Source organism: Tachyglossus aculeatus, chromosome X2 (genome assembly GCF_015852505.1).
Source record: "Tachyglossus aculeatus isolate mTacAcu1 chromosome X2, mTacAcu1.pri, whole genome shotgun sequence".
NCBI classification, from domain to species: Eukaryota; Metazoa; Chordata; class Mammalia; order Monotremata; family Tachyglossidae; genus Tachyglossus; species Tachyglossus aculeatus.
Genome location: NC_052100.1, coordinates 4,770,637 through 4,883,189, shown reverse-complemented (window position 1 = coordinate 4,883,189; position 112,553 = coordinate 4,770,637). Strand labels below are relative to the sequence as shown.

Below are 112,553 nucleotides of genomic sequence, written 5' to 3'. Positions count from 1 at the left end.
TCAGCTCAACCCCCGCTGGGTTTCTCTCTCATTAAATGGCAATTTATTGGAGGTAGAGCTTCATAAACCAGGGAAGGGTGAGGAGTGTTTATCTCTTGGTCTGCAGAACAGGGCAGGGCGGGATCTGGAGGTGGACGTTTTTTTTCCCGTGGTGTCGAGGGGCTCGCGGAGAGGAGATGGAATCAAGGTAAGCTGGAACTCTTGGGCCCTACGTGGGGGACGACTCTCCCCTCCAATGCCCCTTTTCTCCCAAGCACTTAGTATAGTGCTCTTCACAGTAAACACTCAATGCCATTGATTGATGGATTCACCTCAAGGAACGTGTGCGGTGGGAGATGAGGTAGCAGCCTCTGCTCATGCTCTGAGGTAGAACTCAAGGGCCCTAGACACAGTAGGACTGAAGGCTCCCTTCCTTATTATTATGATGGTATTTATACTCTCCCAAGCATTTAGTACAGCGCTCAATAAATATGAATGAGAAGCAGCGTGGCTCAGTGGAAAGAGTACTGGCTTTGGAGTCAGAGGTCATGGGTTCGAATCCCGACTCTGCCACGTCTGCTGTGTGACCTTGGGCAAGTCACTTCACTTCTCTGAGACTCAGTGACCTCATCCGTAAAATGGGGATTAAGACTGTGAGCCCCACATGGGACAACCTGATCACCTTGTATCCCCCCCGCGCTTAGAACAGTGCTCTGCACATAGTAAGCGCTTAATAAATGCCATCATTATTATTATTAATGAAAGTTAAAGGCTCTACTGTGTCAAGCGCTGTTCCAATCTCTGGAGGAGATACAAGTAACTGAGATTGTACTCTCCCAAGGGTTTAGCACAGTGCTCTCCACACAGTGTGCACGCAATAAATAAGATTGATTGAATCAGGTCAGATGCAGGCTCAAAGTCTAAGTAGGAAGGACGCCGGCCACTGAATCCTCATAGTACAAATGAGGAAATTGAGGCCTGGACACGTTTAGTGTCTCACCCAAGTTCATAAAGTAGATAAGGGTTGAAGTCTCAGGGCTTTTTGCACTAAGCCTCCCTCCTTCCTTTCCTCTGCTTTTATGTTCTGATGGGCCCTTCCTTCCACCTGGGTCCGTTGTTCTTGGTCCCATGAGGAACTAGTTCGCTGCCGGGAAAGGGTCGGGGAGAAGAGAAGCCAAGTGACTCACAGGAGAAGCGTGTGATTCCATCCTCAATTTACTTCAGTGTCTGTTTCCCCGAGTTCCTTGAGGCCAAAAATTGTGCCTTTCTACTGCCCTCCCTCCTAGTTATTCATTCATTCATTCATTCAATCGTACTTATTGAGCACTTACTGTGTGCAGAGCACTGTACTAAGCTCTTGGGAAGTCCAAGTTGGCAACATATAGAGAGGGTCCCTACCCAACAATGGGCTCACAGTCTAGAAGGGGGAGACGGACAACAAAACAAAACATGTTGGACAAAAAGCCGCAGGTGGAATGGAGACTGTGATCAACCTGATTGGCTTGTATCTATCCCAGCGCTTAGTACAGTGCTTGGCACATAGTAAGCATTTAAGGCGTACCAAAATTAGTATTACTCTCCCAAGCGCTTAGTCCAGGGCCTGGCACACAATAAACTGAAAGATCCTGAGGGCAGGTATTGTGTCTACAACTAGCTGGAAAAAAAAATGGTATTCATTATTCGATGGTATTTATTGAGCGCTTACTATGTGCAGAGCACTATTTTAAGCACTTGGGAGAGTACAATACTGTAAGCCAGGCACTGTTCTAAGCACTGGGGTAGATGTAAAGTAATCAGTTCAGACATAGTCCAAGTTCCTTGTGGGCTCATGGTCAATCCCTATTTTGTAGACGATTTAACTGAGGCCCAGAGAAGCGAAGTGACTTGCCCAGGGTCACACAGCAGACAAGTGGCAGGATTAGAACCCAGGTCTTTCTGACTCCCAGGCTTCATCTCATCTGGAAGTGGGGATTAAGACTGTGAGCCTTACCTGTCACACGGACGGGGTCCAACCTGATTAACAAACGTCTGCTGTGTGACCTTGGGCAAGTCGCTTTTTTTCCCTCATCTGTAAAGAAATGGGGGTTGAGACTGTAAACCCCAAGTGGGACAGGAACTGTGTCTAACCTGATTAACCTGTATCTACCCCAGCGCTTAGAACAGTGCTTGGTACATAGTAAGCACTTAATAAGTACCATCATTATTATTATTATTATTAGCTTGCATCTCCCCCAGTTTTTAGTACAGTGCCTGGCCCATAGTAAGCGCTTAACAAATACCATAAAAAAAGAAAAAGAAAAAAAAGCGGTGGGAGAGATACAGGATAATCAGGTTGGACAGAGTCCCTGTCTCACACAGGGCTCACAGTCTGAGGAGGAGTGAGTGGGATTGAATCTCTATTTTACAGATAAGGAAACTGAGACCCAGAGCAGTGAAGCGACTTGCCCAAGGTCACCCAGCAGACAAGTGGCAGATTCGGAATTAGAACCCAGGCCCTTCTGACTCTCAAATCTGTGCTCTAGCCACTAAGCCATGCTGCTTCTAAGAGTAGTAAAGGGTAGAAAAAGTAGTAGCAGGAGCAGAAGTAGTATTGTTGGGTAGGGACCGTCTCTGTATGTTGCCAACTTGTACTTCCCAAGCGCTTAGTACAGTGCTCTGCACACAGTAAGCGCGCAATAAATACGATTGAATGAATGAATGAATAGTAGTGGTAGCAAGAGTAAGAGTAAAAGCAGGAGCATCAGTAATAGCAGAACCAGGAGGTGAGTGTGAATCACTGGACTGGAAGTGAGGGGAGAGGCCTGGATGCCCACCTGGGGTGAAAGGGCAGGGAGTTTTTAGAAAAAGGTGACCCTCCTTCCTCCCCTCGCCCACTGTATTCCAGGCAAATGGAATTTTTGAGCTGGATCCAGAGCCCTGATCGGGAATGAGTTGTGTGGGCTGAGGAATGGCGGGGGAGGAGGGAAGGGAGAGGGAGAAAAGGGTGGAGAACAAGTGAGAGTGGGAAGACTACGTGATTAAGCTGTGGATGAAAGTCCAAACAGTTCCTGTTGGGGATGGAGTGGTTACAGTCAAGGCTCTGATCTGTTGTATCATTCTCTCCCAAGCGCTTAGTCCAGTGCCCTGCATATAGTAGGTGCTCAATAAATACCACAGATTATTTTTTAATGGCATATGTTAAGTGCTTACTATGTGGCGTGCATTGTACCGAACACAGGGAGATCCAAGCTAATCAGGCTGGACACAGTCCATGTCCCACGTGGGTCTCACTGTCTTAATTCCTACTTTACAGATCAGGTCACTGAGTCATAGAGAAGTGAAGCGACTTGCCCAAGGTCACCTTCATTCATTCAGTTCAATTGTATTTATTGAGCACTTACTGTGTGCAGAGCACTGTACTAAGCGCTTGGGAAGTACAAGTCGGCAACATACAGAGACAGTCCCTACCCAACAACAGGCTCACACAGACAAGTAGCCAGAAGCAGTGCGGTTTAGTGGATAAAACGCGGGCCTGAGAGTCAGAAGGACCTGGGTTCTAATCCCGGCTCTGTCACTTGCCTGCTCTTTGACCTCGGTTCATTTTCTCCATTTCTCTGTTTCAGTTTTCTGGTCTGTAAAATGTTGGGGGTGGGGGATGATTTCCATTCTCCCTCCCCCTTGGACTGCGAGCTAGCTCCATGTTGAGCAGGGACTGTGACCTGATGATTTTGTAGCTATCCCAAGTGCTTATCACAGGGCTTGGCGCAGAGTGGGCATTTAACAAATACCCCGAGAATTATTACCAGGGCAGTCTCACCCTACTCCCTTCAATTAAAGCACCGCACAAAAGTGTATTTGCCCCAGAATAATAATAATGATATTAATCAATCAGTCAATCAATCAATCGTATTTATTGAGCGCTTACTATGTGCAGAGCACTGTACTAAGCACTTGGGAAGTACAAATTGGCAACATATAGAGACAGTCCCTACCCAACAGTGGGCTCACAGTCTTAAGTGCTTACAATGTGTCAAGCACCGTTCTAAGCGCTGGGGTAGATAAAAGATCATCGGTTGGACACAGTCCCTGTCCCACATGGGGTTCACAGGCTTAATCCCCAATTTACAGATGAGGTAACTGAGGCCCAGAGAAGTGAAGCAACTTGCCCAAGGTCACCCAGCAGACAAGCAGACACCCAGCACCCAGCAGAAGCAGCGTGGCTCAGTGGAAAGAGCCCGGGCTTTGGAGTCAGAGGTCATGGGTTCAAACGTCGGCTCCGCCAATTGCCAGCTGTGTGACTGTGGGCAAGTCACTTCACTTCTCTGTGCCTCAGTTCCCTCATCTGTAAAATGGGGATGAAGACTGTGAGCCCCCCGTGGGACAACCTGATCACCTTGTAACCTCCCCAGTGCTTAGAACAGTGCTTTGCGCATAGTAAGCACTTAATAAATGCCATGATGATGATGATTATTATTTAGTGGCTGAGTCGGAATTAGAACCCAGGTCTTTCTGACTCCTAGGCCCGGGCTCTATCCGATAGGCCACGTTACAGCCAAATTGACCCTGGTTGCCCCCCAAGCCCTGCCTCTCCACCGAAACTAGGACTCAGCACTTTTTTCTGGTTTTCACTTGGGATGTCTGAGTTGAACCTTCTTGTTTTCTTCCCCAGCCCCCAGAGCTCCTACTTCCCCACTCCTCCACCGCTGCTGAGCTCACGGCCCCCGGTCCCCACCCCGGCTCTGGGGTTGGGCCTTTTGGGGAGCTGTATTGGGGTTGGACAGTGCAGGGAGCCCTGGTTCCCCAGAGTGTGGCAGATGGCCCTGGGTGGCCTTGGGGGAGGAAGGGGCGGGATCCGATTTAAGAGACCTCTCTCCTCTCGCTTTCACTTTACTTTCTAGAGCCCGGCCGAAGACGGGGAAACTGAGTGTGTTGGCTTCAGGGAGGGAACCCAAGGTCACGTAACTCCCGGGGAGGTCTGAAACCAGACAGCCCGGTGCCACCCAGCCAGCCCGTTACCACCCGGACAACCAGCCAGCCAGCCCTGTGCCACGGTAAAGAGCCCTTTAAACCTCTTGTTGACCTGGCCCTATTTAGTAGCTGAAGATGGGGTGGATGGGGACTGCCCGCTGCCTATTTCCTTGGCATCTGCGGCCTCTGTCCTTGTGTCGAATGGTTGGAGAGGGGCTTGGGGAGAAAGGGAGGGGAAGGCGGAGATGGGAAGGGTGGGCAGTGGGGCAGAGAGGGGATACTGGGTAGGAGGAGGACAGCGGAAAGACCATGAGGAGGGGGGAGCACTGAACTTTAGAGGGGTCCAGTGGGCCCGTTGGGGGCCCGTCCAGGCTACCGGCCGAGCCTGGGGCCGAGAGGAAGCCCGCAACTGCTGTTAGCGGGGAGAAAGCTCACCTGGGTCCCAGACCCCGGCCCCTCCCTGCTCAGCCTCCCCTAACAGGTTCAGCGGCCATTCATTTATTCATTCAATTGTATTTATTGAGCGCTTACTGTGTGCAGAGCACTGGACTAAGCACTTGGGAAGTACAAGTTGGCAACATATAGGGACGGTCCCTACCCAACAGCGGGCTCGCAGGCCAGTGAGGGCCCAAACCCAGGGGCAGGGAAGGGGGTGGTCCTCAGGTCATAGGATCTGCAGCAGTTTCCAGAGGGCACGCTGAGTTTGGGGGGGACCCTCCCTGTCTATGGGGCCAGGAACCCTGCCACCCCCCACCCCGGGGCCCCACTTCTTGCCTGAAAATGGGGCAGCTGGAGCCTGTGCGCACACATCGGATGGGTGTGTTTTCCCGGCCTGCTTGTGTGCGTGTGTGCATATGCACAGATGCTGCGGGCAGTTAACACAGCACCACCACAAGGGATGGTTTTGTTGTGTGCCCGCCTGGCCTTTTCCGAGTCCCCCCAACGCAAATATGCTCCCCCACCCTACACACACACACCCATAGGTAAACTTCCTCATCAGGGGTGTCTCTGAGTTCAAATGACAGCTGTACATTAGAGAGGCAGTGAGGCCCAGTAAATAGAGCTCGGGCCTGGGAATCAAAAGGTCATGGCTCTGCCACATGTCTGCTGTGTGACCGTGGGCAAGTCACTTCCCTTCTCTGGGCCTCAATTCCCTTATCTGTAAAATGGGGATTAAGACCGTGAGCCCTATGTGGGACAGGGACCTGTATATATGTGTATATGTTTGTACATATTTATTGCTCTATTTATTTATTTATTTTACTTGTACATATCTATTCTATTTATTTTATTTTGTTAGTATGTTTGGTTTTGTTCTCTGTCTCCCCCTTTTAGGCTGCGAGCCCACTGTTGGGTAGGGACTGTCTCTATATGTTGCCAACTTGTACTTCCCAAGCGTTAAGTACAGTGCTCTGCACACAGTAAGCGCTCAATAAATACGATTGATTGATTGATTGATCGACAGGGATTGGGTCTAACCTGATTATCTTCTATCTACCCCAGTGCTTAGAACAGTGCCTGGCACATAGTAAGTTCTTAGCAAATACCATAATTATTAGTATCATTAGTGTGTGCATATGCGTACTTTCAGAAAGCGTGTCTACGCGTGCGTTGGGAAATGTCTGAGGAGCAGGTGTTTTAGGTATAGTACAGCGACTGGCACATAGTAACCACTTAACAAATGCCATAATTATTACTTTGTGCCAAGCACTGTACCAGTTGATGGGATAGAGACAAGATAATCACGTCCCACATGAAGCTCACAGTCTACATAGGAGGGAGAACAGGTGTTGAAGCCCCATTTTGAAGATGAGGGAACTGAGGCTAAGAGAAGTTAAATGATTTGCCCAGGGTCACACAGCAGCAGCGTGGCACGGGCTTGGGAGTCAGAGGTCATGGGTTCAAAACCCGGCTCCACCAATCGTCAGCTGTGTGACCTTGATCAAGTCACTTAGCTTCTCTATGCCTTGGTTACCTCATCTGTAAAATGGGGATTAAGACTGTGATCCCCACGTGGGACAACCGGATCACCTCGTATCCCCCTCCAGCGCTTAGAACAGTGCTTTGCACATAATAAGCACTTAACGAATGCCATTATTATAATGGGGGAGCCGGGGTGAGAACCCCGGGGTTTCTGTGTTGGTGGTGGGGTGTTTCTCTGGGTGAGGGGGGGTTTGTGTGTGTATGTGTGCACATTAACTTTGGAGGTGCGGTCTCCAGTGGGTGGGGCTGAAAAAAAGGTCTGGGAAGCAGGTGTCGGGGCCAAAGTGAGAGGGATAGAAGGGTAGAGGGGGAGGGGAAAGATAGGGTTGGGAGGATCTGACCAAAGCTCTGCTGCATCGTCCATTTCCTGCTGCTTCTCTTCCTTTTCTCCCCCTCCAGTTCCTCTTTCCCTTCTTCTTCTCCTGCTTTCCCCCGCCCACTCTTCTCCTACTCCTTCCCCCTGCTTCTCCTTCCTAAGAACCCCCTTTCTCCACTCATTCCCCCACCCCCAGAAGGACCCCCACAGTCCTTCTAGACTGTGAGCCCACTGTTGGGTAGGGACCGTCTCTATATGTTGCCAACTTGGACTTCCCAAGCGCTTAGTACAGTGCTCTGCACACAGTAAGCGTTCAATAAATACGATTGAATGAATGAATGAATGAGGGGTGTGTGCGCTTTCTCTCTCTCTCTCTCACACACACACACACACACACACACACACACACTCTCAGTCCCTGGCCTCAAGTGCCTCCCAAATCCTCCCCCGCCCCCCACCTAGACTTGGGGAGTACCAGAGCGTACTGCGCGGCTGAGTGGAAAGAGCCCGGGCTTTGGAGTCAGAGGTCATGGGTTCAAATCCCGGTTCCGCCACTTGTCAGCTGTGTGACTTTGGGCAAGTCACTTTACTCCTCTGAGCCTCAGTGACCTCATCTGTAAAATGGGGGATTAAGACTGTGAGCCCCTCGTGGGACAACTTGATCACCTTGTAACCTCCCCAGTGCTTAGAACAGTGCTTTGCACATAGTAAGCGCTTAATACATGCTATTATTATTATTATTACTGAATTCTCAGTCGACCCCTTAGAAAATCCTTCCCAGAGACTGGGGGCGGGAGGCTGCCAGTGAGAGACTGGAGGGGCAGGGAGAGGGGTAAGTAAAGGGAAAAAATTCAAATGCAGTCACCCCCTCTTCTCCATCCCCGGCAGCTTCATTCCCGAGGTCTCACAGCAGACAAATGATATTGATGCCTGTTTACTTATTTTATTTTGTTGTCTGTCTCCCCCTTCTAGACCGTGAGCCCATTGTTGGGTAGGGATTGTCTCTACCAGTTGCCGAATTGTACTTTCCAAGAGCTAAGTTCAGTGCTCTGCACACAGTAAGCGCTCAATAAATACGATTGAACGAGTGAATGAATGAAATGAGAGAGTGGGATTAGAACCCAGGTCCTTCTGAGTTCCAGGCCTGTGCTCTGCGTCGTGCAGTGCCTGGTTCCGTTTTCTCTTTTGCCTCCTTGTCCTTCTCCACATAAAGTACCTGCTGTCAGAGAACCGTTCCCTTCTTATTTGCTGTGCTCTATCCTGGTCTGTCCTCACCAACGGACTCCCAGCTGAACGCCGGGTCATGGCATCATCTGAGTCATTTTACCACCACTTCCTTAAAATGTTGACTCGGTTTCCCAATTTCAGCTTTCCAGGCAACTGCTACTGGGGTTCCTGCTGTGGCTAACGGTCCCTCCCCACTCCCACCCACCCGGCTGGCTCAATGGAAAGAGTCATGGTCTTTGGAGTCTTTGGAGTCAGAGGTCATGGGTTCAAATCTCAGCTCCGCCAATTGTCAGCTGTGTGACCTTGGGCAAGTCACTTAACTTCTCTGGGCCTCAGTTCCCTCATCTGTAAAATGAGGATGAAGACTGTGAGCCCCCCGTGGGGCAACCTGATGACCTCGTGACCTCCCCAGTGCTTAGAACAGTGCTTTGCACATAGTAAGAGCTTTATAAATGCCATCATCGTCATCATCACATAGTAAGTGCTCAATAAATACGATTGAATGACTGAATGAATCTGTGTTGAGGGGAGCAGAGCTTCACACTACCAGGTTAATCCAAGCACTTCTCTCCCACCTTGACTACTGGCTCGGCCTCCTCACTGACCTCCCTGCCTCCCCTCCCTCTCCGCTCCAAGTCTATACTTCACGCTGTTGCCTGGATCATTTTTCTAAAAAAATTGTTCAGGCCGTGTTTTCCCACTCCTCGAGAAACTCCAGTGGTCACCCATTCACTTCTGCGTCAAACAGAAACTCCTCACCATCAGTTTTAAAGCACTTGATCCCTTTGCCCCCTCCTACCTCACATCACTGCTCTCCTATTACAAACCAGCTCATACACTTCGCTCCTCTGATGCCAACCTCCTCACTGTACCTGGAGCTCATCTATTTCGCCTCCGACTTCTCCCCCACGACCTGGAATGCCCTCCCTCTTCATGTCCGAAAGGCAATGACTCTCCCTACCTTCAAAGTCTTACTGAACGCCCACCTCCTCCAAGAGGCCTTCTCTGACTAAGCCCTCCTTTCCTCTTCTCCCACTCCCATCTGCGTCATCCTGATTTGCTCCCTTTATTCCCCCCTCCCTCAGCCCCACAGCATTTTTGTCCATAGCCATATTTTATTTATTTCTATTAATGTCTGTCTCCCCCTCTAGACTGTAAACTCATTGTGGGTAGGGTACGTGTCTATCAACACTGTTATATTGTAATAATAATGCCATTTATTAAGCGCTTACTATGTGCTTAGAACAGTGGTTCTAAGCGCTGGGGAGGTTACAAGGTGATCGGGTTGTCCCACGGGGGGCTCACAGTCTTACTCCCCATTTTACAGATGAGGTAACTGAGGCAAAGAGAAGTTAAGTGACTTGCCCAAATTCAAACAGCTGACAATTGGCAGAGCCGGGATTTGAACTCATGATCTCTGACTCCAAAGCCCGTGCTCTTTCCACGGAGCCACGCTGCTTCTCTACTCTCCCAAGTGCTTAGTACAGTGCCCGGCACATAGTAAGCGCTCAGTAAGTACCATAGGGGTCATAGGGGGTCAGCTGACACCCACCATCTCCTTAATTCCCAGCCAGTTTCATGTCCCATCCCACTCCCAGATCCGCGTGGTGTTGGGGCGTCGGGGCATCCCAGATTCCCATCTGCCCCCCTCTCCCTGCAGCCGGCTGCCGTCCAGTGCCCACGATCGGGATGAGCTCCCCTCGGAGTGAAGTGCTCAGGGAACCGCTGCAGAATGGGGCCCCCGAGGTGGTGAGTCCCCAGACGTGGCCCCGCTCCCGACCCCCGCCCCTTTTCACCCCTCCATTCCCCTCTCCCCCAGACCCTTTTCACACCCCTATTCCCCGCTTTCCCCAGCCCCTTTTCACACCCCTATTCTCCTCTTTCCCCAGCCCCTTTTCACCCCCCCAGTCCCCTCTCCCCCAGACCCTTTTCACCCTCCAGGCCCCTTTTCACACCCCCGGTTCCCTCTTTCCCCAGCCCCTTTTCACCTCCCCAGTCCCCTCTTTCCCCAGCCCCTTTTCACACCCCCATTCCCCTCTCCCCCAGCTCCTTTCCACACCCCTAGTCCCCTCTCCTCAGCCCCTTTTCACACCCCCATTCCCCTCTCCCCCAGCTCCTTTTCACACCCTCTTCTCCTCAGTTTTTTTACACCCCATTATTCTTTCACACACCCCTTTCTCCTCTCCCAGACCTTCTTTACCCCCTTCCTCCCTCCCCTTTTTCACACCCCCATTCTCCTCCCCTCATCCCTCTTGACTGTGAGCCCGTTGTTGGGTAGAGACCGTCTCTATATGTCGCCAACTTGTACTTCCCAAGCGCTTACTATAGTGTTTTGCACACAGTAAGCGCTCAATAAATACGATTGAATGAATGAATGACCCCCGGCAACCTGCCCTGGCCTAGCCCGGTACCTAGCCCTGATGCATGAGAAATGCCCTCCAGCCCTCATGTGCCCCCGCCCTGCTCCAGGGCTCTGGAGGAGAGAGGACCATCAGAGGTGATGTGTGGGTCACCAGGGTTCCTTCTGCCCTCTACCACTTAGGCTTGGTGTGCCCATGGGGCTCTCAGCCCTGTCCCCCTAAACACACCTCTCTCTCTCTCTTTCCAGGTGCAGGAGTACCTGCAAGTCTATGACCTGTCTGAGGAGCAGCTCCGGGTAATCCAGGCCCACATCCTGGAGGACATGGAGCGTGCGCTGAGCCGGAGGCAGACCAAGAGCACCTCCTCCATCCAGATGCTACCCACCTACGTGCGCTCCACCCCACATGGCAACGGTGAGTGGGTGGCCACGGCCAACTCCCAGCTGGGCCCCTGTTCCGCCTGCTCTGGGGCCCCGAGGAAGAGGGTCCCCTTCCCCTCCCACCCCCAGCCCCTTCCTTTGCCCTCTGCCACCCCTCCGCCCGGTTCATGTGGCCCTGAGGGCATGAGAGGCAGGTTCCCACCAATCCCTCAGCCCGTGGCAAATCCTCCAAGTGGGGATGGGAGGAGGGGCCTGCAGGAAGGGGCTGGGGAAGTTAGGGATCTCAACCCAACCCCTTCCTACCTCCTGTCCCACCCTCAGAGAAAGGTGACTTTCTCGTGCTGGAGCTGGGTGGCACCGATGCCACTCTGCGCGTGCTGTGGGTGACGCTGACCGGTGATGCCCACCATAAGATAGAGCCAAAGAGCCAGGTGTTCTCCATCCCCTCGGACGTCATGTTGGGATCCGGTCTGCAGGTGAGCACCTGAACGCCCGGAAACAGGACCCGGTCCAAGCGTGGTCCCCATCCGAGCCTGGACCGGGTCCGAGCCGGGCCCGGGCTGAGAGTGGTTGGCCGATGTTGGCCAAGGGCCAACCATGGGAGTTCCAGGGACAGTGGGGAGAGGAAGGGAGTGCCAGGTCAGAGCCCAGGGAAGAGGTGGGCCCAGGGTACCCTAGCCCAGAGATCCAGCCCCCCACCCAACTCTCTCCCCCTGCCCCAACAGCTCTTCGACTTTGTGGCCAAATGCCTCACCAACTTCCTGGATCAGCAGCAGGTCGGGGGAGACAAGCAACCCATCAAGATGGGCTTTAGCTTCTCCTTCCCCTGTCACCAGACCGGCCTGGACCGGGTGAGGCGGGCAAGGTGGGGTGGCACTGGGAGAGGGATGGGGGGAGGACACCATTAATTCATTGGGGGCAGGATGGGGAGGTGGGGAACTTGGAGGTGGGAGTGAGGGGCAGAGGAGGCCTCGAGGGAGTGGGGGCCTCCTGCTGAGAAACTGAGGATGGGGGGGGCGGTGACCAAAACAGACACTCTGACCCTGCCACCGCCTCCTCACCTTTCATCTCAGAGCACCCTCATCTCCTGGACAAAAGGCTTTAAGTGCAGTGACGTGGAAGGGAAGGATGTGGTACAGCTGCTGAGAGATGCTATCAAGCGGCAAGAGGTTCGGCAGGGTCAGGGGATCGGGAGAGGCCTGGGGGTAAGGTGGTGGGGAGAGGGCAGGCCCAAGTGGGTGAGAAGGCTGGGGAGAGGAAGACGGAGATCTGGGCTTGAGGTGTGTGTGGTTGCTTTTAGCCCAGGTAGGAGTGGGCACCAGGTGCTCCCCCCCTTGCCCCCATAACCCCTGAGGCCCCACTCCTGCCCTCTGTCTCAGCAGAAGTACAGGATCGATGTGGTGGCCGTGGTGAATGACACGGTGGGCACCATGATGAGCTGCGGCTCTGAGGAGCTGCCCTGCGAGATCGGGCTCATTGTGGGTGAGAGCTCCCTCCACTTCCCCTGTCTCTCATCTCCCCCTCAGCTTCCCTCTGGGCACCCCAAGCTGCCCATGGCATCCCCAAGTCTTCCCCAGCCTCTTACCTCCATGCCTCCCCAGGCTTCCCCTCTGCCTTCTCCCCACCTTTCACCTCTTCCAACCTTCCTCGGCCTCCCATCTCCTCCAGCCTTCCCTCTACTTCTCCCTCATAATAATAATAATAATGATGGTATTTGTTAAGCGCCTGCTATGTGCCAAGCCCTGTTCTAAGTGCTGGGGGGATGCAAGGTGATCAGGTTGTCCCACGTGGGGCTCACAGTCTTCACCCCCATTTTACAGGTGAGGGAACTGAGGCCCAGAGAAGTGAAGTGACTTGGCCAAAGTCATCCAGCTGACAATTGGCAGAGCTGATATTTGAACCCATGACCTCTGACTCCCAAGCCCGGGCTCTTTTCACTTAGCCATGCTGCTTCTCTGTGCCTCCCCATGCCTCCCCTCCACCTTCCCTAGCCTCCCCATGTTCTTCTCGGCCTCCTCCCTCCCATGGCCTCCCAGGTGGGAAGTTTACTGGTCCCACACTCCCCCTTCCACACACCCCTAAGAGCGATCCGGTCCGTGACCCCCTGCCCTTCCCCGGGTCCGGGGCCCGGCCTCACAGACACAGGTACCAACTCTTGCTACATGGAAGAAGCGCGGCATGTGGCCGGTTTGGAGGAGGAGCAGGAAGGAGGAAAGATCTGCGTCAACACGCAGTGGGGCTCCTTTGGAGATGATGGGTCCCTGAAGCAGACCTTTTTTGATGTCCAGCTGGACCTGTTCTCCCTGAACCCTGGAAAGCAACGGTGAGGTTGGGAGCAGGGGTTGTCCAGCCGTGCATCAAGGGATGGTGAGGTGGGGGGAGAGTGGGGCCTAGGAAGGGGATGGGCATAGTATGGGGCATGGTGAGTCTAATAATATAATAATAATATTTGTTAAGCACTTACTATGTGCCAGGCACTGTCTAAGTGCTGGGATAGATATAAGATAATCAGGTTGGACATAATCTCTGTCCCGCATAGGACTCACGGACTTAATTCATTCAATCGTATTTATTGAGCACTTACTGTGCGCAGAGCACTGGACTAAGCTCTTGGGAAGTCCAAGTTGGCAACATCTAGAGACGGTCCCTACTCAACAACGGGCTCACAGTCTAGAAGGGGGAGACGGACAACGAAACAAAACATGTGGACAGGTGTCAAGTCATCAGAATAAATAGAAATAAAGCTAGATGCATATCATTAACAAAATAAATAGAATAGTAAAATATGTACAAGTAAAATAAATAGAAGTTCTAAGCGCTGTTCTAAGCACTGGGGAGATACAAGGTGATCAGGTTGTCCCACGTTGGGCTCACAGTCTTCATCCCCATTTTCCAGATGAGGTAACTGAGGCACAGAGAAGTCAAGTGACTTGCCCAAAGTCACACAGCTGACAAGTGGCAGAGCTGGGATTAGAACCCATGACCTCTGACTCCCAAGCCGGGCTCTTTCCACTGAGCCACGCTGCTTCTCTAAGGATCTGGGTTCTAATCCTGACTCACCTACTTGTCTGCTGTGTGACCTTGGGCATGTCAGTTCCCTTTTCTGTGCCTCAGTTCCCTCATCTGTAAAATGCAGATTAAACCTGTGAGCCCGACGTGGTTCTTCATCCAACCTGATTAGCTTGGCTCTACCCCAGGACTTAGTACAGAGCTTGACACATAGTAAGTGCCTAACAAATGCCATTATTATTATTACTGTGGGAGCAGCCAACGCTTAATATAGCGCTTGTCATATAGTTAAGTGCTTAAATGCCACAATTATTATTACCCCCAGGGCTCCTGAGGATGGGTGGAGTCTGGGGTGGGGGGTAGCATCTAGCTGGGGTCCAGGGGGTGTGAGGGGGTGCCCAGACCTGCGGGGGAAGAGGGGTTGGGCGCATCTATGACCCCCGGGACCCGTCCCTGCCCGGCAGGTTTGAGAAGATGGTCAGCGGCATGTACCTGGGCGAGCTGGTCCGCCTGACGCTGGTCCATCTGGCAGAGAAGGGAGCGCTCTTCGGCGGAAACGTCTCCGAGGCTCTCAAGAAGCACAACGCCATCCTCATCCAGCACGTGGTGAAGATGGAAGAGTGAGTGGGCTGGGTCGGGGGCAGGGAGCGTGTCTACCAACTCTGTTCTGTTGAAATAATACTAATAATAATAATGATCAGACTCTCCCAAAGGCTTAGTACAGTGTTCCGCACGCAGTAGGCGCTCAGTAAATACGGTTGATTGGTGGGGGGGAGGATGAGGTGGCAGAGGGCTTTTCAACCTCGATCCTGGAGGTGGGATTTGGGCATCTGGGTCCATCCTGAGAGCCATTTTTTTAGGGGGGGTATAGAAAGAGGAAGAAGGGAGAGTCGAGGGGGCATCCTCCCCACCTCCCAGCTCGCAGCCAAGGATGCCCACCCTGTGAGGCGAAATACCATCGATGGATTGATGGATTGGTTGCTATTTTGTCTCCCCCTCTAGACTGTAAACTTGTTGCAGGCAGGGAAAAGATCCGTTGATCCTGTTGGGCTGTACTCTCCCAAGCACTTAATACGGTGCTCTGCAAAAAGTAAGCGCTCAATAAATACGATGGATTGAGGCTGAGCAACTCAGTGCCCCGATGCCCGCCTTCCGGCCTACCCCCTGAAGCCTAGAATAATAATAGTGGCATTTATTAAGCGCTTTCTGTGCGCAAAGCACTGTTCTAAGCGCTGGGGAGGAGCAGCATCATCCTTCTCTCTGATCTCCCATCCTCGTGTCTCTCTCCACTTCAATCCATACTTCATGCTGCTGCCCGGATTATCTTTGTCCAGAAACGTTCTGGGCATATTACTCCCCTTCTCAAAAATCTTCAGTGGCTACCAATCAATCTGCACATCAGGCAGAAACTCCTCACCCTGGGCTTCCAGGCTGTCCATCCCCTCGCCCCCTCCTACCTCCCCTCCCTTCTCTCCTTCTCCAGCCCAGCCCGCACCCTCCGCTCCTCCGCCGCTAATCTCCTCACCGTACCTCACTCTCGCCTGTCCCGCCATCGACCCCCGTCCCACGTCATCCCCCGGGCCTGGAATGCCCTCCCTCTGCCCATCGGCCCAGCTAGCTCTCTTCCTCCCGTCAAGGCCCTACTAAGAGCTCACCTCCTCCAGGAGGCCTTCCCAGACTGAGCCCCTTCCTTCCTCTCCCTCTCATCCCCCTCTCCATCCCCCCCCCATTTTACCTCCTTCCCTTCCCCACAGCACCTGTATATATGTATGTATGCTTGTACAGATTTATTACTCTATTTATTTATTTATTTATTTATTTTACTTGTACATATCTATTCTATTTATTTTATTTTGTTAGTATGTTTGGTTTTGTTCTCTGTCTCCCCCTTTTAGACTGTGAGCCCACTGTTGGGTAGGGACTGTCTCTAGATGTTGCCAATTTGTACTTCCCAAGCACTTAGTACAGTGCTCTGCACATAGTAAGTGCTCAATAAATACGATTGATGATGATGATGGGGAGGTTACAGTGTGATCAGGTTGTACCATGGGGGGCTCACAGTCTTAATCCCCATTTTCCAGATGAGGTGACTGAGGCCCAGAGAAGTTAAGTGACTTGCCCGAAGTCACACAGCTGACTAGAGGCGGAGTCGGGATTTGACCTCTGACTCAGGTCATTTTAGACTGTGAGCCCACTGTTGGGTAGGGACTGTCTCTATATGTTGCCAATTTGTACTTCCCAAGGGCTTAGTACAGGGCTCTGCACATAGTAAGCGCTCAATAAATACGATTGATGATGATGATGATGGGGAGGTTACAGTGTGATCAGGCTGTACCATGGGGGGCTCACAGTCTTAATCCCCATTTTCCAGATGAGGTGACTGAGGCCCAGAGAAGTTAAGTGACTTGCCCGAAGTCACACAGCTGACTAGAGGCGGAGCCGGGATCTGACCTCTGACTCAGGTCATTTTAGACTGTGAGCCCACTGTTGGGTAGGGACTGTCTCTATATGTTGCCAATTTGTACTTCCCAAGGGCTTAGTACAGGGCTCTGCACATAGTAAGCGCTCAATAAATACGATCGATGATGATGATGATGACTCCCAAGCCGGGGCTCTTTCCACTGAGCCACGCTGCTTCCCCGGCTGAAGCACCCCGCCGGAACCTGAGGTCCTAGGCCTGGCTCACCTCTGTGCCCCCTCCCTCTGTTCCCGCAGCCCGTCGGCCGGGCTGGCCCAGACCCTGGCCCTCCTGAAGGAGCTGGGGCTGGCGGCCAGCGAGCAGGACTGCCGGCTGGTCCAGCAGGCGTGCAAGGCCGTGTCCACACGGGCCGCCCGGCTCTGCGCCGCGGCCCTGGCAGCCACCCTCAACCGTCTGCAGAGCAACCGCGAGCTGGCTCGGCTGCCCGTGGCCGTGGCCACGGCTGGGGCCGTGTGCCAGCAGCACCCCAGGTAAGGGGGCGGGGTGGGCCCGAAGCAGCGTGGCTCAGCGGAAAGAGCCCGGGCTTTGGAGTCAGAGATCAGGGGTTCAAATCCCGGCTCTGCTTTGGGCAAGTCACTTCTCTGTGCCTCAGTTACCTCATCTGTGAAATGGGGATTAAAACCGTGAGCCCCCTGTGGGACAACTTGATCACCCTGTAACCTCCCCCAGCGCTCAGAACAATGCTTTGCACATAGTAAGCGCTTAACAAATGCCATCCTCATCATCGGAGAAGCAGCGTGGCTCAGTGGAAAGAGCCCGGGCTTTGGAGTCAGAGATCAGGGGTTCAAATCCCGGTTCTGCTTTGGGCAAGTCACTTCTCTGTGCCTCAGTTACCACATCTGTGAAATGGGGATTAAAACCGTGAGCCCCCTGTGGGACAACTTGATCACCTTGTAACCTCCCCCAGCGCTCAGAACGATGCTTTGCACATAGTAAGCGCTTAACAAATGCCATCATCATCATCAGAGAAGCAGCGTGGCTCAGTGGAAAGATCCCGGGCTTTGGAGTCAGAGGTCAGGGGTTCAAATCCCGGCTCTGCCAACTGGCAGCTGTGTGCTTTGGGCAAGTCACTTCTCTGTGCCTCAGTTACCACATCTGTGAAATGGGGATCAAAACCGTGAGCCCCCTGTGGGACAACTTGATCACCCTGTAACCTCCCCCAGCGCTCAGAACAATGCTTTGCTCATAGTAAGCGCTTAACAAATGCCATCCTCATCATCAGAGAAGCAGTGTGGCTCAGTGGAAAGAGCCCGGGCTTTGGAGTCAGAGGTCATGGGTTCAAATCCCAGCTCCGCCAATTGTCAGCTGTGTGACTTTGGGCGAGTCACTTCACTTCCCTGAGCCTCAGTGACCCCTTCTGTAAAATGGGGATTAAGACTGTGAGCCCCAAGTGGGATGACCCAATCACTTTGTATTCTCCCCAGTGCTTAGAACAGTGCTTCCTTCTAGACTGTGAGCCCACTGTTGGGTAGGGACCGTCTCTATATGTTGCCAACTTGTACTTCCCAAGCGCTAGTACAGCGCTCTGCACACTGTAAGTGCTCAATAAATACTATTGAATGAATGAATGCCTTGCACATAGTAAGCGCTTAATAAATGCCATCATCATTATTATTATTATTGTTATTGTCAGCAGCCCAGGGGAGGGGCCGTGTACTAGCATCATCCCACGGGCGGAGAAGCAGCGTGGCCGAGTGAAAAGAGCCCGGGCTCGGCAGTTGGAGGCTGTGGGTTCTAATCCCGGCTCCACCACTGGTCTACTGTGTGGCCTGGGGCAAGCCGCTTCACTTCTCTGCACCTCAGTGACCTCATCTGTAAAATGGGGCTTAATAATAATAATGATAGCATTTATTAAGCACTTACTATGTGCAAAGCACTGTTCTAAGCGCTGGGGAGGTGACAAGGTGATCAGGTTGTCCCACAGGGGGCGCACAGTCTTCATCCCCGTTTTACAGATGAGGGAACTGAGGCACAGAGAAGTCTGCTCTGTGGTCTGGGGCAAGCCGCTTCACTTCTCTGCACCTCAGTGACCTCATCATCATCATCAATCGTATTTATTGAGCGCTTACTATGTGCAGAGCACTGTACTAAGCGCTTGGGAAGTACAAATTGGCAACATATAGAGACAGTCCCTACCCAACAGTGGGCTCACAGTCTAGAAGGGGGAGACACTACCCCAGCGCTTAAAACAGTGGGACAACCTGATTACCTCATATCATTCATTCATTCATTCAATCATATTTATTGAGCGCTTACTGTGTGCAGAGCATTGGACTAAGCACTTGGGAAGTACAAGTCGGCAACATAGAGAGACGGTCCCTACCCAACAAGGGGCTCACAGTGTAGAAGGAGGAGACACTACCCCAGTGCTTAGAACGGTGCCCATAGTAAGCTCTTAACAAATGCCATCGTTATTATTATTATTATCCTAGGGACGGGGCCAGGGTGGGCCCTAATAATAATGATGGCATTTGTTAAGCGCTTACTTCGTGCGAAGCACTGTTCTAAGCGCTGGGGTGGATACAAAGTGATCAGGTTGTCCCATGTGGGGCTCACAGGCTTACTCCCCTTTTTACAGATAAGACCCAGAGAAGTTAAGTGACTTGCCCAAAGTCACACAGCTGACAAGTAGCGGAGCCGGGATTAGAACCCGCGACTTCTGACTCCTAAGCCCGGGCTCTTTCCACTGAGCCACGCTGCCAGGGGCACAGAGAGGGCACAGGGGGAGGGCAGGGAGAGTCCCAGTGCCCAGCCCAGCTCGTGTCCCCCTTGCCCTCTGGCCCCGCAGCTTCAGCCGGATCCTTCAGGAGACGGTCAAGGCATTGGCCCCGGCCTGCGACGTGTCCTTCGTGCCCTCGGAGGATGGCGGCGGGCGCGGGGTGGCGGTGGTGACGGCGGTGGCCTCCCGCCAGGCCACGCACCGGCGACTGCTGGCAGAGACGTTGGCCCCGCTGCGGCTGAAGGGGCATCAGCTGCAGGCGCTGCAGGCCCAGATGCAGGAGGCGATGGAGCGGGGGCTCTGCGGGGAGGCGTCCTCCCTCCGCATGCTGCCCACCTTTGTCCGCGCCACGCCCGACGGCTCCGGTGAGGCCAGGGGCTTGGGTGGCACGGGCACCTCCTTCATTCACTCAGTTAATAATAGCATTTATTATTATAACTGATACATATGTAATATATATATATATAATAGAAATTATAAGGAAGAGAGCCAAGCTAGCTCTCTTCCTCTCGTCAAAGCCCTACTGAGAGCTCACCTCCTCCAGGAGGCCTTCCCAGACTGAGCCCCCCTTTTCCTCTCCTCCTCCCCAGCCCTCCAGCCCTACCTCCTTCCCCTCCCCACCGCACCTGTATATATGTTGGTACAGATTTATTACTCTATTTATTTTACTTGTATATATTTACAACAAATATACTCCTTCATTCACTCAGTTAATAATAGCATTTATTATTATAAATGATATATATGTAATATATATATATAATAGAAATTATAAGGAAGAGAGCCAAGCTAGCTCTCTTCCTCTCGTCAAAGCCCTACTGAGAGCTCACCTCCTCCAGCAGGCCTTCCCAGACTGAGCCCCCTTTTTCCTCTCCTCCTCCCCAGCCCCCGGCCCTACCTCCTTCCCCTCCCCACCGCACCTGTATATATGTTGGTACAGATTTATTACTCTATTTATTTTACTTGTATATATTTACAACAAATATACTCCTTCATTCACTCAGTTAATAATAGCATTTATTATTATAAATGATATATATGTAATATATATGTAATAGAAATTATAAGGAAGAGAGCCAAGCTAGCTCTCTTCCTCTCGTCAAAGCCCTACTGAGAGCTCACCTCCTCCACGAGGCCTTCCCACACTGAGCCCCCTTTTTCCTCTCCTCCTCCCCACCCCCCCGGCCCTACCTCCTTCCCCTCCCCACCGCACCTGTACATATGTTGGTACAGATTTATTACTCTATTTATTTTACTTGTATATATTTACTATTCTATTTATTTTGTTAATGATGTGCATCTAGCTTTATTTCTATTTATTCTGATGACTTGACACCTGTCCACATGTTTTGTTTTGTTGCCTGTCTCCACCTCCTAGACTGTGAGCCCGTTGTTGGGTAGGGACCGTCTCTCTATGTTGCCGACTTGTACTTCCCAAGCGCTTAGTCCAGTGCTCTGCACACAGTAAGCACTCAATAAATACGATTGAATGAATGAATGAATATTAAGCGCTTACTATGTGCAAAGCACTGTTCTAAGCGCTGGGGGGGATACAAGGTGATCAGGTTGTTCCACTTGAGACTCACGGTCTTAATCACCATTTTCCAGATGAGGTCACTGAGGCCCAGAGAAGTTAAGTCGCTTGCCCAAGGTCACACAACTAACAAGTGGTGGAGCCAGGATTCGAACCCATGACCTCTGACTTCCAAGCCCACGCTCTTTCCACTGAGCCACGCAGGAAGCAGCATGGTACAGTGGATAGCACACGGGCCTGGGACTCAGAAGGTCATTGGTCCTAATCCCGGCTCCGCCACTTGTCAGCTGTGTGACCTTGGGCAAGTCATCACTTCATTCCTCTGGGCCTCAATTCCCTCCTCTGTAAAATGGGGATTAAGATCGTGAGGCCCCTATGGGAGAGGGACCGTGTCTGACCTGATTCTCTCGTAACTACTCCAGCGTCGTACAGGCCTTCCCAGACTGAGCCCCTTCCTTCCTCTCCCCCTCGTCCCCCTCTCCATCCCCCCATCTTACCTCCTTCCCTTCCCCACAGCACCTTTATATATGTATATATGGTTGTACATATTTATTACTCTATTTATTTATTTATTTATTTATTTATTTTACTTGTACATTTCTATCCTATTTATTTTATTTTGTTGGTATGTTTGGTTCTGTTCTCTGTCTCCCCCTTTTAGACTGTGAGCCCATTGTTGGGTAGGGACTGTCTCTATGTGTTGCCAATTTGTACTTCCCAAGCGCTTAGTACAGTGCTCTGCACATAGTAAGCGCTCAATAAATACGATTGATTGATTGATTGATTGGCACAGAGTAAGTGCTTAACAAATACCATAAATAATAATAATAATGAGGGGTGGATGGGGTTTCACTGGTCTCCCACCAGCTATGGGGCCCGTTGGCCCCTTTGTGTCTGAGCAGGTCGCAGACCACCCCGGGAGGCCCGACCCGGTTCCTTGTGGGTTCGGGGCAGGGCCGAGGAAGCTGGGGGTAGAGGGATGGCCCGTTCTGGGGGGCCCTAGGCTCCAGTCACCATCGCTCGCTCCCTCCACACAGAGCGAGGGGACTTCTTGGCCCTGGATCTCGGCGGCACCAACTTCCGGGTGCTCCTGGTGCAGTTGCGTGCCAGGGTGGAGAGCGGCATCAGCATCACCAGTCAGGTCTACTCCCTCCCCCAGGACGTGATCCAGGGCACCGGAGAGCAGGTAGGGTCCCTGGCCAGCCCTGGGCCAGGCCTTGCCCCCTGCCTGCTCAATCAGCGGTATTTATCGGACGCTTACCGTGTGCAGAGCACTGTACGGAGCACTTGGGAGAGCTGGTAGGCACGTTCCCTGCCCACGTTGAGCTTGCTCCTCGCACCTGGGACCCGGGGGGCAGGGCCAGCCTCAGGGCCCCTCCTCACTCGGCCCCCATCCCCACCACCCCCGTCTCTTCCAGCTCTTTGACCACATTGTGAACTGCATCGTGGACTTCCAGAAAAAGAACGGGCTGGCAGGGAGAGTCTTGCCTCTCGGCTTCACCTTCTCCTTCCCCTGCCAGCAGCTGGGCCTGGACCAGGTGGAGAGAGTCCCGGGGGGCGGGGAGGGCAGGGAGAGGCGACGGGGTGGGGTGAGGGGGCTCAGTCACCAAACACGGAGAAGCAGCATGGCTCAGTGGAAAGAGCACCGGCTCGGGAGTCAGAGGTTGTGGGTTCTAATTCCGGCTCCGCCACTTGTCAGCTGTGTGACTTTGGGCAAGTCACTTCACTTCTCTGTTCCTCAGTGACCTCATCTGTAAAATGGGGATGAAGACTGTGAGCCCCACGTGGGACAAGCTGATTACCTTGTATCTACCCCAGTGCTTAGAACAGTGATTGGCACATAGTAAGCGCTTAATAAATGCCATCATTATTATATGGAGCCTCAAGGCCTGTGGGGCGGAAAAGAATCAGGCCCAGTCGTGGCCCCTTCTGGGCTCCCAAGCCGAGAGGTGAGACCGTCTACCCAGCTCCCATAGACCAAGCAACCTGCCCCCAAAATGAGGAACAGCACGGCTGCTGGGGAACCTGTCTGAAGGAGCATGGCACAGTGGACAGAGCACAGGCCTGGGATTCCTAAGGTCATGGGTTCTAATCCGGTCTCCGCCACTCGCCCGCTGTGTGACCTTAGGCAGGTCACTTCACTTTTCTGGGCCTCAGTGACCTCAGCTGTAAAATGGGGATTAAGACTGTGAGTCCTTTGCAGGACAGGGACAGTGTCCAGTACGATTTGCTTGTATCCACTCCAGCGCTTAGGACGATGCCTGGCGCAGAGTAAGCTCTTAACAAATACCATCATCGTTATTATTATTGTTATTATCCGGGCCGTGGTGCGGGTGATAATAGTTGTAGGGGCAGCAGTGGCAACAGTGTAGATCAACGTACTGACCACTGGGAAAGAATAGAGAGGTGGGGATTAGTCAGGGAGGGCTTCCTGGAGGAGGGGGGCTTTGAGCTGTGGGTTGGGGAAGGGAGGTAACGCGGTGGAGAGGAGGAAGAGGGGAAGGCAATCAGGGTTGTGGCCCAAGGGGTGGCGTGGTCCCCTCTCCTCCGGTGGGAGTGGTCAGGTCAGAGACCACCTCACCTCTTTAAAGGCCCCAGATGGGATTTGCACCTGATGCCCCCTCCCTCTTCTCACCCACAGGGCATCCTCCTGAGTTGGACCAAGGGGTTCAACGCATCCAACTGTGAGGGCAAGGATGTGGTCACCCTGCTCCGCCAGGCCATTGCCCGCAGAAAGGTGGGCCTCGGGGCCAACTGGGGCTGGGCATGGAGAGTCCTCGCTGTAGCCATGGTATTCATTCATTCATTCAATCGTATTTATTGAGCGCTTACTGTGCGCAGAGCACTGGACTAAGCGCTTGGGAAGTACAAGTTGGCAACATAGAGAGACGGTCCCTACCCAACAGTGGGCTCACCCGCTGGGGGTACAGCCCCTTACCAAGAGCTGGGTAGGGTCCACGGGGGGAGAACGAGGCAGGGTCTCGTGCTAGCAACAGCAGTGGACTGGACTACTCTTGCCAACTTGTACTTCCCAAGCGCTTAGTACAGTGCTCTGCACACAGTAAGTGCTCAATAAATACGATTGAATGAATGAATGAATGACTAGGGTGGCTCAGTGAATAGAGCACAGTACTGCGAGTCAGAAGGACCTTAGTTCTAATCCCGGCTCCGCCACATGTCTGTCCACATGTCCACATGTCCACATGTTTTGTTTTGTTGTCTGTCTCCCCCTTCTAGACTGTGAGCCCGTTGTTGGGTAGGGACCGTCTCTCTATATTGCCAACTTGTACTTCCCAAGGGCTTAATACAGTGCTCTGCATATGATAGAATGAATGAATGAATGTCTGCTGTGTGACCTTGGGCAAGTCACTTAGCTTCTCTGGGCCTCAGTTCCCTTATCTGTAAAAATGGGGATTAAGGGTGTGAGCTTCATATAGGACAGGGACTGGGTCCAACCTGATTAGCTTGTATCCACCTCAGCTTTTAGTACAGTGCGTGGCACATAGTAAGCACTTAACAAGCACCATAATTATTATTATTACTGGACTGGCACAAATGCGGAATGCTTGGTGTCAGCCCACTGGAAACAGAACCCCCTGGCCAGACCCCTAATCTCGGGGGCTGGGGGAGGGCATCCGTCCCCGGGGGAGGTGGCCCCTCTTCCCTAAAGGCCCGTGGGGCTCCCGCCAGTCACCATGGTGATGGCGTTGCCTGGTAACTGGCGTCCCCTTGTCTACCCCAGGATGTGCAGCTGAACGTTGTTGCCATCGTGAACGACACGGTGGGGACCATGATGTCCTGTGCATACGATGACCTCCGTTGTGAGGTCGGCCTCATCGTCGGTGAGTCGGGGGGCAAATATGGGCCCAATTCCCCTCTTTGTGGAGCCGGAAACCGGGGAGCAGGGCCCGTCCACCCACCACAGCCGGGTGCTGGGGGAGCGGGCCCTGTGGCCTCTCCCTTAGGCTCTGGACTTTGTCTTTGGATCTAGCTCCCCTTCTCTTAACAACTTGGTTGATCAAATAAGTTCTAACTCTGCCCCTTCATCATGCATGTACAGTTCCGGCTGCCACATACTAACAATAGTAAGAATACCTGTAAAGCACCGACTGTGTACAGCGAAGGAATGGTCGGGTGGGACTTAGGCACGGCCTCTGTCTCTCATGGGAGAAGATGCTCTGCTCGATCACTGGGGGAGAGTCAGGGATGGAGAGGGGAGAATTAGGGGGTGGAATGGTCCATGCTGGGTCACTGGGGGAGAGGCAGGGGGAGAGAGGAGAGCTTTAAGGGGGTCACTCTCTCCCTAACCACAGGGCAGAGGTATTGGTCGAAGGCAGAGACCTGGGCAGGGTGGGGTGTGGGGCTGCGCCAGACTCTCGGGACCTAGGGGGTGATGCCCGTGGTGTCCTGAGCAGGCAGAGCTAGTGCTGGGGTCCATTCTGATGAGGGGAGAGGAGGCGGAGGGGTGCAGGGGGAGCGGTGAGGACCCCTAGCCAGCGGGTGCTCCACAGGGACGGGCACCAACGCCTGCTACATGGAGGAGATGAAGCACGTGATGACACTGCCCGGCGAGGAGGGGCGCATGTGTATCAACATGGAATGGGGGGCGTTTGGGGACGACGGGGGGCTGGATCACCTCATCACCGATTTTGACTGCATGGTGGACAAGAACTCCATCAACCCGGGAAAGCAGAAGTGAGCGCCACGGGGGGGGGGGGGCAGACAGGGGAGCTGGGGGCCTGGAGGTCAGAGGGGGCAGGAGGACAGAAGTGGGGTGAGGGAGGTCCTGATGTGGGGGGGATTGGAGGGGTGCAGTGAGTCCCCCAACCCCAAGCCCGTGGGCGGCCTGCAGGGGTGAGCACCAACGCCTGCTACGTGGAGGAGCTCCAGAGGGGAGGGGAGGGGGGGAAAGCCTGCAGGGATTGACCCCCCCCCCTCCCCGGGGTACCCTGGGCATCCCCACAGGTTTGAGAAACTCATCAGCGGCATGTTCTTGGGTGAGATCGTCCGCTCCATCCTGCTGCACCTCACCAAGCGCGAGGTCCTGTTTCGGGGCCGCGAGGTCAACCGGCTCCAGACCAAGGATATCTTCAAGACCAAGTTCCTGTCGGACATCGAGAGGTGCCGGACCCTGGAGGGAAGGGCAGGGGCAGGAATGACCCTCCATTTGAAGGGGGGGGGAGGGCAGGACCAGTCCTGCACTTGTACCCTGGTGGGTGGCTGCCTCGGGGCCCACTCTGCCCGTCAGTGTGGTCTAGTGGTTAGAGCCCCGGACCTGGGCGTTAGTTGCGATCCCAGCTCCGCCACTTGCTGCCGTGTGACCTTGGGGAAGTTACTTAAGTTCTCTGTGCCTCAGTTCCCTCATCTGTCAAACAGGGATTAAGACCGTGAACTCCATGCAGGACAGGGACTGTGTCCAACCGAATTTGCTTGTACCTAGCCCAGCTCTAAGTATGGTGCCTGGCACAGAGTAAGCACTTAACAGATACCACAATATCTACTATTGTCAGCTGTGTGACTTTGGGCAAGTCACTTAACTTCTCTGTGCCTCAGTTCCCTCATCTGTAAAATGGGGATTAAGACTGGGAGCCCCCTGTGGGACAACCTCATCACCTTGTAACCTCCCCAGTGCTTAGAACAGCGCTCTGCACATAGTAAGCACTTAATAAATGCCATCATTATTATTATTATTACTATTGGCCTGTCTCCCCCTTCTAGACTGTGAGCCCGCTGTTGGGTAGGGACTGTCTCTATATGATGCCAACTTGTACTTCCCAAGCGCTTAGTACAGTGCTCTGCACCCAGTAAGCGCTCAATAAATACGACTGAATGAATGAATTGGCCCCCGGCTTGCAGACGGTGGGCAGGAGGGCCAAGAGGGGGGGACTTGAGGGGCCAACCCGCCCAACTATCCATCCTGACGCTCTCCTTCCTCCTGCCCCCCCATTCCCAGGGACAGCCTGGCCCTGCGGCAGGTGCGGGCCATCCTACTGGATCTGGGCCTGCAGCTGACCTGCGACGACGCCCTGGTGGTGCGGGAGGTTTGCCAGGCCGTGTCCCGGCGGGCCGCCCAGCTTTGCGGGGCCGGCGTGGCAGCTATCGTGGAGAAAATCCGCCGGAACCGGGGGCTGGACCAGCTGAGTATCACCGTGGGCGTGGACGGGACCCTCTACAAACTCCATCCACAGTGAGTGTGCGGGCTGGGAGCTGGGGAGCATTGGTACCCCCCCGCATCCTTCCCCCGGGGCCGGCCGTGACCCCTGGCTTCGTGTCCCCTGCAGCTTCTCCAGTCATGTGCAGGAGGTGGTACGGGAGCTGGCGCCGCATTGCACTGTCACCTTCCTTCAGTCGGAAGATGGATCGGGCAAGGGAGCGGCGCTCATCACAGCCGTGGCCTGCCGCGTTGCCAACCAGACTGGACCCTGACCAGCCGGCGCAGGGTCCTTGCTGCCCCCACCCTGGGCCGGGCCGAGGCTGCAAGCCTTGCCTTCTCTGGCCTGTCACCCCTGGGAGTCTTCCTGGAGAGAACAGCTGCTATTTATTACCCGATTGGAGCCACTGGAGTTATATCGATGAAGAAAGCAACAGGAATCAGGTTCACTGGAAGCTTCTGGTCCGTCTCCCCCGCCTCACTCCTCTCCCACCCTTCCCTTGGAGTGTCATCGCTTTGGAGGTGCCCAGCCCCGAGGGTGATCCCGAGTCCAGGGAAATATTTCCTGTGAGAAGCAGTGTGGCCTCGCAGATAGAGCCTGGGGGCTGGGAGTCAGAAGGACTTGCCACTTTTCTGCTGTGTGACCTTGGGCAAGTCGCCTCACTTCCTCTGTGCCTCAGTTCTCTCATCTGTAAAATGGGGAGTAGGACTCTGAGCCCTCTGTGGGACAGGGACCATGTCCAACCTAAAAACTTGTATCTATCCTAGTGCTCAGTTCACTGGCTGGCACACAGTAAGCGCTTAACAAATACCATAAATAAATACAATAAATGAATAAGTAAATGAGTCCCTCGTGGTTGCCATGGGCACCACCTGGGCTCAGGGCCAGGCCACGTGTTCATCGCGGGCATGGCCCCCCCCCCATACCACAGAAACCGAACCCAGTGATGTTGGGGGGCGGGGAATCCACGGGCGAGGGGTCCACACTGGAGGGTCAGGAATGTCAGTTCAGTCCTAACCATTAGGGTGGGCATCTCCAAGTGCCACTGAGGGTGGAGACAGGCATGGTCCTGGACTGGGGGTGCCAGAGGGGAAGACACCTAGGGATGGCCAGGTCGGTGGGCGGGGGTCAGGCGATCCCCTCGACCAAACCCCATCCTGGCCCCTCTTTTCTCCAGCCCTCTTCCCTCTCCCGGGTCCCCCCTCCCCCCAGAGAATGACCAAGCTAATTAGCAATATATATATAATTTATTTACATTCCTGTCCACTAAAATTCCTATACACCCTCCTCCCGGGATTGAGTATGTATGTACATAAGGCCAAGTTTAATACTTGAATGCACTTGAATACAGAATTAGAAAAACGCTCTTTACACGACACGCCGTGTTCCCGGGAGCGGCCGGGCTCCAGAAACAGACACAGCTCACAGCACACGGACACTCGCCAATGTACAACGCATGACTCCCATTGCATATACACCCTCTCCCCGCTTTCCGCAGGGGAAGGGAGGGGACGGGGGAGGGCCCACGGGCACAGCATTTGCCAGCGGGCCAGCTGCGGTACTGGAAGGTCGGAGGGCACGGCCTGAGGGGGATGGCAGGGGAGTTGGGGTGGGTGTGGGTGGGTGTGAGTGACAGGGCCCTGCCCCCTTCCCCTCCTGGACTGCTGCAGATTCACCCTTCCCTGCTTTGGGGTCTTGCAGGCCCTCTGCTGAGACCTCAGTATGGAGGGGGGTGTGGGGAGGGAGAGGAAGGAGCCCCTCCCTAGGTATCTGAAAATAAGGGAAGTTGGGGGGCATAGGGTGAGGCGGGGAAGGGTGTGGGCTCACATCTCCTCTCGGCCCGAGGACCCAGAAACATTGCATAAGGCCCAAATCTGGAGAGGGAGGGGTGGGAACTGGGTGACTGTTCCTCCCCTGCCCAACCCTCCCTCCCACCCAGGGCCACACGGCGTGTGTGGGAGAGGTAGCATAAGGGATGCCAGACTCTGTACGTGACCCCCCCCCGGGGCTCTTGAATGGTGGGTGGGGGGTGGCAGAGGTGGGAGGGGGTGAGCAGAGGGCTTGGGGAAGGTCGGTGCCGCTCGCTCCCATAGCGGCAGCGTGGGTGGGCCCCGGGCAGTCGACTGCGGTGGTGCCCGGTGGCTCTGAGCAGGACTGGCCCAGAGCCGTGCCCACCCTCAGGTGCCCCCGGGGACATGGCTTTTGGTGGGTGGCGGGGTGCCACTCCTGGGCCCCCCAGCTTCTCCCTCGAAATCGTGCCTCTCTGTCCCCGGGGCCTGCGGAGGCGAGGGTCAGGAGCGATGCAGACAGGACGGTGGGCGCTGTCAGGTGCCCCCCACTCTCCCATGGCTGGTGTTTACACGGTGAGCGCCCCCCCTACCCTCGCTCGGGCCGGGGGGGGTGGCAAGGGTTCAGCACTCTGCCTCGGAAATGGCGAAGAGGGAGGCATCCTGCCGGCCCAGGTCGGCCACGGCGGCGGCCAGCTGGCTCAGGTGCCCATGGGGGAAATGGCGGGCCTCCCACAGGCTCAGGATCAGGGCCGTGGGGCTCGGCTTGGAGGCGAAGAAGCTCAGGTGGCTAGTGGGGGTGGAGGCAAAGAGAGGCGGGGACCCCCGGTCAGCGGAGAGGGCGGCCGGGTGCCAGGATGGGCTGGCTGAGGCCTGGTCCTCCAGACCGTCCGCTCCTTGTGGGCAGGGAGTGTGTCTGCTTATCGTTCTCTCGTCCTCTCCCCGGCGCTCAGTACAGTGCTCTGCACACGGTGAGTGCTCAACAACTGAATGAAGGAAGGGACGGCTGCGTGGCCCCGCTCCCGCGCCCTGCCCTCCCACCTGTCCAGGTGCAGCTTCTGGGCCAGAGCTCTCCAGTCTGCGCCCCCGCCGCGGGCCCCGGCGGGGCCGTCCAGGCTGCTGATGATCCTCTGGCGGATGAGAAAGGGGATCTTGAAGGCACTGGGGCCCACCAGGGCGGGGGTCCCCGCTTCACTCTCCGGGACCAGCAGCTCTGCAAACCGTGTGTCCTGCCGGGGCCGGTGGGATGGGCCTAGTTAAGGCTGGTTCCGACTCCTGCCCCCCAGCCCCCGGAGTCCCCATCTCCCGGCCCCCCCGGCGCCCCTGCCCCAACCTTGTCCTGCTCCGGGCCTGACCCACAGAGCCGAGCCCTGAACCTTTCCCTGGTGATAGCAGTTTCTTAAATCAAAATGTCCCATTTAGCCTCTGAATAAATGCAAGGAAACAAAAGGTAGTGGCTGGAAAGTTGGGCAGAATCTGTGGTACCGGATCAGCTGTGTAGGAGTCTCGTTTCCTGCCGCGGTGAGGGGTTATATTTGACATCTCAGTGGATTTCCAGAGCAGAATTCCTTTCCAAAATTCTATCTGTTCTGACGACTTGACACCTGTCCACCTGTTTTGTTGTATGTTTCCCCCTTCTAGACGGTGAGCCTGTTGTTGGGTAGGGACTGTATATGTTGCCGATTTGGACTTCCCAAGCGCTTGGTACAGTGCTCCGCACCCAGTAAGCGCTCAATAAATATGATCGTATGAATGAATGAATGAACCTGACCCCAGCCTGACTCAAGGAGCCCAGGCCCAACTTCAGCCCAGCCCACAGAGCTGACCCTGACCCCAGCCCGAGACTAGCCCCAAACCCCAACCCCCAGCCCCAACCAGGTTCCCAGAGCCCAGCCCCAGCAGGGCCCACCAAGCCCAGCAGCCCTGCCCATGGAGCCAGCCCTGACCCCAGCCCCGGCCCCTCTGGGCTCGCCTTAGCGATGTTGAAGTTGACGTTGAAGCTCTGTCCGTCCCCCTCCACCTGCCAGACCCAAATTTTGCAGGCCAGGTCACTGGTGCTGGCACTGAAGCGCTCCAGGGTGAAGGTGCATTGCAGGTAGGGCTGCGCCCCGCTCCAGATGTGGTAGAAAGAGATCTCCTGCGGGGACCACGGACGGGATGACATTCAACCCGGATCTCGCCCCTCCCTCCACAAAATTCTCCTGTAGCCCCTTTCCCCCCCATGCACACACATGACCGAATGGATGAAATCGCTCCAGCGTGGAAGCCGAAGGAGGGCTTTTTAAACTCGTGCCCCAAACCTCCAATCCTTTCCCCGGCCTAGTCACCAGGGTGGGGTGAGGGGTGGATGGGTGCCCCCCTCACCTGGTAGCTGACGAGGAGTTTGCTCTTCCACAGGGAGCTGGGCACATCGTGGATGGAGAGCCGGAGGTTGTGGTAGCTGTCCTTGAAGTGTAAGACCCGCGGCTCCTCGATCAGCTGACCTCCCGTCTGCTTCTCCATCTGAATCACCTCCTGCTCCCGGACGGCAGAGGCTCAGCCCAGGACAACAGGCCCGGGACCCCCTTCCCTCCCCCACCGCCCCCTTTGCCGACCACGCAGGGCTGGGGACCCAGGAGTCCTGGAGCCAATAATAATTATGATATTAGGTAAGTGCTTGCTGTGTGCCTGGCACTGTACTAAGCGCAGGGGTGGATCCAAGCCAATAATAAGCGCTTAATACAGTGCTCTGCACACAGTAAATACGATTGAACGAATGAATAATAATAATAACAATGATGGCATTTGTTAAGCGCTTACTATGTGCCGAGCACTGTTCTAAGCACTGGGGAGGTTACAAGGTGATCAGGTTGTCCCACGGGGGGCTCACAGCCTTAATTCCCATTTTACAGGTAAGGTAACTAAGGCACGGAGAAGTTAAAGTGACTTCCCCAAAGTCACACGGCTGACAATTGGTGGAGTCGGGATTTGAACCCATGACCTCTGACTTCAAAGTCTGTAATAATAATAATAATAATGATGGCATTTATTAAGTGCTTACTATGTGCACTGTTCTAAGCACTGGGGTAGATACAAGGTAATCAAGTTGTCCCACGTGGGGCTCACAGACTTAATCCCCATTTTCCAGATGAGGTAACAGGCACAGAGAAGTGAAGTGACTTGCCCAAAGTCACACAGCGGACAAGTGGCGGAGCCGGGATTTGAACCCCTGACTTCTGACTGTACTCTTTCCACTGAGCCATGCTGCTTCTCTATCGGGTTGGACACGGTCCCTGTCCCACGGGGGGCTTGCAGTCTCAATCTCTACTTTACAGATGAGGGAACTGAGGCACAGAGAAGTAAAGCTGGGCTGGGAGAGGCCCCTGGAGTGCTCAGCCCTGCTCCACCTCATCCCCTTCGCAGCGGGTGCCGGGCTTCTCCCAGGCAGGTAAGTGGTTAATGGGAAGCCCGGAGCGGCGGTGGGGGGACCAGGGGAGATTAATGTCATTAAGGCGGAACTTTTCCCTCTCTCTTTTTGGGAAAGTAATGGGTTCTGTAATTACCCGCTAGAAAGGTCATTTGGGGGAAGTGACAGTTTAATAAATACCAAAGCTGCAAAAATAATAAAGTGCCGGGTGCCACCGCCGCTGAATGCAAATGGGGTGCCAGGGTTCACCCGGCCCGGTGAGGGAGGGGGAGAAGGACCTCCCCCTCCTCCGTCCCCTCCCCCTGGCCTCCAGGACTGGGGTCCAGGGGAAGTGGGGGGGGGGGGAGGCAGGGCCTCTGGGGCAAAGAGAAGAGGACGGGGGAAAGAGGCTGGAGTTGGGGGACGTTGGGGGTCTGGCGGATTGGCCACGGTACCTGTAGTTCCCTGAACCCCCCGGTGTCCAGGGCTGGGAGGGCCCAAAGGGCTTGGGCTCACAACGAGTGTCACACTAAACCCAGTGGGCAAAGCTACCCAGGAAGATGCAGGGTCGGAGTTAGGATGGGTGCCCAGTCCAGGTCCAGGAGGGGTCTTCATCCGTTCTCTATCTCCCCCTTCTAGACTGTGAGCCCACTGTTAGGTAGGTACCGTCTCTATATGTTGCCAACTTGGACTTCCCAAGTGCTCAATAAATACAGTAAGCACTCAATAAATACAATTGAATGAATCCAGGACCCTGGGCATGGGCTGGGTCACTAGGGACGGTCAGGGATGGAGAGGAGAGAGTCAGGGGTGTTGGATGGCCCATGCTGGGTCACTGGAGGAGAGGAGGGGATGGGGAGGAGAGAGTTGAGTTGGACAGTCTGTGTTGGGTCACTGGGGGAGAGTTGGGGCTGTTGGAAAATCCATGCTGGGTCGCCGGGGGAGAGTCAGGGATGGAGAGGACTGTTCTTCCAAGTGTCTTGGTGCCCTGGACTGGGGGTCAGGGGGCTGACCGTGCCAGAGGCCTGGTTACCTTGAGGACGTCCTGGGTGTCGTTGAGGCAGTAGACCCGGATGTGGTATTCCAGCGAGGTGCAGGCCGTGGGGGCGAAGAGCACCAGCCTGAGCCGCTTGGCGGCCGACGTGCTCAGGGATTCGCCCACCAGGGCAAAGCGGCCCAGCTGCTCCGTGAAGACGTAGCAGGCCTGGGCTTCCAGCTGGCAGTAGTACAGGCTGGAGGAGCCCTCCTCGCCCAGGTGCAGCACGTCCTGGCCAGAGAGGGAGAATGGGCTGAGGACCCAAGCGGGGAGACCGACCCCGGTCCAGGCTGAGGGAGGGGGCAGGGGAAGGCAGAAGACTGAGCCCCCTCCTTCCTCTCCCCCTCCTCATCCCCCCACCTTACCTCCTTCCCCTCCCCACAGCACCTGTGTATAGGTATATATGTTGGTACCGATTTATTACTCTATTTATTTATTTATTTTACTTGTACATATTTATTCTATTTATTTTACTTTGTTAATATGTTTTGTTTTGTTGTCTGTCTCCCCCTTCTAGACTGTGAGCCCGCTGTTGGGTAGGGACCGTCTCTATATGTTGCCAACTTGTATTTCCCAAGCGCTTAGTACAGCGCTCTGCACACAGTAAGTGCTCAATAAATACGATTGATTGATTGATTATGTTGCCAACTTGTACTTCCCAAGCACTTAGTACAGTGCTCTGCACACAGTAAGTGCTCAATAAATACTTCTAGACTGTGAGCCCACTGTTGGGTAGGGACCATCCCTATATGTTGCCAACTTGTACTTCCCAAGCGCTTAGTACAGTGCTTTGCACGCAGTAAGTGCTCAATAAATACAATTGAATGAATGAATAAATACAATTGAATGAATGAATGACTGAGTTGAGTGGGCTGGGGTCCAGTGGGGCTGAGAGGGCAGAAGCAGTGGCTCCTGGGAGGGACCTGGGTTCTAATCCTGGCTCTGCCACTTGTCTGCTGTGTGACCCTGGGGAAGTCACTTCTCTGGGCCTCACTTACTCCAACTATAAAATGGGGTTGAAGACTGGGAGCCCCATGTGGGACGTGGACTGCGTCCAACCTGATTAGCTTTGATCTACCCCAGTTGGCAGTTAGTACAGTGTTTGGCTCATAGTAAGCTCTTATCTCCCATTTAAAAATTAAAAAAGAAGCAGGTGTTAGAGGCCACCTGAGGGTGAGTGGTGCTGTTTAAGGAATTGGAAATATTAACCCTGGGGCTCGGGGAGGGGGATTTTTGCTCTTTAATAATAATAATGATGGTATTTGTTAAGTGCTTACTACGTGCAAAGCACTGTTCTAAGCGCTGGGCAGGTTACAAGGTGATCAGGTCATCCCATGGGGGGCTCACAGTTTTAATCCCCATTTTACATATGAGGCTACTGAGGCACAGAGAGGTGAAGTGACTTGTCCAAAGTCACACAGCTGACAGAGCCGGGATTTGAACCCATGACCTCTGACTCCCAAGCCCGTGCTCTTTCTACTGAGTCCTAAAACGAACCCCACCCTTGTCCAAGCCTTTCAGTCATTTCATCCATTCATTCAATCGAATTAACTGAGGGCTTACTGTGGGTAAAGCACTCGGGAGACTACAATACAACAACAGACGTGTTCCCTGCTCACAGCATGCTTATAGTCTTAGAGAGCAGTTGGGCACCCGATGCTTCCCGCGGGGAGGGGAGACCCAAGGAGGCCCTAAGGCCTGTTGCCTCAGAAAGCCCTGCTTTGGACAGGCCCCCAAGCCCCGGGAGAAGGTGGAGGGCAGGTTTTGCCCCTGACAGAAGCAGGGATAAGGAGCTGAGAGGGGAGGATCCCCCAGTCCCCCATCCTCAGGCCCTCTGCCCATTGTCTCCGGGCCTTTTCCCGCCCTCCCCCTGCCCCTGGGCCCTCTGCCCCCCATCCCGGGCCCTCTGCTGACCTCCCAGGAGCCCTCACAGGACTGCTTCTTCAGGCGGAGGCTCCAGTTGTCCGGGCCGGCCTCCACGCAGTGGTCCATGGCCAGGATGGCGGGCCGGGTGAGCACCACGCCGGGCGGCCCGCAGCTTATGATGGGGCTCAGCAACGTCTGGCAGCCGGCTAGGGGCAGCCTCAAGTGGACAAATACCGAGCGAGGAGAGGAGAAGGCATCAGCGGGGAACGCCAAGGCCCCGGGAGGCGGACTGTGTCTGTTTGCCGGGGCAGCGAGGTGATTTGTGTGCTGATTTGTGGGGGCCCTGGTGGCTTTGGCTAGGAGAAGCGGTGTGGCTAGTGGAAAGAGCACCAGCCTGGGAGCTGGGGGACCTGGGTTCTGATCCCAGCTGCGCCACATTCCTGCTGTGTGACTTTGGGTAAGTCCCTTCACTTCTCTGGACCTCAGTTCCCTCATCCACAAAATGGAGATTCAATCTTTGTTCTCCTTCGTCCTTAGATTAGGAGCCCTGTGTGGGACCTGATGATCTTGTATCTACCCCAGAACTTAGTACAGTGCTCGGCACATAGTAAGTGTTTAACAAATACCACAATTATTATTATTTTAATCCTGGCTCTACCGTTTGCCTGCTGTATGACCTTAGACAAGTCACCTGACTTCTCTGGGCCTCAGTTTCTTCATCTGTAAAATGGGTTCTCCCCATCTTTAGGCCGTGAATCCCATGTGGGACAGGGGCTGAGTCTGTCTGATGGCATTTCTCTGCCTCAGCGTTTAGTGCAGAATTTGGCATGCAGGGACCGATTACAAATTTCCCGATCATTATTATTATCTTACCGGGGAGAGGGGCACAAAGGCAGCCACTTGGTGCCCACCCGAAACCTGCTAAGTCTGGGAGAGGGGGCAGTGGACCCGAAGAGTGGGACAGTGGTTCTGACTCGGGGGTCACACTAGGGACAGGCCACTGGACTTGGGAGCTGAGAAAGTAGCCCACAGGAGTTGCCACCCTGTGATACCCACAGGCATGTCTCGATTAAGATGCCTGCCTCGCATATGCCCCACCTGGGGTGCTGGCCACCGTGGGAAGATCTGAGCAGGAGAGGGGCAGGGGGGTGAGCCCTCAGGGCAGGACGCAGCCCCTTCTGTCCTCTTTGTCTCCACAGCCGCCCCGGCCCCACTGGACCGGAGACGGCAGAGGTTACCTCACGTCCTCCTGTTTGTGCAGGGTCAGATACACCTCATAGATCTTCCCCCGGGGGATCGCGTCTGGAGGGATGAGGAGGCTGATCCCTAGAATGGGGAGAGAGAGAGGAGAGGGAGAGAGAGAGAGATAGAGAGAGAGGGGAGAGACCAGCCCTCGCTAATACCGTGGTCCATACCTCCTCTCAGCTCCTTTTCTATGTACAGCTGACACCCCATCCCTCTGGCCCCATCTGACCTTCATGGTGTCCGACAAATCTGCAGTTTACTAAAGAGGCAGTATAGACTGTTGGAAAGGACCAGAAGACCTGGGTTGGGAACTGCTGCCCGCAGGCAGGAAGATGGACTGAATGACCTCTCAAAGGTCACCATGCCCTGGACACTGATAGGAGGGGATGCAATGTGGTTATGTCCAGGATCTCCATCCATTCACCCCCACAACATGGAAACACACACACACACACACACACCTGTGGGTCTGCCTGCTGGGGTGCTACAAAACACAGACATTCCTTCACCTGCATGTACCAATGGCAGTCTGGACTCCAGGCCTTGGCCCCCAAGTCCCTAGACCACTCACACCCCAATCGGCCTGAGAGGTTCACAAATTGCCCCCAGGCTTTGTCAACCCTGTTGGCTCCCCTTGAGTCTCCAGGACCACGAAGGGGCTCCTTGGGGTGCCGGCGGTGGCCGGGGTGGAGTAGGGGCCATTATCGTGGCCACCAATGCAACAACCCTTCCCGTCAACGGAAGGGCCAGGAGGGACTGGCCACGACCCCAGCCACAGGATATAGGATGGGGGTGGCAGGGTTTCCCTTAACATCCTGAAGTCTGGGCCCCGGGGATGACCCCTCTCGCCCCCACCCCAGGCTCTACCTGTGTTGGGGAGCATCAACCGCCCCCCCAGGAAGTTGAAAGTCCCGTAGGCCATGTTGCTGGACCCTCGGGGCAGGGAGCGGAAGTAAGTCTGGCTGGACAGCCGGGTGACCAAGTCCACGGCCTCGGTGGCGGGCGAGCTGCGATGCAGCGTGTGGCGGCCATCTCCCAGGGGGCTGAGCAGGTGTCCGTTGGCCAACGCGAACTTGTGCGCGGGGCTGTCCTGACGGGGGCAGAGGGGGCCCTGGTAGGTCGTCGTGGCTGAGCTCAGGTCAGGCTGGATGGTCAGCAGGTGGGAGTTGTCTGGGAGGATAGACCGAAGAGGTGAGAAGGCTGTCCGCCCCCGGCCCTTGCTGCCCACTGTGTGCCTGGTGCCAGAGTAGGCAGCCCCCATGGTGTGAGCCCTGGAGTCTTGTTATTTAGCCATCCGGCCCGTGCCCCCAGGCCCTGGGATGCCCAGGCAGGGGAATCTCTGCTCACCGGCCTTGGTGGGCTTGATGCTGACGGGCTGGAAGCCGGAGGTCAGGATGGACGAGTCGGCCACATCCGCGTCCAGGCGGTCCTTCTTGCGGCAGTACACCAGGACAGCCACGAGCAGGAGGAGGCCCAAGCACACCGCCACGGCCAGCAGCCCCACGTACAGGGCTACGTCCTCGACGCCCGAGGCCCCCGCTGTGGGAGACAGCAAGACCGTGGTCCTGGTGGGCTCCCTCTGGGGCCAGCCAGGGCCCACGGAGGGCCACCCCAAACTTGGCACTGATGCGTGGGGTGGAAGAGGCAAGCGCTCATGTCTTCCTTCTGCTCCTGCCCAGCTGGGGATTGGCACTTCTAGGAAAAAGGACTCGGTGAGAGTGGGGAAGTCTAATGGATAGAGCATGGGCCTGTTAGAAGGACCTGGGTTTTAATTACCCAGCTCTGCCACTGGTCTGCTGTAAGACCTTAAGCAAGTCATTTCATTTCTCTGGGCCTCAGTGACCTATCTGTAAAATGGGGATTAAGAACATGAGCCCTATGTGGGATGGGGATTGCGTCCCACCTGATTAACATGTATCTATCCCAGTGCTTAGTACAGTTCTTGGCACATAGTAAGCACTTAACAAATACCATTTAAAAAAAAAAAGGCCATGGAAGACCCAGGCCAAGGGAAATCAGAGTGGGAGGCAGGAGATCAGGAAAGTCTCTGGGGAACCTGGGAAGGCCAGAAAAGAGCCAAGGGAAGATTCAGGAGAGACTTGGGGAGCCTGGGGGAGACTAAGGGGAGACCGGGGCAAACAGGTTTGGGGTTCAACACCAGGGTGTGGGGATGGAAGGGGGAGGTGTGGGTGACTGCAGGTTTCTGGCTCAAACCTGCATTTCCCCGGGTCCCTCTAAGCAAGCCCCCAGTCTGGGCAGTCTGGAAAACTGGAAGGACCCCCACCCCATCCCAAGCCACCTTGGAAATGGATCCACCCCAAGAATCAGGCTGGGGCTGGAGGGGCTCTGGGGGAGGGGAGAGAGTCATGATGAGCAGATTCTCTGCTTGATCCTATTGGTTGCCCCCCTTTTTCGGGAGGGGGGAAGGGTAATAATAATAATAATGATGGCATTTATTAAGCGCTTACTATGTGCAAAGCACTGTTCTAAGCACTGGGGAGTTTACAAGGTGATCAGGTTGTCCCACGGGGGGCTCAGAGTCTTAATCCCCATTTGACAGACGAGGTAACTGAGGCCCAGCGAAGTGAAGTGATTTGCCCGAAGTCACACAGCTGACAATTGATGGAGCTGGGATTTGAATCCATGACATTTCTGGTCATGAACCCATTTCTGTTAAGAAATACCAGAGTTGCTGACAATCACCCCACCCCCCCAACCCATGGGGGTTTCCTGCACTAGCTTCTGGCAGGGAGGGGAGGGCTCTCTCAAGGAAGTGGGCAGGACGGGTGTGAAGGGTTTGGAGCATTGTGTGTGTGTGTGTGTGTGTGTGTGTGTGTGTGTGTGTGTGTGAGTCTGAGAGAGAGAGAGAGAGGCACAAACCCATCAATCACTGTGTTTCTGGATATAAAACTGTTCAGTTCATCATAGGGTGTGTACCTTTGTGTTGGACTGTAGTGCAGCATGCATATGTATGATGTGCGTGTGTGTGTGTGTGTGTGTGTGTGTGTGGTGGGTCTATGGGCGCAGGGGGATGATCTCGGGTCCAGTTTCCAGAGTGGCGGGTCCCCGCGGAGGCTGCGGCCCCAGTGTCCCCGACATACCCAGCCTCGGAGGGCGAGGCGGGGAGGGGGACAGGGCTGGTTGATGACTGCTGTCCGTCTGGAGGAGACGGTATTGATTTTCGAAAGCATTTGCATAATGGAAGAAATGCCCATCAGGAAGGAATTGACACAGATAATTGGGTTTTTAATTGAAAGAGAGGGAGGGAGGGGTTTGTTCCAGGGGAAACATTGCATTGGATTCTTTAATTGTTAGTAATCACCTTGTAATTAAGCGCTTATCACTAGCTCTTTCGACTCCTTCTCCTCCTCCCCCTTATCGGCTCTTTGTCCTTGTCCTGCAGGTCACTGCCTTTGGTCCTCCATCCTTCTCCACCTCAAGGAGACACTCCTGACCTTCTGCCGTAAGGCACTCAACGAGCTCTACCCCTCCTATTTTTTATTTTTTTTAAATGATGTTTGTTAAGCACTTACAATGTGCTAAATGCTATACTAAGGGTAGATACAAGATAATCAGGCTCCACACATTCTCTGTTTCACATGGGGCTCACAGTCTAAATAGGAGGGAGTAGGATTTAATCCCCATTTTGCAGATGAGGGGATTGAGGCACAGAGAAATTAAATGACTCGCCCAAGGTCACACAAGAGACACATGGCAGAGCTGGGATTGGAACCCAGGTCCTCTTATTCCCAGGCCCGGCCTCTTCAGTCACTTAGCTTCTCTAGGCCTCAGTTACCTCATCTATAAGATGGGGATTAAAACTGTGAGCTCTGTATGGGACAGGGACTGCGCCTAACCCGATTTGCTTGTATCCACCCCAGTGCTTCGTACAGTGCCTGGCACATAGTAAGTGCTTAACAAATGCCACAGTTATTATCATTATTATTAGGAGGAGAAGGGGAGAAGCCCTGGGGATTCAAACTCCCATCTCTAGGGAAAGTGGGAGCAGTCTGTAATTTATTTATTTATTTATTTATTTGTATTAGCGTCTGTCTGCCCCTCTAGACTATAAGCTCGTTGAGGGCAGAGCATGTGTCTGTTCATTGTTATATTGTACTCTCCCAAGTGCTTAGTACAGTGCTTTGCACACCGTAAGCACTCATTAATAAGTATTCTAGACCGTGAGCCCGTTGTTGGGTAGGGACCGTCTCTATATGTTGCCGATTTGTACTTCCCAAGCGCTTAGTACAGTGCTCTGCACACAGTAAGCACTCAATAAATACGATGGAATGAATGAAAATATGATTGAAAGAATGAATGAATGATTGAGTGAATAAATGCTCCTCCTGTTCTACTGTACTCTCCCAAGTGACCAGTGCCTGGTCTGCCCAATGTGATAGTAATAATAATGATGATGGCATTTGTTAAGCACTTACTATGTACAAAGCACTGTTCTAAGCGCTGGGGAGGTTACAAGGTGATGAGTTTCTAGACTGTGAGCCCACTGTTGGGTAGGGACCGTCTCTATACGTTGCCAGCTTGTACTTCCCAAGCGCTTAGTCCAGTGCTCTGCACACAGTAAGCGCTCAATAAATACGATTGATTGATTGATCCAGGGAGCCCGGATCAGCTGGGCAGAGGGCTCATACTCACTGTGGACGCAGAGATCGCTGGTGCAGTTGTGGGCGTCCAGCTCAGCGCCCTGGCAGCCCTCCCCGCCATTGCGGGGGGCCGGGTCTGAGCACTCACGGCTTCTCCAGCGGGTGCAGTCCAGCCCGCACGTCGACCACAGACTCCAACCGCTCCAGCCTCCGTCTACTGGACACACACGCCACGGACACAAGCACAGGAGGCGGCCGTCAGAGGCCGGCCCGGGTCCCGGCAGGTCTGTCCCCTTGGGCCCGAGGAGATCCAGGAATGGAGTGGGGTTGGATAGTGCTCAGGGCTCCCTTCTCAGAGGAGGACCGAGCTGGCGGTGTCCGGGTGAGTCTCACCCGCGGGGTGCGAGTTAGAAACAAGGAGGCCAGATGGTTGTATGGTGCCAGGGCTGTTGGAAGGGGAAGGAGGGGTGATGGAGAGTCCCACAGGGCAGTTTGGGAAGGCCGGGCTGATCTGGGCCAGGCTTAGACTGGGGATTCACAGGCCTCAGGCTCTCCCAGGGTCACAAGGGTTAGTAAAGCCATCCTGGTCAGACGTGATTGGGTCCCTTGCGGTGCGTGTGTATAATGGTGGGGTGGGGTGGGAATGGGGGGGGATCAGATTTGATTGGGGACTCACTCTAGGTGTATGTGGGGGCCCACTGTTGGGTAGGGACTGTCTCTATATGTTGCCAATTTGTACTTCCCCAGCGCTTAGTACAGTGCTCTGCACATAGTAAGCGCTCAATAAATACGATTGATGATGATGATGATGATGTGGGGGCCACTGAGGCGCGTGGATAATTACCCTCTGCACCTGAATTCCCAGCAGTCCTTGGGACAGCAGAACTTACAACGCACATCCTCTATTTTCCCCCTTCTCCCTCAACGGGAAGGGGAGGGAGGAAAAGGTAAGTGGGGAAGGGGGATGAAGAGGAGACTGAGGCTCCTGGTTCTCAGGTGTCCCAATCCCCCAACTGTGGGCCCGGAGAGATCCGTGCCCCCAAAGCGGGCAAGTGCCGCAATACACCTGGGTCCGGATTAATGTCCATGGACACTCCCTTCCTCAGATGGCGCAGCACTGGGCTCTGCCTGACCCACCACAGTTTTCCTAGAACGAGGAGCCCACGTTCTCGCAGAACCGCGCTCTAAGGTAAACTCGCACTGGGGTGTTCACTCCGCGCCCGGCCCACGTGCATGCCCACAGACCACCCCCTCTGCCTCCTTGCTCAGCTGTGCTGGGCCTGAATGGGCACGAGGTGGGAAGAATGCTCACCCACTCGTGTTCCCCAGGGGCAGGGGCTGACCTTCCCAAAGCACCCAGAGAGGGCAACCCACTGCTTCAAAGGCACACAGCTGAACAAGGAGGCCCAGGCTGTACCGCCTGCCATTCCCTCCTCAGCAACGTCAGCTGGCCCAGTTAGTCCACGTGGAGCCCGGCCTGTGTTGCCCACAGATTTCATGGACCCCCTTCCCCCGCTACCCCCCCCACTGTGTTCCAGACCACGTGATCCTCATAATAATAATAATAATGTATTTGTTGAGCGCTTACTTTGTGCCAAGCACCGTACTAAGCACTGGGGTAGATCCAAGCAAATTGGATTGGGGTTCACATCCTCAATCCCCATGTTCCAGATGAAGGAACTGAGGCTCAGAGAAGTGAAGTGACTTGCCTAAAGTCACACAGTAGGCAAAGGGCAGAGCCGGGATAAAAACCCATGACATTCTGATTCCCAGGCCCATACTCCAACCACTGCTTTCATACAACCAGTTGTAGCCACAGAGGAGAAAGGTGTGGGGAAGGGAACCCCTTTATATGTTACAGGCATTCAGCCTGGGGAGACGTAACCCCCAACCCAATCCCGGGTCCCTCTTCACCCTCTGCCCCAGTAGCCTTGGCACTCGGAGACGATGCCACCGCCACCTGCTCTCCTGCCTCAGAGAGGTTAAGTGACTTGCTCACAGTCACACAGTGGGCAGCTGGCCCAGCAGGGATTAGAACCCGAATCCTCCCCTGACTCCGAGACCCCGGCTCTTTCCGCTAGGCCCTGCTGCTTCTCATTCTGGATCCGAACCTCAGAGGCTTCTCCCCAAGCCCAGAGAGGTTAAGCGACTTACCCAAGGTCACAAGGCAATAGAGGCGAATGAGGATCTGGGCTTCCAGATTCCCCAACCTGCAGGCCTTGTAAGCCAGGGGAAGTTGACCCATCCCCTTAGGGAAGAGCAGGACTGTGAGCAGGGGTGAGGAGGCAGAAGAGGTGTGAGGGAGGGGAGGTATGAAACAGGAGGACAAAGAGGGATGACAGGGCTGGAGAAGGAGGGGGAGGAGCCTGGCCTCACAGGGCTAGATTTGAACTTGGCTCCTAGCTCCAGCAAGAGGAGACGGGCATCGTTCGGCCCAGAGCTGCCCTGCCCTCCCCGTGTGTCCCTGCATCTCTTCCTGTGGGATTCATGGATGGATGGACGATGGACAGAGGGCAGGCGGGGCCTCCTCCTCTGTTGTCTGGGGAATTCCCCTCCAGCAGGCGGGAGCCGGGTGCCAGGAAGGGGTGCGGGAGATGCCGGGATAGGTGGTGGGCGGAGGTGGGGGGAGGGTGCCCGTACCTGGGCACAGGGTGCTGCAGGCTGTTTTCTGGACGTTTTGGCCCTCACAGAAGGCCCCACCGTTGAGAGGAGCGGGGTTGGTGCAGCTGCGGCTCCGTTTCTGCCAGCCCCTCCCACAGCGGGCACTGCAGGCTGACCACTCCGTCCAGGTGGACCATCCCCCGTTCACTGGTGCGGGACAGAGAAGGGACCCAAGTCAGCGACCCCCGGGGGAGCCCAGTCGACGGCCCCACGGACTTGGGGGGCGGTGGCCAGCCGCAGGGGGTACCAACGGAATAGTCCTCCTCCCTGGCCACGCCACTGTGTGACCCACTCCATTCCTTCAGCAGCCTTGGGAGATGGGGATGGGGGGGACCCAGGGCCAGAGCGGTTAAGTGACAGGCCCAAGGTCACGCAGCGGCAGAGGAAGGATTAGAATCCAGGGCTCCAGAGTCTCCAAACCACCAGACTTCAAACCACTTTGCTCCGCCGCTCCCGCTCCTACCCAAAGACGTGGTCAACCCAGGATGGAGGGGGAGGCCGGGGGTCTTCCCGAGAATGTTTCCGATCTTGCAGTTTAGAGGGAGAGGAGTGGTCTGAGTCAGGGGGACAGCTGAAAACCATCTTTGGGACGGGGAAGACTGAGAGGAGCCCCCCAGCCTCCTGTCAGGGAAGAGGGTGAGGAGCAGGGCTTGGGAGTGGGGGCAAACAGGGAAATCTGGGGAACAAGGAGGGAGGTCCGGGGGGAGGGAGGCAGGGAAAGGGCAGAAGCGGGAGAACAGGTGGCTCGGCATGGGCTGAGGCCAAAGCAGCAGGGAGGCGACATTCACTCCCAGACGTCACCAGTGGCCACTCGGGCCAGAACCTCCTCCAGGAAGGCAGCGACCCGGCCATCGGTGCCTGGCTTCGCCCTGGGACCAACCTTGAGGCCAAAGAGACCCTGCGGACCCGGGCTCTCCTCTCTCTGATGTTTGGGGGTTGGCCTCCCCTGCCCGAGAGTCCCCTTCCCCACCTTCTGTCGGCCTCCAGGAGCCCCCAAGGATGCTTGCCAACCCCAAGTCGCCCAGTCCACTCGGGACCACGGTTCCTTGCCCCCTAAACCGCACTGAGGTCTCCCCTGATTGCCTCTCCTGCCACGTACCCTTAGGCTCCTGTGTGGCAGAGCACCCTGGATCCTGCAGTTGGCTCAGAATCCCTCCGCAGTCACTGCAGAGCCACCCACTCCCTGCAGCGCCCAGGCCTACCACCCATCTTGGCCTTTCTGTTGTATTATATTCTCCCAAGAGCTTAGTACAGTGCTCTGCACAGAGTAGATCGATTGATTGATGCATCCCATCTACTACTGCCGCCGACCCAGGGACTCTAACTGGCTACGCTAAGGGGACTGATGGTCAGGGGGCCAGTGGTGGTCAGTACAGGCCAGTGGAGAGGAAATGGGTGAGGTGGGAGGGAGCAGATGGGGGGAATGGGACTCGGCTCTCTCCACGTGCCAAGGTGGAGGCGGTTGGGAAGGGGCGACGGTGCTCTGGGGGCGGTTGGGAGTGGGGTGTGGAGAAGGCCGGGCTTGGTCTGGGGGTGGCATTTGGGGTCAGAGATCAAGGCTGGAGTGTAGCATTCACACTACACAGTGGCAGGGAGGGTCAGTCCGGAGTTGGTGATAGGGGTCAGGGTTTGGGGTACAGCATCTGCAGAATATAGTGGCAGTGGTGGTCTGGAGGGTGGGGATAATAATAATAATAATAATAATGGCATTTATTAACCGCTTACTATGTGCAAAGCACTGTTCTAAGCTCTGGGGAGGTTACAAGGTGATCAGGTTGTTCCACGTGGGGCTCACAGTCTTCATCCCCATTTTACAGATGAGGGAACTGAGGTCCAGAGGAGTTAAGTGACTTGCCCAAAGTCACACAGCTGGCAATTGCTGGAGAAGGGATTGGAACCCGTGACCTCTGACTCCAAAGCCCGTGCTCTTTCCACTGAGCCACGCTGCTCAGGGGTCAGAGTTGGGGTAGGGCGGTCATCGTAAACGGTGCCGGCAGTCAGGGGTCAGAGTTGGACACAGCCCTCATTGTACACAGTCTTGGCGGGGGTCAGTGTGCAGCGTTCACCGTCCACGGTGATGGTGGTGGTCTGGAGGGGCGGCAGTCGGGGGTCAAGGGTCAGGGGTCAGGGGGCGGCGCTCACCGTACACAGTGACGGCGGCGGTGGAGCTGCGTCTCCTGGCCACGATGTTCTTGGCGACACAGGTGTAGTTGGCCGTGTCGGCGAGGCGGGCCCGCCGCACCACCAGGCTGTGTTCCAGGGTCACGTACAGGTTGGGGTCGGCCGTGGGGTCCACCGTGTCCTCATTCCGTAGCCACTCCACCTGTCGCCACGGAGGCGGGAGACACCCCCCGGCAGTGTGTCAGTGCCGTGTGGTGTGTGGCGGGATGGGGGGACTGGCAAGAAGGGTGGGGGCACCTGACTGGGACCGGTAGAGTGGGCACTCGGGGCAACATGGCACTCAGCAGGTGCCCAGTAGTGTACCCTGCACACAGTAGGCATTCAGGATAGTGTACATTACCTTGTGTCTCCCCCAGTGCTTAGAACAGTGCTTGGTACATAGTAAGTGCTTAACAAATACCACAATTATTATTATTATTATCATTCCAGCACTTAGAACAGTGCTCCAGTGCTTAGAACAGTGCTTTGCACATAGTAAGTGCTTAATAAATGCCATTATTGTTATTATTATTATTATGAAGCAGCATGAGAACCAGTTTGGCTCAGTGGAAAGAGCCCAGGCTTGGGAGTCAGAGGTCATGGGTTCTAATCCCTGATCCACCACTTGTCAGCTGTGTGACTCTGGGCAAGTCACTTCACTTCTCTGGGCCTCAGTGACCTCATCTGTAAAATGGGCATGAAGACTGTGTGCCCCATGTGGGACAACCTGATTACTTTGTATCCCCCCAGCAATTAGAACAGTGCTTGGTGCATAGTGAGCGTTTAACAAATCCCATCATCATCATCATCATGAAGCAGCATCATTGAAGCATAATAATAATAATAATGGCATTTATTAAGCGCTTACTATGTGCAAAGCACTGTTCTAAGCGCTGGGGAAGTTACAAGGTGATCAGGTTAAGCGTTTAGTACAGTGCTCTGCCCACAGTAAGCGCTCAATAAATACAATTGATGATGATGAGGTTGTCCCACTGAGGGCTCACAGTCTCAATCCCCATTTTGCAGATGAGGTAACTGAGGCACAGAGAAGTTAAGTGACTTGCCCAAAGTCACACAGCTGACAAGTGATGGAGCGGGGATTTGAACCCGTGACTGCTGACTCCAAGGCCTGTGCTCTTTCCACTGAGCCATGCTGCTTCTCATCATTGAAGCCGCGTGCCTTAGTGGCAAGAGCACGGGCTTGGGAGTAGGAGGTCGGAGGTTCTAATCCTGCCTCCAGCCACTTGTGATCCTGGGCAAGCCACTTCACTTCTCTGTGCCTCATCTGTAAAATGGGAATTAAGACTTGAGCCCTATGTGGGACAACCTTTTTACCTTGAATCTAACCGCAGTGCTTAGACCAGTGCTTGGCACATAGTAAGCGCTAAACCAATTATCATTATTATACACTGCACACGGTAGGAACACAGTACAGTAGTCTGCACACAGCATAGATTCTGCAAACAGTAAGTGCTTAGTTCAGTGCGCTGTACACAGTAAGTACTCAGTATGATGCTCTGTACAAATTAAGCACTGATTCAGGGCTGATGTTTATCCACAGGTCAGTGGCCCAGCTGGGTCTTTTTATTTAAAAGAAAGGTATTTGTTAAGCTCTTACTATGTGCCAGGCACTGTACTGAGCACTGGAGTAGATGCATAATAATGGTGTTGGAAACAGCCCCTGTCCCACATAGGGCCTACAGTCTTAATGTTTAACAAATATCGTATCAATATATCATATTGTTATAATATCATAACACTATCAAAGGTGTCCCATCCTTACCTCGGCCGGGGGGACGCCCTCGGGGGGTCGGCAAGGCAACACGATGCCCTCCTCCAGGGAGACCTCCTTAGCCAGTGGCTCCTGCTCAAAATTCTTGCGCAGATCTGGGGAGGGGCAGGAGGGGTCCCGGCTCAGCATGGGGTTGGAGGCTGGGGTGAGGAGGGATTGGGGAGCAGGGTTGTTGGGAGAATGGGGGGAAGTTGGGGAACCGTGGCTGGGAGAATGAGGATTTGAGGGGAAGGGAGAGCATGGGGAGCAGGAGATCTGGAGGAATGGAGGGAAAGAAGGGGGGAGCTCGGAGAACTGAGATTCGGGGAGGACTCCTAATCTCTAGACTGTAAAATCGTTGTGGGCAGGGAATGTGTCTACTTATTGTTGTAGTGCACTCTCTCAAGCTCTTAGTTCAGTTCTATGCACACAGTTGGGGCTCAATGAATATGATTGAACTGAATGAACGAATGAACTGAGATAGGGGGAGGTGGGGGAATGGAGGGTAGGAATTGGGTGGGGAGTGGGGAACGGGAGCGAGGGAGCTGGGGGGAACAGAGTAGTGAAGAGCGGTGGACTCACAGGCGATCCGCACGTAGGCCTTTTGGGTCTTGGTGGTACCCGAGGTGCTCCAGGCCACACACTGGCACCAGTAGTCCTCCAGCCCGAAGATCTTCTCCACCTGCTGCCGAGAGATGTCGATCCTCACCTCCATCAAGGGCAGGCCTGAGGAGTGGACAGGCAGAGAACACAGTGAATTTGCATGCATTGCTGTAAGTACTGAACACCAACAACCAAAGGTTGTAGTTTGATGTGATTTGGGGGTGTTGTGGACCAACTGAGGCAGACTTCTTGGAGGAGGGGGATTTTTACAAGGACGTGGATTGGTGGGGCAGATGGGAATTTTTGGAGGATTTGAAAAGTGGGGAAATGGGAATATTAGGCAGGCTTGGAAGGTGGGGGAAATAGGAATTTTAGGAGGGCTTGAATGTGGGGAAGATGGGAATTTTAGGAGCGCTTGGAAGGTGGGGGCAATATAAATTTTAGGAGGGCTTGGATGGGGGTAAAAATGGGAATTTAAAGAGGGCTTGGGAATGGTGTCTAAATGAAATCTGGCAGATGTGGGGGATAGCAGGTGAATAATAATAATAATGATGGTATTTATTAAGCGCTTATTATGTGCAAAGCACTGTTCTAAGCACTGGGCTACTAATTATGATATTTGTTAAGTGCTCACTATGTGCCAGGCTCTGTAATAATAATAATAATAATGGCACTTATTAAGCACTTACTATGTGCAAAGCACTGTTCTAAGAGCTGGGGAGGTTACAAGGTGATCAGGTTGTCCTACGGGGGGCTCACAGTCTTAATCCTCATTTTACAGATGAAGTAACTGAGGCACAGAGAAGTGAAGTGACTTGCCCAAAGTCACACAGCTGACAATTGGCGGAGCCGGGATTTGAACCCATGACCTCTGACTCCAAAGCCCGGGCTCGTTCCACTGAGCCATGCTGCTTGAGGCTAGGGATCTTCTCTGCATCCTGGCAGTGCCACCCTCTCCCCATTCTTCCCTCTCTGACAAGCTGCAGTTATTTTTTTTTTTCCTTCCCTTTGAGAGCCGCTGACTTTTCTGTCCCCGCTCGAGGCTTCAAAGTGCATTTCCGTGGAAACATTTAAAAACCCATCAGGCCGAACGGTCCCCTCGGCCTGATCGCCCTGTGCCCAGCTGGTCCACCCTTGGCAGCCGGGGGAGGGAACTCCCTCCTGCAGTTCCTGGGGCTTTGGGGCAGCTCAGCCTGGGCCGGGTGAGCGGGTCTTAGCCCCCCACCCTCCACGCTGCCCTTCCCCTCTGCCCCCTCTAGCCCAATACCCTGGTTAGATTGGCAGCCTGGCCTGGAGGAAAGAGCAAGTGCCTGAAACTCAGGGGAACTGGGTTCTAACCCGGCTCTGCCATCTTCCTGCTGTGTGACCTTGGGCAAGCCGCTTAACCTCTCTGGGCCTCAGTTTCCTCGTCTGTCCAAATGGGGATTCAAAAACCTGTTCTCTCTCCCGTTTAGATTGTGAGCCCTGGTGTGGGACAGACATTGTGTCTGATCTGATTATATTGCATCTTCCCCCAGGCTTGGCACATAATGAGCGTTTAACAAAGGGCACCATTTTATTATTATTCTTAGAATGAGCCAGGTTTTCCTGGATATAGAGAGGGAAGAGTGGGAGGAGGAGGAGGCAAATCAGGTCTCAGTTCGCGGGGGGGGGGAGGTCTAGACTTGGGGTCTTGGAGAGGGCATAGGTTCGGCTCCCAGATACCGACTCTCATCCCCTTGGCCTTTCCACCCAGGAGCCCCCAGGGACGAGTTCCCAGCCCCCGGGCCCACCTCCACACCCCTTTCGGAGTCTCTATTCCCCCTTCTCTGTCCCCCTTCTCTGCTCCCTCCGACCCGGCCCTAGGGGCGAAGAAGCTGTCTCTCTTTGCCACTAAGCAGCAGCGAGTGTCACCGGATTGATAAAAGGCTGTTTTTTTTTCCCATTTCTACCACGCCTGACCCCAATTTCCCACGGGTCATTTGCTTATCAAAAAGAGGGATAGAGACCGAGGGGGGGATTTGAATGCGTTCCATTGTTAACAGAGAAATTCAATTAGGGGCCGCATTGCAGGCTTTACGGGGGTTTGATTTTCCGTTGTCATTTCCTCACCCGCCCTTCCCTGCCTCTCCCCCTCCCCTGCCCCCGCCCTTCCCTCCCTCCAGATCAACTCCTGCCTTCACCTCAGGCTCCCTTCACGACCCCCCATCCCTTCCTTATTCTTGGGGAGGGGGCGTGATTCAATTCATTATCCCCTACTTTTAGAAAAAGGAAACTGAAGCTCCAGGATGAGTGCAGACCCCCAAGGACGGGGACTAGGGGACGACTCTGAACCCTCTTCCCTCCACCCCCGGGGAATCTTGGTAAATTACAATGACAATTGTAATGTTCGTTAAGCCCTTATTAGGTCCTAAGCACTGTACTAAGAGCCCTGGGGTAAATACAAGATAATCAGGTGGGACACAGTTCCGATCGTAGCTCCAGTCGGAAGGAGAATAGGTTTTGAATCCCCATTTGACAGATGAGGAAAGTGAGGCACAGAGAAGTGAAGTGATTTGGAGAAGCGGCGAGGCCTAGTGGATAGAGCACGGACCCGGGAATCACAAGGACCTGGTTTCTAAATCTGGCTCTGCCACTTGTCTGCTGTAAGACCCTGGGCAAATCATTTAACTTCTCTGAGCCTCAGTTTCCTCATCTGTAAAATGTGAGCCCCATGTGGGACAGGGACTATGTCCAACCTTGTATCTACTCAAGCGTTTAGTACGGTGCCTGTCACATAGAGAAGGAGCGTGGCTCAGTGGAAAGAGTCCAGGCTTTGGAGTCGGAGGTCATTCAAATCCCGGCTCCGCCAATTGTCAGCTGTGTGACTTTGGGTAAGTCACTTAACTTCTCTGTGCCTCAGTTAACTCATCTGTAAAATGGGGATTAGGACTGTGAGCCCCCCGTGGGACAACCTGATCACCTTGTAACCTCCCCAGCGTTTAGAACAGTGCTTTGCACATAGTAAGTGCTTAATAAATGCCATTATTATTATTATTATAGTAAGTGCTTAGAAATACTATTATTGTTATTATTATTATTACAGTGCCTGGCATATAGTAAGTGCTTAACAAATACCATAATACAAAGGTCACACTGTGGGCAAATGGGGAAGTCAGGATTAGAACCCAGGTCCTCTGACTCCTAGGCCTTGGCTGAATCCCCTGGGCCCTCAGTAAATGCTACTATTGCTAGTGCCACCACAACTACTACTATTATTACCAAGGGACACAGAGATACCAGGGTGTCACAGTGAGTGCAGGAGTTTAAAGGGCTGCTGGGACTTCGGAGGTATGAAGAATGGGAGGGAGAGAGGCTTCAAAGTGACAAGTCACTCGGGTGAGTCATTCGACTTCTCTGTGCCTCAGTTTCCTCATCTGTCAAATGGGGATTCAAACCCTATTCTCCTTCCGAGCCAAGGACCCAGAGACTCAGAGACCCAGGAAAAGTAGAAGCGAGATCCTGATGTGACCTTCCCTACGGGCGAGTGGTGTGGGGTGTGTGTGCGTGTGTGTGTGTTTGTATGTGTGTGCATTTGAGCACACACACGCCTGGCTGAACGCATCTGGGTCCGTGCATCTGTTCTTGGAGCTCTGAGGATGACCTTACCTCTTTGGGAAGATGCCAGGGAAACTCCTGCCTCCCTCCTCCCCCCGCCACCAGGCTTCACCCTCTCAGAAATCTGCTTCTAATAACCAATCTGTTTGTTTAACACGCCATAAATTACCCTCCCTCGGACCCGACCGAAATGCTTAGTTTGGCGATTTTCGGCCATTATAAAGTCAGTGAAATATTCTTCTGTTGAACCCATCCTCCGACCCTCCAGACAAAAGCTGCTCTGACACGGCCTCTCCCAGAGGGGCAGGGAGGAAAAAACCTGGGAATTTATAAGTGGAACGGATGAAGGAGGTGAAGTGGCATGCCCAAGGGCATACGGCTGGGCAGCGGGGGGAACCGGGATCAGAACCCTATTTTTGTTTTTTTTATGGTGTTTGTTAAGCGCTTACTAAATGCCAGGCGCTGTTCTAAGCACTAGGGTAGATACGAGCTAATCAGGTTGGAGACAGTTTGTGATCCACGTGGGGCTCACAGTCTTAATCCCTATTTTACAGATGAGGCTACTGAGGCCCAGAGAAGTGAAGCAACTGGCCCAAGGTCACACAGCAGAGAAGTGGCAGAGCTGGGAAAAGAACCCATCAACTTTTAACTCCCAGGCTCATATTCTATCCACTAGGCCATGCTGCTTTTCAATTCCCAGCTGAGTATTCTCCAGTGCTTAGTGCAGTGCTCTGCCCACAGTAAGCACTTAATAAATATTACTACTACTATTAATCTAGGCTGTAGACTGAAGACTAGACTCTAGTCTCTAGACTGTAAACTCTCCTCGTAAGCTTGTTGTCTGCTAATTCTGCTGTGCAGTACTCTCCCATGTGCTTAGTACAGTGCTCTGCCCATCGTAAGTGCTCAATAAATACCACTGTTTCAAGCGCTTAGAACAGTGCTTAGCACATAGCGCTTAATAAATGTCATTATTATTATTATTATTATTCTCTGGGCCTCAGTTACCTCATCTGTAAAATGGGGATGATGACTGTGAGCCCCACGTGGGACAACCTGATCACCTTGTAACCTCCCCAGCGCTTAGAACAGTGCTTTGCACATAGTAAGTGCTTAATAAATGCCATTATTATTATTTTCTGGGCCTCAGTGACATCCTCTGTAAAATGGGGATGAAGGCTGTGAGCCCCACATGGGGCAACCTGATCATCTTGTAACCTCCCCAGCGCTTAGAACAGTGCTTTGCACATAGTAAGCGCTTAGAGAAACAGCGTGGCTCAGTGGAAAAGAGCATGGGCTTTGGAGCCAGAGGTCATGGGTCCGAATCCCAGCTCCGCCACATGTCTGCTGTGTGACCCTGGGCAAGTCACTTAACTTCTCGGAGCCTCAGTTCCCTCATCTGTAAAATGGGGATTAAGACTGTGAGCCTCACGTGGGACAACCTGATCACCTTGTATCCCCCCCAGCGCTTAGAACAGTGCTTTGCACATAGTAAGTGCTTAACAAATGCCATCATTATTATTATTAATAAATGCTTTTATTATTATTATTCTCTGGGCCTGTTACCTCATCTGTAAAATGGGGATGAAGACTGTGAGCCCCACACGGGACAACCTTGGATCTACCCCAGGGCTCAGAACAATCAATCAATCAATCAATCGTATTTATTGAGCGCTTACTATGTGCAGAGCACTGTACCAAGCGCTTGGCAAGTACAAATTGGCAACATATAGAGACAGTCCCTACCCAACAGTGGGCTCACAGTCTAAAAACACAGTCTAAGAACAGTGCTTGGCACATGGTAAGTGCTTAACAAATGGCGTCCTTATAAATACCATGATGAGTATTTGTGCCGTGGCGGCCCAAGGTGGGCACTTACCGCTGCTCTTCTCCACGCTGCGCTCCGTGACGTGATCCCCCTGGTTCACCCACTCCCCGTTGCACTTGAAGTAGATCTGCGTGGCCGGAGAGGCCTTGCACGCCAGGGTGACCGGCTTGTTCTTCACGATGTACACGTCCTCGGGCTCCTCCAGGAAGTGGGGCAGCAGGTCCTGGGAGCCACCCAGACCCGGGTTGGCAACCGTGGCACTTTGCTGGGCACCTGGGAGGGCACAGGAAAGACCCATGAGGCACCCCTCCCCCTTCCCTGGCACCAAACACAACCGTCAGGTCTCCCTGACCAACGGGGTCCGGAGAGGTTCGAGGCCTCACCCTCAGAATTGTACTTTCCAAGCGCTTAGTGCAGTGCTCTGCACACAGCAGGCACTCGATAAATGCGATTGAATGAATGAGGTCACACAGACAACCGGCGGCAGGGCTGAGACTCGAACTAGAGAAACAGCGTGGTGTAGTGGATAGAATATGGGCCTGGAGTTCCAATCCTGTCTCTTCCGCTGGCCTGCTGTGTGACCTTGGGAAAGTCCATTCACTTCTCCGGGCCTCAGTTCCCTCATCTGGGAAATGGGGATTGAGACTGTCAGCCCCATGTAGGACAGGGACTCTGTCCAACCCGATTTGCTTAGATCCACCCCAGCGCTGGCACTTAGTATTTAATAAATACTATAATTATTATTATTAGAACCCAGAACTTTCGGCTTCTGGATACCAACTCTTGTCGCTGGATCTTGCTGGGTGGTCTGAGTAATCCGGGGGGGATCCAGGCAGGAGGGAGGGAGTAGGAGGATTGGGGTGGGGTGGGGGAAAACCAAGGAAAGAAGGAGGGAGAGAGTGGGGGAGAAAGGGAGACAGGGAAGGAGGGAGAGAGGCAAGCAGGTAGGGAGGGGCTCGTCGTGTAATAATGATAATTATGGTATTTATTAAGCGCTTACTATGTGCCAAGCACTGTTCTAAACGTGGGGGGTAGATACAAGGTAATCAGATCGGACACAGTCCCTGTCCCACACGGGGCTTTCAGTCTTAATCCCCATTTTACAGATGAGGTAACTGAGGCACAGAGAATTTAAGTGATTTGCCCAAGGTCACACAGCAGATGTGATGGAGCTATTACAATATATAATAATAATAATAACAATGGTATTTGTTAAGCGCTTACTATGTGCCAAGCACTGTTATATATTCTCCCTCCAGGGGAGGGAATCTAACCATCATCATCATCAATCGTATTTATTGAGCACTTACTATGTGCAGAGCACTGTACTAAGCGCTTGGGAAGTACAAATTGGCAACATATAGAGACAGTCCCTACCCAACAGTGGGCTCACAGTCTAAAACTGTCTGCCCTTCCTTTTGGATATTTGCAACAGCTACTAGTCTTCATTTAATTAATGGATAAATAAGTACACAATCACAACTCTGAAAATTAATAAGTACCCAACAACGATGAAAATGGATAAGGAGAGAGCAACAACTTTCAACATCTATAACTCTAGAACCACCGCGAATAAAATTAATAAATAGATCAACTATTAAAATGAATAGGTGTGGAGCAACAACTATTGAAATTAATCACGATAGAACGACGATTAACTTTAATAAGATTAGAACGAGGAACATGAAAAGTGATCATTCTAGAAAACGATTAAAATGAATAAGTATAGGGTAATAGCGATTGAATTAATTAATCAATCAATTAGAGGGACATAAAAAAAGGGATGGAGCAGAGCGGGATCCAGAAATCTTGGGTCCATTCTCTCCAGGAAGGGAGGGGGAAGGACCACCTTGTTGGGTGGGATGACCCCAGGCTTCTTGACCTTCAGCCATCCTGACAAGTGTCCAGTTCAACTCTCTGAGAGGCATCAGTGTCCTTGTTAGAGTCACTGCCGATACAATGACTCTCTCGGGCTTCAAAGCATTATTGAGGACCCAACTCCTCCAAGAGGCCTTCCCTGTCTAAGCCTTCCTTTCCTCTTCTCTCACTCCCTTCTGCTTCACCCTGATTTTCTCCCTTTATTCATCCCCCCTGCCAGCCCCACAGTATTTATGTCCGTATCTCTCATTTATTTATTTCTATTAATGTCTGTCTCACCCAACTCTGGACTGCAAATTCATTGTGGGCAGGGAATGTGTCCGTTTATTGCTGTATTGTACTCTCCCAAGCGCTTAGTACAGTGCTGTGCAGACAGGAAGCGCTCAATAAATACAATTAAATGAATGAATGAATGAATGAACAGACTTGGAAGAACAGCTCGGGGAGGGGAGTGAGGTGTGTGTCTTTGTGGACTTGTGTGTGCATGCACATTCTCTGTCCCGCATGGGGCTCACAATCTTAATCCTCATTTTAGATGAGGTCACTGAGGCCCAGAGAAGTGAACTAAGTGACTTGTCTAAGGTCACACAGCAGGCAAGTGGCAGAGTCGGGACTAGAATCCAGGTCCTTCTTACTTCAAGGCCCTGGGCTCCATCCACTAGGCCACGTTGCTTTTCATGCATCACAGTCTCCTCCTCTGGAAAATGGGGATTCGACACCCATTCTCCTTCCTACTTAGACAGCGAGCAACCTGATTGTCTGGTCCCTACCCCAACGCTTAGCCCATCTTTTAGCACCCCCTAAACTGCCCGTGAGAAGCAGTGTGGCGTAGTGGACAGAGCATGGGCTTGGGAGACAGAAGGGTTCTAATCCCGGCTCCACCACTCGTCTGCGGTGTGACCTTAGGCAAATCACTTCACTTCTCTGGGTCTCAGTTCCCTCATCTGTAAAATGGGGATTGAGACTGTGAGCCCCATGTGGGACAGGGACTGTGTCCAACCTGATTAGCTTGTATCTACCCCAGCGCTTAGAACAGTCCTTGACGCATAGTAAGCGCTTAAGAAGTACCATCGTTTTTATTATTATAAACGCAGCCTGAATCCCATAAATAGAGAGAGGAGGCCGACCTCCCCCTCCAGTTCATCCATCAGCGCCTCAAGGCCCGGTGGAGGGCGGGGGTGGGGAGTGGGGGGCGCCCAACCTGTGGAACCCCCTTCCATCCCTCATGTTTGCATTTAACTGCTAATGAAAGGGAAATGGGCTGTGACCAGGAACCGACAAAACTGGCTTCTCCGGGGGCTCCGATACCACACTGACTCCTCTCCCATTTCCCCCACCATCAGTCCCCCAGGGAGGGGGGTGAGTCCTAGACCCCCAGAGGTCATCACCTCCTGGAACCCCCGACACAGAGGCGGGGAGTGGGGGAAATGGGTTGGTAGGAACGCAACTGCACTAATAATCATGATAATAATATTTGCCAAGTGTTTATTATGTGCCCAAGCACTGTGCTAAACACTGTAGATACAAGACAGTCGGGCCACAGTTCTTGTCTCACGTACTAATATTCGTGGTATTTGTTAAGCGCTTACTATATGTCAATTACTGTGCTAAACACTGGGGTAGATATAAGACAATCGGGGCATAGTTCTCCATTCAGGTCACAGTCCTTTTCTCACATAATAATAATCGCGGTATTTGTTAAGCGCCTACTATGTGCTAAACACTGGGGTAGATGCAAAGCAATCAGGTCAGGTAAAGTCTTTCTCTCACATAATAGTTGTGGTATTTGTTAAATGCTTACTATGTGCCAAGCACTGTGCTAAGCCCTGAGGTAGATATAGTAGTACCGTGAGTCTGGACACAGACCGCCCCCCGGCCTCCCACCCTGCCAGCCCTGGGCAGCCTGCCTCGCTCCCTCCCCAAAATCAATTTGTACCCAAAACCATACATGTGCTAGTCCATACCACCCTGCCCTCAATCCTGAGCCTGGGTGATTCCTTGCAGGAGACTGCTGCAGAATCTATGACTTGATTAATTGATTGACTGATTGAGGGTCTCCCATTAACATATACCAGGGTCACAGATCATCCACTGATAGACACAGTCGATCATAATAATAATAATTCTGATAATTTATATGGCCTCTGGGTTCTCCCAAAGAAATTTCACATCCCTGGTCTGGTTCGGTCTTCATCCAGAGATCCGAGAAACAGGGAGCAGTCTGGATTTTTCCCATTTTCCCAATTTTCTGATGAGGAAAGGGGCCTGAAGAATTTGTCATGTTAGAAGCAGGCATGGGAGTCAGAAGGTCGTCGGTTCTAATCCCCACTCTGCCACTTGTCCGCTGTGTGATCTGGGGCAAGTCATTTCATATATACCTATATATATGTATATACCTGTATATATGTATATATGTTTGTACATATTTATTACTCTGTTTATTTTACTTGTACATATATATTCTATTCATTTTATTTTGTTAATATGTTTTGTTTTGTTGTCTGTCTCCCCCTTCTAGACTGTGAGCCCGCTGTTGGGTAGGGACCGTCTCTATACGTTGCCTATTTGTACTTCCCAAGCGCTTAGTACAGTGCTCTGCACACAGTAAGTGCTCAATAAATACGATTGAATGAATGAATGAATTTCACTTCTCTGGGCCTCAGTTACCTCATCCATAACACGGGGGTTAAGACTGTAAGCCCCATACGAGATATGCACTGTGCTCTTTCCACTAAACCACACTGCTTCGTAAATGTTAAATGCTTGGGAGAGTCCCACAGAGTTAGAGAATACTATCACTGCCCTCAAAGAGTTTATGGTCTAACAGGAAAGACAGACACAAAAAACAATTTACTGATAATCATCATGTTGACATTTATTAGGTGCTAAATATGTGCTAAGTACAAGATAAATCAGACACAGTCCTTATCACATTTGGGGCTCACAATCCAAGGGGGAGGGAGAGCAGGTATTTAATCCCCATTTTATACTATATTTATATAAATATGCATTTATATTTATATAAATATATATTTATAATATATATGAGGCCCAGAGAAGTGATGACCTGCCTAAAATCAGCCAGCAGACAAGTGACAGAGCTAGGATTGGAACCCAAGTTCTCTAGCTCCCAGGCCTGGGCTCTTTCCACTAATCCATGCTGCTTCTCTTCAAGAACAGAAGAGAAATGAAAATGGTACTATAGATGAGAAAGTGCTTGAAAAAATCCAAGTACTTTTCCCACATTAATCATTTAAATGTCCATTTTTAGTTGGCTTATGTTATTACCAGTTTTACCTTGGTTTTCCTTCTTGCTCCCTGTAATTGTATACAGTCTATGGACACCTGCCTCCCTCTTTAGACTGCAAACTTCTTGAAGGCAGGAACTGTACCTTCTACTTTTATTGCATTTTAAGTTACTTTTGTATAGAAGCAGCATGGCTCAGTTGACAGAGCACAGAGCACGGGCTTTGGAGTCAGAGGTCATGAGTTCAAATCCCAGCTTCACCCCTTGTCAGCTATATGACTTTGGGCAAGTCACTTAACTTCTCTGTGTCTCAATTCCCTAATCTGTAAAATGGGGATTAAGATTGTGAGCCCCACATGGGAAAAGCCTCATCACCTTGTATCCTCCCCAGCGCTTAGAACAGTGTTTTGCACATAGTAAGAACTTAACAAATACCAAAATTATTATTATTATGATAAATATTGTACCATTAATATTTTTATTGTATTTTATTATACCGTTAACATTTTTATTGTATTTTATTATATTCTTAGTGCTCTGCACAGAGTATGCATTCAGCATAGTGCTCTGCAAACAGTAGGGTACTAAGAACAGAATTCTGCACATGGTTAGCATTTTTCATGTATTTTATTGTATGTTTAGTGCCCTGCACACAGTAGGTATTCAGGACAGAATTCTGCACACAGTTAGCATTTTTAAAGTATTTTATTTTATGCTTAGTGCCCTGCACACAATAGGTATTCTGCACAAAGTTCAGCACACAGAGGCCCTCAGTCAACCAATGTTATTTACTGAGAATTTCCTGTGGGCAGAGTATTGTCCTAAGTATCCACTACAGTGCTCTGCACACAGTAAGCATCCAGTGTAGTGCTCTCCATGCAATGGGCAATTAGCACAGTGCTCTGTAGCCACTAAGCATTCAGTAATAATTATAATGATAATTGTGGTATCTGTTAAGTGGTTATTATGAGCCAGGCACTGTACTGAGCACTGGGGAAGATAATTGGGTTGGACACAGTCCCTGTCCCACACGGGGCTCCCAGTCTTAATTCCCATTTTTTTACAGATGAGGAAACTGAGGCACAGAGAATTGAAGCGACTTGACCAAGGTCACACAGCAGACGAGTGGCGGAGCCGGGATTAGAATCCAGGTCCTCTGACTCCCGAGCCCGCGCTTTTTCCACTAGGCCATGCTACTTCTCATCCCGATGATGATCATAATGTGCCACATGGTTTCTAACCATTGGTTGTGGGGGAGAGAGGGGTTTCCATGGATACTATATGGCTTATATCGTTCATTTTACAGGCCGTCTTTAGCTTTAAGAAGCACTAGCTTCCTCCGGTTAACTGACTGCACCTAAAAGTCGAAGGATGTCACAACCAGTTTTCCCACAGGAATAAATGGGAGTACTGATTCCCCAGCCAGTGAAGGATTCTTTTTAAAAAATCAAAATTTCTCAGAATTATGTCCACGATCAATTATAGATGGGTAATTTAGCTACATTAAGGCGGTTGTATTGTGTCAGAGAAGGTGCCAAGGTGGACATGTAGCCGACTTCTACTCCGTCAGAGGGTAGATGCATTGACCCTAACCCTGATGACTCGAGTAATCAGGTGGGCTTCTCGGCCTCCCCCCACCCCCAACTACACGCCCCCAGACACATCCCCTGATCTCCACCACTGGTCCCCCCAGCCCTCTTTAAACCCTCCCCTCTTCTCTGTCCATTACCGTTTTGAAAACTCTTTCCCTGCCTTCTTTTAACCACCTTTAGCCTACTCCTGCTGCACCCTCAATAATAGTAATAGTAATTGTGATATTTGCTAAGCACTTACTATGTGCCAGGCACTGTTCTAAGCGCCGCGGTGGATACAAGCAAATTGGGTTGGACTCAGTCCCTGTCTCACATGGGGCTCATAATCTTAATCCCCATTTTACAGATGAGGCCCAGAGAAGTGAAGCAAACAGCAGACACATGGTGGAGGTGGGATTAGAAACCAAATCCTTCTGACTCCCAGGACCGTGCTCTATCCACTAGGCCACACTACCTTGGAATTAGGGCCACAATAGGCGGTTTTATCGAAGGTAGGGATCGTGTCTTCTAACTGTATTTTACTCTCCTAACTGCTCAGTACAGTGTTGTGCACACAGGAAACTGGAAGCTCCTTGAGGGGAGAGACCATGTCTTCTAACTCTATTTTAGTCTCCTGAGCGCTCAGTACAGGGCTCTGCACAAAGTGAGCATTCAGTATGTACTATTGCACTGTATTACATCCCCTATTACTCTACTACTTCCCCTTACTCTACAATTTCCCCTTTCCACCGTCTCTTTTTATGTCAGTCTCCCCCTGTAGACTGTAAGCTTTTTCATTCATTCATTCAGTTGTATTTATTGAGCGCTTACTGTGTGCAGAGCACTGTACTAAGCGCTTGGGAAGTATAAGATGGCAACATATAGAGATGGTCCCTACCCAACAGCGGGCTCACAGTCTAGAAAGGGGAGACAGACAACAAAACAAAACATATTAACGAAATAAAATAAAATATTTTGTGGGCAGGGGATGCGTCTGCCAACTCTGTTGTCTTGTACTTTCCCAAGTGCTTAGTACAGTGCTCTACTCACAGTAAACGCTCAACAAATACCATTGATTTATTAATATTTGTACTTACAATGGCTGTGGTTTGTATTAAGTCCTTACTGTGTGTCAATCACGAGTAGACACAGGATAATCAAATCGGACACAGCCCCTGTCCCACAGGGAGAACAGGTATTGCACCTGCATTTTACAAATGGATGAAACCAAAGCACAGAGAGGTTCAGTGATTTGTCCAAGGTCACACAGCAGGAAAGTGGCCCAGCTGGGTTTAGAACCCAGGTCTCCCGATCCCCAGGCCCAGGCTCTTTCCACCAGACTACATTGCTTCTCTTGATGGTTTAATGTTATAAAACCAAAGCGATGTGTTGCAAAACTGGAGTGGTGTGAATGCATAACTATCCTGAGTACCCTTCATCCTAATCCGAAGACTTTCTATACTAATTTCATCAAAGTGCCGCATGGGTAGGAGGGAGATGGAGAGGCGTCTATCCCCTGGGGGGGACCCAGGAGTCCCTGCCCCCTCCCCCTGCACGGAGGAAACAGTTAATAAACCCGAGCCCTAAATAAGCATTTGATTAGCAAACGATAAAATAGCTATTGTGTCACCGAATTAAGCTGTAATTGTTGCTGATAATTGGCTGGTTAGAATTTAATAAGCTGCAATTAAATGGAATGGAATCCAGAGTAATTAGGTGGTCTCCTTACAGCAGGGAGAGATCTGGAGAGGGAAAGACCCCCCCGCCAGCAGCTTTGCTTCTTTTAGAGCAAACGAGATGTCTCCTATTGCGTTGGACAAACTCCCAGGGGCTGAGGGAGATGCTCTCTGCTCCTTCCCACCGTCGCCCCCTCCGAGTGTCACATTAGCCCTGCATCCCTCCCCCTCCACCCTGGCAAATTCGTTAAATAAGACTGACTCCTACATTTCTGAGGGGCTTCAGTGGTGGCTAGAAAGAGCAGAGGGACGCTAATAATAATAATTATGATGGTATTTGTTAAGCACTTTCTATGTACCAAGCACTGTTCTAAGCGCTGGGGTGGACACAAGATAATCAGGTTGTCCCACGTGGGGCTCTCAGTCTTAATCCCTATTTTCCAGATGAGATGATTGATGCCCAGAGAATAGTAATAATAATTATAGTATCTGTTAAACACTTACTATGTGTGAGACTGTGAGCCTCATCTGGGACAACCTAATTGCCTTGTATCTATCCCTATGCTTAGAACAGTGCTTGACACATAATAAGTTCTTAACAAATAGCTTAATAATAATAACATTATTATTATTAATCAACAGACACATTCCCTCTCAACAACGAGCTCACATTCTAGGTGACCCAAGGCCCACCTGGCCCCCATCTGAAGCCCCTCACCTGTACCCCCCACTCTCCAGCTCTTCCCACTTAGAGCCACCCCCTTCCCTCCCCCTCAGGTGGCCTTATCCGGGCTGGGGTCACCGTCCTTAATAATAATAATAATGGCATTTATTAAGCGCTTACTATGTGCAAAGCACTGTTCTAAGTGCTGGGGAGGTTACAAGGTGATCAGGTTGTACCAAGGGGGCTCACAGTCTTAATCCCCATTTTACAGATGAGGTAACTGAGGCCCAGAGAAGTTAAGTGACGTGCCCAAAGTCACACAGCTGACATTGAGCCACGCTGCTTCCTTCAGAGGCCTAGGGCGGTGTAGACGACAGGAGGCACTTAGAAGGCCGGTCACGGCTGCCAACCCGCAGCCGGGCCCAGCCAAGGTGCTGCGGCTAATTTACGTGGGGAAGATAAACGGTGCCCATAACGCTCAGTTTATTACACCCCGTCAGCATTTCTACAACGTCGCCAACAATTAATTCAATTAAAACCCCTGTCCTGAGTATAAAGACGTTTCCTATTTCACTGCTCTAACAACAAGCCCCCCATCTCCAGATGGGGCAGACTGGGGTTTCTCGAGGCCCTCCCTCTCCACTGCAATCCCGTGTCACACACAGCCTGTGGCACATTGTGTGGTTTTTTTTTCTACGATACTTGTTAAGTGCTTACTATGTGCCAGGCACTGTACTAAGCACTGGGGTAGATACAAGCTAATTAGGTTCGACACAGGTCATGTTCCATGGGTGGCTCACAGCCTTAACCCACATTTTAGTTAGTCTTTCAATCGTATTTATTGAGCACTTCCTGTGTGCAGATACAAGGGAATCAGGTTGGACACAGTCCCTGTCCACCATGGGGCTCACAGTCTTAATTCCCCATTTTCCAGATGAGGTAACTGAGGCCCAGACAAGTGAAGTGACTTCCCCAAGGTCACACAGGAGACAAATGGAGGAGTCAGGATTAGAACTCGTGACCTTCTGACGACCAGACCCGGTCTCTATCACCACGATGCTTTAGAACAGCATTCATTCATTCATTCATTCATTCATTCATTCATTCATTCCATCGTATTTATTGAGCGCTTACTGGGGGCAAAGCACTGTACTGAGTGCTTGTGAGAATACAATATAACAACAGACACATTCCCTGCTCACAGGAACTCGCAGTCTAGAGGAGGAGAGCAGCGGTAAGATACACCCGGGCCCGAGGCAGCCTGGGTTGGGAATAATAAGAGTGGTATTTATTAAGCTCTTACTATGTGCTGAGCATTCATTCATTCAATCGTATTTATTGAGCACTTACTGTGTGCAGAGCACTGTACTAAGCACTTGGGAAGTACAAGTTCCCCCTCCTCCCCCTTTCCACCCCCCACCTTACCTCCTTCCCTTCCCCACAGCACCTAGATGTATGTATATATGTTTGTACGTATTTATTACTCTATTTTACTTGTACATATTTATTCTATTTATTTTATTTTGTTAATATGTTTTGTTTTGTTCTCTGTCTCCCCCTTCTAGACGGTGAGCCCGCTGTTGGGTAGGGACCGTCTCTAGATGTTGCCAACTTGTACTTCCCAAGCGCTTAGTCCAGTGCTCTGCACACAGTAAGCGATCAATAAATACGATTGAATGAATGAATACACCCGGGCCCGAGGCAGCCTGGGGTCGGGAATAATAAGGGTGGCATTTATTAAGCGCTTACTATGTGCTGAGTATTCATTCAATCGTGTTTATTGAGCGCTTACTGTGTGCAGAACACTGGGCTAAGCGCTTGGGAAGTACAAGTTGGCAACACGTAGAGACCCACCAGCGGGCTCACAGTTTTGAAGGGGGCACTGTTCCAAGCGCTTAGTACAGTGCTCTGCACACAGTAAACGCTCAATAAATACGGCCAATTTGTACTTCCCAAGCGCTTAGTACAGTGCTCTGCACATAGTAAGCGCTCAATAAATACGATTGATGATGATGATGATGATTGAATGAATGAATACACCCGGGCCCGAGGCAGCCTGGGGTCGGGAATAATGTGCTGAGTATTCATTCAATCGTGTTTATTGAGCGCTTACTGAGTGCAGAGCACTGGACTAAGCGCTTGGGAAGTACAAGTTGGCAACACATAGAGACCCACCAGCGGGCTCACAGTTTAGAAGGGGGCACTGTTCCAAGCGCTTAGTACAGTGCTCTGCACACAGTAAACGCTCAATAAGTACGATTGAATGAATGAATAAGCGCTGAGGTGGTTTCACCTCAAGGTCAAATATTATCTCGTGACCACCTGAGCCAGCAGACGGAACTCGGAAGTGAGGGTGGGATACCGCCCCCACAAACCAAACTGCTAGATTGACAGCCCAAACCGGGAATACCGATGGTGTCCCTCGCCCCCCGTGCCAATCAAATTAGGCATGGAGGAAGGGAGGAGGGCAGATTGGATAGACTGAGGCCGGAAGCTGGAATGGCTTAGGGGCACAGGTGATAAATATCTGTGCCCTCTGACCTTTGGGGTCACAACACCGAGACATGCAGCAGCAGCGGCCCACGTGTCCTTCTCTGCAACCATCACCAACACACTGAGACCAGGGCCACGGGACGGGTGAGTGTCTCGTGGGTGGGACTCAGGTGCCCCGCTGCTGATGGGAATCATGAGTGGATTCCTCCCATGTAGGGAGAGCACATTCCTTCGGCCGTATTTATTGAGCGCTTACTGTGTACAGAGCACGGGGAGAACTAGCCATGCCCACCACGTGCGCGGGGATTGGAATGAATTCCTCCCATGTGGGAAAGTAAGTGGATTCTTCCCGAGGGGGAATTCACATGGGTGAGAGCCGCCTCACCCACGCGCGATTAACGTGTGATTGTGTTCCTCCCATTAGGGAAGCTCGAATATTGCTAATTGATTACATTCCTCCCGAAAGGGAAGCCCATTCCTTTGCGCCTAAACAACTAAATAATTCAATTCGTCTCGCGGACTACATTTTATATAAAACTCAGGTTTTCCGTCCCCGGCCTCTCTGTCTCTCTCGCCTCCCCATCTCCCCCCCCCCCCCGCCCTACCTCCTTCCCCTCCCCACAGCACCTGTATATATGTTTGTACACATATAGACTTCTAGACTGTGAGCCCGCTGTTGGGTAGGGACCGTCTCTATATATTGCCAACTTGAACTTTCCAAGCGCCTAGTACAGTGCTCTGCACACAGTAAGCGCTCAATAAATACGATTGAATGAATGAATACATATTTATTATTCTATTTTACGTGTACATATTTACTATTCTATTTATTTTATTTTGTTAATATGTTTTGTTGTCTGTCTCCCCCTTCTAGACTGTGAGCACGCTGTTGGGTAGGGGACCGTCTCTATATGTTTCCAACTTGTACTTCCCAAGCGCCTAATACAGTGCTCTGCACACAGTAAGCGCTCAATAAATACGATTGAATGAATGAATACATATTTATTACTCTATTTTACTTGTACATATTTACTATTCTATTTATTTTATTTTGTTAATATGTTTTGTTGTCTGTCTCCCCCTTCTAGACTGTGAGCACGCTGTTGGGTAGGGACCGTCTCTATGTGTTGCCAGCTTGTACTTCCCAAGCGCTTAGTACAGTGCTCTGCACACAGTAAGCGCTCAATAAATACGATTGAATGAATGATTACTGAACGAACCTGTCCCCGGATGACGGGTGACAGGTGGATAGAAAGGTTATCAGGCTGTCCCATGTGGAGCTCACAGCTTTAATCCCCATTTTACGGATGACATAACTGAGGCACAGAGAAGTGAATTGCCCAAAGTCACAGCTCACAAGAGGCAGAGCCGGGATTAGAACCCACGACCTCTGACTTCCAAGCCCGGGCTCTCTTACCACTAAGCCACGCTGCGTATTAAGCGGCCAGAGTTTAAATCGTTCCGGCCTCCCCAGCGTCGCTTCCCTGAATTCGGTGTTGAGAGGCCCTCGAGGGATTGGGACCCACCCACACTTTAAAATGCATTAACAGGTCACTATGTGCTGAGCACTGGGGATAGAGACGAGGTCGTGAGGTAGGACGGAGCTCACAAGCGACCCTATCTCCATTTTATCTCCCGGGGCCTGGAGCGGTTAGGAGACTGGCCCCAGGCCAGCGGCAAAGCTGGGACTGGAATCCGCATCTCCAAGTCGCAGTATCCGGCTATTAGGCTCTTAATAAGTAGCCTTTTTTTCTAATGGTATTTGTTAAGCGCTTACTACCTGCCAGGCACTGCCCTGGATACTGAGGAGGACACAAGCTATTGAAGTTAGACACAACCCATGTCCCACGTGGGGCTCCCAGTCTTAATCCCCATGTTCCAAATGGGGTTACTGAGGCCCAGAGAGGTGGACTGGCTTGTCCAGGGTCACACAGCGATCGGGTGGCAGACCCTACTCCCAGTTCCGTTCTCTATCCACTAGATCATAGTGCTTCTTTTGTTCTAGACTGTGAGTTCGCTGTGGGCAGGGAATGTGTCTGTTTATTGTTTTATTGTACTCTCCCAAGCCCTCAATACAGTGCTCTGCACACAGTAAGCTTTCCATAAATACGAATGAATGAACTGAATAATAATAAAGGTTTTAGTAAAGCCCTTACTATGTGTCCGGCACTGTACTAATCGTTGGGGTGGATACAAGCAAATCAGGTTAGACACAGTCCCTGCCCCACATTCATTCATTTTTTTAAAATGGCATTTATTAAGCGCTTACTGTGTGCAAAGCACTGTTCTAAGCGCTGGGGAGGTTACAAGGTGATCAGGTTGTCCCACGGAGGGCTCAGTCTTCACCCCCATTTTACAGATGAGGGAACTGAGGCCCAGAGAAGTTAAGTGACTTGCCCAAAGTCACACAGCTGACAATTGGCGGAGCTGGAATTTGAACCCATGACCTCTGACTCCAAAGCCCGTGCTGAGCCACACTGATTCATTCATTCAATCGTATTTATTGAGCGCTTACTGTGTGCAGAGCACTGTACTAAGCGCTTGGGAAGTACAAATCGGCAACATATAGAGACGGTCCCTACCCAACAACGGGCTCGCAGTCTAGAGGGGGGGGAGACAGACAACAAAACAAAACATGTAGACAGGCGTCCCTTTTTCCAGATGAGGGAACCCAGGCACAGAGAAGTGAAGTGACTTGCCCGAGGTCACACAGCAGACAAGGGGCGGAGTCAGAATTAGAACCCATGACCTTCTGACTCCTAGGCCCGTGTTCTACGCCACGGACCGGGGGTCTGATTGCAAATTAGGTCGAAAACCCCTGACCCCAAGGGCTTGGCCGGGGGGGTGGGCAGGGCTCCTTCGGACAGTGCCCATCTGGCAGATAAAAAACACTCGGGGGGGGGGCACCACCAAGATCCCCCTCCCCAGGCCTGGGCCACCTCGGTTTCTCTGGGGCAGAGATTGCCTTCTCGGGAGGGAGACGAAGCTGAGATGCGTGAGGCTGCCAGCCAGGAAAGGATTTGGGAGCCAGACTGAGATCCGGCCCCTGATCAGGAGGTAATTAGCCCTCAGCCCATTTTAATTACCCGCTGTCCAAATAATTACCATCTTGTTTATTTCGCTTAATGGCGACAGTCCCCCCTCCCCTTTATTTTTCCCCTTGTATTGATTTCGTGTTTTCCTGGTTGGTTCATTATCTTTCCCGCCCCTTTTAATGGGCTCCAAGTTCTGGGCAGGGGCAGAGGAAGAGGAGGAGGGAGAGGAGGAAGAAGAGGAGGAGGAGGTGAGGAGGAGAAGAGGAGGAGGGGGAAGAAGATGAGCCAATGCTCTGGGGAGGATGGTGAGGAGGTAAGATTGTAAGGGAGGAAGGGAAAGAACGAGTAAGGGGAAAGGAGATAGAGAGGAAGAGGAAGGGAGAAAAAAGGAGGAGGCAGACCACTGCTCTCCCCATCTTCCAAGCCCATATAAAATCACATCTCCTCCAGGAAGCCTTCCCTGAATAGTGTCTCATCTCCCTTACCCTCTTCGCCCTCCCTTCGGCGTCGCCTAAGCACTTGGATGATGATGATGGTATTTGTTAAGCGCTTACTATGTGCCAAGCACTGTTCTAAGCGCCGAAAGTTACATGGTAATCAGGTTGTCCCACCTCGGGCTCACAGTCTTCATCCCCGTTTTACAGATGAGGTAACTGAGGCCCAGATAAGTTAAGTGGTTTGCCCAAGGTCACACAGCAGGCAAGTGGCGGAGCCGGGATTAGAACCCACCTCCTCTGACTCCTAAACCCGTGCTCGTTCCACGAAGCCACGCTGCTTCTCTTGATACTCAACTCAACCCCCACCCCCATGACACTTCTGTCCATATCTTTCTACTCTGCCTTTTCCCCATCTGCAATTTATTTTAACGTCTGTCAGCCCTGCAAGACTAAACTCCTTGAGGGCAGGGATCGGGTCTACCAACTCTTCCACGTGCTTAGTACAGTGTTCTGCACACAATAAGCACTTATTAATGGATTGACTGAGAAGAAGGGGGAGAGGGAGGAAGGTGGGTAGAAGAGGGAGTGAAAAGTGGGAGTAGGAAAACGAGGAGAGAGAATCAGGGGAAAGGGGCAAAAGGGGAAGAGGAGCCAGGGAAGCAGCTTGGCTTAGTGGATAAAGCCTGGGCCTGAGAACCAGAGGACCTGGATTCTAATCCCGACTCTGCCATTTGCCTACTGTGTGATCTTGGGCAAGTCACTTAACTCCTCTGTGCCTGTTACCTCATCTGTAAAATGGGGATTGAGACTGTGAATCCTACGTGGGACAGGGACTATGTCCAACCCTATTTGCTGGTGTCCGCCCCAGCATTTAGTAGAGTTCCTGACACAAAGTAAGCGCTGAACAAATACCACAATTATTATTATTCTCCGTGCCTCAGTTTCCTCAACTGCAAAATGGGGGGACTCAGTACCTGTTCTCACTCCTACTTAGATTGTGAGCCCCAGGTGGGACAGACACTGTGTCCAACCCGATTATTTTGTCCCCAGTTTTTAATGGTACTTGTTAAGTGCTTACTCTGTGCCAGACCCTGTACTAAGCGCTGGGGGATGAAGCAAATCGGGTTGGACACAGTCCATGTGTCCACCGTCTTAACAGCACAGTGCCTGGCACACAGTAAGCTCTTAACAAATACTATTTTTTTTTTAAAAGTTTTTACTTCTATGGGGAGGGCACGGGGTCACAGTGTCAGGAGATGCTTCTCCTGGAAAGCAGGGGAAAAGGAGGAGAGGGGCCCCATCCCGCGCTGAGCTGGGGACACCACTCTTAAAGACACGCTCTGCAACACCGTGGTTTCGCGCCCGGCCCGGCTTCCCATTGGCTGCGCCTCCTTCTCACCTGCTTCTGCGTTGCCATAGAAACGGATGGGATGCTTATGATGCCAGCGATGGCGCTCCTCGGCTCTCGCCCCATCAAGCCAGGGCGAGAAAGGTGGGAAGGAGGGGGAGAGAGAAAAGAATAGAGGGAGCCGAGGGGAATCTAGGCGATCGGGTGGAGGAGCGGGGAGAGGGCATCTTTGTGGCAAGATTTAGGGCCTCTCAGAGAGATCATTAGCGCCTAATAAATCACCAATAATGGCGTGAATATTTAAATCTTAATTTTAAAAAAACGAGCAAACGCAGTGAGTTTTCCTGTATCGGTATTTATTGCTATTGAGCTGGAATATATAAAAGTTGGTATCGGGCTGATTGAACTGGTCGTTATCTCTGTGGCTAAATGGGTAATTGGGAGCGAGAGATGCTATCAGCAGATATAAATTACCTACAGTAAACCCAGTGCATTAACCAAAGGTTTATTATCAATTATCCCCGAGCTCGCTCTCCTTAAAACGAAGTTTAAGTATATTAATGAGAAAATTTACGGGTCTCAATGAATTGAGAAAGACAAGAGGGGGCGGACCTCAGAGCCCAGGGCTCACCCCTCCTTGTCTTCGCCTTCGGGGATGCTCAAGGTTTCGGGTTCCCTTGTTCCCCCTGGGAGGGGTGGAAAAGGAGAAGAGGCCTCTCGGCCTCCAGGAACCAGAGTCTGGGGCTTGTTCTTTCCCAAGCGCTTAAGTACAGTGCTCTGCACACAGTAAGCACTTCATAAATACGACTGAATTGAATTGAACAAGACCAAATATTTCTGCTCAGGGCCTTGGCCCGTTCCCACACCAGAACAATAATAGTAAGCATAATAATATAATAGTATAATAATAATAATCAACATAATAGTGATCATGTGCTAAGCAATGGACTAATATCTGGGTGGGATGTAAGATAATCATGCTGAGCAGTCAGTAATAATGATGATGATGATAATAATAATAATAGTATTTAAGAACTTTCTACTTGTCAAGCACTGTTCTGGTAGTGCTGAATTGTACTTTCCAAGCGCTTAGTACAGTGCTCAGCACATAGTAAGCGCTCAATAAATCCTATTGAATTAATGAATGGAGCTGGGTTAGATACAAGATAATTATGCTGGACATAATCGATAATAATATTTGTTAAATACTTACTGTGTACCCAGAGCTGGGGGAGATTTAAGGTAATACGGCCAGGCGCAGTCAATAATAATAGTGGTATTTAAGTACTTACTATATGCTACACACTCTGCCAAGCAGTGGGTATATAATAATTAATAATAATAATTTTGGTATTTAAGCGCTATGTGCAAAGCACTATTCTAAACCCTGGGGAGGATACAAGGTGATCAGGTTGTCCCACGGGGGCCTCACGGTCTTCATCCCCATTTTACAGATGAGGGAACTGAGGTCCAGAGAAGTGAAGTGACTTGCCCAAGGTCACATAGCTGACAAGCCGCGGAGCTGGGATTTGAACGACCTCTGACTCCCAAGCCCGGGCTCTTTCCACTGAGCCACGCTGCTTCTTTATATAGTGTATACTAGGGTATATAGTCCCTAATAGTAGTATTAGTAGTAGTGGTATTAGTAATAATAGTGATACTAATATCTGCTAAATACTGACTATATGTACTAAGCGCTGGGTAGATACAGGATAATCAGGTTGGACACAGTCCCTGTCCCCCTCGAGGCTCACAGTATAAGGAGAACTGATGAGAGCCTGTATCCCGGAGTATGTGTTGTTGGAAGAGAGAAATAACAATTGTGGTATTTAAGTGCTTACTATGTGCAAAGCACTGGGGTAGACACAAACCATTCAGATCAGAGCCAGTCCCTGTCTCACAGTCTAAGGGGGAGGGAGAGTCAGTCAAGTGGAATTTCTTGAGCACTTTCTGGGCTTGAGAAAGGAACATACAACGGAGTTGGTAAACACATTCTCTGCCCAGTAGGTGCTTCAATCAATCAATCAATCGTATTTATTGAGCGGTTACTGTGTGCAGAGCACTGTACTAAGCGCTTGGGAAGTACAAGTTGGCAACATTAGAGACAGTCCCTACCCAACAGTGGGCTCACAGGCTAAAAGGGGGAGACAGAGAACAAAACCAAACATACTAACAAAATAAAATAAATAGAATAGATATGTACAAGTAAAATAAATAAATAGAGCAGTAAATATGTACAATCATATATACGTATATACAGGTGCTGTGGGGAAGGAAAGGAGGTAAGATGGGGGGATGGAGAGGGGGACGAGGGGGAGGTGCTTGCATCTAGAGGGGAGAAGAGCCATTTCATTCCCATTTTACAGATGAGGACCTCAGACACAGAGAAATGAATGATTCACCCAAGGTCCCCCAGCAGGCAAATGGAGGAGCAGGATTAGAACTCAGGGCTTCTGACTTCCAACTCCACACTCTTTCCACTAGGCCCCGCTACTACTTCTGAGCTCGTGGTCCAGGAAAATGCAGTCAGATTCCTTTGCTGCTCTCCTGCCATTTCTTGTTTTGGCTTTTTCCCTGATTTCTTCAAGAAAGTGGAAAAGACCACCTCGAACAATCCATCACCGGTATTTATGGAGTGCTTACTTTGTGTCGAGCACTGTACTAAGCTCTTAGGCTCTCTCTCCTCTCTCTCTCTATCACTCTCCTGCTCTTTTTCCATCTTGTTCTCTGTTTCTCTTGCTCTGTTCCTTTGTCTCTCGCTGTCTTCTGCTTTCTTTCTTGTTCTCTTTTTCTTTCTCTCTCGCTGTCTACTGCTCTCTTTCATTCAATTGTATTGAGTGCTTACTGTGCGCAGAGCACTTTATCTCTCTCACTGTCCACTGCTCTCTCTCTTTCGTTTTCTTTCCAGATCTCTTTCTTTATCTCTCTTGCTGTCTACTCTCTTTTTCACACTCTTCCCAGCTCTCTCACTCTCCCTTCTCTCTCTTTTTCCCCAGGCTCTCCACCTTCGACTACCAAGCCTGACAAACAACTCTCACTTTCCACTACACAAACCACAAAATTCCAGACCTGAAGGAACGTCTATTTATTTCCCTATTTATAGCCTGTACTCACACTGTAATTGCCTCCTGATGAGTTACGCAGTTTCCTTGGTGCCGTGGTGGGCGTGTTTCCTTTCTGTTTGCCTTTCTTGAGGTGGTTTGAGACTGGAAGTTTCTCCTGGGCAAGACCTGGGTCTGCTTGCCTCCATTCATTCGTATAATCGCATTCGCTGAACTCTTACTCTGTGCAGAGCACTGTACTAAAAGCTTGGGAGAATACACTACAATGATAAACAGACACATCCCCTGCCCACACTTGAGCACATGCAGGTTTCCAGACCACGAATGTACCTTTGCTAAGCTGTTGAATAATAGTAGCGGTAGAATTTAAGTGAATAGTATTTATGAAGTGATTTATTAAGTAGAAGAAGCAGCATTGCCTAGTGAAAAGCAGCATGTCCTAATGGATAGAGCACAGGCCAGGGTGTTAGAAAGATCTGGGTTCTAATCCCAGATCTGCCACATGTCTGCTGCGTGACCCTGGGCAAGTCACTTCACTTTTCTGTGTCTGTTACCTCATCTGTAAAATGGGGATTAAGATTGTGAGCCCCACTTGGGGACATGGACTGAGCCTTGTATCTACCCCAGTGCTTAGTACAGTGCACATTGTGAGCCCTGAACAAATACAGTTAAAACGAGTGCAACTGAGTGCAGAGCACTGTACTAAGCATTGGGAAAGAGTACATAGATGGGAATTAAACACAAACCCTGTTCCTTGGGGACTCGAAAATCTAGCTCTATGAGTGATGAAGTAGGGGCTGGAGACAGATATATCAGGAACAGTGAAACAATAAAACAGTGAAACAGTATAAAAGACAAGGACATGGCCACCACCTCTCCTCTTTCTTTACTTTTTCTCCCTTTGAGCTGTCCAAGAACTCTGTGGCCACTCCACTCACCTTCCTCCATTCCCCGTGTCCCCTTCACAATTAGTTAGGATATTTATTAAGTGCTTACTTTATGTGCTGTGCTAAGCACTGAGATAGATGCAAGATAATCAGATTAGATTCCCCCTCCTCCCCCTCTCCATTCCCCCTGCCTTACCTCCTTCCCTTCCCCACAGCACCTATATATATGTATATATGTTTGTACGTATTTATTACTCTATTTTTTTTACTTGTACATATCGATTCTATTTATTTTATTTTGTTAATATGTTTTGTTTTGTTCTCTGTCTCCCCCTTCTAGACTGTGAGCCCACTGTTGGGTAGGGACCGTCTCTATATTTTGCCAACTTGTACTTCCCAAGCACTTAGTACAGTGCTCTGCACACAGTAAGCGCTCAATAAATACGATTGATTAGACACGATCTCTCCAAACGTGGAGGTGGGGACGGTGGGAGGGGCGGTCACATAATCAAAGAGTCAGGGGGATCAGGGCTCTTATCCCCATTTGACAGATGAGGAAACAGAGGTTAGGTGACCTGCCCGGGTTCTAATCCAATTTCTGCCACCTGTCTGTTCTGGAACTTTGGGCAAGTCACTTCACTTCTCTGGGCCTCAGTTACCTCATCTGTAAAATGGGGATTGAGACTGTGAGCCCCATACTCGACAGGGATTGTGTGCAATCTGATGATCTTGTATCTACTCCAGTGCTTAGTTCAGTGCTCAGTAGAGCACCTGGCACATAGTAAGTGCTTAACAAATATCATAATAAGAATAAGAATAATTATTAAAGTAACTGGCACAGAATAAGCACTTAAAAATACCATAAAAAGGAGGTAGGGGACTGGATTTAACGCCAATCGAGTGAGCACTCACAGCTTTCCCCGACCCACCGCAGCTCTGCCACTTGTCTGCTGTGTGACCTAAGGCAAATCATTTCACTTCTCTGTGCCTTAGCTACCTCATCTGTAAAATGGGGATTAAGACTGTGAGCCCTAGAGGGACTGTTCCCAACCCGATTTGCTTGGATCCACCCCAATGCTTAGTATAGTGCCTGGCACATAGCATTTAACAAATACTATTATTATTATTATTATTGTAATCCCATTGCCAGCTGTGGACCCCTTCCCAAGACTGGGTTTTGGGGCCTCACTCAGCCTTCCCCGGGCTCTTGGGGCTGATGGGAACAATTATTTCTGTCTCCTGCAATCTTTGTATCTCTGAGGGAGATAAATAGATGTAGATATTTCCTTGCTGGTCCCAGGCTTGTTATTAAAACAGAGGCATGTGGGAGAAAACTGCTGATCTGAGTGTGTTACCTTATTTAGGAAAATGGGATGCACTGTGATGGAATGAATAATAGCAGCAGCCTCGGCTCCTCAGTCACTCATCATATCCCGACTGGACTACTGTATCAGCCTCCTTTCTGACCGCCCAACCTCTTGTCTCTCCCCACTTCAGTCTATACTTCACTCTCCTGCCTGGATTATCTTTCTACAGAAACGCTTTGGGCATGTCACTCCCCTCCTCAAGAATCTCCAGTGGTTGCCTATCAACCTCTGTATCACACAAAAACTCCTCACTATTGGCTTCAAAGCTCTCCATTATCTTGCCCCTTCTTACTTCACCTCCCTTCTCACCTTCTCCAGCCCAGCCCGCACCCTCTGCCCCTCTGGTGCCCCAACCTCCTCACTGGGCCTCGTTTTCGCCTTTCCCACCGTCGACCCCTGGCCCACATCCTACCTCTGGCCTGGAATGCCCTCCCTCCTCACATTCACCAAACTAGCACTTCAAAGCTCTACTGAAACTCACCTCCTCCAGGAGGCCTTCCGAGACTGAGCTCCCCTTTTCCTCTGCTCCTCCTCCCCATCACCCTGATTCCCTCCCTCAGTGCTTAACAAATGCCATCATTATTATTATTATTATTAACCCCCTCCCCGCCCCACAGCACTTTTGTATGTATGTACATATTTATTATTCTATTTCTTATTAATGTGTATATATCTATAATTCTATTTATTCATATTGATGCTATTGATGCCTGTCTACTTGTTTTGTTGTCTGTTTCCCCCCTTCTAGACTATGATCCTGTTGTTAGGTAAGGATTGTCTCTATTTGTTGCTGAATTGTACTTTCCAAGCGCTTAGTACAGTGCTCTGCACACAGTAAGTGCTCAGTAAATATGATTGAATGAATGAATGAAGGATGATCACTTCAGAGACGACAGGAAGAGTTTCAGCTCCTATGAAGAAACTGAGGGGGAAGGGGAGTATGCTTGTGTGTAAGCACTTAACAAATGCCATCACTATTATTACAGCACGGGACAGGGAGTCAGAAGGTCATGGGTTCTAATCCTGACTCTGTCACTTGTCTGCTGTGGGACTTTAGGCAAGTCACTTATCTGGGCCTCAGTTCCCTGGACAGTAAAATGGGATTAAGACTGTGAGCCCCATGTGGAATATGGACCTTGCCCATCTGATTAGCTTGTATCTACTCCAGCGCTTAGTACAGGGCTTGGCAGATAGTAGGCGCTTAACGAATACCATTAAAAGAAGGAGAGATGGGAGGGCTGGCAGAGTTGGGGGTCCAAGAGGGGCGGGGCAGCGAAGACAGACCCTCATTTCTCTGCTGCCGGTTGACTGACGTTTCCAGCTGCAGCACTACAAATCTCGGGCCCCGGGACATGGTCGGCGGTCCATTAACATGAAAGATTTTATCGCGCTTTACAACCTCCCTGTCTTGTACTGCGACAGCAGGTAATTAAAACAATAATTGTTTTCTGATGTTGCTCTTGCCAAATGACAAAAAAACTTTCCGTTATTTTCTATCGTTGCGCAGGAGCACAGAGGGGATGGAGGAGGGAGGGGAGGGAGTAAGGGTCCAGGGACACTTTGGGGGTCGGGGGCAGGGAGGGAAGGGGGCCGCAGAGGTGTGTTCTGTCTTCCCCAGAGTGGGTGGAGAAGGAGGAAAAGATCTTCATCTGCTCTGCCATATTTCCTTGCCTCAATTCTTTATCTGGGCCTTGTCAAAGGACAGAGCCTGCTGATCTGAAAGATGAAGAAGATTGTGGTGTTCAAGCGTTTACTTTGTGCCAGGCACTGTACTAAGCGTTGGGGTGGACACCAGCAAATCGGGTTGTATGCAGTCCCTGTCTTGCATGAGGCTCACAGTCTCAATCCCCGTTTTTCAGATGAAGTAACTGAGGCCCAGGGAAGTGAAGTGACTTGCCAAAGGTCACACAGCAAAGTGGCAGAGCCAGGATTAGGACCCATGACCTTCTGATTACCAGGCCCGTGTTCTATCCACTATGCCATGCTGCTTCTCCCTCCCTCCATCATGGCAAAGGGCTTATTAAGCATCATTATGATAATGATATTTATTAAACATTTACTCTGTGCTAAACACTGTGCTAACCACTGGGGTAGGTATGAGATGATAATTGTGGTAGGTATTAGGGATTTATCATGTGTCAAACGCTGTGCTATCCCCTGGGATGGATGGGTGATACTAACAATAATAGTAATAACTGTGGCATGGGATAAAGACTCACTATGTGTCCAAAATGTACTAAGCACTGGGGTAGATGCAAGATAATAATAATATTATTAATAATATTCATTCATTCAATCGTATTTGAGTGTGCAGAGCACTGTACTGAGTTGATAATAATAGCATAATAATGATAATAATGTCAAACACTGTGCTGGACATTGGGGTAGATGAAAGATAATAATAGTGTCGCCTGTATACAAGGTTTACCATGTGCCAAGCACTGTGCTGAGCACTGGGACAGAGGCAAGATATTCAGATCAGATAGTCTCTGTCCCACCAGGGGTTCACAGTCCGAGGGAGGAAGAACAGGTACCCAATCTCCCCATTTTACAGCTGAAGAGACTGAGGCCCAGAGACGTTAGTTAAAAGATTTGCCCGAGTTCACCCTGTAGTAATAATAATAATAATAATAATAATAATAATAATAATGGCATTTATTAAGGGCTTACTATGTGCAAAGCACTTGGAGGAGTGAGGATTTGAACCCAGATCTCCTGGCTCCCAGTCCCGAGTTCTTTTCACTAGGTCATGCTGCCTCTCAAGGGGTCAAGAGAACCCCCAAATTGTGTCCACCTATGACAATACTTCAATCCTACATTTATTCAGTACTTACTGTGCACAGAGCATTGTACTAAGCATTTAGGAGAGCACAACAGAATACCCTCGGCAGAGTCTGGGGTATCCGTATGCCCTTCCCCTCCTCACTTTCTCTAAGAAATGGTTTTACCATCCCCTTGGGAGGGATCTCACCTCCCCCTGCCCCCCAATCACACACACACATCCCTTGTACATTTCCCCCTTAGCATTTACATAATATCTTTAAGCTCTATTACATCCCTTCCATCTGTACTCTATTTTCGTGTCTGTCGCCCCCGCCAGATAGTAAATTCCGTGAGGGCAGCGATCGTGCTTACTAAAACGATTGTGCTCTTCCAAGCGCTTAGGACAGTGCTCTGCACTGGGTAAGTCCTCAATAAATAGCACCAGTTGACTGATTTATCCGGGGGAGGCATTGCAGAATCGGTGGGCTCAGGGACTTGCCTGCTCCCGGCTGGAATTCATCCTGCTTCTACTGCTCCTTTCTGACACCCTCCACCCCACAGTCAGGCAGCGCCAGGCTCCTGCTAGGACCTCCAGCCCCCCACGGTTGTCCCCTGGCTGAACAGATGGACGGGTTCGAGGTGGCCTTAGAGGGGGTTGGGGGAACGGAAAAGGAGGGAGAGAGGAGAGGGAGGGGGAAAAGAGAAGGGGAGGATAGGGAGAGGAGGAGGAGAGGGAGGGAAGGACAGGGGAAGGGGATGGGGTGGACAGAGGAGAGGAGAAAGAAGGGGAGGAGAGGGAGGGGGAGAAGAGAAGAGTGGGAAGAGGAGAGAGAGGGGGAGAAGAGAGGAGTGGGAAGAGGAGAGGGGGAAAGAGAGGAGGAGGATGGGGAGAGGAGAAGGAGGGGGAGAGGAAGGAGAAGTGGAGGAGAGGGAGGGGAGGAGGACGACAGAGGAGAGGAGAAGGAGGGGGAGGAGAGGGAAGGGGAGAGAGGAGAGGGAAGGGACGACGGAAGGGGAGGACAGAGGAGAGGGGAGTGGGAAGAGGAGAGGGAGGGTGAGAAGGAGGGGAGGAGAGGGAAGGGGAGAGGGTCTCTCTGACTGTGTGGCTCTCCATCTCCTGCTCCGTGTCTCTTGCTCTCTTTGTCTCTGTCTGTGTCCGTCTCCCCCCCCCTTCTAGACTGTGAGCCCGTTGTGGGCAGGGATTGTCTCTATTTGTTGCAGAATTGTACTTACCAAGCGCTTAGTACAGTGCTCTGCACACAGTAAGCACTCAATAAATACGATTGAATGACTGAATGAGGGGGAGAGAGGGCAGAGCTTCAACCCAGGGGTAGGTAGGGGGAGGCTGCTGTGCTGCTGAGAGCCGCTCAGCTGCAGATTAACCTGTAATCAACTCTAATGGTCTTGGCTTACCACACCTGTCACTGGAGGAAGTCCCCAGCCAGCCAGAGACCAACAGGCAGCCCGGCCCGGGGCCAGGCCAGGTCGGAGCCAAGCATGAAAGGATGGAAAGGATTTCCGGGCAACCCACGAGGCCCGCCCCACCCTGCATCGAGGGGTACCCCCATTTCAGACGGCCGACACAAGGCCGTTCTGGAGAGCAGTAGTGCTTTCAATCAATCAATCAATCAATCGTATTTATTGAGCGCTTACTATCTGCAGAGCACTGTACTAAGCGCTTGGGAAGTACAAATTGGCATCACATAGAGACAGTCCCTACCCAACAGTGGGCTCACAGTCTAAAAGGGGGAGACAGAGAACAGAACCAAACATACCAACAAAATAAAATAAGTAGGATAGAAATGTACAAGTAAAATAAATAAATAAATAAATAAATAGAGTAATAAATATGTACAACCATATATACGTATATACAGGTGCTGTGGGGAAGGGAAGGAGGTAAGACGGGGGGATGGAGAGGGGGACGAGGGGGAGAGGAAAGAAGGGGCTCAGTCTGGGAAGGCCTCCTGGAGGAGGTGAGCTCTCAGCAGGGCCTTGAAGGGAGGAAGAGAGCTAGCTTGGCGGATGGGCAGAGGGAGGGCATTCCAGGCCCGGGGGATGACGTGGGCCGGGGGTCGATGGCAGGACAGGCGAGAGCGAGGTACAGTGAGGAGAGCGTACACATAGTAAGAGAGCTTTGCACATAGTAAGCGCTTAATAAATGCCATCATTATTATTAGTGGGGGAGTCTGGGAAAAAGAGCAGGAACATCCCCCTGGGGAGAGAAGGTGGATCCTCAGCTGTCTGAAAAGGGACCTTCAACCGGATAGACAAACTGCTTTTTCTTCTTAATGGTATTTGTTAAGCACTTACTTGGGCCAGGCACTATGCTAAGCACTGGGGTAGGTGGATGCAAAATAAGCTGGATACTGTCCATGCTCCACCTGAGGCTCACCGTATTATTCCCATTTTTCAGATGAGGTAACAGGCTTAAAGAAGTGAAGTGACCTCAGTGACTGGCACAGGAGTCTTGCCCAAGCCCTCAGACTCTGCTGGCCACTCACCCCCTAGAATGGCCCAGGGATAGAACCCAGGACTCCCTCGTCCCTCAGCCCACTCCCCATCCACCTGGGCCTGAACGGCCATCCTGACTCTGAGGCATGGGGAAGATTGTCATAGTTGACCAGTTGTCCTCTGTGCCCACCTCAACTAGCGTCTCCTTCAGCTGGGGGCATAATCATTGTGGTATTTGTTTAGCCCTTACTCTGTGCCAAGCACTGGGGTCGATACAAGACAATCAAGTCAGATACAGTCCCATCCCACACAGTCTAAGGGGGATAGGGAGACTTTGGGCAAATCATTTCTCTGGCCCTCAGTTACCTGTAAAATGGGGATTAAGACTGTGAGCCCCATGTGGGACAGGGACTGTGTCCAACTGATTACTTTGTACCTACCCCGGTGCTTAGAACAGTGCCTGGCACATAGCACTTAACAAATACCATTAAAAAAATCCCCAATTTGCAGAGGAGAAAACTGAGGCCCAGAGAAGTTAAATGATTTGCCCAGGGTCAGGCAAGAGATGGAGCCAGGATTGGAACTCAGGTCCTCTGATTCCCAGGCCCGTGCTCTTTCCACTTGTCTGCTGTGTGGCCCTGAGCAAGTCATTTTACTTCTCTGGGCCTCAGTTCCCTCTTCAGTAAAATGGGGATTGAGACTGTGAGCCCCACGTGGGACAGGGATTGGGTCCAACATGATTTGCTTGTATCCACCCCAGCGCTTAGTACAGTGCCTGGCAACATAGTAAGTGCTTAACAAACGCCATAATTATTATAATTAGGGACTCTCAATATTCATTCAGTCGTATTGAGCGCTTACTGGGTGCTGTACTAAGCGCTTGGGAAGTACAAGTTGGCAACATATAGAGACGGTCCTTACCCAACAGTGGGTTCAGAGTCAACACCATAATTATTATAATTAGGGACTCTCAATATACTCTCCCCGCCCTACTAAGAGACCCCCTGCCCCAGGGGTCGTTTAGAAGCCAGGATGGACAGCCCCCTCCCCTCCATCACAGTCACATCCACAAGAGTCTCACTCCCTCCCCCGCCGCCCCGGGCACTGTTGTAAATCACTTTGACGCTTTAAAACAAATACTTCTTAATCACTAAAAATTGAAATCATTTCGTGTGAAAATGTTAATGTATTCGGAATCTCAGCCTCCGCCGCTGAGTCTGACAAATTAGCAGTTCGCTTCCGGCCCCTAGCACAGTTGGGACCCCAGATCCCAAACTTGCAAACTGGGGGTGGGGGTAAGGGGAGGAAAGAAGAAAGTGTGGTGTTGGGGTGAGTCGCGTGGTAAGGAAAAAATGGGGATTATACGAACCAGGACAAAGTTAATCAGTGCTGTGCACATAGTAAGTGCTCAATAAATACGACTGAATGAATGAATCGTATTTATTGAGCACTTATTTTATGCAGAACACTGTACTAAGTGCTTAGGAGAGTTCAATAGAGTCCGTAGATACGATCTTAGATCGTAGATACGAATAGCTTTACAGTCTGTTGTGTGCAGAGCACTATACTGAGTGTTTGAGAGAATTTTATAGAGTTAATAATAATAATGTAGGTATTTAAGTGCTTACTATGTGCCAAGCACTGTTCTAATCATTATGGCATTTTTTAAGCGCTTACTATGAGCCAGGCACTGTGCTAAGCGTTGGGGTGGATACAAGCAAATCAGGTTGGATGCAGTCCCTGTCCCACATAGGGCTCACAATCCAAATCCCCATTATACAGATGAGGTAACTGAGGTGCAGAGAGGTGGAGGAATGGGTAGACACGGTCCCTGCTCTTGAGGAGTTTACAGTCTACCATGTGCAAAGCTCTGTACATTTGGAAGAGAACTAGAGTCAGTACGCTAGGTTTTAAGCTAACCTAGGGACCACTGCCACCAACTTTTCTAGACTATAAGCCCATTGTTGGGTAGGGACTGTCTCTATATGTCACCAACTTGTCCTTCCCAAGCGCTTAGTACAGTGCTCTGCACAGTAAGTGCTCAATAAATATGATTGAATGAATGAATGAAAGTATGCACGATTCTGGGGAGACAGGAGAAGCATTCCACCCTCCGGCTCCCTATGAATAGATTTGTCTATTCACTTTATTTTGACCATTCTAGGTGTAAATATTTTCGTCTTCCTCGTTTCGTCCTTCTTCAGTCAGTCAATTGTATTTATTGAGCGCTTACTGTGTGCAGTGCTTGGGCTGGGAATGTGTTATTTCGTTATTCTGTACTTCCCAAGCGCCTAGTATAGTGCATCACATTGCTGATACTACTACTACTGCTACTACGATTACCTTCTATCTACCCCAGCGCTTAGAATAGTGCTTGGTACATAGTAAGTGCTTAACAAATACCACAATTACTACTATTACAATTACAAAGGTGCAGGGATGAGGACCTCAGTATTTAGGGGATACAGAAAAGGCCACCCTTTTCCACCTCTCCACCCTGCCTGTCATCCCCAAGGACCGCTCTGCCCAAGTCTCCCCCTCCTCACTTCCCGGAAAATTTGGGGGAGCAAAGGGGAGCCCTAAGCTCCAGAGTGACACTCTAAGAGCTCAGTGCTGTACACACAGTAGTTGCTTAGACAATATTATTAGTTTATTGACCAGTCGGGGCCAACTGCAGAGCAGGCCAGGGGCGCAGGACCCCAACGAGAATGGGGGAGAATCTTTGGCTCATTCCAGCAGCCCTTCTGTAGCCAGACCAGAGTTGGCCTGAACTAAGTGTGTCCAGGAGGCCTGAGATGCCTTTTCTGCCCCCCTTGTATTATGTTGTACTCTCCCAAGTGCTTAGTGCAGTGCTCTGCACACAGTAAGCGCTCAATAAATACGATCGAATGAACGACCCGCACCCTGGAAGCAAAAGAGCTCCGTACGTGGATTCATTCATTCAATCATTTATTAAGCGCTTATTGTGTGCAGAGCGCTGTACTAAGCTTTTGGGAAAGAACAATACAATAATAAACAGCGACATTTCCTGTCCACAGTGAGGTCACAGTCTGGGGCTGGGGGGAGACAGACATCAGTACAAATAAATAAAATGACAGATATATACGTAAGTGCTGTGGGGCTGAGCGAGGGGGAAGAGCAAAGGGAGCAAGTTAGGGCGGCGCAGAAGGGACTGGGATATGAGGAAAAATAACGGTGGGGGGGGATGATACGAAGGTTAGGGGTGTCTCCAGCCCCAGCCCCCACAAACCTGTCTCTATATGTTGCCAACTTGTACTTCCCAAGCGCTTAGTACAGTTCTGTGCACACAGTAAGCGCTCAATAAATACGATTGATTGATTTCTTGCTGGGAGAAGTTAAGGCCTGATCCCTGCTCCGTTTCTGGGAGCCAGGGTCAACAACAGGATGGGGATGGAGCAGTCAACTATCTCTTCCCTATCCTGAAAATCACAGGTGTGGGGGAAGGGGAGGTTATAAGGAGGGATAACCCTCCCTTCCCCCCACCGCCCAAATCTCAGTGAGAATGGTCAGAAATCTCTAATTATATCTGTAATTTATTTAAATCTGAATTTTTTTATTTATACCTGTAATTTATTTTTATCTATAATGTATTTGTTAACGTCTGCCACCCCTTCTAATAATAATAATGATGGTATTTTGTTAAGTGCTTACTACGTGCCAAGCACTGTTCTAAGAGATGGGGTAGATACAAAGTAATCAGGTTGTCCCACGTGGGGCTCACAGTCTTAATCCCCATTTTACAGATGAGGTCACTGAGGCCCAGAGAAGTTGTGACTTGCCCAAAGCCACACAGCTGGCAAGTGGCAGAGTTGGAATTAGAACCCATGACCTCTGACTCCCAAGCCCAGGCTCTTTCCACTAAGCCACGCTGCTTCTAGACTGTGAACTCATTGTGGGCAGGGAATGTGTCTATTTGCTGGTATATTGTCCTCTCTCAAGCGCTAGTACAGTGGTTTGCACCCAGTAAATGCTCAATAAATACGATTAAACGAATGAACAGAAATGAGAACAGAGTGACTCAGAGCCAGTTCCCACCCAGTTGACCTAGCTGACCTTCTCCCGTTGCCATGGGAACCGCTGGCCATCTTTCCAATTCCGCTTCCCTGGCCTGGCTCCGGTCCACTGACCCCTGGCCCAGGTGTCCCCCCGTTGAGGTCACCCCACCGCTCTACCACGCTCCCACCATCCCCTTCCCCGCCCCCTCATCTGGATGGCTGCCCCTTATCAGAGCATATTTCCAGTATCCAAGCCCCCCACCCCCATGCTTTCCTTCCTTCCTTCCTCCCCCACCATCCCTGATGCGGGTTTGCTATTTGTTAAAGCGCATACTGTGTGCCAGGCACTGTACTAAGAGCTGGGCTGGGTGCAAGCCAATTGAACATAGTCCCTGTCCCACGTGAGGTTCGTAGTCTCCATCCCCATTTTACAGATGAGGTAATTGAGGCCCAGAGAAGTGAGGCGACTTGCCCAATGTCACACAGCAGACAAGTGATGGAGTTGGGATTAGAACCCATACCTCTAGCCACTAGGCCATGCTGGGTGAACGTGGGGAAGGGGAGGGCGGAAGGGAGATGACCTCGCGTCCTGCTCCCTATATTCAGAGCCTGCTTTCCCGCTGCCGCCTCCAGAGCTGCGATGTTTTGATTGTTTAAATTAAAGCTTTCTCCTTAATGACCCAAACTGCAAGCAGTGATGGTGGAAGGGGAGGGGACGGTGTGGAGAGGGAAGGAGCCTCCTGCCCCTACGGCATGGGTTGGAGGGGGGGGAGGATTTAAAACCCCTCTATCTCCTCCCTGATTCAGGGGTGAACAGGCCTTCGCGAGAGGCAGTGGTGGGTGGGAGGGTGGGGGGGGGTAGTATCCGTTTTGGAGATGATGGGGTGGGAGAGAGGGAAAGAACCTACTATCCATCTGGATTAAGAAGGCATCTGGAATTTGTCGGGCTCACAGTCTTAATTACTATTTTATAGATGAGGCACAGAGAAGAGAAGGGTCTTATGCAAGGTCACACAGCAGACAGTGCTCAGCACACAGTAAGCGCTCAGTGAATACGTTTGATTGATTGATCATAATCACAATAACGTTTGTTAAGTGCTTTGTGCCAGGGGCCGTGCTAAACAGTGGGGTCCCACCCTAGTAGAAGGGGGAGGGAGAACGGGGATTGGACCCCTATTTTACAGATGAGGGGACTGAGGCATAGAGAAGTTAAAAAACAATGCATGGTGCGTCGCTGGAGGGTGATGGGGCGCTCATAATAATGGTATTTGTTAAGCGCTTACTCTGTGCCAAGCACTGTTCTAAATGCTGGAGGAGATACAAGATTGTCCCACGTGGGGCTCACAGTCTTAACCCCCATTTTACAGTTGAGGTAACTGAGGCACAGAGAAGTTAAGTGACTTGTCCAAAGTTACACAGCTGAAAAATGGCAGAGGTGGCATTAGAACCTACAACCTCTATCTCCCAACTCCGTGCTCTTGCCATTAGGCCATACTGCTTCTCTGATTCTCCGACACCACACCGCGAGTCTCCCTTCTGCGATGCCCTGACTTGCTCCCTTTGTTCATTGCCCCCCAGCCCTATTTTATTTATTTCTTATTTCTATTCATGTCTGTCTCCCCACCTCTAGACTGTAAACTCGTTGTGGGCAGGGATTGTGTCTTGTACTCTCCCAAGCGCTTTAGTACAGCGCTCTGCACACGGAAAACGCTCAATAAATACGATTGAATGAATGAATACTCTCTTCACCCCCTCCACCATCTCAACAGGTTCCCCCGGCTGTCTCCCTCCCCAGAAGGCCAATGATAACAACTGTGGTATCTGTTGAGCGTTTGCTATGTGCCAAACACTGTACTAAGCGCTGGGGTAGACGCAAGATCATCAGGTCCCACATGGGGCTCACAGTTTAAGGAGGGAGAACAGGTATGGAACCCCCACTTTGCAGATGAGATAACTGAGGCCCAGAGAAGTGATGTGACTTGCCCAAGGTCACACAGCGGAAAAGTAGCAGAGCTGGAATTAGAACCCAGGTCCTTTGACTACCAGGCTGGTGCTCTCCTTGCAGCCGGCACTGTGGCAATATGCCCGGGGCGGGTAAGGCTGGGCACCTCTGCGTACCCTGGGATTCTGGGTTCTAATCCTACCAGGAGCCGGCCGATTTCCAGAGAATCATTCATTCATTCAGTAGTATTTATTGAGCACTTACTGTGTGCAGAGCACTGTACTAAGCGCTTGGGAAGTGCAAGTTGGCAACATAGAGAAGCAGCGTGGCATAGTGGAAAGAGCATGGGCTTTGGAGTCAGAGATCATGAGTTCAAATCTCTACTCCACCAATTGTCAGCTGTGTGACTTTGGGCAAGTCACTTCACTTCTCTGGGCCTCAGTTACCGCATCTGTAAAATGGGGATTAAGACTGTGAGCCCCCCCGTGGGACAACCTGATCACCTTGTAACCTCCCCAGTGCTTAGTACAGTGCTTTGCACATAGTAAGCGCTTAATAAAATGCCATTATTATTATTGTTATTATTGTAGAGATGGCCCCTACCCAGCAATGGGCTCACATTCTAGAAGGCGGAGACAGACAACAAAACAAAACATGTGGACAGCTGTCAAGTCGTCAGAACAAATAGAATTAAATAGAATTAAAGCTAGATCTCAGCGCTTAGTCCTCGCTCAGCCCCACCGAGCGTGGGAAAACACTAGGCCACACTCTGCTTCCCCTGGAAAGCCAGGGGTCCCCAAAGCAGCCAGGCCCGTCGCTCACGTACCCCAACTTGCCCCCTCCGGGGAAGAGCTAGGGCTCAATAAATACGATTTAATGAATGAATGAATCCACCCCGCCCTACCTCCTTCCCCTCCCCGCAGCACCTGTATATATGTATATATGTTTGTACATATTTATTTGTACATATTTATTGTATTTATTTTAGTTTGTTAATAGGTTTTGTTTGGTTCTCCGTCTCCCCCTTCTAGGCTGTGAGCCCGCTGTTGGGTAGGGACCGTCTCTATATGTTGCCAACTTGGACGTCCCAAGCGCTTAGTACAGTGCTCTGCACACAGTAAGCGCTCAATAAATACGATTGAATGAATGAATGAGCTGGGCCAGAATAGGCTGAAGAGAGAGAGAGAGTGTGTTTTTGTGTTGAAGGGGGGGTCACCCTCGGAAAGTTACGTGACAACCAGGGATAGGCTGAAGGACTGAACGCGCCTCGTGTCACATGGTCTGCTTTGAGGTCAGCCCTGGGTCAATGCCATTATTTCTGGCAGGCTCGACAAGCACACACACACACCCCACCACCGGGGCTGCCAGCTGTACCCCCAGTTCTGATACTTTTCCTCATTTCTGCTCCGATCTGATTTTGCGGTGCCGGGTGACCGGCTCTTCTTCAACCGAGATGGCCCAGACTCTCCCCACCCCTGCCCCAACTAGTCCACCGGACCTATGATCGCCCGGGCCAAATACATGTGGACTTGGAATGGAGCATTTAGCCTCTTTCCCCTAGTCTGCTCCTTCTTCTCGCATGTCCCAGGTCCAGGACTTCTGTCTCCCATTCCCTTCCTCGTCACCCTTGCACTTGGATTTGCCCCCTTTATTCACCCCTCCGGCACTTCTGCACCCATCTGTAATTTATTCATTCATTCAGTCATATTTCTTGAGCGTTTACTGCGTGCAGAGCTTGGAAAGTACAATTCGGCAACAGATAGAGACAATCCCTGCCCAACAACGGGCTCACAGTCTAGAAGGGGGAGACAGACAACAAAACAAGTAGACAGGCATCGATAGCAATATATCATAATAATAATAATAGCATTCATTAAGCGTTTACTATGTGCAAAACACTGTTCTAAGCGCTGGGGAGGTGACAAGGTTGTCCCACGGGGGGCTCACAGTCTTCATCCCCATTTTACAGATGAGGTCACTGAGGCCCAGAGAAGCTAAGTGACTTGCCCAAAGTCACACAGCTGACAATTGGCGGAGCCGGGATTTGAACCCATGATCTCTGACTCCAAAGCCCGTGCTCTTTCCACTGAGCCAGCTTCTCCTGAATAGGGCTAGCAATCAATAGCATTTATATAAAGACTGTGAGCCCACTGTTGGGTAGGGACCGTCTCTCTATGTTGCCAACTTGTACTTCCCAAGCGCTTAGTACAGTGCCCTGCACACAGTAAGTGCTCAATAAATACGATTGAATGAATGAATGAAATGTCCCTCTCCCCCTCTAGACTGTAAGCTCGTTGGGGAGAGGAATTCAATCTACCAACTCCATTCTCTTTTACTCTCCCAGGGGCTTTTTACAGTGCTCTGCTCAATAAGTACGATAGACAACTCTCAGCCCCTTCATTCATTCATTCAACCGCATTTATTGAGCGCTTACTGTGTGCAGAGCACTGTACTAAAGCGCTTGGGAAGTACAAGTTGGCAACATATAGAGACGGTCCCTACCCAACAGCGGGCTCAGGGTCTAGAAGGGGGAAGCCCCTTACGCACACCACTCCACCCAAGTCTCAGCCGCAACCTTGGACAGATCACCCTTACCCTGTAACTCGCATTTCGTCCCTGGTTGCTTTTTCAGGCCCCTTCCCACACGCACAAACACCGGGCCTCCATCCCTCGCTCCCTCCTCTCTGCAATGCAGGGAATAATAAGAATGATGGTGTTTGTTAAGCGCTTACTATGTGGCAGGCACTGTAAGGAACTCTTAAGGGTCTGCTTGAAGCCCCTAATTGGCCTTAGCCACTGCAGTATGCTACTAGTCTAGCCCCCTCCCCACCTCCTCCGGGCTGTACCATCGTGAGAGACTTTGAGGCTCTCCCCAAGCTCCGAGAGTTGGGGGCTTCTCTTTCTGGAGTCTGGGGGGGCGTGTTTCATCCCCAGCGGAGGCCCAAGTTTATGCATGTTAATCCAGCGCTTAGAACAGTGCTTTGCACGCAGTAAGCGCTTAATAAATGACATTATTATTATTAAACCACCCATTAGGGGCTGGTTTTTCACTCAGGGAGCACTGCGCATCCGGGAGAGGGGAGCTTCCAAACAAATGCATTCGGCCGTTTTGGAGGGAGGGTGGGGGGCTTGGCATCCTTCCTGGGAAGAGCCCCTCTTTCCGTCAGGTCCGGGCAGCTTGCCCCAGGTTATAGCTCTGCAAACAACTCGGGTGTTGGGGGGCTGTTTTCCGACTGTGGAAACGGGAGGCAGCCGGGAAGAAAACCCGGCCCGGATCTCAGGTTCCACCCCACGAGACCGACTGCAGGTTTCCTCCTCTCTGCACTCTGGTTCTCCCCCCACCCCCTCCGCCCCAAATCCCAGGGGACCAGGACCGGGGAGTGGGAGAGGTATTATTATTGGAGCCTGAAGTGAGATGGGCAGCAGATGGAGTCGACATTGCTACAAGGGGGTGTGGGTGGTTGTGGAGGGGCTCTTCTTTGTCCTGAGAGGGAGGTGGGGACAACGGGACAGTGGAAATAGGCGAGGTTGGAGGAGGAAATGGGCTCAGGCGCCAGGGAATTCCCCTCCCCAATTTCCCAAACGAAGCAGAAACAATCGGTCAGCATTCTCTCTTGTCCCCCAAGCTCTGGTTTAGCTGCTGCAATGGGGAGCTCTAAGAAACAAGACTTTCTCCTGCTCCTTTTTTCCCCCTCTGGTCCTGGAGGAATTTCTGGACACCCCCACAGGGAGGGAAAAGGGGCCTGGGGAAGCAGGGGAGTCCAGGATAGCAGCTGGGATTTGGAGGACTGCAGAGAGGAGGAGGAGACAGAAAAGGATGGGAGCCCCTTTGCCGCCTGGATTTCTTCCTTCTGCTGCCTCGCTTCCCTCCTGCCGTCCCTCTCCTTGTCCAGCTCCAGGGACCCGACCCCCCCAGCTCCCCGCCGCTCTGAGCTTCTCCCCCCTCCACCTCGAACCGGAGGGAAAGTGGTGCTTTCAACACCCCTATCCCCCTCCCCCAACACCAAGCTCCGATTCAATAATTCTTGCCTGGAGCCTCAAGGTGACCCTGAGCTGTGTGTTTGGAGCTGGATGGAGTCGTGGGGAGGGGCCGAGGAAGGTGGGGTGGATACTGCTGATGTCCCTGCAGGAGCTCCTTTCCTCAGGGGTGAGCTGGGGGGGGGGGGGGGGAGAAGGGGGGACTGTGGCCACCCCTTCCATCAGATGGCTACCAAGCCATCTCCCTCCCCAGCTTCTCTGCTGTCTTTCTATCCCGGTCAGATATGCCCCAGGGGTTCTGGGCCGAAGGGACCAATCCATAAGGGCCTGATAATTTATCCATTCACTCAGTCGTATTTATTGAGCTCTTACTATGTGCAAAGCACTGTCTAAAGCACTTGGGAGAACACACTATAACAACAAACGGACACATTCCTATCAATCAGTCAATCAATCAATCGTATTTATTGAGCACTTACTGGGTGCAGAGCACTGTACTAAGCACTTGGGAAGTACAAGTTGGCAACATATAGAGACGGTCCCTACCCAACAGTGGGCTCACAGTCTAGAGGGAGAATGACTTTCTAGGGCTCTCCCTCACCCTAGCAATAATAACTGTGGTATTTCTTAAGTGCTTACTGTATGCTAGGCACTGTACTAAACGCTGGAGTGGATACAAGCAAATCGGGTCAGATACAGTCCCCGTCCCAAGTGGGGTTCATATCATCAATCCCCATTTTACAGATGAGGGAATTGAGGCACAGAGAAGAGAAGTGGTTTGCCCAAGGTCACACAGCAGACGCCGGGAGGAGCCAAGATAAGAACCTGGGATTTTCTGACTCCCAGGGTCGTTTTCCATGCTGTTCTATGCAGTTAGTTAGATGAGTTAGTACATAAGCACTAACTCATCTACAGGTTCCTTTTCCTTCTTACTCCCAGAGGTAATTTATTTGTAGAGTCTGTCTTTCCCCACTACTCCTTGAGAGCAGGAATCTCATCTTCCAACTCTTATACTCTCCCCAGCGCTTAGCATAGAGTCCTGCTCCCCTTAGGTGCTCAACAAATGCATCTGATTGATTGAGATAGTCGCTAAGATAAATTACGGATAGAAAGCAGTAGAGTGTATGTATTCTGCTTCTTTCCCAGACTAAGCCCCCCTTTTCCTCTGCTCCTCCTCCCCTCCCCATCAGCCCTACTCCCTCCCTCAGCTCTATCCCCTTCTCTGCCCCAAAGCACTTGTATATATTTGTACATATTATTCTATTTATTTTATTAATGATGTGTATATATCCAGAATTCTGTTTATTTTGATGTTATTGATGTTATTGTTTTGTTTTGTGTCTTCTAGACTGTGAGCCCCATGTTGGGTAGGGATTGTCTCTGTTGTCGAATTGTACTTTCCAAGCGCTCAGTACAGTGCTGTGCACACCGTAAGCACTCAATAAATACAATTGAATGAATGAATGTGTACATAAATACAATATAGGACTCATTCTTACCTGGGTACTTTCCCAGCGTTTAGTACAGTGCTCTGCACACAGTATGTGTTTAATAAATACTTTAATGTTGCTATTATGAGTACCCAAGTCCTACCTTGACCACCTCAGCAGGAAAGTCAGAGCTGTAGACTAACACCTCTGTGAAACTTACAAGACGCTGTAGCAGGGGCTGTGGCGGTGGTTGTGACTATGGATTCCGAGCCACCCGGAGCCTGAAATTCTGCTCCTCTATCCGTGACTCCCTACTGCTTTTTGTTTTTATTTTGTGTCTTCATCCTCGTTTGTTCTGTTGATTGTTGTTGTTATGTTGTCTGTTATCAGCCCCCTCTCCCCTTCCTTAGAGTCTCAGACTATACATCTAATTTCCACCTAGGTATTCATTCTCAACGATCTGCACCCCGGAAACACTTAGGAAATATGATTACTGCTGCTACTGTGAAGTGTTGAAGAAGCCACGGTGGGGAAAATAAGGTAAGGAGATGAGAGAGTAATCAGGGACGGCCTCTTGGAGGAGGTGACATTTCAATAGGGCTTTGAAGATGGGGAGAGGGGAGATCTGCCAGATGTAAAGTGGGAGCGACTTCCAGGCAGCAGGGAGGATGTGGGCCAGAAGTCGGCAACGGGAGAGACGAGAGCAAGGAGCAGTGAGTAGGTTGGCTCAAAAAGTGAAGTGTGTGAGCTGGGATGTAGTGGGAGAGGAGCGATGATTATAATATAGAGACTGATTGACTGCCTGAAAGCTGAGGGTCAGGAGTTTATGCAAACTTCAAATACGCTTTCCTCCAGCACAGATACACTGCTCCCAACCCCAGGGATCATCCCAATATCCCAAGTCAGCACTTACTACAGTGCCAGGCACATAGTAAGAACTTAAAAAGTATCTTTATCATTATTATTATTACCTCTTCCCAGCAAAACCACAACACGGAAAGGCTCCCAGTGGCTCTGGAGCTCAGATCACTTCAGATCTTAATTAATCAATCAATCATATTTATTAAATGCTTATTTTGTTCAGAGCACTGTACTAAGGGCTTGGGAGTGTACAGTACCTGTCACATTGCCTTGTCTTATGCTGTCGAGTCATATCCAACCCTTAGTGATGCCATAGACGCATCTGTCCCAGAATGCCCCAACTCCATCTGCAGTGGTTCCGGTAGTGGATCCATAGAGTTTTCTTGGTAAAAAAAATCCCGGAGTGGTTTACCATTGCCTCCTTCCGCGCAGTAAATTCGAGCCTCCACCCTCGACTCTCTCCCGGACCTCTGCTTCCCAGCATGGGTGACTTTTGACTTGTAGCAGATTGCCTTCCACTTGCTAGACTCTCCCTCCCGTAGCCAAGACTAGTAGAGGATTGGAAACTCCCCAGGTGCTACCCTGAGAGGGGAACCTGTCACATTGTAAGTGTCTATTACCATTATTATTATTACAATATAACAATATGACAGAGTTGATAGACACATTTCCCAGCCCACAACAAGCTTACAGTCTAGAGGAAACCAACCTTAGGTTGATGTCATACTTTAATGTCTCAAATCACCTTTATGATCTGATTTATCCTCCCCTCTGTGGAAGATGGGAAAAGGAAGAAATTCTTATCCCCTTTTTACGGATGAGGACACTGAGGGCCAGAGGTTGAGACTTGCCCAAAGTCACCCAAGCAGGTTAATGGTAGGGCTGGGCCCAGAACCTATGTCTAATGAATTAATTAATTGTGATATTTGTTTAGTGCTTACTATGTGTCAGGCACTGTACGAAACGCTGGGGTGAACACAAATTGGGCTGGATACAGTCCCTGTTCCACATGGGGCTCGCAGTCTTAATCCCCACTTTATAGATGAGGTAACTGAGGCCCAGAGAAGTGACTCGCCTAAGGTCACACAGCAAAGTGGTGAAGCCAGGATGAGAACCCAGGTCCTTCTGACTCCCAGGCCCGTGCTCTATAATAATGATGGTATTTGTTAAGTGCTTACTATGTGCCAAGCACTGTCCTAAGCGCTGGGGTGGATACAAGGTGATCAGGTTGTCCCATGTGGGGCTCACCCCATTTTACAGATGAGGTAACTGAGGCATAGAGAAGATAAGTGACTTGTCCAAAGTTGCTCTGTCCACTAGGCAACACTGCATCGGGTCTCCTGAGGTATTTAGCCACTGAGGCTGCGCAGGGGAGGGGAAGGCGGGATCTGAAAAGAGAATTGGCGGAAAACTGGGAAGGGCCGGAATGGAGGAGGCCTCTGACCAGGAAAAGCAAACTTCAGCAACTTGGAGGGAGTTGAGACCTGCGTGGGACTGGGTCCAACCCGATTTGCTTGTATCCACTCCAGCACTTAATACAGTGCTTGGCACATAGTAAGCGCTTAACAAATACCACAATTATTATTGTTGAGGCGTCCAGTTGGGATAGCTTCATGGAACAAATGAAGTGGGTTATCAGTTACCCTTGGGCCACAAAATTTACCTTGCTCTTCCTCCTTTCATTCAATCAGTGGTACTGTGTGCAGAACATTGTACTAAGTGTTATTACTAAGTGCCGTCAAGTTGTTTCCGATTCATAGTGACTCCGTGGATATACTTCCTCCAGAACGTCCTGTCTTCTGCCATAATCCTCAACCTTTCTAATGACTCTTTTGTTATCGTTGTTATGGTCTCTATCCATCTAACTGCCAGTCTGCCTCTCCCACGTTTTCCCTCGACTTTTCCTAGCATTAGCGTCTTCTCCAGAGAATTAGTACTCCTGATTATGTGTCCAAAATATGCTAATCTAAGTCGAGTCATTTAGCCTTCCAAAGACCACTTTGGTTTAATTTGCTCCAGAATCCATTTGTTTGTTTTTCGGGCATTCGCAAAAGCCTTTTCCAACACCACATTTCAAAAGAATCAATGTTCTTTGTATCCTGTTTTTTTCACTGTCCAGCTTTCGGAGAGTACAATATAGCGGAATTTGTAGACGTGTTCCCTGCCCACAACGAGTTTACAGTCTAGAGAGATTCCTGCTCCCATTTAATGTAAAAATGTCGCTTTCAATCTCCCTCTTTAGATTGTAAGCCTCTTGAGGGTCGGGGGCTGCGTTTTCCTTTATCGTACTCTCCCAAGTGTTAGTGCAGTGTTCTGCACAGAGTACTCTGGCTGATTCATCTTGGCTCAATCACTGACACCTACAGCTCCTTAAGTCAGTCTCAACCCTTCCTCAGGACTCAACCAAAATACAGCAGGTCTCCTAGGCAACCAGGGTGATGCTTTGAGTTAATAATACTTGCGGTATTTGTTAAGTGCTTTACTATGTGCCAAACACAGGGGTAGATACAAGATAATCGAATCTGACGCACTTGCTGTCCCATCTGGGGACTCAGTCTAAGGGGTAGGAAGGCCGGATATTTCACCCTCATTTTACAGATGAGGAAACTGAGGCACAGAGAAAGTTAAGTGACTTGTCCAAGGACACCCAGTAGGCAAGTGGAGGAGGCAGGATTAGAACCCAAGTGCTCTTTCACTAGGACTGCTTCCACCAATATTTCTGGCTTCTCCTCTTGACTCACTCTTTAGAGCCCAGAGGATCACATTTCTCTCCTGGAAGACAGCACAACACATTCTTCCTCAGCCATAAACACCAAAGGGACACCCCTTTTTCCCCTCTATTAGGGGGCGCCTGAGATGGCTGTCTGTCTCTAGAGTGGAGCAGCCCCACAAAAACTGTCCAAAGTTTCAAGGGCATCATCCAAATTCTTCCACTTTCTGCCCTCGGAAAGAGCGAGACAGGGCTGGGCTTCGTGGCTTCACATCTGGACTCCTGATCTTTCCAGCATCAATTTAGAGTCGATTGACGGGGCAGAATCAATGGTGGGCCATGGTGGGCCACCCCGGGGAAAGGGAAAGGAGGGGGCCGGGAACCCATCTTGGCCTCTCTGGCCCTCGACCCCCAAGATGACAACCCTTCATCTCCCTTACAGGGAGCAACCTAGCTCTTCTCTTGGTGTTTGGAACCAGAACGAAGGCGGAGGGTGGGGAGGAGAGGGACGAGGACACTCCATTTATTCATTCATTCATTCAGTTGTATTTATCGAGCTCTTACTGCCTGCAGAGCACTGGACTAAGCTCTTGGGAGAGTACAATAGAAAAATAAACAGACACCTTCTCTCCCCACATCGAGTTTACAGTCTAGAAGGGGAGGCAGACATGAATAGAAAGACAAAAATGATAGATATGGACCTAAGTGGTGTGGGGCTGGGAGAGGCGATGAATAAAGGGAGGAAGTCAGAGCGGTGCAGAAGGGAGTGGGAGAAGAGGGAAGGAGGGCTTAGTTAGGGAAGGCCTCTTGGAGGAGATGGGCCTTCGATAAGGCTTTGAAGGGGGTGAGAGTGATGGTCTGATGTGAGGAGGGAGGACTGTGAGCCCGTTGTTGGATAGGGACCGTCTCTCTATGTTGCCAACTTGTACTTACCAAGCGCTTAGTACAGTGCTCTGCACACAGTAATTGCTCAATAAATACGAATGGATGAATGAAGAAGAAGCAGGTGATCCCGGGCCCGTCCCGATTCCCCTTGGCAGCGGTGACACAGAGTCGCCGCTAGATGGCAGCAGCGGCGGCGGGAATAATAATAATAATAATAATAATAATAATAATGGTATTTGTTAAGCGCTTACTATGTGCCGAGCGCTTTTCCAAGCACTGGAGGGGATACAAGGTAATCAGGTTGTCCCACGTGGGGCTCTCAGTCTCAATCCCCATTTTCCAGATGAGGTAACTGAGGCACAGTGAAGTGACTTGCCCAAAGTCACACAGCTGACAAGTGGCAGAGTCGGGAACTCTGGGGTAGGCTGGAGTTCCGGGGGAGCGGGGGGAGCTAATCTCCGGGTCAGTCAATTAATCAATCAATTTTATTTACCGAGCTCTTACTGTGTGGACCTGGGGCTGGTTATCCTGGGGGACCCCTGTGTGGGTGAAGGAGGCACCCCCTGAGAAGCAGCATGGCCTGTTTTGGTAGCAGAAAACCTGGATTCTAATCCCAGCTCCACCACTTGCCTCTGCTGTGTGACCTTGGACAAGTCTCTTGCGTTCTCTGGGCCAGGATAATCAGGTCAGGCACAGCCCCTGTCCCTCATGGGGCTCACGGTCTAAATAGGAAGGAGAACAGGTCTCCATTTTACAGATGAGAGAACAGAGACATAGTGAAGTGACTTGTCCAAGGTCACACAGCAGACATGTGGGGGAGTTGAAATTAGCATCTCTGACTCCCGGGCCTGGGGTCTTTCCACTAGGCAATGCTGCTCCTCAATAAACATATTGATTGATTTACTGATTATAATAGAAGAGGTGAAATGGGCTTATCTAATGGAAAGAGGGGCAGGAAGTCACTCCTACAGTAAGGGAGTTGGGGAGAAATGAGTATTTAGGAAAGTAAGCTAGACTGTAAACTCCTTCTGAGCAGGGATTGTGTCTATCAACTCTGTTGTATTGTACTCTCCCAAGCACTTTATACATTGCTCTGCACACAATCAGTAAGCTCCTTGTGGGCAGGGAACATGTCTACCAATTCTGGTTTATTGTAATTTTCCCAAGTGCTTAGTACAGTGCTCTGCATACAGTAAGCACTCAATAAATACCACTGAGTGATAAAAATCTGTTTTGGGGGAGCTCAGGCCTGGGCTCCATGTGTTTAAATGAGCGTGGGTGTTGCTGAATGGATACTAATAATTACAGTATTTAAGTGTTTACTCTGGTCTAAACACTAGGGCAGATACACTATAATCAGATAGGACCCAATCACTATCCCATATGGGGCTTGCAGTCTAAGCGGGTGGGAGAACAGGTATTGAATCCCCATTTAACAGATGAGGAAACTGAGGCTGACATCCCATGATCTGCCCAAGGTCACCCAGCCGGTGAACAGTGGAACGGGGATTAGAAGCCAGGTCTCTTAACTCTCCAGTCCTGGGTGCTTTCCATTAGGCTGGGCTGCTTCTCTCCGTGTGTATCTCTGAGCAGGTTCACCTTTGTCTCAGAGTGGGCACCTGGAAAGATTCATTCATTCATTCAATCGCATTTATTGAGCGCTTACTGTGTGCAGAGCACTGTACTAAGCGCTTGGGAAGTCCAAGTTGGCAACATATAGAGATGGTCCCTACCCAACAGTGGGCTCACAGTCTAGAAGATGGGGAGGGGGTGTCTCTGTGGAGTGGGAGGGTGTTTATGGGGGGGTGCTCAGGGGCTGGAGGCCACGTGTCTGTCTTCAATCATCCATCGCAAGTATTTACTGAGTGCTTATTGTGTGCAGAGAGCAGTTGGGAGAAGACAATACAGCAGAGTTGGTAGACATGTTCCCTGCCCACAAGGAGTGTAGAGTCTTGAGGGGGTCAAGTCTAGCCAGGGAGAAGTGTTCAAATGCCCAACCATCACCTCCGAGTGACAGGAAAATACTGGGAAGTCCCAACCTCCAATCAATCAATCAATGGCATTAATTGAGCACTTACTGTGTGCAGAGCACTATACTGAGCGCTTGGGAAAGTACAGTACAGCAGAGTAGGAAGACACATCTCCATCCACACCCCTGGGTTTGCCCAGCCCTGTATTTTCGTTAGAGTGTGAGTGGTGTCAACGTGTGAACCAAGGGTCAGTTATCTGCTCCTTCCTCACCCCCACCCTGATGAGTTCTGGCTTCTTCTCCCGGCCCCCCCCAACCCCTCCACCCCATCCCCAAACCCCACGAGGCCCCAAGAACAGCTAGGATACCCTCTACCACCAACCCTCGATCCAAACCCCTGGGAAGTTCCCCATTCCTCTGCTCCCTAGCCCAATTTAGGGGGTAATAATAATCGTGGTGTCTGTTAAGCGCTTACTTTGTGCCAGGCACTGTACTAAGCGCTGGAATGGATACAAGCAAATCGGGTTGGACACAGTCCCTGTCCCACGTGGTGCTCACAGTCTCGATCCCCATTTTTCCAGATGAGGGAACTGAGGTACATAGCCGTGAAGTGACTTGCCCAAGGTCACACAGCAGACAAGTGGCGGAGCCGGGATTTGAACTCATGACCTCCTGACCCCCAGGCCCGTGCTCTATCTACTAGGCCATGCTGCTTCTTCGGGTAATAATAATAATAATAATGGCATTTATTAAGCGCTTACTATGTGCAGAGCACTGTTCTAAGCGCTGGGGGGGTTACAAAGCAATCAGGTTGTCCCAGAGGGGGCTCATGGGCCCTCCAGAAGGGGCCACCCCGAGAATCACGTCCACCCGCCGGGGTCCTCAGTCAATCAGGCATATTTACTGAGCGCCTTCCGTGCGCAGAACACTGTAATAAGCCCTTGGGAGAGTAGGATAGGACAATAAAACGGACACATTCCTTGCCCACGGCGAGCTTAAAGTCTAAAGGGGAACCCCTCCGGGGGCAAATCTGTGGGCTTGGAGGGCAGGCAGGTGGGTTTCCACACCCACTCACAAGGGGGTACACCGCCCCGTGCCCCCTACGAGTCCTGTACAAACGCTCCCCCCGATCAGGGGAAGATTCGCATCAGCGCTTAGAACAGTGCTTTGCACATAGTAAGCGCTTAACAAATGCCATTATTATTATTATCAGTGATCGAGAAGCATCTCCTGCCCCCTGGAAGGAGCAGCGTCCTGACTCACTCTTGAAATACTCACTCCCCTCATTCTCCGCCCCCCATGCTCAGCACCCCACCACCACCAACTCATCGATTCTCTCCCAAAATCAATCCGCCCGCACGGCTCCCGCAAGGCTTAGAAATCTTTTCCCTTTAGTCACCTCCGCATGACGGATGGGTCCGGCCTGAGAAAGACCCCAGGCATCCTCGCCTCTGCAAGCCCACCCGGGCCCACCGCTCTGAACCTCAATCCCACCTCCACGGGGGTCCCTGGGGTTTCAACCAGGGGGAGGGGGCTGTGCTGAACCCCAGGGACCCCCGTGGAGGTGGGATTGAGGCTCAGAGCCGTGGCCCAGAGGAGAGGAGTAATTGGCCCGGCAAGGAAGAGCTGGAAGAAATGGGAGAGGGGGTGCAGGAGGAAGAGGAGGATATTGTCCCCCTACTCAGACACACAGGACGGAGAAACTTCTTGACACTGAGGGGGAGAGGAGGAGAAGGAGGAGGAAGAGGAAAAAGAAGAGAAGGAGGAGAAAAATGAGGAGGAAGAGGAGGAGGGGAAAGGAGGAGGAAAGGCAGGAGGGGAATGCGACAAGAAGGAGCGATGGGGGAGAGAAGGGTTGGATGGAAGAGATACTAGACTCCCCCAAGCGCTTACTACAGAGCTCTGCACAAAGCAAACGCTCAATAAACAGCATTGATCAGTTAGTTGATTGATTGATTGATTGGCTGGGGGGCGGGCTGAGACAGGGAGGTTGGATCCGCTGGATGAGAAAGGATGGGGAAGGGACGGAGGTGGGGGTGGCAGAAGGCGCTCGGGGGTCTCGTCGCAAATCCCACCTCCCTGAGTCCAGGTGGGCTTTGTGCTTGTGCCCTGTGCCCGGGATGGGGGCCGGGCGGGGGTCTTGCCTGAGTCCCTCCGGCTGTCCGGGCCGAGCGAAGCTGCCACAGGCCGCAGATGTGGGAGGACGGGGGTGGGGGGAGGCTAGATTACTCGATTGTACTCAGGACAGCGTTCTGCCCGCAGTAGGTGCTCAGTAAGAAATCACTCAATCGATCTTATTTATTGAGCGCTTGCCGTGTGCACAGCGCTGTCCTAAACGCTCGGGAGGGCACAAAGAGTGCTTGGCACATAGTAAGCTCTTCAATACCATCATCATTATTATTATAACAGTATGACAGACATATTCCTTGCCCAGGAGGAGCTGAGAGTTACCACTGATTGATGACTGATGATTGGTTGGTGGGGGGTCTCCTGGGGTGCTGGATGCCCCCCTCACCTTGACCCCAGGAAGCCTTTAGAGACCTCCTGGCCCAGTCTCGAGGACCACAGGGGTTCAACTCGTATCTCCTGCCTTCAGGACCGGTCCGGTCCACTGACGCCCCCCACCTCCCCCTGGGCAGGCTCTCTGGCGGGGGTCTACAAATTTCCCCTGGCCCGAGGGGGACCAGGGGGTTTAGGACCTTCCCCCGACCACCGCAGTCAGCGCCCCTCGCCCCCCTTCAGCCCCGATACCCTTCAAAACTTCCAGGGGGCTGCGGCGTGCGTTTCCCTGCGGGGCGGCCGGGGGAGGCAGGGGATGGCGAGGGAGGGATGAGAGGAGGAGGAAGAAGAGGAGGAAAGGGGGTTGGAAGAGGAGGAGGAGGAAAGGGGGTTGGAGGAGGAGGAAGAAGAGGAGGAAGGGGGGTTGGAGGAGGAGGAGGAGGAGGAAAGTCCGCAGTAAGGAAGCAGCGTGGCTCAGTGGAAAGAACCCGGGTTTGGGAGTCAGAGGTCATGGGTTCTAATCCCGACCCCACCGCTTGTCAGCTGAGTGACTTTGGGCCAGTCATTTCACTTCTCTGGGCCTCAGTTCCCTCATCTGTAAAATGGGGATGAAGAGTGTGAGCCCCACGTGGGACAACCTGATCACCTTGTATCCTCCCCAGCGCTTGGCAAATAGTAAGCGCTTACCAAATGCCATCGTTATTCTTCTTCTGGTTATCCAGCCCCTTCTCCTTTCCCCGGGCGAGGGAGGGGCTGTCCCCCGGCCCGGGGGTCCCGCATCGCCCCGCGCCCCGCAGCCGCGCAGAGACCCAGAGATGCCCAGCCGCGGGTGGCGTGACTCACCGGTGCCCGGGAGGCGGAGGGCGAGGATGGCACCGGCAGCCAGCAGGAGCCCCAGGCCCCGGCGGGCGCCCATGGCCGGAGAGCGGGGGGGGCGGGGCGGGGGCACGGAGGGGCCCGGGCGCCCCCCTGGGCGCTCAGAGCCTCGGCCCCCGCGCCCACCGGCTGCCCATGCCCGGGGCGGGGCCCGGGGCCAGCGGCGGCGCGGGCCGGGGGCGGGCAGGCGGCATAGACCGTGCCAGCTGCCCCTCGGCCCGCGGGCACCGCGTGGCCTGGCTTCCCCCGGCAATGCGGGGCGGTGCGGGGAGGACCGCGGGAGCCGGGCAGGCGAGAGGAGAAAGGGAGGGACGGACGGATAGAGGGAGGGAAGGAGGGAGGAAGGGAGGGGAAAAAGGGAGGGAGGGAACCGCAATACCCGGCCCGGAGCCCGCAACGAGGAACGGAGCCCAGGGGTCCGAGCCACACGAGAGCCCTCCCCCCGGGGGACGGGGGGCACTGGGCTGGGGGCTGCGCTACAGGCTGGAGGAGGGCTTGGCTGCGTTGGGGGCTGCGCTAGAGGATGGAGGAGGGCCGGGCTGGGGGCTGAACTGGGGGATGTTCTAGAGGCTGGGCTGGGGGCTGAAATGGGGGCTGTTCTACAGGCTGGAGGAGGGCTGGGCTCGGGGACGGGTTGGGGGCCGTACTAGAGGCTAGAGGAAGGCTGGGCTGGGGGCTGTTCTAGAGGCTGGAGGAAGAACGGGCTGGGGGCTGAACTGGGGGCTGTTCTAGAGGCTGGAGTAGGGCTGGGCTGGGGGACGGGCTGGGGGCTGTACTAGAGGCTAGAGGAAGGCTGGGCTGGGGGCTGTTCTAGAGGTTGGAGGAGGGCTGGTCTGGTCTGGGGGACGGGTTGGGGGCTGTACTAGAGGCTAGGGGAGGGCTGGGCTGGGGGCTGAAATGGGAGCTGTTCTAGAGGCTGGAGGAGGGCTGGGCTGGTCTGGAGGATGGGTTGGGGGCTGTACTAGAGGCTGGAGGAGGGCTGGGCTGGGGGCTGTTCTAGAGGCTGGAGTAGGGCTGGGCTGCGGCTGAGCTGGGGCCTGTTCTAGAGGCTGGAGGAGGGCTGGGCTGGGGGACAGGTTGGGGGCTGTACTAGAGCCTGGAGGAGGGCTGGGCAGGGGGCTGGGCTGGGGGCTGAAATGGGGGCTGTTCTAGGTGCTGGAGTAGGGCTGGGCTGGACTGGGGGCTGGGTTAGGGCCTGCGCTAGAGGCTGGCGTGGGTCTGGGCTGGGGGCTGAACTGGGGGCTGTTCTACAGGCTGGAATAGGGCTGGGCAAGGCTGGGCTGGGGACTGTACTAGAGGCTGGAGGAGGGCTGGGCTGGGGGCTGAAATGGGGGCTGTTCTAGGTGCTAGAGTAGGGCTGGGCTGGACTGGGGGCTGGGTTAGGGGCTGCGGTAGAGGCTGGAGTGGGTCTGGGCTGGGGGCTGAACTGGGGGCTGTTCTGCAGGCTGGAATAGGGCTGGGCAGGGCTGGGCTGGGGGCTGAAGTGGGAGCTGCACTAGAGGCTTGAGTAAGGCTGGGCTGGGCTGGGCTGTGCTAGAGGCTGGAGTGGGGCTGGGGATGGGCAGGGAGCTGGGTTGAGGCCTGGGCTGGGGGTTGTTCTAGAGGCTGGAGTAGAGCTGGACAGCGCTGGGCTGAGCTGGGGGCTGGTTTGGGGGCTGTGCTAGAGGCTTGAGTAAGGCAGGGCTGGGCAGGGCAGGGCTGGGGGCTGAAGTGGGAGCTGCACTAGAGGCTTGAGTAAGGCTGGGCTGGGCAGGGGACTGCACTAAATGCTGGAGTGGGGCTGGGGCTGGGCTGGGAGCTGGGTTGAGGCCTGGGCTGGGGGTTGTTCTAGAGGCTGGAGTAGAACTGGGCAGCGCTGGGCTGGGCTGGGGGCTGGGTTGGGGGCTGTGCTAGAGGCTTGAGTAAGGCTGGGCTGGGCAGGGGGATGCGCTAGAGGCTGGGGATGGGGTTGCTGGACAGGACCGGCCCGAGCTGGAGGGACTTGACTTGCAGGGGCATGAGGAGCCCAGAAGCCGTGTCCGGGCCACTGGCTCTGACCCCCCTGATGGGGAGAGGGCGCTGGGCAGAAGACAGACACCCAGCCTGGAAGCCAGAGCCCCAGGGAATACATCTGCATCTCTCTGGGGACAGGGGACGGGGAGGGATCCGGCCTGGGTCTTCACACCCCCTGGCCTGGGCCCCACTGCCAACCTGTGGGTTGGCACTTCCGTGCACAGGCCCGGGGGGAACCTGGGCTCCTCTCCCAGGAGTTCTGGAGCCAGCCAACTCTGAGGGCCGGCCTAGGACACTCCAGCTTCAGGACTGACCTTAGGGCAAGGGCTGAGTATCCAGCCTGGGCCCAGTCCTCCCATCCATCCAAGCTGTGAGTGACCCTCGTGGGAGGGAGCAGCGCTGGGTTTTAATGGCTGCCAAGAGAAATGCCAAGAGAGAGGGGGCTGGGGTCTAGATTGAGGGGTGGGCTCACTCTTACCACTCCCACAACCAAAGCACAGATGTGTTAACCAGCAGGGCTCGGGAAACTTTTATTCAGTCAGTCGTATTATTAGAGAAGCAGCGTGGCTCAGTGGAAAGAGCCCGGGCTTTGGAGTCAGAGGTCATGGGTTCAAATCCCGGCTCCGCCACTTGTCAGCTGTGTGACTTTGGGCAAGTAACTTCACTTCTCTGTGCCTCAGTTCCCTCATCTGTAAAATGGGGATTAAGACTGTGAGCCCCCTGTGGGATAACCTCATCAACTTGTAATCTCCCCATCATTTAGAACAGTGCTTTGCACATAGTAAGTGCTTAATAAATGCCATTATTATTATTATTATTATTATTATTATTGGGCGTTTACTGTGTGCAAAGCACTGTACTAAGTGCTTGGGAGATATTACTCTATTTTACTTGTACATATTTACTATTCTATTTATTTTGGTAATGATGTGCATCTAGCTTTACTTCTATTTATTCTGATGACTTGACCCCTGTCCACATGTTTTGTTTTGTTGTCTGTCTCCCCCTTCTAGCCTGAAATCCCGTTGTTGGGTAGGGACCGTCTCTATATGTTGCCAACTTGTACTTCCCAAGCCTTAGTACGGTGCTCTGCACACAGTAAGCGCTCAATAAATATGATTGAATGAATGAATGAATACACTAGAACAATAAACAGGCACATTCCCTGCCCACTCACTTCACTCATGCATTCACATACCTGAACACACATATGCACATCCACATAGCACTTAGAACAGTGCCTGGCACATAGTAAGCGCTTATCAGGTACCATTTAAAAAAATGCAGGAGCAGTTTCCCCTCGGGAAAAATCCCAGGGAGAAACGAGGCTCATCCTGGGGCTTGCTACTTGTTCATCTTTCAGCCTGGCCCAAGGAGAGGCCTGGGCTGGATGGGGGAAGGGGAGCAGCAGGGCCCGAGAGAAAGGGTCCAGGGCTGGGAGTCAGGGGATCTGGGTTCTAATCCCGCTCCTGCCACTTAGCTGTGTGACTTTGGGCAAATCACTTAACTTCTCTGGGTCTCAGTTCCCTCATCTGTACAATGGTGATGAAGTCAGTGAGCCCTACTTGGGACACCCTGATTACCTCATATCTACCCCAGTGCTTAGAACGGTGCTTTGCACATAGTAAGCGCTTACCAAATGCCATCATTATTATTACAATATAACAAGGTTGGTAGACATGTTCCCTGTCCACAAGGAGTTTACACCTTGGAGACCCTGCCCAGGCAAGGACCCAGCCCAGATCCGCTCAAATCCACCCCAGGCCCCGGCTTCTGTCCCAAACCCCCTAAAATCCACCTCAGACCCCCGGGATCTATTCCAGACCCTCAGGACCCATCTGAGATCCTCAGCACCTACCCCAGGCCTCCAGAACCTCTCCTCTTTGGGTCGAAATTGTCAGCGACAAAGACCCTTAGGTTTCTTACCCCCATAACGCTGACTCTGCCCATCGAGGCCACAAACTCTACTCCTATAGTGAACCGGGGTCCTGGGCTCTGGGATCCTGGCTCCAGGCTCTGGACTCTGGGCCTCTAACCTCTGACTCTGGGCTCTGAGCCCCTGAGCCTTGGTTCCAGGCTTCAGGCCCTTGGCTCCAGGCCTCTGGCTCTAAGCTCTGACTGGGCAAGACCCTTGTTCCCTTCTCCACTTCGCAGGTCTCCCGGTCCCTCGGTGATGTGTGGGAGAGTGGGCTTGGCGGCCGGGCAGGTGCTGTGAATGTACCCCGATTAGCCTGATCTATTTGCATGAAGGTGATAAACAGGCCTCCGAGGACTTGTATTTCCCAGAAACTCCTGAAGTCACCGGGATTCACCCCAACTCCCCCTCCCCATCCACAATTAGACCCCTTCATCCCTCCCCCATTCTCTCCAGCTCTGCTTCTACCAGTCTGCCCCCCCCCCCCCCCCCACACACACACACACACATACACACACACGCCCCTCAATCTCAGAATCCCAAGCATGTGGTTACCCCGGCAACCCGGGCCAGGTTTCTGAGGCTCAAGGCGGCCGGCGGGGACCCCAAGCTGTGGGAATAAAACACCCCTCAAACACCCGGCCTCTCCTTCCAGAGTTCAAACACCTCCCCCCGGCACAGGCCAGGATGATTTCAGATTTGTTCCAGTCCCGCTCAAAGGGGGAGAGTGACCCTCGTAAGGAGAGGGAGATGGGGGAGAGGGATGGGGGACGGAGAGGGTGGGGTTTGGCTAGGATGGGAACCTAGCCGCCTGCCTCTCCCCCCGCCCCCCCCCCCCCATCTCCGACGACCCGGGGCGACTTTTGCGGAGTTAATTTCATTAGTTGCACTGGGAAATGAACAATTAACAAGATGCTCAGATGCCTTTAAAGAGCTTAAAAGGCTGAGAGAGAAATCTTCCCCCATCCCTCCGCTATTGAGTCTCCTCGCCTCCCTTCCCCACCCCCTCCCTCCCACCCTGGAAGATTTTGACAAGGGGACCACCAGGGGAGATCTCCAAGCACCTTAGCATGGCCGAGTGGCGAGACCACAACCTTGGGAGTCAGAGGACGTGGGTTCTAATCCCGGCTCTGCCACTTGTCTGCTCTGTGACCTTGGGCAAGTCATTTAACTTCTCTGTGCCTCAGTTCCCTCGCCTGTAAAGTGGGGATTAAGACTCTCAGCCCCACGTGGGACAACCTGATTACCTTGTATCTACTTCAGCACTTAGGACAGGGCTTGGCACATAGTTAGTGCTTAACAGATAGCATTATTATTATTATTACCTTAGCAACGTCTCTGGTGAGGGGATTCCTGTGGGGATTAAGACTGTGAGCCCCACGTGGGACAACCTGATTACCTTGTATCTACTTCAGCACTTAGGACAGGGCTTGGCGCATAGTAAGTGCTTAACAGATAGCATTGTTATTATTATTACCTTAGCAACGTCTCTGGTGAGGGGATTTCTGTGCAGGAAGCTCTCCAGTGTTACAGTTGAAAGGGAGGTCGTGGGGTGAAGGCCCAGAGAAGGGGGGATGCGCCCCGAAACCGGTACCCACAGTTCAGAGATCCGCCTACAGGGGGCGCACTGTAGCCACACTGCTCAGGGCCCAGAGGCCCATCTCTCCATCAGTCCGGCTAAGGAGACATAATAATAATAATAATAATAATAATAATAATAATAATAATAATAATAATAATAATAATAATAACACGTATTAAGCGCTTACTATATGCAAAGCACTGTTCTAATTGCTGGGGAGGATACAAGCTGATCAGGTTGTCTCACATGGGGCTCACAGTCTTAATCCCCATTTTACAGATAAGGCAACTGAGGCACAGCAAAGTTAAGTGATTTGCCCAAGTCACACAGTTGACAATTGGTGGAGTAGGGATTTGAACCCACGACCTCTGACTCCAAAGCCCGGGCTCTTTCCACTGAGTCATGCTGCTTGCATCACTTGTAATAAAACTCCCCCCCTTCTCGGGGCATTCTCCGGGTAGGGAGAGGCTGGGGACACCCAAACAGTTTTGCATTCCAGGGCAGGGCCCAGATCTGGATTATGGGGCGTTTTTCTAGACTTCTAGCCTTCTAGACTATGAGCCCGTCTTCGGGTAGGGAGCGTCTTTATATGTTGCCAACTTGTACTTCCTAAGTGCTTAGTACAGTGCTCTGCACACAGTAAGCGCTCAATAAATACGATTGAATGAATGAATGATTTTTTCTTCCTTGCTTCTGAGGATTTCCTCTAATAATAATAATAACGATGATGGCCTTTATTAAGCCCTTACTATGTGCAAAGCACTGTTCTAAGCGCTGATCAGGTTGTCCCACTTGGGGCTCACAGTCTTAATCCCCATTTTACAGATGAGGTGACTGAGGCCCAGAGAAGTGAAGTGACTTGCCCAAAGTCACACAGCTGACAATTGGCGGAGACGGGATTTGAACCCATTACCTCTGACTCCAAAGCCCGGGCTCTTTCCACTGAGCCACACTGCTTCTCTAATGACAGAGGCCCTACAAAGCATGCAAATCTCTAAGACACACAAACCACCTTCGCTGAGCGGAGTATACAATACACAAGCCCACATTGTCTCTAATACACTCGGTCAAACAGACACACATATCACAATCCTGAAACGTCATGGGGGGGTGGGAGGTGGGGATCTTGAGATAAAATCCCTGCCCTCTCTCACTCCTGCCACAAAAATGTATTAAAGCATTTTCTCATTTTTTTTCTCCCACACACAGCGACACATACATATAAATACATACAACCTGCTCCCAAACTCCCCCCCTCCCCGCAGCTATAGTCCCTTCCCACACAGACCAAGAGACTTAAATAACATTCCATTAATAGAGGGGAGCTGGTTTGGGATTTTAATAAGCACCTTTCTTTTCTTATTAAAATCTTTTTTGATCTTCTAACACATACGGCACCATGGTCAGGGATGAGCTATTGGTCTATAATATCCAGGTTACTGCGCTGTTATCGGTTTCTTGAAGTGTCTGAGTATGGAACCTGCCTGCTCATTTTCCCCTGTGGACGACCATCCCTCTTAACATGTGTGGATGTGTGTAAAAGTGCATGTATGTGAGTGTGTGTGCGATTGTAGAGATGTGTGCGAGCACACGTGTGTGTGTGTGAGAGGAAGGGGCCATCCTCGATGTGGGCAGGGAATGTGTCTATTTATTATTCTATTGTACTCTCAGCGTGACGCAGTGGAAAGAGCTCGGGCTTTGGAGTCAGAGGTCTTGGGTTCAAATTCCAGCTCCACACATTGTCAGCTCTGTGACTTTGGGCAAGTCACTTCGCTTCTCTGGGCCTCAGTTACCGCATCTGTAAAATGGGGATAAAGACTGTGAGCGCCCCCATGGGACAACTTGATCACCTTGCAACCTCCCCAGTGCTTAGTACAGTGCTTTGCACAGAGTAAGCACTTAATAAATGCCATCATTATTGTTATTATTACTCTTAGCCCTTAGTACTCTGTTCTGCACACGCTAAGTGGTCAGTAAATACGATTAAATTGAACCTACGTGTGTAGTGTTTACGCTTCTCTGAATGGGACTGTACATGTGTGTATGAGCGAATGTGTAGGCAAACATATGTGTGGGAACTTATGGGCCTGCCAGATGGGAAGATGAACATATGAGGAGGTGTGAGTGTGTGTGTGTGTCGTGGTGAGGCGAGCGAGAGGGAGAAGCTACAATCCTGCCAGGATGTGGAGGCAGGGGGTCATGGTGTCCCTGGGATAATCCAAGATCCGGAGGCAGGAAGGGCAGGAGAGGAAGTAGGGGTAGGACAGGCATTTCTGGGCTAATCCAGGAGGGCAGCAGGGAGTCACCACATCATGGCTTATGAGTCATGAGTCCTGCTCTTCGGTCTTGGCAGCAGTTATCACTTTTCTAGGCCCGGCCCCTTCAACCACGCTTCCGAAACCCAAACCCGCTCCTCACTACTTGCTTCCCATCCGCCTAATCCCCTCCAACCCCCGGCTTGTTGATCCCCCCTCCCCTCCCCTCGGGGCCCCATCCCTCCCCACGGGGACCACCCTGGAGCCGGGGTGGAAGCCACCGTCTGGCAAGTGGGTGCTTCTCACCCTCCTTTGCCAGGCTGTCTTCCCCTCCAGGGTGGAGACATCCTGCATGCCAAAGTTAATTAAACCAGTGATTAGAAGGAGAGACGCTGAATCTATCTGGCTAATAAAACAACCCCCTTTCCATCAGCGCGCTGACTCCCTCCCCTCTGCCAGGTGACCAGAGGGACATCCATGGTCCCGGACTGTGGCGGTAGCCACCCCAGAGGCCCTTCTCTCCTCCTCGAGGTCTGGAGCAGGATCACGCCTAGGTTTAATGGAAGCCCTAAACCAGGACACTGGGTGCTAACTTGCCCAGGGCTACAGTGGGACAGAATGGAAAGAAGGACAAGCCAGGGGAGTGGGAAAACCAATCTATGGGGTGTTGGTAGAGAAGAGTTTTCTACTTGGGAGATCCATGCATCAGCGGTAGTTTCTGAGCACCAACTGGTTGCGAAGTGCTGTACAAAGCTCCTTGGAGAGTGCGATAAAAGAAAGAGAAATGATCCCTGCCCTCGAGGAGTTTACCAGCTGGACCTAGACAATCCGTGTGATTTATTGGAATGAAGGAGTATGTGTCCTACCATCCTCCCAAGAATCAGTGAGTATGGGTAAAGGGATGGAGGTGTGATAGGTGGGATAGAGAGAACCCACTGACATCAAAATGTCTCTAGGAGACTGGTACCCTGATACCCTGACATTTAATAATAATAATAATAATAATAATAATAGCACTTGTTGAGCGCTTACTATGTGCTGAGATAATCAGGTTGGACATAGTCCCTGTCCCACATCAGGCTCACAGTTTGTGTGTGAGGAAGGACAGGCATTGAATCCCCATTAGAGAAGCAGCATGGCCTATTGGATAATTCATGGAGCTGGGAGTCAGAAGGACCTGGGTTCTAATCCCACCACCTCCATTTGTCTGTCGTGTGACCTTGGACAAGTCATTTGACTTTGTGCCTCAACTCCCTCGTCTGTAAAATAATAATAATAATGGCATTTGTTAAGCGCTTACTACGTGCAAAGCACTGTTCTAAGCGCTGAAAAGGGGATTAAGACTAGCAAATTGGGTTGGACATAGTCCCTGTTCCACCTGGGGCTCAGTGTTAATCCCCATTTTATAGAAGAGGTAACTGAGGCAGGGAGAAGTGAAGTGATTTAGTGGAAAGAGCATGGGGTTGGAAGTCGGAAGACAGTAATTCCGGCCCTGCCACTTGTCTGCTGTGTGACCTTGGGCAAGCCACTTAACTTCTCTGTGCCTCCGTTATCTCATCAGTAAAATGGGGATTCAGGCTGTGAGCTCCACGTGGGACAGCCTGATTACCTTGTATCTACTCTAGCACTTAGACAGTGCTTGCCACATAGTAGGGCTTAACAAGTGCAATAATTATGATTATTGTATGCGGGCCTATATGTACGAGCCTGTATGCACATACACACATGTGTGTGTGTGGGTTTGTTGTGTGTCTGAATGAGAGAAAGGGTGTGTGGGCAGACAAGGCAGAAGGGAAGGGCAAAAATACAGAAGACCTGTCTTTGGGGAAAGGGCTGGGAAGAGACAAAGAAAGGCAGGGAGACAGAATCTTGGCTTTCACAGTGTGTGTGTGTGTGTGTGTGTGTGTGTGTGTGTGTGTGTGTGTGTGTGTGTGTGTGTGTGTGTGTGTGTGTGTGTGTTTGTTTGTTTGTTTTCTGGCCGGCCAGCTGCCTGTCTGTCTTCCAGCCAGCTTCCCTGGCCTCAACAGCAGTCTTGCCTAACCCTCTGCCTGTCTACCTCTGTCTTCCTCTGTCCAGATCGATCATCTGAGATGTCTGTTTCTCACCCCCCACCCCCCCGATCAATTCCTGTCTCTCTCTTTCTCTCTCTCTCTCCTGTCTCTTTCCCTTCCCTCTATCTTTGCATTTCACGGGAAGAGGAGGCCTGGGAATCAGGGGACCTGGGTTCTAATCCCAACTCCGCCTCCTCCCTGCTGAATAACTTTGGGTAGGTCACTTCGCGTGTCTGGGCCTCAATTTCCTCCTCTGTAAAATGGGGCTTCAATACTGGTTCACCCGCCCTCTGGGACGGTGAACCCCATGCGGGACAGGGACTGGGTCTAAACTGATTGCCTTGAATCTAGCGCAGTGCTTAACACATAGAGCCCACTGTTGGGTAGGGACTGTCTCCATATGTTGCCAAAGTGTGCTTCCCAAGCGCTTAGTACAGTGCTCTGCACACAGTAAGCGCTCAATAAATACAATTGATTGATTAATAAATACCAGAATCATTGTCTGTGGAAGACAGGTCTGAGTCTTCCTGCCCAGTTTAAGGGGTGAGAATCTGGTAGCACCCTTCTTCTACTCTAGAGAAGCAGCATGGCTCAGTGGAAAGAGCACGGGCTTTGGAGTCAGAGGTCATGGGTTCAAATCCCACCTCCACCACTGGTCAGCTGTGTGACTTTGAGCAAGGCACTTCACTTCTCTTGGCCTCAGTTACCTCATCTGTAAAATGGGGACTGTGAGCTCCCCCCGTGAGACAACCTGATCACTTTGTAATCTCTTTGCACATAGTAAGCGCTTAATAAACGCCATTATTATTATTATTATTAATCACCCCTTTCTGAGACTGGGAAAGCCCCTAGGGGAGGAGGGGTTTGGATGCCCTCAGCAGGGTGGGTGGGGGGCCAGTCGGGGGTGCCACCCAACTCCCAGCTTTCCTGAGGGCACTACCATCTTCCTTGTGCCACACCTGCTTCTGGGACAAAGCAGAGCCCCAACAGGATTGGGGAGGCCCCACCCCTCACCTAGCGCCCCACCCCAAAGACTTCCTCTATGCACCCCACTAAACCCAAAATAGCCATGAGTTTGAAAAATCTTTCCATAGCGCTTGGACCAT

The 112,553-nt window shown here is 51.7% G+C and overlaps 2 protein-coding genes across 2 annotated transcripts; one reads left to right on the top strand and one right to left on the bottom strand.

The window, feature by feature from the left end:
• The first annotated feature begins 4,897 nt into the window (after window positions 1–4,897).
• HK3 (hexokinase 3) lies at window positions 4,898–27,716 on the top strand. Its single transcript, XM_038771084.1, has 19 exons — window positions 4,898–5,009; window positions 10,113–10,201; window positions 11,061–11,226; window positions 11,514–11,668; window positions 11,918–12,043; window positions 12,266–12,361; window positions 12,575–12,674; window positions 13,332–13,515; window positions 14,666–14,821; window positions 16,917–17,150; window positions 19,469–19,764; window positions 21,971–22,119; window positions 22,352–22,471; window positions 23,575–23,670; window positions 24,676–24,775; window positions 25,445–25,628; window positions 25,899–26,054; window positions 26,887–27,120; window positions 27,215–27,716. Exons 2-19 carry the CDS (start codon window positions 10,142–10,144, stop codon window positions 27,357–27,359), a joined length of 2,757 nt encoding a protein of 918 aa, XP_038627012.1. The 5' UTR covers window positions 4,898–5,009; window positions 10,113–10,141; the 3' UTR covers window positions 27,360–27,716.
• A 607-nt stretch (window positions 27,717–28,323) lies between these two features.
• On the bottom strand, window positions 28,324–101,692 carry UNC5A (unc-5 netrin receptor A). The gene is made up of 16 exons (XM_038771495.1): window positions 101,620–101,692; window positions 53,656–53,877; window positions 48,180–48,323; window positions 47,610–47,713; window positions 45,809–45,989; window positions 43,646–43,813; window positions 41,058–41,222; window positions 37,752–37,943; window positions 37,272–37,574; window positions 36,398–36,485; window positions 35,208–35,376; window positions 33,291–33,524; window positions 31,237–31,386; window positions 30,845–31,009; window positions 29,914–30,101; window positions 28,324–29,662 (listed from the first exon to the last, which is right to left on the bottom strand). Exons 1-16 carry the CDS (start codon window positions 101,690–101,692, stop codon window positions 29,497–29,499), a joined length of 2,712 nt encoding a protein of 903 aa, XP_038627423.1. The 3' UTR covers window positions 28,324–29,496.
• Window positions 101,693–112,553: the final 10,861 nt, after the last annotated feature.

Coding starts and splice junctions, on each gene's coding strand:
- HK3 (XM_038771084.1), top strand. CDS start 10,142: ATGAGCTCCCCTCGGAGTGAAGTGCTCAGGGAACCGCTGCAGAATGGG. Junction 11,669..11,917: donor TGTTGGGATCCGGTCTGCAG/GTGAGCACCTGA, acceptor CTGCCCCAACAG/CTCTTCGACTTTGTGGCCAA. Junction 23,671..24,675: donor AGGCCATTGCCCGCAGAAAG/GTGGGCCTCGGG, acceptor TGTCTACCCCAG/GATGTGCAGCTGAACGTTGT.
- UNC5A (XM_038771495.1), bottom strand. CDS start 101,692: ATGGGCGCCCGCCGGGGCCTGGGGCTCCTGCTGGCTGCCGGTGCCATC. Junction 47,714..48,179: donor GGCCTACGTGCGGATCGCCT/GTGAGTCCACCG, acceptor GCCCCTCCCCAG/ATCTGCGCAAGAATTTTGAG. Junction 30,102..30,844: donor TCAACTTCAACATCGCTAAG/GCGAGCCCAGAG, acceptor CGGCCCCGGCAG/GACACACGGTTTGCAGAGCT.